Consider the following 144179-nt stretch of genomic DNA (forward strand, 5'->3'; position numbering starts at 1 on the left):
CCTCAAACAGATTGTGGGGGTTTTAAATCATTAGTTTGCAAATGAAGCAAAGGTACATTGGTTCTATGGTAGAATCAGCCCACTCTGAACCTTTGATTAGTGTTTGTCAACTCCCCTTTCTCTTCATACTCCCCCGCCCACTTGCAATCCAGAAATTAATAAAGGAGACATAGCGACACTTTGGAGGGAAACGCTTGCATCTCCAGCACCTGTTAAACAAATGCACTTAAGGCAGGAATCAAATCGCAGGCAGGTTTAAATTGGTGTAAAATCTTCATTTAGATGATGTCCCCAGGGCCCGCTTATTACTTGAGATTTATATAGCATTAGTTCTGCCTCGCAAATGTGGTGCACCATTCCACCTCAGTGAAATATGAAGAGGTTTGATAAAAAGCGACAACAGATTCTCTCATTAAAAAAAACCTAAACCTTTTAAAGATTCATTAATTTAACTTGTGGCATGCAGCTCTGACATGCACAGAGTTCTGTGCTCGTGCCCTTGAGCGCTGCATGTTATACAGTGTAAGATGTTTCTGGGCTCATCAGCGTAGCTCTCTGAGTGGAAGTGCACTGAAAGATTAAAGTACCTCCAACGCTGAATGCCTTTCATTGGATTGCAGATGTTCATTTTGACACATGAACTGATACTAGAATAAGCTACCTATAAGGAATTCTATACGATTCTTTGCACCTGTTGTTTTTTAGTCAAAATCTGAAGTTGGTCACACTTGCTATCACATGTCATGACGCTGTGAATGGCACAAATCATTGGTGAAGGCTGGAAGGAAACAACCACAAAGACATTTCATTTGTAGCAGTAACCCTATTGAGTATGTCTGTTTCAGTCACCAATCTGTTTTGTTCTCCATCCTTTTCAATTTGTTTACATTTGGCCCCTACTGGAGAGGGACAGTCTATTGATTTATTGTCCCCTCTTCCTGAGAGTGCCATTAAGAACCCCCACCCTAGTCTTCAGGCCCTGCTCTTACATTGTGTCGCCTGGTTTCTGGCTTCTGTTACAGAGACAGGCCAGGAAAAGGCCTTGCCCGAGCATCACAAGGACCCCACAAGAAAAAGCCTCAGCTGCACGAAGGCCTGAGCGAGAGCACGGCAGCACAATGTAGCTCTGTCTGAATAGCAGGCGTCGTGGGACATTCGCCTCAACAAGGGGCATTTTTCCTTCTGCGTTTTTAAACTCTTTAGATTGTTGTATATGTGCATTTGATCATAATATCAGAATTTTTACTAAACAGTATATCTATGTCTATGTTATATAAATATATATGCTTATATATGCTATAAATGAAAGATAACAATGTGTGCATTGTATACACCATATACATGTGTGTATGTTTTTTATGCTATATGTACACAGACATTTTTTATTCTATCAAGGTGGTTTTTATTCATGTTTTGTGACATCTCCTTTTGCAGATTGCTATTTTGTATGAAAAGCACCTGTCTGAAATTCTACAAAACAATTTATTTGAGTCAAAAGAATCGTTTCAGATGAAAGTTGAAATGCTATTGTAAAATGGCCTTTCACTCCTCCCGCTTGAAGATAAACAATTTCCCATGAATATATGGCTGGGACCCCTATCTATCACAAAAATCAGAATGTGTCCCATATTGAGCCTATTGTAGTCTATTAAAAGAAATCCTTCCCTGTGGCAACCATTTTGCAGGTTTCAAGTAGATAAATGCCTTCCAAGAGGGATAAGAATGCATTTCTACAAAACTGCATTAAAGAGTAATGTTTGTCAACTACTCCGATAAAAACTTCACAGTCACAATTCTTTTTAGAGGCGGCAAATGCATTGGCAATGTGTAAAGCTGATTGGTCTGGGGAGGCTGCCTACAGGTTAGCAGGCCTCATTTCCAATCTCTGACAGCAATATGTGTCGCCGTGCGCTTCATCCCGATTGCTCATGTTCAACACAAACCATGGTCACTCTATATATGGAAATCTCTGTCTTCAGGGCGAAAAAAAATTAAAAAGGTGAGATTGGCACTTTAACCTCCATGCCCCCCTGAAAATATGTTTTAGTCTGATACATTATACTACTGCGAATTATTTATCAAGAAGATACAAGCTTGATATTTCAAAAAAATAATGAGATGTTGAGGTGGCAGCTGGAATGTTCTGGTCCAGCAAGCAGCATCTATGAATCGGGGGAAATGAAGTAAATATGGCTGGCTGGGACACACCATGTGCAGAATGTGAAAGAGTGGAGTGCAGCGTTTAGGTAGCGCTGACCAAAAACTTAAAATCTCTCCTTTGTGGCTCCCTCCAGTCTCTTTTGAAAGAGTGGCAGCAAATGTAGTTGTGTAAAGCAATATTAATTTAAATCGCTTAATTTAACAATTGTATATATATATATATATATATATATATATATATATATATATATATATATATGAGAGATTTTATATGTTTTGAGCGCCTATACTGTAGTGTAGATAATAACCAGATGTGTAAGGAAATGGATATTGAATATCCATTTTCTGAAGAAAAAAGAAAAGTGTTGTTATCAAACAGCTCAAAAGATGAGAGTCCAACAAGGAGTGTGAAATCTATCAGGCAAAAACTGTGTTGTGCTAAGTTGAGTTGAAAGAGCCCACCTGTCGACACGCTACATTCAAAGAACAAGTCATCCAGTTGTTGCAGCTCATGCAAAGCGAGTGAAGAGAAGAAATCCATTCACGCACTTGAATTGCGTCTCCTCAGATGACTGTTATTTGTAAGAACAAAAAGAGACGCTGTGTATTAATTCGCTTCAGACCCTCAGTCATTGCTTTCACTTCAATGTTAGTCCCTCATGCTTTGATCAACACGCAGCAATCAAGGTGAACCGTGACTTGTTTGATTTTGGCAGGGAATAGCATGTTATTCTCTGCCACCCATTCGTACCTCTAATGTCATTTAGAACCGAGTTGTGATTTTAGAGATACCATTTCTGCCCTAAAATCATTTAGAAATTGGTCCCTTTTTTGTGCTGTTTGTAGATTAATATATGATACAACATTCTGTTGATGTATGTCAAATACGTATTTACGTTAGAATTTATTTAACCTCATGTCAGATTTTGAGCTTTAAAGTTTTTTTAGCTGAATTAAGTGAATCAAATGACAAGAATAAAAAAAGGTTTATTTCAGAGTTTTCCCCCTCCCCACACCAAACTCCAGTCTTTGTTTTGATTTATTTCATCCTCTCAGAACATCCCGTTGCTTTTCAGGGCCCCCTTTGTTCTTGGTGAAGGGGTCTTTTATTTGGGAGAAATCTCCCATCTCAGACCAGCGCTTTGGCTTGATGCAGATCTTCATTAATCTCCGGGGCCGCTGTGGGCTCTACAGCTGCCTGCCGTTTTGATGGGAATTGAATTTGATACCGTATTGTGGCTTGTATGGAAGCTTACAATGGCCTGTGTTCCTTCCTGTGTATGTGCACAATCAGAGAGACCCAATTAAATAATTTGGTACAATAAAGGGGAACAAAAGAATACCCGGGCATAAAGTGAGGGCGCCAACATTTGTATTCTACCTATTTCTGTATCATGTTAATTAATTCACTTTGAAACCACAGGGGGAGAAACAATGGAAAACAGTGCAGCTCATTTCAAAGTATGTCTGAGGATGCTTTATATTCAGGTGACATGCTAAATCAACATTTTACAATAGAAAAATCTTTTCTCTGAAGCGTCAGAGACAATTACAATGTGACTTTCCTTTATTTGAATACAGTTTCCACTTGCGTGTACACTTTGAATAGGAAATCCATTATTTAAAAACCCCATTATTCCCGTTTTTTTCCAGTTTTTTGGTAAATCATAAAAGGCTCTTCTGTAGCTCAGATAAATAATCCCACCTCTGTTTGAATAGAATAATTTTGCATCTAAAATGACTGTCATGATAACCTGCTCTTAATTAACAATGTGTGAATTGTGTGATATATAACTGCTTTTGTTGATGGTAATATGTCATATTCAATGAAGGGTAAATGAATTATCCACGAGTGGCCTGTGATAAGCGGTGATGGGACCCATATGGAGCTGTCAGTGGACCGCTGGTGGGCTCTCCTAGTCCAGCCGCTGTAATTGAAAGAAATGAGCCATGGAGCTGACACATTAGCAGTCTCCCCAGAGATGGACCACACAGCACACACACACACACACACACACACACACACACACACACACACGCACACACACGCACACACGCACACATACAGACACTGCGAGCACATCCACACACCCTCACACAAATACACCCCTATATTCTCACTTTTTTATACATCATCTATACAGACTCTATCTCACTGTAAGTATAACCCAGACAATGTCAGCCGGGCTGACGCAGGACAGCGCTCTACTGTAAGTGAGACAGGGTGTAAGATTGGATAGGTCTCTGTCTGGGTTAAGGGGATAATGAGAAACTGCCCTGCAGTGAGTTAATCAGCTCATCGCTCTCCCAGCACTGCCATTTATTTGCTGTTTATTCCCCAGCTCAGGGCCCCCAGGGGGAGGCCTGTCTGTGAGGCAGCACCTGCAGCTTCCCCGACGCTTGATTTAGTGCTGTAAATGCTGCTTGTGGGCCAGATTAGACTGGACAGTGATCAAACCTTATTTGCACTCTGATTAGACAGACTGCTCCCTGCACTGACCAGGCTGAAGCAATTTTCCTTTAGCAATTTTATACTGCTGCCCTGCGTGAACATTATTAACACTGTCTGGATAAATGTGGCCGCCATTCACCCCGGCCATATTCCTGTATAGCCTTGATTCTGAACCAGGTGTCATGTTTCAACTATTAGAATCACGGCTGTAAAATGTACCTGATATTCATTCAAACCGGATAGAAGTAATCACATAACTTAAACCCATAAGTTCCCAAATCCTCCGTCCAAATTGAATTAATGCACCACTCAAAAACTGTTAGTTTTTATATTTAATATTTGAAGAGAACAGTTTGGAAAATTATCCCAAAACATCACGTTTGGGTTTGACCAACAACGCAAACGGGCATTAACGCTAGTATGATCCAACTTTGTATCAAAGTTTATGTGTAAAGTTGTTAATAGTTTTCTCCACACCGAGCAAGACTTTTTTTGTATTATTTATTATTTCGGTATTGACATTGTATTTTGTCTAACCCCAATGTGCAACACATGCATATGCACACACGCAGACTCACATTCACACACACATGCACACAATACATCCTGTAACCTTCAAACGTATTGTGTTTAGAGTAGGTCCCCTGTTGCATTCAGAGTGGAAGGCACTCCAGCTTGGTCATTGTACAGCAGATTTTCATGCTTTAGTGCTACACAAAGCCTGCTCTTTCCACCAAATGATCAGGCCATCTTAAATGTTGCACCTGAGACTGAATAGGCATGTATGTAGTGCATTGGCAAGGTCTCTTTTCTTTCATCTACTTCTGTGCAGAGGCTAGCAAGGTATTAATGAAGCTGTTTTCTGATCTGCACTCTTTACCCTGATCCTCCCCCAGAATTCTTCTCTATCACTTTCCTCGTATTTTCTGTTGTGCCATAGCCCTGATGCAAAGCCCATTTAGGATTGTGCTTGAGCAACTAGGGTGCGTATTAAGAAAATGTACAGTACAAACAGCTGAAAAAAATAGAGATGTTCATAATGGAATCTAAAAGCTTTCATTTCCCCTTCATTGTCTCTCCTTCCTTGTCTAAACAACCTTCCTTTTTTCAGCTATCAGACCAAAGTTCCCAGAGAGAAAATGAAGTGCATTCATGCATCCTGAAAGAGGCTTTTAAGGTTGAGTACAGCTCAAACAAAGATGAAGGTGAGCTACGGCTGGACTGAGTATGACTCAATGTTTATAACCTTGCCGTGCAGAATTCAAGAATACTGAGGAGATGAATGAAGCTGACTATGAACGCACATCCAAGCCACAATGCTGGGGAATTTATTGGTATTCATTAACACGTTTTGTCCTGGTTGCTACAGTGGTGAGCTGTGTTGTAGGTTTTGTGAAATGTTTCTGGATAATTAAATTCAAGTATTCAAAGCTGTCACTGTTGAATTTGAGTTGGGAAGCTGACAATGGCAGAACAGATAAATATATATATTTAATATACAGCATATTTCTTTTTTTGGGAGAAATCATTCTTTAGAATAGTATTATTGTATTTTTTATTGATCTAGAGTGCGCACAAGATTTGAATCTTGAAGATGAATGTACGGTTGCGATAAGATCCAAAGAGTATTTTTCTTAGCTGTCACCCCATGCCCCCCCCCCCCCCCTCCCATTGCTCCCAGCCCCTTTCTCTCTTCATTTTGCTAACTGGTGCTCAAAGCCTCTCCTCCGCTGACCAAGCATCAGCTTCCCTGTGCTGATAAATAGGCTTCTTTGAATTGATGGCAGGCTGGAGGAAAAAGAGATAATCCTAGATAATGTGGACACAGTTTTCATTTCTTGTCACCCAATTAAACTGCAATTATCCCAAGTGCAGGAGAGGAGAAAAGTGAAAAGAATGGCCAAAGAATGGGAGACCGGGGCTCCCTGGGACACTCTCTACCAGACACATTAGCCCAGATTTGCTCCATCCTGATAAAAGAGACCCATTTCTTGCACTTGGCAGTGCACAGCGAGTGGCAGACCAGCTGCAACCTGGGGTTTAGAAAAGAATGCCTGTGCAATGTTTGTGCCATGCCTCAAAGTGGCTGGGAAGAAAAAGATCAAAATGTATACAGGTTGTCGCCCTATTAAAGCACTGTGGCTTTTGTATGGCGCGCCATGTGTCTTTAGCTGAGGACATCAAGGTTTTATCCCTTAATAGCCCATATAGATTTTTTATATTATTATTATGTAAATGTCCAAGACACATTGTCGGAGAGAACAAGTGTGTATTTTGTGAAACCTTTGTCATCACTGACTGATCAATGTAGGAACCCTGGAGCTGACTACACAGGGGTTCAAAGACCTTCAAACAATCCCTCAGCATATCCAAAAGTGCTTTGACTGAGAGCTTGTGTGCACCTACTGTTCCTAAAAGAATCGACCACAGCTTTAAAGAAATAGGGGACGCTTCCTCCTTGAATTGTTTGTCTCCAGATGAATCAAGGCTGGGTGAAACTCTCCCCTGGCACAAAATCTAAAAGGGTGAATTAATGTCTTTTGTAATTACAGCTCCTCTTAGTAATTATCACACTGGACAATTTATGGATTAACATATTGATTTCACTTGGCAAGGCTTAATTTGGAAAGAGAAGATACTTTTGACTTGTGCTGCCAAATGCAAACTGCCCTTGGGGCCCCCGCTGGAGCTTTGCTCTTTAGGCATGTCACAGTATCTTTAGCAGAGTCCCATGGGACGATGATCTAACTCATAAAGGGTCCTGGCCTTTGGGCTGGCTATAGAGCAGCTCGGCACGCGTATTGACGTTAGCCACACATAAAAAAACAAAACAGCATGAGTGAAAACTGAGAGGAGCATTCGGAAGAGTAATTCATTAATCTTCACGCAGGCGATTAATGCTTTGAAGTCTTTGATTTTGAAAAGCTGTGCTGCTTGCTGTTCTATCCCATCCCTCACAGGCTGCTTAGATAAACATTGGAAATAAACAGATTAGTTAAAATCATTAGGCAAACATCTTAACACACAACTACAGGCTGCCTGCTTTGGAATGCTGATAAGTGTAACCCCTCTGCAATGGCATCTGATGAAGTTGTCGCGTGTGCCGTGTGCACGAAATCGTCGTCAGTGGCAGTAATGCATTGCTGATTATGGAGAGGGGAGAATACTCTGTCAAAATTTGATCAATATTTCCTGTAAGTGCCGCCGCTGCTCTGCATGAGTAATGGCCTGATTAAGCGAGCCACGCGAGAGAAGCTATGAATACGGCCTCTCCGCTGCGGTGTCCATCAAATAATGAGATCACCTGAGACAGCCACTGTCACCGCCCCCCCTCAACGCCCACTGCCGAACAGGACGTGCTGACAGGACACTTGCCCTCCCATTGATCATATTGTCATTCAAGCTGGTGCTTAGAAAACACATGTACACACACAAGTGTTCAGATACGGCGAAACGCAGTGCAAATGTCACAAGTTTTCCCCGTTATGTGTAATAAACTCTTCCCGTTGTTGGAATGGCCACATGTTTTGTCCTCGAGGTATGTCCGACAACATTGGCATAAAGGGCTCACCTAGATATGTGACATTCAGCCGCAACAATGAGCCATCTGCAGGAATTCATTCATTTCACTCTTTTGAAAAGTGGGACTTTTCTCTCTCTCAATGACATGGTTATTATCTTGGTCACTTAATCTCCTCAAATAAGATTGATTTGTCCTTTCAGGCTGCGTTTGAGTCCATCTGTCAGAAGGCACTCAGGCCATGGGAACCATAGAGTTCCAATGCATCCTCACAATTTTCCCATTTGATGGAGGTCACAGTCACTCAGGCTGCTTCTTTGACATACTGATGAGTAGACGCACAAAGGCCCTTTCATTGTTACAAGCGATAGAGAGGAGCACGGTGACACGCACAATGCATGAAAGGAAAAAAATGCAGGTTTGTGAATGTGTCATGCAAATGCAGACACGCACCCTGAATTGTCAGGTAATTATACTCCTAATAATAATTAACTTGCAAAAATGGTCCGATGATTTTTGAAGAACCTTTACAGATTGACCCTCTTTTTGCCAACATTCACAAGTGATTAGGAAGTAAGCAAGACAAAGACAGAATGAAGACACATCATCTTGAATAACATTTGTAAGATAACTCGAGACTTAAGTCATTTTAATAGTCCACCAAATTCCCTCAAATTTCTCAGAACACATCAAGTGTTTTGTGCAACACTTAAATAGTGTTTTCTGAAATTCATTCACAGCATCGTTTGGTACCACTGCCGAGGTCAGTGTTCTGGTGCAAACTTAATTAAAATATCAGTTTTATTTCCACCCTTTCTTTCTTTAATGTAATTTTTATTTTAGCTTGTTTTGTATTTAACATTATGTCTAGACTGTGAAGTCTAACAGACAATGTTTTACACAAAAGCAAAAATTAGCAAATGCATAGGTCATCTTCCATGGCAGTGGCTTTGTGAATATTTTTAACTGCTTTGCAATTTGATTTGATCATATTTAACTTTCCCCTTTTCATTTTTGCTGACCTCTGCATTGAAAAAGGCTGTTGATTTGTATACATCTTGACCTTTAATTTCAACTCTCTTTTTGTGTCTTCACCTTCTGTTCATTCAACCCGGATGAACAAAAATCCTTATATTCAGTTCTTCATCTCCTATTCATAACAGGGAAACATGCAACACGGGTCAAAGGTGGTCAATAAACTGGAAGCACAATGCTGTCAACTTTTATACAAATGGTTTGTGTGCAATGTTAAAGAAGAAGTCTCCCTCTAGAGTTTTTTTTTTCTCTTCTGAAGGACGACGGCACACTATGAAAGCCCAAATAGCATGTTGCTGCGCTGCCACGGGTTCAAGGAGATTGGATCACTTTTTGTTTGCGAAGCGGCCTCAATTCAGCCTCCACATAAAGAGCGAGAGACTAGGAGAGGACTGAGAGAGAGCAGTCTTTGTGGTGTTGAAGGGAAAGGGTGGATAAAAAAATACCTTGGTGCATCAGTTTTCTCTGATCCCAACTGGAACTATAAATGTATCTGAGAGATGAGCTATCTGTGGCGAGCTGTGCCACAAGCAGGCCTTTTCTTCCCTCTGTCCCTGTGATGAGTTAGCAGGACCTGGAACGATAAAGCTGATAGAAGGGCCGCTATCAGGTGGCAGTCTTGGTAATTACAACTCTCTATTTGGGGCTTTGCAGCGATGCTGTGGCGATAAGACGAATATAATGAGGAAGAAAGGCCAGCGATAATGTATCTGCTAAATGGTTCAAAATAGTCTATCATGGGAAAAGTCATCTCGGTGCCTGGAGGGAAACAAGTATCTGTGGATTTGAACCACAGGGTTCTGCGACAGAAAATATGTGGAAGGTTTAAGCTAAACATGTGCCCCGTGGGGGGTAGCAGCAATCACAGTTTAAAAATCGGACTTTTCACAAAGGCTAGGATAGGATATTTTTTTAATGATCGAGGAAGTCGTTTGATTGCCGCTGCTATTTTGTTTGCCCCTCAGGCTGTGGGGATATTCTGCAGTGTGAGATTACATATAATACTTTGACAAGCGGCGGTTTAAAGATGAAGGTCTTATCAACCTCGCGGACTCCACATCCTTCTTTGTTGCCATTCTCCTTCCATAATGTGCTTTCAAAGTTTGTTGTATCTGTCAGCTCAGGTCCTCAAAGATTGAACTGACAATCACTCCTCTTTCCTCCCTCTTTCCTCTCATTGAACACACACACCACACACACACACACACACACACACACACACACACACACACACACACACACGCACACACACACCTAATCCTCAGGGCCATTTGCCTGTCCCACTCCCCAGCCTGTAATACACAGTGTGTCTTGTAAGGCTGTTTTATTGTGAATTACAGATTCCCTCACTGGGGATCATGACCACTATCAATAGTATTTCCACTAATGTGATTAAGTTAATACTGTGCTCTATGAGAGGATTATTTCTCAATTCCTCTTGATATGCATAATATTTAGGTTGTGATTGAGTAAATATTTTGGTTCTTCACCAAAATAATTCCCACTGAGACAAAGACACGAAAGTGTGCCCTAAGGAGCAATAAAGACTGTATAATTAGAATGATTAAAGAACTGCACAACTAATTTGGCACTTATTGAATATATTTTGAGAACACAATGTTCAAAATAGGTCATATTTAAACCACAAAAAAATATTAACTTTATTCACATTAATTATGTATTTATTCAGACATTTTGTGTGACTCATTTGAAGTGATGCTGAAGTCGGCATTGTCTCTTTACCAATCCGATCATTATATTGCCTTGCACTTAAGCATATTTTCTACGTATTGTGGAAGCTGTAAAGAAAGCTCATTAGAAAAAATTACTTCTAATCTAAATGCAATCATCTTTAAATAGTAATCAATTGAATCCCTTACAACGCTAAACTGTTTGTCATTAGCACTTTATCAAAGGCTCACTTAAGATAAGATTCTGCAGCTAATGGCGTGTGATAGTGACAAATTGACTTTCAATACTCTCCACATCATGCAGGAAACACTGTTGTAGGAAACGTGTTTGCTTTAGTAAATGTATTCACAATTTCTAGATTTTGTTTCCTTCTTCAGAAATGTTTTTTAATATGAATACCTTTGTCTTCATTTTCCGCAAATGGAATTTATCTCAGCCAATGATTAATACAAATAGGCTACACAATGAAAAGAGTCAACTGAAAGTACACAGTAATTATGTTTGAAACAATATTATATTTCTCTCTCCTTAAAGCGTCAGTAATACGATACCAGTCATGATTTTAAATGGGTTTTTTAAGCAAAACTAATGAAATATTTTGGCCCCGATTTGTGCTGTTTATCTCCACCATAAATCCTTAATCTGAACATTGGCTGCAAAAAGCGGAGCAATTGACATGTTATAATAAAATGAATAAAACAGATGACTACCTTTTACTGTGAGGTGCATTTACTGCTAGTGCCTGGTTCCCGGCCTGCATAGGAGCAGCTACAGCACTGAAAAGGAAGGGGAAGATCCAGGCAGAGCTGTGATCAGACAAGCAGAAAGAAACCACATCAGGTACACAATCAGGACCCCTCCCTCTCCCTTTCTTCCAACCTCCCCAATAATGAGCAAACTTTCATGTGGCTGTAAATACTCTGCACTCTGGGGTTTGAAGTGACAAACAGAAGATACTGTTGTTTACCCTGCTCACTTTTTTTTTAACCAGTCAAAGAAAAGCCATCTGATAGCAAGAGGTCAACTTGTGTTCCCTTGAAATCAATTCATTTTAACACTTGATGTCCTTGCCTCCCCCACTGGAGGTGTACTTCTGGGAAAAAAGCACTTAACACGTATAAAAATAAAAATTAGGTAAAGTACACAGTCTACAATGTGCTTTATAGATGATGGCTTTTTATGTAGTATGGGATTATCCAGGGATCCTCATCAGCTCTCTCTATAATTTGTCGTCCTACTTCCCAGAGTTAGTGGAGTGTTGAGCAGAATAAACTGTTTGGCGCTATCAGGAAGATTCTTGCACCTCCAGGGGCTCCTATTTCAGAGTGATGGCTTTAGCACTTTAGAGTGAACTGTGTGCGATCTCTCCGGGTAGGAATATGTCCCCATGGGCTTGTTGTTGCTGCTGTCTGCCTTCTATTTGCATGATATTTTTCTATTCAGTCTTATCATCAGTGTGCTGTGAGGTGGGAGTGCTGGCTCCGTCTCAGAGGCTGGACCGGAGCTTTATCGGCAGGTAATTCTCCCACTCTCACTAACTCATCTTGAATTATTTAAGTGTTATTTCCAGGACCCAGGCTGGGAGGAAAGAGGGGGAAACAGACTGATTTGTTGTTGGAGTTTATGCTTCTATTTATCAGATCCTCATTAAATTACTAAACTGAATAATTTAATGTGTCTTTTTTCAGTCTGCAAATACTTAGCTGTTTTCTGTAAATAGATACCAAAAAAATCTTTACATTTTTGATAAATTGGAAAACATGCTGCATGGCTGCGCCTGCTCCTGTCAATACAGGCTCAATGGGCCCTTGCCTCATCTGAAATCCTCCAACACATGTTATACAAAATAAAATAAAAACCGAGGCCATGCTCAGGGAGGGGAGGTATTTCTCTCCACTGTCAAACAATCAAACTAAATATTAATAATAATAAAACAAAACATGCAGAGAGAAATACCACATCATGACATCTACAGGGAGCCAGTGGAAAGCACATGTGCAAGACACTGCATCGCACACCTCTGTAACTGTCACCTCCCGATAAGAACTTTCCACCGTAACTTATTCATATAATTCATAGCATTTTTTGCTCGTTTGTGTCATGAGAGGCATATGCTCCTGCGGAGTGAGTGGAGCGCTTCATTGCAGTTATGTCGTCGAGGTGAATGACAAGCCGACAAAAGGCGCGCGCGGTGTTGAGAGATGCTGCGCCTGAGTTTAGGCAGCAGGTTTGTTTCTCATCTGGTCCGCTTGGCGCGGATCATCCTCACCTTGTCAGGTTTCCTACTTGAGACAAAAGAGCAATTCCTCAGTGAGATCCTTTTCCGCGCCGCAATAAAACAAGCGAAAGTCCCTGTTAACAGAACATTTTAAACAAGCTCAAACTGAAGCAATAAAAAAGGGGCGCTCTTGGAAATGCGCATCACTTTGGAATAACGCAACTTTCAACCTCTCAATAATCTGCTCGTCGTTTTTTTTTTTTTTTTTTACAGTAGCCCAATTATTTGTGCCATATTTTATTTAATAATAATACAAATAACAATAACAATTATATATTGTGCAAACTGCCCTTAGATTAGGCTAAACCGTTGAAAAAGAACAACAGTACAGTGAATTGAATTTGACATCCATTTATATACTAATTTAAAAGCTCGACCTGCACCCTAATTCCTCATTTGTAATATTGTTCGATACAGCCCTTCTCCATTTCCTTTTTTGTATATATATATAATTATGTACAACGGGGAAGGTGCGAGAACAAACCACTTAAACCTACAATTTACTCAACAAGTCCTGCAGATAACTGTAATTGCTTAGTTGAATATTCGACAACCTAATTTCAGTTGTCGATTCGCTGCCCTTGGGAAAGTCCTTTGAAGTGAAAGTGAAAAGGGGGATTTCAGGAAAGTAATTAATTTCACCAAGCGCGATTAGAAACACTTCAGACCGTCTCAGCATTTGCGTATTTACGACAAATACCACAATATCAGAAAATTAAAGAAGACATTCTTTACCTCTCTTGTCGTCTTACACCCTACTTTTCTATGGCAGTGCCACCCATGAGGGAAGGGACGGGACGGGCAGAGAGACACCGCTGAGGACGAGAGGTGACAAAGTGGAGGCAGCAGCGGATTCAACCTGGGTTGATTGTCAAATAAACAAATGAAGGAAGAGGCGATTAAGCGTGTAATGATAACATGTTTTAAATAATGAAGAGCTCGTGCGTTTGCTTCAAGTGTTTGATGGCTCCGATTCAACGCAAGTTGAACTTCAACAACGTGTGTACCTGTCTGCTGCAGTCTCAATATGTCAGAGCATTAGTGAGAGGCTCATGCATGCTGCCACCGTCAGGTATTTCAGGTGCTCGCTTAGATAAATAGGGTAATCACTGTAATTGCACTGAACTGAATACATGTTGAGACAAGTTTGTCATTAGAATACATGTTTCCGAACATAATACTAATGACTCTAAACAACACCGAGGTCAAAAACACTTACATAATAACACAAAAAGATATATGAGATGCGTTTCTCCCTTCAAACAGGGTGGGATTTTTTAAAAAAATCGTTCAGCGAGTCGTCTACGCGCTTGGCGCCAACTGCGCATGCGCTAGTGGCACTTTCACTACCTGCCACACAATCCAGTATTTCACATGGGGCAAGCGGGAGTTGTCATCCACTTGCGTGAACGCTGCTGCTGAGTGCTGATTGACAGTCTCGGGCGACACGAAGGAAACAAGACAGCGGATTTTTTTCTTCTTCTCCTCTTTTGCTAAAGGCGGATCCCCGGTGGATGCCACCATGAAGCAGAAAACATAAGTTGAGCATTCATAAGGACGTCGTCACTTGTACTTTACTGAAGATATTCATCGGTGGGATGAGGAACTGAAGTCTTGGGTAAGTAGCCAAAAGACGAGCGGCAGTTTACTTGAGTAGAACTGAACTTCTTAAAGGAGTCGTGTGTGTGTCATATTGTCATTTAGCAAGTTATTTATTCTTTAAAGCTTATTTTTCATTTGTTTTTTGTTGTTGTTTTTTTCCAGGGAGTTTGTGCCAACATGTCTAAACCAATGGATCACGTCAAACGCCCGATGAACGCTTTCATGGTCTGGTCCAGAGCCCAGCGCAGAAAAATGGCTCAGGAGAACCCGAAGATGCACAACTCCGAGATCAGCAAGAGATTAGGAGCGGAGTGGAAACTTCTCACCGAGTCCGAGAAAAGGCCATTCATCGACGAAGCCAAACGACTGCGAGCGATGCACATGAAGGAACACCCAGACTATAAATACAGACCGAGGCGGAAGCCCAAGACTCTGATGAAAAAAGATAAGTTTTCTTTCCCCGTGCCCTATAATCTCGGGGAGCACGACGCGCTCAAAGTGAACGGGCTTTCCGTTGGAGGGCTTTCCGAGTCCATCCTCGGACACCACGACAAGGCGGCGGCGGCTGCGGCCGCGGCGGCGAGGGTGTTCTTCAACCCGGCCATGTCGAACCCCTACTCCTTTTTCGACCTGGGATCCAAGATGACTGAGCTTTCCCCTCCTTCGTTTCCGTACGGGTCTCCGTTAGGCTACCCGGGCGGCTCCGCGGCTTTCGCCGGGACAGGCGGCGGGACGCACGCCCACACTCACTCACACCCGTCCCCGGGTAACCCGGGCTACGTGATCCCTTGTAACTGTACGGGCTGGCCCTCCGCGGGACTCCAGCCGCCCTTAGCATACATCCTGCTCCCCGGGATGGGGAAACCTCAACTTGAACCGTACTCTGCGTATGCGGCAGCGTTATGATAGGCCCGCTTTGGACTTCTGAGACAATGAAATGTGAAAACTAAAAACAAACAAACCAACAAAAAAAAAACTAAAAACACTATTCATGCAAGAGTTTTATTATGCATGCACAAACTTGTACATGTGATGAAGTGCTCGTCGTCTCAGATATCACATGTGTATGTATATTGATTAATGCCTTTATCTATAAGGTACTGCTTATTTAGAGAAGTCTCTAATCTATTCTGCAGCCATCAGCTCTCACAGCCCAGAGGGACAGGACTAAAGGATGGCAACAATGCACACATTTGAGGGGGAAGTGTATCAGAGCATTTTGTGAAAGCCCCATTTTGAAAGGTACACTCTTCGATTTCTATCTTTTGCAAGTTGCACCTGCTTAGAATAACCTGTTGGAATCAAGGGCAAGCATATACAACGATCATATTAATCACAGGATTTCCTCTCAGATGAGTTGTAGGCTAATGGGCTGTAATTCATGGATCAAGGAGGATTTGTCACGACAGTTCTGCCCTCTTGAATGACTGTAAATGTGTACAGATAAAAACGACTCTAGTTTATTTGCCGTTATAGGCTTAGTGTTTGAGATAGGGCCAGGAACCTATGCGTTTCACTAGAAATGCGATGTATATTCTGAGTTTTTAAACCGTTTTATAGATGTCTGTAATATTTATTGTTTAGTGGAATCTATGGTGACCCCGACAATTTTAAAAAGGACAAGACTAGTTCTGTAATTTTTGCACATGAAACGTACAGGATGTAATTTATTTTGAAAATGATATTCAAGTTCAGTGGGTTTGATTCATCAAACCTTTTTTCTCTCCCCTCTAAACAGTGAAAAAGTTCCAATTTAGATGCAGGTGGAAGTTTATTCGAGGAGTTTATCATTGCTTGACCCCTCACCCTCCCACTCCTCGTATCATGTGCAGCAGAAAAAAATACGTTTTTAACTAACTCTTATGGAATTTGTATGTTTTGTGTTTTCTTTAACCTCCGTTATGTACTTCAACCTATTGCTACTGTTCACGTGTTGAGCAAAGGACTACAATAAAGCGTATTCGGATTAAACGGAAGAGAATCGCGGCTGTAGTTCTTGATGAGATGAACAAGATTGTTATCTTTTCTTTTCCTGCTCCTCAGTCCAGGTGAAGTGTAAGGTATCCTCCAAAGGCCGCTTTTGTCCGCCCTTTGAAAGGCATTACTGGGGGGAATCTAAATCAGCCCATTGTAATCAGGAGCCAAAACCTTATTTATCACAATTTTAATCGTGAATAGGAGGGAAGATAACACTGTGTGGTACTCTGAGCTTTCTTTTCCCATGCAGGAACAAAAAAGAGCTGCTTTGAGGCTGCAGAACAAGCTCGTCTTTGAGGCGTTAAAACAACCTGAGCTGAGTGTGTGCGCGCACACAAGTGAAAAGAAAAACTAAGCACATTTAATATGAATTGAAGGGGACACGCTCTTTAAAAAAAAGCTTGCTGATCACCTGCTCTAAGGAGTGCATGTTATTACGTTCGCGTACGTGTGCAGCAGGTGTGTATTTGTGTGTTGGGTGCAGCACATTTCATTCATATTAGATCTATAACTTGCAGGCTATGTTGTTTAAGCAAACTGCCCCTCTTAAATTACACTGAGAGATTAATTCATAAGGATCAGAGCGATTATGCAAAACTAATTTGGACAGTCCAGGGATAATTATCTCCGTCACGGTTAATTAAACCCTTTCACCACTATGTTCTCCATTGTAACACCCCGATCACTTCTCTCCACGGAACTTCCTTCTTGGCCCCGAAAATAAGCGCAAGTGCCCGTGTGGGTCATTTACAGTCTGGAAAAAAATACGATAGAAATGTAGGACATTTTTTAACACTAAGATGTATTTGTTCTCAAGTGACTTCGAGGCCAGACCTATACATGTTTTTAAATCGCGTGTTATTATTAGAATGCCAATTGTTATCATTATTTATGTCATGCTAATACAACATTAGATAGATTTGAATAATGTGAAAATAACAAAACGTAATTAAGGAACTTTTTAATATTTTAGGTATCACACGAGGGCACCCAAGAGCTGTCTGATCAAAACACAGAGAAGGTCGTCTTGGCTGTAAAATAACTTGCATTACAAGTCCAGTGGCCATTTCTTTCTCTTTCTTCGGCCTTTTTATTATATCTTTTTTTCTTGAGGAAAAAGGGAAGAACGCTGAAAGAACTTTTTTTTCGACTCTGGGAGCGTTTAGACGGTCGAGGAGGTTTTGTCTGGGAACAAAACGTGGGTTGGGAGGTTTTGTGAGAGTGTTGTTTGTTGAAGTGGAGCTCAGCAAAAGCGGCTGCTTTCCCTCATTGTGATGAAAGCAATCAGTGGTATTTGGAAAACTGTTAGCATTGTGCACTTCTTCTGTGTCCGTTGTGGAGGATTTCTTTTCATAAGGTTTTTTTCAGCCGATCCAGCTGGCCGGAGTGAATAGCAGTGCAATGTGTACACGCTTTGTCCCTCCGAGCCCTTCAAGTAGCCCACATTGAATAGAGTGAGTTGACACTGCATGACAGTGAAACAACATAATAAAAAATACATGAGCGCATGAATAGAAGCAGGCGCATAAATAAATAAAATGGGTGGCCAAAACTGGATAAACTGAATGACAAAACGGTGAAAGGGGAACAAAAAGATATTTAACACGCTAGATTAGCATTAGAATGCAATCTACAAGCCAGAACAATTGATGAATAGGTTTACCGGCCAAGAAAGAAATGGACTAAATGCCTTTTGAATAGATAGCCTATGTTTTTTTTCTTTCTAAGACGGGAACTGAATTGGAAAGGTGGAGATGCAACTATGGAAATAAGTGGGAGAAAACGTTTTCTTATAAATAGTTTTTTTTTTCTCTCTTTATTCCAAGAGCCTCAGTAAATCAGGGGCAATGCATCTGTTTCCCAGGATAAGATTAGAGTTAAGACTTTTTGTTGATCATTACAAAATATATTTTATTTAACCAAACCAAATTAATACTCTACAGGAGTTTGCCTGTGGGTGCCCAATCCCTTTGACATGTGTTGACCCACTTCACACACAGGCCTAAAATAAGTGTTATATTATAAATAAATGTAACCAAGGAATAACTTATTTTAAAATGATTTACATATGACCCACTAATTTACAATAGATATTCTCAACAATGAGATGGTGTAAATAAGTTTGCATGTGCCTGGATAGATGATGGGTTGGTATACATATGGCTGCATTGAGATAAACATCTGGTCCTGATGTAAAACACGGTAAAGGTGCTATACAATGTGAGCACTTGGCAGAGACATTGGATAAACTCCATGATGAAGAAGCCTTTATTTGATTGAACACTTAAACAAACCAGGCTTACAAGCAGCCACATGTCAGTTTGAATGTATTTTTCTTGGCATTGGCAGAGAGTTAAAAGTAAAAGATCTTTAGTGAGAGTGTTTACATGCTCCTCCTGCAGAAATAGTCGGTGTATTATTTGCATATTGTATTAATGTCTGTTCAGAGCAAACTGAAAAGTCAGTTTTGAAACAATAAGTGTTAAGGGGTTTAAATTAAACTTGTATTCATATTGTTTTAAGACAACAATATGCAGAGAAGGCCGAGAATACAATTGATCTCAGTATTTCTTATTTAAAGTTATGATTCAAGCACCAATACTATGTGTGTTTTAACATATATTGTAGAAAATCAATAACTACAACATAGCAATTTAGTTAATATTTTAATAAGGAATTAAAATGTAAAATCCCAACCGTACTTGCCTTGGTATTTGACTGTGGCTACGAGCTGGAAGGTTCCTGCTGAAGATTTAAAGCTATGGCTGCCTCATGTTTTCATAAGCCCCCATCTGATGCCCTGATATCATTATGTCTTAGTGTTAAACCCTTTATGTGCCTGTAAGACATTTGTAGAAGTGAGATTAGGCAAATTAACATACATATGTATCACTGGTTCAACCATGTTGACCTTAGAGGGACGCACAATGGTTCCCTCATCCCTAATTCGCCTAGGGCTGCCCTGCAAGCATGTGGATTATCACCTGACTTCAATGGCTTGAGATGGATCATTTTAGTATTTTTCTGACATGAATAATACATCAATATCATCTCTTTGAGGATATGTTCTCGTATTTGTTTGCAGGAACCTGCTTTTTTTGCTCACCTGGTTGTCATTGCATGTGTGTGCTGTGTGCAACGCTGGGAGATATACAGCCAGTGCTGGCTTCTCTGTGAGGAACCTCAAAGAGTCTTGATCACTGACTTCTCCATCTCATTTTAGGCAAATCAAAGTGTGAAAAGTCTCTCCTGAAGCAATATCTCCATCATCAGGTTGGGTCAAGAATGTTTATGGAGGCTGTGTGCCATATTACCTGTAATCTCCAGAGTGTGAAGTGCTGTAGTTCTTACCTCTCTATGCTCCCAGGAGGGGGAAAAAAATGCCAAAATTATCTTGCATTGCACCTTTTCCGCAACCGCTCAACGTGGCAAATCAAAGCCTCAAAACCGTACATGTCACTGTGCCCAAGGTCACCGAGAGAAATGAGAAATCTCTGTGTACTGTACAGCCCATCCCTATAAACATGCCACACAGCCTCTGAAGTCTGACTCTGCTCTTAAGAAGTCCAAGTTTGTTTAATAGTACATAATGCAATAAGTCGATGGACCCCTGCTGGAGTTCAGAGAGGGAACGCTTGAATTAGGTTGGGGGCAGGAGGGTGGAGGTGGGTGATAGGTTGGGGGGTAGTTGAGGTAATCGTGAGTTTTGCAGGTGAGACGAGTGAACTGCCCCTTCAGAGTCGTCTACCTACCAGATTGTCTGTCTGGCATTAACGCATCCAAGAACCGTGGCAACAATATCACAATTCTGCTGTATTTAAAATGCATTTTAAGACACTTCTTACATCAGTATATTTCTTGAATCTTCTATATCCTGATCGTAGCTGATGAAATCATCCTCCTTGTGTGGAAACATACCGGCCACATTTGCTGACTACTTGCGAGCATTGCAGATGATTTACCCCTCTTGTTCTGCCTGGTGTAGCTCAACAAACCATACATAGCATTGCTATATCAGCTCAATTTACCTATTTTTTCTTAATTTTATTAGAATTGCTTTTTGAGTTGTCATGTTCCAGAAGTCTGCTTCAGAGAATTACATGTTAGTTCTTTCTGGAGACTCAGCTGGAAAACATGGTGAAGTAAAATCCTTTCACATGTTTGATATCTTTTCTTTTTATGCAGCGTTCTTCCTTTCCAAATCCGGTACAAGTGTGTTCAGAAACACACTTGTCCCAGTCAGCAGTCTATTTGTATTTCTGTTATTGGAGTTATTAGAGTTTCATAACTGTGTGAGGTCTCACAGTTAAACCTCTCTGGCGTCTATAGGCTCTGATATAATTAACGTGGAAGGACAGCATGCTGTCCATTTTTTGTCAGTAATTACTTTTTGGCAAACAAAAGACATATTTATTTCCTCATACATTACCGACATAACATATACAACTTGAATTAATGTATTGTTTTATTAACAAAGCTTTAAGGGAATTCATTAATTTAATCAAAAATAACCAATTGAATTTAACAAAAAAAAGTGTCATTGCAATCTTTAACCTGATTGTTGTACGTGAGATTTGTGGAACCCCAAACAACAAGGAAGTAAAGTCGATGTCAAAAGAAAAGAGTAAGAATTAACAATGGATATAGATCCCACCCAAAATCGGAGGAATTTCTGATAGAGATTTTAACCATTATTTCTGGATCGTCTGTAGTCTTTCCGCACATGTAAGAGGAAACAATTTAGAGATGTGCTATAAAGACAAATGAGAGGTTGTTTTATCCCAGTCAGTTAAAATGGAAGGAAATGAGATAAGTGAGAAACAGACTCTAAAGCTCCCACTGCTGTCTCAAGGAACTCACTGCACTAATAACTTTATATTCATATTTAGTATTGTAAGAAGGAGCAATTTTTCAGAAGCCATGGCGAGATATTACAAAGGCTGGTTTGGAAATATACTATTTAGGATGAGAATAATATATACAAGCACATGTAAAAGAAGTACAGATGTTGTAGGTGACACAATTGAATTTTTGACACATTATACTTTTTCTAAAGATCTTATTGCTGCTAGGTAGCCACTTAAATCCTTAAGTTAATAACCCAAAACATGAGGCATAAGATTATTCTATGAATCCATCAATAAATTAGAATAATGTCATTGAGCAGCCTTAAAAAATGTTCTTTAAACTGACATGACATTTTTTGTTCCATTTCCAAATGACCGCTGGCAGAGATTGCTGGCTCTCGTATTAATTCTCAGGTTTTCAAGGGAAAATATATCTATCATAAGTAGAAATAATGAAGTTGAAGAGCTGATGCCCCGAGGAGCAGTCACAAAGAATTATATCTTTCTATAACACAGGACACAGGCAAAAGATAAGTACCTGTCAGTTGGCATACTTTCTGCCACATGTGCCTATCAATAAAAGAGATTATTTTCTCCAGTTATTACAACAAAGATCTGGGGGGCTCGAAGATTGCACCTTTAATGAGAAGAAATGATTTCCTCCTGCACACTCACAACCACTCTTGAAGTAAGTGAGCTGAAATGCCATCAATTTCCCCTCTTTCTCAAATTCTTTCAAGAAGTTATTAAAATGAAATATTGCCAACATTAATTCACAGGGATTATTTACTACATTTTAACAGGATTATGGTGTGCAAAGCTTGATTTGGGATCCACACCCTGTATTGTGATATCGTGGTTTAGCAGTCAAATTGGGCAGACTTCTTGTAATTAACGGTGGCGAAATAGATCATTGCCAAATGATTTGTCGCTCCATAGCTAATCTTTGTGTGCTGAAATATTGGAATACGGAAGGCGGCGTCCAGTGGATGGAAACTTGGATTTTCTCTCCATCGGTATCAGGCGGCTTGCCATTCTGCGTGCAATACATTCCTGCTAAAGAGACTCCAGTTCAAATTGCAGGTGACTTCGTTGTAGCTCTGTTTGTTATTGAATTGTAATATGTCAGGTGCAGTGATGTCTAATAGAGCTGACATTGATCTCATGTCTGTCACTGCTTTTCCTCACAGACACAGTTTCGGAGCCACTGTGTGTAATGCGCTGGAACAACCATATAGATGCCTCAGTAATGACGATATAAAGAATGCAAGCGTATGTACCTCAATGACAGCAGAGCAATAACTCATACACCTTATCATATTCAGCAGAAAATCCAACACTTGCAGAACACATCTATTTAATCTGAAAACATGGCTGGTTCATGAAATGTGCCATTAGTCATACTGATGAAGGAGCATGACTTCATACCTTAATTGTGAAGTAATGTGAAGGTCCTCTGAACAAATCTATTATGAATGGTCCTGCCAGACATCACATGCAGGGGTCCTTCAGACATCCCATACTCTTTAGCCACATCATCACGCTGTGCCTGGTCATATTGTGTTGTGGACATTTTCCATGTGCTTTGTTACAACATAAAGGGTTACTTTGAAGGTAATGGCTTTTGCACATTGTATTTACACTTGCTTTGTTTGCTTGTGTGTGTCGGAAGAACATGGCTCTATAAAAGGATGTGAAACAGGGAAAACAATCAAAAGTCTGGCCTTCACTCTCACTGTGCTGCTAAGAAAAATGTTACAAGGCTAGGAGCTGTTGAAGCTGCTTCTCTATCTCTCTCGAAATGTTTTTCAAGATTATTCCACGCGTAAGGTACCTAGTTTTATTCGGTCTCTTCTCCTGCAAAGTAAATCGCTGTCTAAGTTACCAACAACGATTAAATGTATGGTAGCACACAACATTCACATGTTGCTCCTGATCCAGGGAAAAGTCTAGAACTTTCAGCATTTTAATTCAAGAACGAGGAAGTTGTTTGTATGAAAAATAAAATGGGTCAAGTGGAACAGTGCCCCTTGACAGTCCTTTTCAAAATGGAAAAGACAAGGCTCACATACAAACTCTTACAGGAGACACAAATGAACATGAATATCTAAAAGCAGACCTCTACACTTTGATATTAGTGCAGACAGGTGTAAAAATATACATAGCTAACACAGAGCAATAAGAAGAGATTTATGTATGTAGGGCGCAAAGGAAATGCCGAGCTGTTGCCTCGTGCTGTCAGGTTAATTTTCCTGTTGCGTCATTCACCGTGCCAGTGCACAGTGAAGCCAAATATGGCAGAATTCTCTATTTCTCCTACCACGTGCATCATGATCTCTTGTCAGGCAAACAGATGTCTGAGCACCATGGATTGTTGGATGTTTGTATAAGAAATGAGTAAACAAGTTGAAATATTCCCCCTTTAATTTGATGCACAATGGATCCTGACAGCTAATTCAATTCATGCAGATTTAAGATCCAGTGGCACATGTCGGGCCCTTTCTGCTCAGATAAATAAGTTAGTTTAGTGGCTGGCGGCTAATAACTCCATATCACCACTCAACATGGCGAATCAGGCGTTTCTATTTGTCCTGTAATATTATCACCCCATTCTGACCCTATCTAACCTTTTACCTGTACAGTCAATACACTCAGAGGCGATAAAAGACCACGAGTGAATGGAGTGTGTGTAATGTTGCAGCCAGCAGCGATTACAGAGGTAACACGAACACTTGGAAGCGATACTGAGACAGGGCTTTTTGTGCCTCCTAAATTGCTGGACAGCTCCAGGGCTGACATTTAAAACATAACATCACCAAACAAAAACACACTAAAAGAGAAAAGCTGAGCAGTGGGCTTTAAGCAAAACCTGAAATTCAAGTTTTGGCGAAGGCAACTGACCCAAATTTCCTGCCCCTTCTTCTCCTTAACATGCTTCTGCAAGCCTGGGCCCTGGGGTGACGTATCCCTTACACAGGGATTGCCAGTGCATTTACATAGCATGGTTAATGAGAGATCAACACCAGGAAAGCGCCTTGAATATAAAGCTTTCTTGTAAAAATAATGAGCGAGCGATTGATCCATACTCAAACAAGTCGGTTTGCTGAGTTAATACCAAAGGCAGATTATAGCCAGTGCCAAAAGTGCCCTGGCGTGCGACGCCTTTTGCTTAGAGGGTCCCCAAACTTGTCATCACATTAGCACATGGTCAAGGAGTACATCCTACCACTCTCATAATCTGCTTTCCTGCACAATTAGCCTTCTATAATAAGGCAGCTGCCTGACAGCCCGCAGGGAGAAAAGAGGGAAATCACTGAGTTTCACATAGGATGGATAGATCGTTTACCGTCACTGAAATTTAGCCTCTGAGGTGATTCTCTCTTCAGCTCCTACTGGTCACATTAGGTCTGAACGTTATGACAACATGGAGGCTTGCTCTTCTTTATTGTACCAAGCATCTATTGCACTTTGATGAAGCCAGACAAAGGAGGGTAAGGGGGGGTGTGAGGGTGCAGAAGAGGGAGAGAGGGAGAGGGAGAGAGAGAGAGAGAGAGAGAGAGAGAGAGAGAGAGAGAGAGAGAGAGAGAGAGCACCCGTGGCCAGGCTAGATGTGTTTTTTAGCTGAGGAAATCTGAGAGAATCAGATGTTGGTGACGGTAGAATGGCAGGGGACGGCAAGTTTTCTGAATAAAATAATAGATAATTTCATTCCGACAAAGGCGAGGAAACTATGGGCAAGAGAACAAAATAGCAGGAAGGGATGGAGAAGAGAAGGGGTTTGAAAAGAATAAGAAGAATTATGTGCTGCTTCTTGCAGGGAAAAGAAAAAAAAAAAACATTGATGACACCCGGTTCCATTCTTCCGCTCTCCCCTTTCTCTGCTCCTCGCCTCGCAGCACGGCGGGCTAAGCTGGGAGCTGTAATGTCATTAAATTGCAAATGCTTTTTTTTCATTTCCGACACACACTGTTTACTTATCTGGCAAAAACATATGTTGGAAGGAATCCGTTAAATTCTGCCCATTGCCTTGGGTGAAAGTGCAATAGAAACGGGCCCACTGAGCTCCTTCTGTCGTCTCCTTTTAGCACTTTGCCTTATCTACAAGGCTGCTTAGCAGCAAACTGGCGAGTTCAATGAAAAATGAAGATACAGTGCAAGATTAGGGAAGAACAGTGAGGGGAGAAATGCTTGGAGAGAGGGTCATCCCATTGCAAATGATTTCACTCCTCTCCATCTGCATAAATGACTATTTTTAAGGCATCTCCAGCGTCTGTATATTTTTCTCACTCTGCCACACATTTAATTTCACGCCCCGTGTTCTGAATATGCTTAAATGCATATCTCTGATGCACCTTTAAGCCAGAGGAAAGAGGATGGGGGGGAGGAGTGGGGAGGGTACGAAAGCAAAATTAAAGATAAAATGGTGTGATTTGCACTACAAGTCTATTACTTTATGGCATTTACATATAGTTTACCTCTGCAATTCCAAGATTTTTTTCTACCACCTTCCTATCAGTATTTGGGCTTGTATAAATATGTATAAATCTTTGTTGAGAAAAAATAGAATTCCTAGCACTGCACTGGAAAGTTTGAAGGGTGCACTTTCTTGCTTCAACTTCTTCTCTTGCTCCCATGAGATTGTCAGCATATCTGCTGGGGGTGTTCTCTCCCTGCTTGCCCCAACAAAGACACAGGCTTCAAGCACTTTGTGCCCCCATGATCCCCAGATACTCCTCGCCTCAGTGGAACGAGCGGGGAGAGGGATCCCAGGTCAGGGCTTGGCCATGGCTTTCGAAGAAGGGCCGGATGCGAGCAAGGAGCAGCATCCTTGTCAAACAAGTGGGTAAAGCACACCATGGACTCAGAATATGTCATCACGATTATCATCGATGGTATTTACAGAGGACCCCAGACTCCCGCGCAGGTCTTTCCAGCGACATGGGTGAATATCGACTGCATGTGTGCTGCTACTGCAATCAGGTGGATGTGTTGTTCTTCGGAGGAAGTTTGAGCTGTGAGGGGAAAGCCCGCCCTTAACAACAGAGAAGAGGAAGGCTGTGAATTGGCCTGGGAATGAAAAGGAGAGAGAGAGAGAGAGGCTATTCAGAGCACGATTCCTTTCCTTCATTGTCTGCCCGCTTAGATTTGAATACGCTCACTCAAAGCAGACGAGAAAAATGCTTCAGACCCTCGCATTGTTGGCTTTCTCTCTCTTCTTTTCTATTTGCAATTAAATGCATTTCAAATGGAACAACTGTACAGAAAGCATTTGTGATAAGAAGGAATTCCATTGCCTTTAACCTCCTTTGTAATGGCTTTGCAATTTTTGAGCACTCTTATTATGAGAATTGCACAATCAAAACATATCTTTGAATAGAAAATGCCATACAACTTAAGTATTGCTTCATTGAAAATTAAATTGCATTTGAAATCATTTTTAGTTCTCTGTGTTCCTCATTTCTTAAGCCAATCTCTGTGTTTCTGTTTTTTTTTGTGCGCAACATTGTGCCTTGACAGGACCCTTGTGTCCTGAGCAGTATCATACACACTGGTCCTAAGCATGGGATGAGATCAGTCAATTAGAATTAATGTCATCTGGTCATTTACAGCTAAACACCCTCCATATGTATTGTGTTTGCTTTGTGTGCAAAGCATCAACTGCAAAACCAATCTCATCCTCCAGACATGCATTTTTGAAGGATTTGAACGCTGTAAATAACTCCAAACCCTCTCTTACGAGGTTTACCCCTGGAGCACTTTGTAACTTATCAGGGCTGCCTTGTGCCTCCTCTAATGCTTGCATTATGCTCAAATGTAAATCGGTAAGCTGCCAGAGAGGTGGGCGGGAATCACTGAAGAAAGAATCACTGAAGGGTCTAGCCAATATTCTGATTGGGGCATAGCAAAATAAACAGTATAGTTTTGTTTTTTCAGAAGAACATTTTTTAGTTTTTGTTGTTTATGAACAAAAATGTATCACACTACTATGTTTTATTCTCAAACAATAGCCCTTTAGTGTGACACACTTCCAGCGATTTTAGCTTAAGTAATAATAGGTGAGACTTCCGCCTTCGAAATATTATAATATTAGAAAAAGTTGTTGAGGGTTGTGGGTTTTCATTTTCAAAATGCCAACACTAATATTAAAGGAAACTCCAATATACTCTGAGTAAATGATGCCCAGGGGTCTGTTTTGTATTTCTAATATCCATCTCTAATGTTACATGAGACTGATTAGTAATTGGGACAGACTCATTTAAATGCATGTAATGAGCATTATAGGTTTTCCATATACTGTGCACTTCTTACTGATGAAAAATGGATAGCATCTTCATCAATTTGAACGCATGTTGACCTTTATGGGCAATTAATCTACAACACAGTTCTTCATGCTGTTTGTCCTTGAATTTGCTTTATAGCGTAATGACTATATCATTGGCATCTCCCAAATAATTGACCTCAAGCATGCTTTGCAGCATAACTATTAATCTTATTTTCCAGTGAATAATTTGATCAGTTTCCTGGAGAAGTGGGTTATACAAGTACAAACTAGTGCAGAGGAATATGTGGCCCCTAGATATTAATTTGGCGATGGATAGGAGTCTTAAAGAGGATTAAAACTCTATGCAGGCTAGTCATTTCATTTGACTGCATACCACCCAGCCCACTGTATATACTGTCAGTCACTGCTTGGCATGCTTTATATTTGAAATGGTGACAGTTAAAGTACAAAGATGTCCAATACTAGACTATTTCATGGCATATTTCTGGGAGCATCCTGATGGAAATGCAAACTGTTAGGGCCATTCCAGTGAACCAGGGCATCAGAAACAGCAACACTGCCCCCCTGCTATTGTCTGTAGTCACTGCATCTTCCTCTGGCTGCACAGTCTCACTCTGTCTCACCTGAATATATCGTCATACTAGTGAATATAAATGCAATACTATACATATAACAACTACCGTAAGTACTGTTAATATTTTGATGACACATTTTTTAAAGATCTTCTTTTTGACATTTGTTGTTTCTTCATGCACACAAAGGACAATATAGCTACAACTAGAAATGTCCACATAATATCAGAAAAAACCCCCACAGAGAAGAGACTTGTGTAGGAGATGTAGTCAAAGTTGTTTTGGGATACAAGCAGAGGAAATGTAAGAAAGGGATACATCATAAAAAGTGGATTCAATGTGTTCTAGTAGGAAAGAATACTTGTAAGTAGAGGAGAGCAATGTTGAGTTCATGAAAATCAGGCGGCCAGGATGTGTTAAAGTTTTATCAGAATGCTGGAATAATTATCACTATTGGTTATAATGCTGGAGTAATTACCACTATTGGTTATTGTGAATTTATATTGGCCTATAGCCAGTTTTTATTTTGAAAATGACTAGGTTGTTTCATCATGTCTGTTAAAAAAAAAAAAAAGTGATTTTGTATACGCGAGGTTCAGTGGTAGCAGTGGCCGAACCGCAACAACATTTCCGTTCTCCTTCGTTTTTTTTGTGCATCTTATTTCACAAAGGAATTCGATTAAAGGCTAATTTAAAAATAACAAAAACAATTGAATAAACTCATATGAATATGGAAAAGAAACCTAAAAGCCCAGCAGGGGTTGCCAAGTGGCTCTTCAAATTACACATCATTAATGAAATAGACCAAATAAAACAAGCAAACACATGTTTTTTAACAGGTTCTAGGACACTGAGCTCTGTTCTTCATAAATGTAACTGAAGTGGTCTCAATTAAAAATGTAAAAGGCCTTTTCTTATTTACCTAGCACATATTCCTGTAAAACATATGCAGAGTGGGGTTGTTAAGTGTGATGGTCACAACGCTGTCAAGAAAATAGAGGCATTTCTTCATCCACATGGTAACAAGACCATTTCACAAATGAATAATCACTTCCTTCTGTGATTCTCTTTGAAAGACTAGTAACAGATGGTTGTATGTGTCCTGCCTCAAATGCATTATGCACTATTATGCACATCTGTGAAGAAGAACTCCAAATGAAAAGAGATTGAGTAGATGCAATGCGTTTTACCACTACTAAGTGATATGCAAATCAAAATCTGCTCTTGGCAGTATTCCTTTGTTTGTTGTAATACACATATTTCTCCAAGTTGTCACCTCAAAATATCCGTAGATACATATGCTGACAGTTATTAATTTGCTATCCTGAACTGATCTGCAGAAGTTTCCGGATAAAACATCTTCTAAAAATTTGACCCATTTTCCCTTTATTAAAACTATTCGTCATTCACACAAGCGTGCCATTATATGTGGAGGTTTGTTTCTTCATGGCTCTCTGGCACCATCCTGTGTTTCAGTAGGAATAATGGCTTCTGTTTATCAGTTTTGGGGAGAATTTTTTTTCCAACAGCAAGGTAAAAATAATGGAGAATAATAACAAACTTAACATAATATGGATATTTATACAACTCTGTTCAGCAGTTCACACTAAAGTTCCATTAATGGTCGATCAGATGACTGGTTCAATTCAGGTTTATTGGATTCTTACTCTTTTAAATAAATCACTTAAATACAAAACGTTGATACAAAATCTTAAAAGATTAGACAATGTAATGAAAAACAAACACAACAATTATATTAATTAAAAAGCAAATAAAAAAAACCCACTTGCAGCTGCTGTATACATGTAATGTATACTAATCCAGTGTTTATTAGTTTTTATTATTACAGTCAGTAAATTATGGATTTGTACAATTCTGTTTCTGTTCTCATCTTTATTTTTAAACATGTAAAAAAAATGATGAATACTATTTAACTGCTACTATGTATTCTTTGTTAAGTGTGGAAATGCTCAACTATAAGGAATCCATCTGAAATCAAATTACTTTTGGCCCTCAAAAACACATGATTGCAGTATGTGTTGTATGTGTGAGTTTGGATTAAAGGTGCTCACTCATGTCATTTACTTACTCCTAAATTGGTTTGCTAAACCTTTAAGCGTGTATGTTTTTTTCTCGTTTTATACCATTTGATTTTATCTTGTCTTTAATTTTATTTATGGCTTATGCTTTTTGCATGCAAAACATACAATTTTCCAAAACATGATAAGCCATGACTGTGATGAATAACAATCAAGTAATTGGTAAATTCGTTAGAATCCCAAACACCTTAAGTCTGATCACTCTTTTTTTTCTTTCACTTACACACTTGCAGACCTTTTTTTGAAGGACATAAATGTGAAATTATTTTTATAGAGGCATTCCATCTGACTTCTTCCAGGAATTCTGCTCACTAATCCTGTTGAGTGCAGTGAACCCCACACAGCCTGTTGTGTAAAAGACTCAGTGGTCACACATGAGTTTTCTCATGAGGCCATGTTTATGTCTGTCTGTGAGCAGACTGTCATTTTTATCTGAGACTTAAAAGCATTTTGGACTTGGACACTGATTCTAAATCTGACACTTTTTCAGTAAGATATTGACCGAAAAAGAACATTGAATGTCATTTTCTTTTAAAGTTTGGATTCATTATTTTGATCATGAACAAGCTCAATTATTATTTTCATGCATTTATAGTGAAATAATATGCTGATACGTATATGCAAGCAGGCAAACGGACTATATGGAAATATTTGATGGACGTATTAAGAACAGCTCCATCAGTTAAGAATAATCTCGAAAAATATGTTAGCAGGGGAGGGATCAGAATGGTACACATTTCCAAATGTTTCTGTATCACTTAATCTTGCCTCAGTTAGGATGTATATAACTTCAATCAAGTTCTGGCTTTCATTACAACAGTAAAGTTCTTTGGAAAGCACTTCATAACTTTTTATTCGGTGTAGTGGTTTACATACTTTCCTTTAATGCACTTAAGCTACCAGCAGTCACATGCCAGGCCAAAGGAATGCATCAGGAGTGTGAAGTCAATGAGATAAAGCATCAGGAGTTTCTCCCATTATAAAGCTTGTTTGATGGGTGTGGAGCTCCTGCTTCTGAACAAAGGCTTCTTAAATAAAATTATAGCTGAATCCTATTCATTTATAGAGGGTAGTGAAAACAAATTATGCCCATACTCCACAATCATCCTCTACCATCATGAAAAAACACATGACCAAGTGGTTTGTCCTTTTTGTCACAAGCACAACTTTATGGGTGCTTAAGGATGAATGTGTGTGAAATGTTTGGATTAGACCTTCATGGCATTTGTGTTCAAAACAAACAAAATCGTATTGAGAAAGAAATTAGATGAGTTTTAACATTTTGACTGATTTCTCCCCAAAAAAGAAAATTAATTTAATTCATAAAACAAAAATATGCACAAAGAAAATACAAAAGAAATAAAAAAGTAAATTATTCAACAGAGACAATTTATAGAAATTGCATCCACCTCCATAAATTCAGTTTAAAATGTCTTATAGTCTATTGTTTCAAACCTGTATTGATATGAATCTTGTACACATGGAATCTATGTGTGTGTCCTAATCAGAAGGAAGTATAAAGAACAGCATCATCCATTCAATTCTTTGAATATCTCTCTGACGCAGTTAGAGTCAGTTTCCCACAAATCATTAACGGAGGAGGAATGTTCTGCCTTTTGGGCGTTTTAGCTGCTCACACTTTTTCAAAGAAACTCAATTTTGAGCTCTTCATGGACCACACCAGCATTTTAATCTGTTTTATGTTGTGTAGTTATTTATTGTTTACAGAGACAGTATCAAACATTAACCATATGGATTTATTCCTTCAGACAAAGTCAGACACCCAGTCGGGGAAAAAGTACTCAAGTACTGTTTCAGTGAGAATATACAGCAATTAAAAAATACGCCACAAGTAAAAAACCTGCATTCAACTTAAAAAGGTACAGCTGTGTTATGAGCCAAATATGTTTAAAGTATCAATAGTACAATAACTGGTTCAGTAGTAAAATGTTCTCTATATATCATCACATGTGACACTATTAGATTGCTCACAGCGATGCATGTTGTCCAGTGGTTTTTCCACGAGCCTCCTCCAGAGGGTCACAAGTAAACCCTGAGAGGTGGTGAGACAATAGAGTATTGTATTATCTTTTTTGATTACTTTTATCTCCTTAAATCATTTAAGAATTTCAAGGTCTGTTTTATAAACGCATCATTTGTTTTTGATGTAATATCTCAATCTGAAAAGTAACTAGCTGTCAGAAAAATGTTGTGGAGTAAAACGCATAATATATCACTCTGAAATGTATTAAAGCAGAAGTACACGTGGCATCAAATGGAAATACTTCAGTAAAGTGCAAGTGCTTCAGAATTGCTCTTTTCTCACCTCACAGCTCAGCACACGGTAAAAAGTTTGATAAATGAAACAAAAAGATGAGAATGAACCCTCTAAAATAGCAAGCTCCAAAACATCTGAAACCTGCACCTTCTGGCTGGATTAAAGTGATTAATCCTCCAACAAAATTTATATTACAGATTTACAGAAAGGGCTCTGGATCAGAAGCGGATTTTTCCAGATAGCTGAGAACGACTCAACAAATCCATTAATTTGGTTTTGAGACAAAGCTTCTATTTCACATGTAGTTTCCGAAGTATCCCCACATTATGTTGGTTCACACATCAATACATAGTTTATTTTGTATGTGTGCACACACAGCTGTACAGTCTGCTCAGTTTGAGGCAACTTATTTTCCTGTTTCTTACTTGAAGTAATACAGCCGACACAATCTAATATTTCTGTACCAAGTGTGCGTACAACTGTTTAGTCCCTTCAGGCAGTTCCTTGGTATTCATCCAGATCTTAGTGCAGCTCACAGCTCTGCTGTCAGGTGATGATCACAAGACCGAAGGTTTAATCCTCCTCAGCTCTACAAAAGCAAGAACATAAACTAGAGGCTTTCTTAATGTCCATGTAACCGACTGGAACACAACATGATTTGGCTTTAAGTGTTGTTTCCACAGATGTTAAAACTATCACTGAATCTAATCTGAAGATACACAACTGGGGACCATAGCAGACTGAGATTCCACACTCTTCTGGGGGAACTAATCGGCCTTATTCTTGCTGGAAATTGATGTGCGGACTGATTTCTCACCACTAACTGGAGGAAACAAACAGGTGAAATAGGATGAAGGCTCTGGGTTTTGGTCTTCTTTATATGCTCCTCTGGCTTGAGCCTGCAGAGACTCAGTTCCCCCGAGTGTGCTGCACAGTCGAGGGGATCACGTCCAAGCAGTGCTGTCCCGCTCTGGGCTCAGATTCTGCCAATGTGTGCGGCTCTCTGTCAGGGAGAGGAAACTGCTCGGCTGTCAGAGTCGACAGCAAACCCTGGGGAGGACCGTACAGATTGAGAAATGTTGATGACAGAGAGAGGTGGCCGACTAAATTCTTCAATCAGACTTGCAGATGTACTGGTGAGTCATGTGCACTTTTATTAAGCATTTCCCTGTTTCATGCTAAACCTGAAAAAAGCATCATCATGGTTTTCTACATTAAGTTTGGTCTCTGTGTTTCAGGTAACTTTGCAGGTTATGACTGTGGTCAGTGCAAATTTGGCTGGACCGGACCAAACTGCGACCAGAGGAAAGCCCCTGTGGAGCGGAAAAACATCCACTCCCTGACCCCCGAAGAGCTCCAGGAGTTCCTCAATGTCCTGGAACTGTCGAAGACCACCACCCAGCCAGACTACGTCATTGCCACCCAGCACTGGCTGGGACTACTGGGACCGAATGGAACTGAGCCCCAGTTTGTCAACATTTCCATCTACGACTTCTTTGTCTGGCAACATTACTATTCTGTCCGAGACACTCTTCTGGGTAACCAAGCACGGTCACATATCTTGACTGAAATCAATTGTAACTGTTCATGTGATTGACTTATCAGGAACATGATAGGAGTATCAGGTCTACAAAAATATTAGGAATGTGTGTAATTGTGTTAAAACTAGCTCTGGTAACTGTGTAGCACTATTCAAGATTGCTCCAGGCATTTCCAAATAATATCAGTTCATATGAGATGAGTTACACAAATATTACATTATGATGTTTGTTGATCATAATTGAAAAAGCTGGCATTTGTTACCGTGTTTCTCAATATTATCAAAGCAATAACATTATTGCCTTTTGATTGCCGTGATCACAGAGCTCACCGAACACTGTTTTCTTTCCTCTAGGCCCCGGTCGTCCCTTTAAAGCCATTGATTTCTCACACAAAGGACCAGCATTCATCACCTGGCACAGGTATCACCTCCTCAGCTTGGAAAGAGAGTTACAGGTATGTTTAATCTTCTGAAAAAATGTTCTTCAACTAATTGATTTTTGGCCTGAAATGGAAGGGATCAGAAATACTAGGGTTTATATATATTTTACATTCAACCAAGCGGTTGGGAATATACAAGACTAATGTCACTGTGAAAATGTACATTTCTCAGTTGGGGTGCTCAGCTTTTCATTGAGTTATATCATATTTGTCTATCCTAAACTGAAATTATTAGTAAGAATACCTTAGAGCTTATGTCCGGACCACAGCTACATACAAACTTGCTATTTTTCCTAAACTATTTAACCATACAGATTATCAATCGATAAGATCTGGGTCAATGCTTTCTGAAAAGCAAAAAGTTCTTGCATTAAATGGTTGAAGGTAATCACTTTGCTCAAAGAAGTCATCATATACAGTACAAGAGTTTTTTAATTTGTAATGTCACATACTGTCCTTCCATAAAAATGTATTCTTGAATGAATGTGGAAGATTTTTAAGACACAAAGCATTGGTCCAAAATATAAAAAAATCTCCGGGAAGAGAAGTAGAGGATATATATATATATATCTATATATCTATATATATAGATATATCTATATATATCTATCTATCTATCTATCTATCTATCTATCTATCTATCTATCTATCTATCTATCTATATATATATATATATATATATATATATATATATATATATCTATATATCTATATATATAGATATATCTATATATATCTATATATATAGATATATCTATATATATCTATATATATATATATATATATATATCTATATATATATATATATATATATATATATATATATATATATATATATATATATATATATATATATCTGCGACTGGATCCAAACTGAGGAAGTCACAGTTCCAGTGAGGAATCAGGGCTTGATATTGGCCGTCTAAATCCCATGTTGATGAACCAAAACATTTAAAAATATTATCAACTAATACCAATGCAATGTATCTATTCCCTGCAGAGATTGACTGGCAATGAGAACTTTGGGATCCCATACTGGAACTTTGCCACGGGGCAAAAGGAGTGTGATGTTTGTACTGACTCTCTGCTGGGGGGCCGAAACCTAGACAACCCGTCCCTCATCAGCAACCAGTCCAGATTCTCCAGATGGGGGGTGGTATGTGACAGGTTAGCACAAAACACTGATGGGAGGGGAAACATCATAATTATTGGTTGGATTATGATATAATTGAGACTGTTGAGCAAATTAATGCATGTTTTTATTGGTGGAAACCACAATATTTCTGTTATTTCATTAATTTCCAGTTTGGACGAGTACAATCGCCTGGTTACTCTTTGTAATGGCACCAGTGAGGGTTCCATTCAGAGAGGGATCATGGGTGGAGGTAACATGTCTCTGCCGACCATGACCGACGTCAGAAGCTGCCTTGGAATCAAAGACTTCGACAGCCCTCCATACTTCACCAACTCCTCCTCTAGTTTCAGGTACAACTTCACTGTCATAGTATGAAACGTATACCTCCTGCATCTTTGCAAAACTACTGTTTAACAGACTTTGTGACCAACAGAAATGCTCTGGAGGGGTTTGAAAAACCAGATGGAGAACTGGACGAATCAGTCAGTAACCTTCACAACCTCGTCCACTCCATGCTCAATGGAACCAGCGCTTTGTCTCACTCTGCAGCCAACGACCCCATCTTCCTGGTCAGAGTCAGATTTTATGTTGTAACCTGAGTTAACACGGTAGCGTTGCTGTTGCTAAAATCCCTGTGTTTTTTTAGGTGCTCCATGCTTTCACTGATGCCATTTTTGACGAGTGGATGAAAAGGTTCGTTCCATCCAACGCCACCTACCCAGATGAGATGGCCCCCATTGGTCACAACAGGGACTACAACATGGTTCCCTTCTTCCCTCCGATCACCAACGAGGAGATATATGTTACGTCTGAGCAGTTGGGGTACTCTTATGCCATTGCCCTAGATGGTGAGCAAGTGTTACAATAATTTGTTTAAAGTTATAGTTGGATATTTTGGGAACTACGTTTCACTTTCCTCGAGCTAGATGAGGAGATTGACTCTGTCATATTTGTCTGGTAAATGTGAGGCTATCTTAGCTTAGCTTGGCAAAAAGACTGCAAACAGGGACAGTTAGCCTGGCTAATACAACCCCACAGCACCTCTAAAGTTAACTAATTAACACGTTTATCGCACTGTTATCTTTGTTTAATCTCTGCAACATCTCAAACTATTCCTTTGAACTTATTGGCTCCCACCTGACCTCAAATAGGACTACAAGGGTATAAGGTTGTCTCTGAAGTTTGTTGAGCTCTTGAGTGACAAACAGCTGGCAAAGTAGAGCAGACTTCAGTCTTATGAAATGATTACATCATGGTAATACTGTAATCATTCTGCTTTTCCATTATTTTTGTTTTACCCTGAGAATACATGCTTGCTAATGGCATGGCCGCTATTGCTGGGTGGTTCAGCATTTTCAAATTTCCATCAGAGGCCTATTAGATTTTAGGCGTTTTAGTTCATTGCTGAGCAATGTTGAGTTGTTTATGACAATGTATAGTCTCATCAAACCTATCAACCCCCCATTCTAAACATTTTATTTTAACAAAAATGACTGATATTTTCATTTAGTTTGTATTTTTTGCTGCAAAGTATCTATGACCATCTCCACTTGTGCTTCATCTCTACAGACGCAGATGGAGGGCGGCCTGTGTTTGTGCTGGGCTCCACTCTGGGGGGAGTCTTCATTGGTCTCCTGGCACTTGTCCTTATCTCTGTGCTCTACCTGCGTCAACGGAGAAACAGAGGCTTTGAACCTCTGATAAAAGCAGACTTCACAAATAGAAAGTACACAGAAGAAGCCTAGATGTTCTATACAAACCTTATACAAGGTTATACAAACCTGAGAGAGATGGAGCAGCCAATCAGCAATATTCTGTATGCCCTACTGTGATGCAAGAGAAAAATATGAATCCTATATCGAAACAATTTTTTAGATATCAAATCTTATTTCATGTAAAACACTTATGTGAATTATGTAACATCCATTGAAACATATTGGAAATGTTCCAAGACCAATCAAAATGAATGTATACTTTAACTGGTTTCTTCTTATAATTTACATGTTTTTGCGCATTTTACTACACAAATATACAATACATATCTATTGGAATGTTTTAATAAATATTTATTCTCAATAAGAGTAACAAAACACGAATGCAATCATCTCAATTGCACAGGAAAACAATAAGGCATATTTGCTCAACTAGTTTTTCGCATTTCTTAATTTGAAATTAGATTCAAACACCAAACAACACCGCATTAGGATTTGACTTCATACAGAAATGCATTGATTGTAAACAAAAATGTTGATTTACAGCCTTTTCCTGCTAATTAAATTTTTCAGATCATTTGTCTCTCCAGACATCCATTTTCAATATTTTACTGCAAAAATATTACCATTAAAAGTTCAATGATACAAAACATAAAAAGGGCATCCTGTAAGATCAATATTCATAATAAAGAATCCTTTTAAATGACACCTTTGACATATTTTCTCGATATTTTTTGTTCGTGCAATGAGAATGCAAACGCTGACTTAAATGCAATAAAGAAACGCTCAACAAATATTCACGGATATACTGTGCAGGGCATAACACTGGTTAATTCCTTGGATATAAGCTTAGCTGGCCTGTTGTTATGGAGCTGACGGGCTCTCAGAGAACAGTGGACGTACATACAGGCTGGTTTTGTCCGCCCCCCTCAGCAGTGCCAGGCCTCTCACATTCTCTGTAAGTACGCTCTACTGAGGAGCTTCACTGAAGCATTCAGGCCTGTCCGGTCTCCACAGATTCTCATTTCACAGGTGACTGTGGTCGGCTTCCAGTGTGTCTGTGCTGCAGACACAACCGTTCAAGCTTTACAGATACATCTAGAGGCCCTTTCTTTGCATTTCCTGTAACCACTTTGTGCTGTTTGCAACTTCCTCTCTTAATAATTCCCCCACACTTTAAATACCTGTGGTAATACATTTGCAGAAATAGCAACAGTTAACTTTTTATTCCTGCCCGACAGTATTTCAATTTTGTAGCATTTTAAACACTACAATTCATTTTAATAGCTATAACATCCAAACGTTGATAGCAGTTACAGGATAAGCTTTGCATATTCAATCACGCATGCAAAAGTGGCACCTTTTTTTGTTCCTGTATGCAAATCAAGAATTCCTGAAACTATTACACAAAAATGTATAATATTTGTGGCAATGTTTGTAGACTATTCTGAGGATGCAGAAGAAAAATGTTCGGCTCCAAATTAATATAAAAATTGCAGCGGCAGAGTTCCATCTGTGATGGTGATTCTGTATTGAAAGGGTGTGCTTTTCATGCTGCAATGTCCATTTACACATTTATAGACCAAGGTCAGGATTTCCAATTACTGTGCCTTTATAAAGTTTATTAATGTCAGTAGAGTATGTTTTACATATCTTTTATAAATGGTTGATTTGATTAACTCTTTCCTGATGGGCATTGCTTGCAGATCAATAGTGCTGGTAAGTCGTGAGATAGAACTTAGACTCTGGGTGACTACTTACTTAATAGAGACATGAACCCGTATTGATAAGAAAATAAAAGAAATATATTATTGATGAACGAAAACATATATATTAGTGAGGATTATATTTTGTTTAAGACCTCTCAGACATGAATTCATTAATTACACTCCAGGACATGCACCCCACAGCACCAAAGATCTAGCATCACTATGACGGCATTACTGCATATCGGTGATACCTTCTCTGTCCATCAATACTTTCTCCACATTAATTCTGCCGAGGCTGTCTACTCCTGAAGCCAAGCTTTAGAAACCAGCATCAGCATGATATGAGAATATTGTGCAGATAATACATTTGTTACAAGGCAAATGAGTATATAAAAGTAAATCTTATCCCTTTTAACAAAATGTGAGTTTTAGCACAAGGCAGCAGTTGAACACAGCAGGCCCATGACCACATGACCAACCGATGACATACCTAACCTAAGATCTTGTCAAACGTCATGGTTGACATTACTGAAAATGAAAATATGAAACAACATGATTCAGTGGTTGCATCTGCTCCAAAAATCAATAATTGGCACATGATTTAAATGACAATGGAACAAGAATTCAATCAAAATAGGTGTAAATCACATGTTCCATAATTGTAGGTCATTAATCCTTGTATTTGTTTCAAAATATAATGTCAACCAATTATTTAACTTCTTCGGCCTCTTTGAGGTACATCAAATAACCACATTCTCAACATTTCTTCAACACACAAACAAAAAAATCTAAACAAACAAAGTGCGTGTTATATTTTTCCACATGGAGACCTACATTAATACCTGCCATATGTGCAAGAACTCTCTGAAGCAGAGTTTGTTGGTTTGGCATCAGTGTTAGGTGGTGAAGTGATGCCATAAAATGTCAAGCCTAAGGATGGCACTGCACGATCTTTGGGAAAGTGGGAAATCACGATGTATGACTGCTCTTTTTCAGAGCAGAGTCCTCTAGCCTCCAGACTGGCAGCCTGAATACTGTCTGCTTGAGTGTAGCTCCAATCTGCCTGAATACAAAAACTGCAAAAAGAAAAGAAAAGAAAAACTCAACATGTCAATGTTTAGCCGGTTCCTCCAACATTATCTCCATTGCCAGTGGAGTGCCAGGGCTAAGAGAGCCAACATGGTTGGCAGGGCTAGAGAAGGTGCAGAGAGCCGGGCAGAGCCGTCCACAGGCCCGCTCCGGTCGGCTTCCACCATCGGGGCTTCGGTGGCAGCAACGTCCATTTCTGTGGGGCAGTCCTCTGTGCAGCCGCTGCCACTGGCTGAGCCGCTGCCTTCATCACCTGCAACAACAAACACAAGCCAAACTGAGCACATCACTGAAAATGTAATGCGAGTCAACAATACAACCAGATTTTACAATAATGTAGTCTTCTTTAAAGCTACAGTATGCAACTTTTTCCATTGCAAGTTAAGCTGAACACGCAAGATAAAATATCAGTTAATGGAGGTGCAACAAGAAAAACATGGCATATACAATGGCAGTTTGTATCTGTTTTTGACTCTCTGTAAATCCCAATTTGATCTTTTTTCCGTGGATGGATGGATTTAAATGAAGGAGAATACCGCACACCCAATACGCTGCCTCTCCAGGTTTTCACATACATTGAAGACTGGACCTATTGGCATTTTGTTTTTCTACACACTGCCTGTGTTAGTTATTTGCTCCTTCAGTGGCTCCTGCGGCTTTACTGATGTTGATTACCTCCGCTTCAAGGTTAGGTATTTCAAAGTAGACAGCTTATCAAGATGAGTGACATGGTGGAGAATGAACTTGACCAAACCGGGTGGGGAGACCAAGACTAATAATACATTTCCCTCCTTAGGACAAAAAGTAGCATGTGTCACATATGTGTGAGAGTGGTAAATGGCAAATTGCTTACTTGAGTCTTGAAAGTAGATGTCATTGCCGTTGTAGGCGTTTTTCAACTTGTTGGTCATCACCCTCAGAGCCATGATCTGCTGGCGGATGAGTGTGTCTGGGCGGGTGATGTCCACGACCACCTCAGGATTATTCACCTGGTGGGTCAGTCCATCCTTTTGCACTTCAGGGAAGTACCTTGAGGTTAAAAATATAACAAAGAAGCTTGTTAAAAGGACATAGACTCTGGTGAGGGCTCATTAGTCAATGAGAAAGAATAGTTGTAACATTAAACACAAATATTTTGTTATTTTAAGCTATGAGTCTAATTCATATACAGCACTTGAGGATAGCTTGACCTAATCATTCGAGGTAATATTCTGACATATTTGTGAGATATTTCCCCAGGGAAAACACATCAGCTGCCTGCATTCCTGTCTGATAAATAAGCAGCAGGCCACCATGTGAGGCCATTCCAGAGATTGTCTCACACAACAGCGTTTGTTTCCCATAAGCCCGGGTCACTCTGGGTACCATGAACTGAGTTAGTTCACATTTTATGTTTTCTTTTTGGTCACAAAAAATGGCAGCAGCTTCCACATGCAAGACCAATATACAGGGTTAAATTATCAGATTCAAAGGTTATTCAAAGAATTTAAAATATGAATGCTGATCATGAATCATACATGGTAGGAATAAACGTAGCACAAATCAATTAACTGTGACCTCAGACATTGCTGCGGGCATTTCGAACACTCATGCAAATGTTTTCCTCGAAAATGAAATCAGATTATCATCACGCACCATGCTGGCTGCCCATGTTCAAGAAGAATGAAAACACTCCTCCATAACATAACAGACAAAATGTAGAAAAAACAAAATTATAACAAAATTATACTGCATAGTATACTATATTGTAATCAGAATGATCAACTATTGTATTTAAGAGACCACTTCCTTTTGTTTAGTTGACAAACAAAAGTAAAAGTATACCAAGCTTCTGCACGGTTGTGTTTTAATCAGGGAAAGTAAGTAATCTGGTCCTTAATTCTAGGATCAGACTGATTAAGATTAGTGGAGTTGAACATACTTTGGACTTCTAAGTAACCTTTTGTATTAGTCTGCGTCCGCCCGGGCCCTGGTGCACTTACCTGCCCTTGGTGTGTCCATTCCAGCACTCCTCATCACTGGCATTTCCAGCGGTTACTCTGTCCTCCACACACATCGCCTCAGGCATGTTGGACCAGAATTTCTTTGACAGCTTCAGTTTCTCTTTTATGTCAGCCACCTAAGCAAAGATAGGGGTTGTTACATGGGAGGAAAAAAAAACCTTGTACAAACAAATCAAGTCTGTGTTCCAATAGTTGCAGCCTTAAAAGCCAAAGCTGAAAATGATACACACATGTTTGAGGAAATATAAGAAAAAGACAGATTTATTGGGCATTTGTACACAATTTCTCTAATTATGCATCATTTATCAAGAGTAAAAAGACAGTGTGACCAAAGCCTTTTTTTCTTTTAAATGTTGATGACACCCCCCATTCCTTTATTTATGCTGTCGCCCTCAAAGTATTACAACAATCCTATATATATATATATGACAAATGGTAACAGAGCTGAAGTCTTCTTAAGCTCTCCGTCACTCATGATACATCTCATTTGTAAACTCATTATGAAACTGCCCCATCGTCCCTTATTACCACATCTTATCAAAGGGATTATAAATCTTGGGATTTAACCCTGAGACATCTTTACTCCCCAAAAATTATTTGGGTTTAATTTTCCTTCCACGTCGACTATCGAATGTTTGCATCATGAAAAGTGAGACCATGCAGGCTCGCAGCAATAATTTCAGCTTGAATGTCAGACTTAAATGCTCCTTTGCATCCCGGCCATGTGACACAGTCAGATATCGTTTCCTGACTTGAGCCTGTTGAACTCCAATCTTTCATCAAACACAGAATTTGACATATTTCACTGAAGCTGAGGAAAAGCCTGATAGCAGAAGGTTGGCCCCATTATCTTTTTCCGTCTGACTTGCTGCTGGCTTACGTGAAATTGTAGTGAACCTGAGCAGAACATGAAAGGTGCTGTACTGACTGTGTGACGCTGCTGTAGGCCCCGACTCTGCTTTTGATGTGTTAATCCTGTCACACTGATGCCAAAGCACTTCAGCAGCTCTGATGCTGCCCAGAGGGTCAAGGCTGCACTCAATGCAAGAGATTGACTGGCAATGTTTGACTAAACCTCACACATTAAGTTTAGTTTAACAAGTGAGAGATTCGCTGTTTTTTTCAGGATCTGCCGGCAAAACCTGGCCAGTAAAAAGTGTGAATCAAACTGGGAATGAAAAACTCACCTTTAGGTAATATAAATATTTAATCAGCACCGCCACTGAACATAGTGCTGCCATGTTTCACATGACTGAAAATAGAAGGGTTTACTTTTAATGGGCGGAGATGACAGACAAGTCTTTATGATTATTACACTTCATAATGTGCAAGGTTGACACACAAAGCTATACTCAACCATTTATCCGTTATACAGAGCGAACGTTTCCTATTTCCACAACACATCTCTCAAACACAATTCTCTATTGAGACAGATAATGGAAAGAAAGTCACTGGGAACCAAATAAAAGTACTATGGCAACCTAAAATACATCAAATGTATGATGTTTAATGGAGAACATTTAATAAGAAGAAGGAAAGGTTTAGCTTTTTTTAACACAATAATAAATATGCCTCTGGGAAAAGCCTGCCTCTCACTTCATAGCGCATTGACAATGCATAGATGATACGACTGCAACAAGCTGCTATGCACACTAGATGGCACTATGTCTTTTACAAATGGGGAGACAGATTAAACCAACCAGGCAGAAAATACAGAGAGAAAATTAAAAGGGGGAAAATACATTTCAAACTAAAACCAATTATGTTTACTAATGATGTTTCTTTCACATCAAACTTAAAATTCACACAAATCTCCATGTGGTCTAACATAGAGCATGTTATTGGCATGGAAACCGATGTAATTGGGAAGACCAATAAAAAAGAATTGCGTACAAAGAAATTAACAGGAATTAACAGGAAAATCATGCCCACGTTATCATCCCAGCATATGGCGATGGCATGTGATGAGGGAGAGAGTAAGTGAGTGTGGAGCGTTACAGACTGAAAGGGTTGATATTCTCATTAAAGATCACAATGAAGATCATGAAAAACAACTCCCTCGCACCTCACAATATTGCAGTGTATTAGTTATCAGTGACATCCTAACAGATGACTATTATCATGAAGTGTGATAGTTTCCATCCATGAATACATTACAGGTGTTATTAGTGTGTGATACCTGTAGTTATGTAATAAGGGCTGACACGGCAGCTGATAGAAGCATTTACTCACCCGATGTGCAAGCCACGATTATTTATATTATATTTGTATCCTTCAAAGGAGCTTTTAAACTTACGTAAAATATTAAAGCATTGCCAACGTATGCGTCGTAAGGTGTCACAAGTGCTGGGCTTCTTTTACATTAACTGTACAGATGTGTTTTTACTGAATGCACTTTTCCAATGACACAGAATGTTGTTAAAATGACAGATGAATAATGGATTTTGTTCCCTTTTATACCCACACACAAACATATTGCCACACACACTCCCACTGAGCACATACATGTACGTATTGTAGTCAAATAAAAAACATGTATCTCCAAATTTGGTGATTTCACATTTTTGTAGATAAACTGAAGTTTCTTTTTCTTTAACGGTTGGAACTTCTCACATTCTTTAAGCTTAATTAACCTTTACATTATACATTGTATATTTCTTTAAGGCATGATATATAATGTTCTCTGCAATTTTATGAATAGGCATGAGCTGAGAGCTTTCTAAATAAACAAACTGGAAGATAATATTCAGTTTTACATTAAGGACTATGAAGGTTCTCAGTGATCTGGGTAGAGTAGTAGAATAAAGTCAAGGGTAACTGGGATTTAAATAGTAATATTATGAATTTAATTTAATTTTCATCATTATAAAATAGAACATCTGTTTGCCTTTGACTTACACTAGTACTGCTAGTCTTTGGCTAGATGTTCACATAAGGGAATACAAATATTGCAAATGCTTGTAAATATATTCATGATGTTTCACATTTTGAGGTTCAAAAGGTTTCAGTGGAAACACTTTGCTCAATATTCTGAACAAACCTTTTTTTTTAGATATATATAAAAGGACAAGTTTTGTCCACAAGTGAAACTATCCCAATCAAAAGATCAAAATGAAAACGGCTTCAGTCTTTCCATGAAAAAGAAAGTTTCACACACATTGGTTCCAACTGAAGAAAACGGGTTAGACATATATAGTTTTATTGTTTAAAAAAAAAAAAAATGTTTTTTTAACATATGGGCACTGTAGTTTTAAGCAAATATTACTCAAACAGGAGTAAATTTGTCTTTTGTTGGGGAGTATTTTCAGTAGCGGAATAATACACATTTGGTGCCCTTGAGTATGCAGCAGGACGGTATTTGTGGGATTGTCTCAAAATAAAGTACACCAGCCGTGTTTATTGAAGGAACGTGTTTGCTACCCAGTGCGGAAAATTGATGGGCTTTTAATAGTTTTTGGACAACAATGCAGCTCTATGGCACAGAGGAATAATGTGAGATATATCAAACTTTTTCTCCAGAGATAAAGGATTAAGTCGTCGGTTTCTGTCTTTATTTATGTTGATGCCAAAAAACACAGAATCTCACCAGACTCATTAAGCATCAATTTCAACCTGTAGGGTGAACAGTTGCAGTAAGGTGTAGTTTTGCCAACTCTTCCTTTACTCAAATATATTATTTTCTCCTTCACCCTCTGTCTCCCTGCTTCCTGTCATGAAGCATATGATTTCATGCTTTTTCTCTCTTATTCTCAGCCCCCTTGCTACTCTGGCCTCTTCTCTCTTTGGTCTTTCTCTCTCGAACCACTGTCCTAAGTGAAAGTGATGGTTTCATGGCTAGCTGGCCCGTGGTCTTAGACAAGACTCCTCTTCGAAAAAGCTTTGTGAAAAAACGCCTCGGGTCTTTCTTTCAACTGTAATACAACCGTGTGTGCCCAGCCATCTCTGGAGTGCATAGCATCTGTACTCTTCCATTGTTTCTCCTTGAGTACCAACATGGAAATGAGCTGTAGAGCATGATCATAATCACTCAGTTCTTCTGCCACTTGATGCATGATTCATCTTGTTATAAAAATCAATTCAATCATCAATGTAATCAAACCAATCATCTATGATGCTTCTCTCTATCTGTGCTCTGTGTCTCCCCTTAGGAGGAGGAAAACAGGAAGTCTACCCAGCAGCTAAACCTTGATAGAGAAGATTAATTCAGCAATAAACAGCACTGAAACGTAGCCCATAATGTATTACAGCTCACACAGCTTAGCGGGCCATGATCCAAACATAGCCCCACCGTTATCTTTTCTTTTAACCATGAATACAAATCCACCCAAACATACTGAATATGCAGTACAATGTTTACCAGCTGTGTAAAAGTAATTGGCTATCGTGAATGGACAAACAAAAGGAAATGTTGACAGATTATTATTATTATTTCTCAAAACAACAGTATGAGTCAATGAGATAATGGTGTTAGCAGGCTTAATGTCCGTGTATACAGATACTCCAAGTATTTCTTGTAATATTTATCCCCAGTCTTGTTTTGAGCGCACACAGGCTGGACAATACATCTATATCATAATGACATTGTGATATTAGACTAGATGTTGTCTTAGATTGTGGATATCATAATATTGTCGTAGGGATACATGTTGTATTCTCCTGGTTATTCTGTTAACAGGTGGCAGCTGTTTCAGTTCAGTATACAGACATGTGAGAGAACTGTACTTTGACCACTGGTTTTCAGATGCTCTTGCTATTCTCAGATCAAAAGCTGACGTGTCACTGGCTTTGAAGCTGTGCAGTCACACTCCTGGCAGCAGCACAATGTCAGCAACCTAAGCTTTTATCTGGCCGTGGGATGATGCCCGGACGTGCTATCTGCCTTTCAAAAAAGAGAATTATGTGGTCAGACTGTTGCTCAATTTTTTAGTCTCAATACACATCACACTCACAGTGCTGCCAACGCTGACCTACAGTGTTCAGCTGGCTGTTCGGTCAGCTGGTAAATCTCCCTTTCTCTCACTCACAACCCTTCCCTCAGCTTATCAGGCATTCTGACTCACCCACAGTTATAACACCTCTATGTTGTCACTGCTTGACAAAGAGCATATCCCTCTGCTGCAAGTCTGAGCTAAATTAGTGCATGTTCAATCTAATCATAGACTTGGCAGCAGGTCTCACCACTAAACCACAAGGGGCAGACAACTCCTCGATCAACTTATTTTCCCTGGCAACTGCTCCTCCTGTCTGCGTTAAAATAGTTTTTCATTTGATACGAATGCAGTATTCTTCCTGCATCTCAATTACAGAGGTCAGGGAGTCGGTTATACTCATACCAAGACCTTGGCCATGCTATAAGTCTCTCCCTGACCAGTGACCACTTTGAGGAAAGGCGGAATAGTTTCTCACAAGAAGGAAGTCCACAGTAAGAATATCTCTGCCTCTTCATCACATTCTTGATCAAGTTATATTGTTGACTGGGCCAATCCTAAAGAGTATTGCACCCTCCTCGCCTCCTGCATGTGGTCTTGTAGCCACCAGTTCAACTGCCAGTGTAGAGTATCAGAGTGCTGACGCCTTGTGGGTGCATGTCCCTGGAGATGGCTGTTTAATCTAGTGTCTAACACGTCATAAAGTCCCTCTCATTGGTTCAGGTTTACAGATTCTCTCAACCAAGACTTGCCATCTGGACTCCAAAGCACTTTTAGCACATACGAAAAATCGGTAGAGTAGAAATAATATTGGCTAGCCCAAAGCATACCAAGGAAATGACCTCTGTGATAATGTTTTGAGTAGCAGTTGCCTTCCCTTTTGTCAGGCCTGGTTTTGTCCTTGTCTGGAAACATTCACCTCAAAAGGTGACTGGCAGTGTTGCTTAGAGCAAGTAACTACCAAAGTGCATATGGATGTGGGCTGTTATCATCCAATCAATATCCATCAACAGAGGGCAAAAGTAAATATGTTTCCCCTCAGTGACTTCACAATAGATGAGGCTAGAAAGACATCGGCTAGCTGTTTATCTTGCACTGCTCACACAGACGGGAATAGTTCACCAAAGCAAATCATGGTTAGAAAACAGCACAACCACTTGCAGACTAAATTGTGGTTGGATGTGACAGTGCAGCGATGGTTTTGCTCCTTCACTGCCAGGCTACATGATAAATCCATTTTTAGCATCATTCTGTGAGCCATTGCCCTTTTTTCAACTCTCAGCTGGAGCCGCCCTCCTTGTTTCCCTTGATTGCAACTTATCACGTCCTAGCATAAATTTGACACAGCAGAATACTTCGACCTGATTCAACGCAGGCATCTCGACAAAGCATCAGCCTTGGCAGTGCGTTCATCTTTCTTATATCTCCTGGCGACAACACTGTCAGTGACAGCAATGTGATGTTGTTATAATGCTGCTTTCTGGCAGTGGATACTTGACAAAAAGTACAATTCTATTGTTGGAAAACTGTCCATTATTTTGCATTTGTTTTGATTTTTCAGCCTGGGTTTTTTAACAGTAGTGGAAATGCTGTGAGATCCATTATGATAGTATACAGAAAATGAGGACAGGACACAGACACTATTGAGGCAATAATACAAAACTATATTCATCACTTATCTGTCTTACATATACCTTAAGATTTAAGCAGTACTGTACAGCATGTTGATGTAATTGCGTGGGAACAATATATTGGATTTGTTTTTATACTATCTCACTATCTTGTCAAATTCAGTTTTGATTCCATACTTTAGTAGGATGAAGCTGAATTAAATTGCTCAGTTCTGTGACACTCTGGAGGCATAACTTTATTTTCAACTTTCAACAATCTTCATTGTAGGAGAAATAATTCATCATGCCTTTAATTTAATGTGACGGCGAATCTCTGTGTACCTTGAAAAAAAAAAAAGCAAAGAGAAAAGGATAATGCGGAATCCAAAAATAGCAGAAGCTGTTTTGTTACAAGAGATGCATGATTACAAACCAACGACTTTGGTCTCTTTAGGCTAATTTGATCAGGTTTGATCACTCTACTGAGAAACAATCCCCAAAAATACATCACATTTCAAAAAAGCATCCAAAAAAAAACGAACGATATCTTAAATTTAATGGATTATGCAGCTGTCCTTTGATTGTGGTCACCCAGTTAAAATGTATGAATATACAGGTGTTTTAAGGGCCCTCCACTGGCGGTAACTGTATATTAGTCCATATTTCATACGACACAAATGACAAATTGCTGCATGTTATTGGAGTTCATGTAATATTTACATACTGTCAATGTACACTGGGAAATACTCTGTGGCCCGCTTTACATAATATTGCCTCGAACCATTTGCTCAGTCCCACGGTATCTACACACTTATGCAATATGGCATTTCATGGTGAACAAAATATATCACACAACGATCCCATAGTGAGAAAAAATGACAGAATATTGATGAAACAGTGGTGAGTTTGTGCTTGTGATTTGCCCAAGGCCACGACAGGAGAAGTTTGAGAAAGGGAGATGATTAAAGGTTCTGCTAAGCTCTGTGGAGAACAGAGCAATCATCGGCAGGCCAGCTCGCTCCCTGCTACCCTGATTCCCCAGAGAGGCAGGCAAACCAGAGTGTAATGAGGCCAATGTGCCTCATTAATGTATTGACAGATATGAAAAGTAGCAGAATCTTTAAGGCACCAGCATAAGAAAGAGGGGACGATGCATGACATGATTTTAATACAATTTCTAAAGCTTCTTTTTTAAAATGAGTTCTGGTGTTATAACAGTTGATTGTAAAATTCCCACAGATTATTGTCAAGATGATGGCATATGAAAAATGTAAAAACTGAACTAAGAACGAATAATGCCCAGAGCCGTTCAGTTTGAAGTCCAGAAACCGTAAACACCATTTACAGTTGTCATTTTAAGTGTCTTACATCCCCCTGGATAAAATCCAGACGCACTTTAATACACTTTTGTTGACACTTCAAGACACATGTATGCAACCTCATAACTCCGATCATAAAAGGGACTGCATCTGCCTTGTTCTTTTTCCATGTGTACATACATTTACAGTCTAGAAGTGGGTCATCTGTGGCTTTTCACCGGGGTGCTTGAGATTGCAGAAGTGGGCAAAGTTAGGTGACCTTTCAACTTGTTGTTAAAAATGACGTACATCCAGTATGTACATGGGGTATAGGAAGCAGTTTAAATATTATAAAGATTTAGCAGTGTTGACTTCAACGAAAACTAACTTGACTAAAAAACTATTTAAAATCCGACACTGTTAAACTTATCCCATCCATTAAGGGTTGATGTGCTTTGCTTTCAGCGCGTAATTTCAGTGTGGATGGAAACTAGGCGGCGAATGTACTTCTTTTGTCAGCGGCAGACTGCAGTTTAATTCTATTTTGACCAACTTCTTATACGTTTGTCCCCATGGTTACGGTTGGTGGCTGCTTGTGAATATCACATGGTAATTGTTTCTCAAATGCTCACAAAAAAGGTCATAGAGCAATTTGAAGAATAACTACTACTACTACTATTAGGATTATTAGAAAGAATGAACAATATTGCAGACAAATGTTAAATGCCCGCGTCTTATTTTTCACTTTTGGTGTACATTTTTTTTGCTCCTGAGCTGACTCCAAAGAGCTTTCTTAAATAGACCCATGACTCACTTTGTGATACAGAACCGAGTTCTATTACTACAGTTTATTTTCCACCTCCTAGCACTAGGCTTTGGAAATGGTGAATGGTCTAAATGGTTTCAGAAGTATTATTGTTAGATCCACACTGCCGACACGTGCATGCATGAAATATGTCCGAATTTTACTCAGAGAATAAACTAATATGACATTTTAATACTGGTGACTTTTGTATTACTTCTAAAACTTCTCTGTTTTAATACCTCAAATATTAAGGAAGACTATGAGATGTTTAGTTCGCACTTGTAAGGTCACCACCGCTTTCTAATGCATTAGAAGCATTACTTGTGTTGCCTTGTGATTGACAGCAGTGTATTGTGTATGATGAATATTCTATGATTGTTGCTTAATACATCATGAGATTAATACATCATGTGTGATGTATTAATCTCACTACAGGACAAAGGTCCTAAAGCCTTGGTGTACTGTATGGATGTAACCCAGAGTGTCTGATTGAGATGGATCGTGAATAATATGTTTCTTTGCTTGTTTTCCAGACTCATTATTTAATTATGCCCTTCCATCTGACACAGTCATCTGTGTAATGAGAGAGGGTTCTGCTTTCTATCCATCTCCATGCAGCGCTCTTTTCTCTCCCTCAGAAGATGATCATTTTCACTCATGCAAGGAGAGAACAAGGCTCACAGACACAACCGTGTCTTCTTTTTGGTATGTGTAATACATCTATGAACAGAACCATGAAGAGTTTCTCCTGAAATTCATCTGCTATGGTGGATGTGGTAATTTGTGGTCACTGTGATTACTGGTCACCTTGACTGTATAAACATACGCCATTTAGTGTGCATTAAGCGAGACTCATCTGCATGCCCACCCACACAAACTGAAAACCTTTACCTACATCCAATACGGTTGAATGCTCTTTTCAATAAATGTCCTGCTCCACACGTACACAATTACAAACATTGACTAACTGGAAGCTGTCCAGTACAATGTCAGTCTGATCTGCTGGTTACTGCACTTACAACACCCAACTGCTCCACTGGAGCAGTTGGGTGTTGTAAGTGCCTTGTTCAAGGAGAAGTCAACAATAGCCTTGGCAAGTTAACAGTGTGTCACCCTTCCAAATGCCGGCCTGGGGATTAAACCGATACCTGGCAAGTTTTCTGAGTGTTTTATTTTGAAGAGAGCCATTAAAAGCAAGCAGTTCTCCACATCTTCTCCCTTTCTTCGACATTACAGTGCATAACAGATCTTGAATTAACTGAATGTCTAACAATGGTAGTGTATAAATATTGTATGTTTTGTAAAATAAAGTTAAGGATTTAGACTTCATTTTGGTCAGATTACTTACTTTCACAAAGTAAAAGTATAAATACTCCATTGTAAGTAGTTAAGTGGTAGTAGAGTGTAGCAGAACAGCAATTTGAGTTGCCTTTGAGTAAAAAAAACCCCACTGATAATAGATTTTCAGAAATCTATTATCAGTCCAGGGTCCTCTCAGGTATTTTCCTCAGGAAATAGGAGCAAATTATAGCATGCAATTATAGCAATTATTATACCTGGAAATCACACAATAATCCCACATTAGCTCCACCAAGCGCCCCTAGAAGACAACCTAACATATTTTAACCATGTGGGTGATGGAGAACGGAGTCTGTAGATTTTTTTAATTTTATTTAACCTTTATTTAACCAGGAAGTCCCATTGAGATTAAAAATCTCTTTTTCTAGGGAGACCTGGCCAAGACAGGCAGCAGCATAAAAAACACAGTTATAGACAGAAAACACAGAACAAGACAAGTTAAAAGAAACTAAAAGCTAAGAAACAGTGACGTAGAGTTAATTTAAGAAACATTTACATTTTTGGGAACATGCCTCTATCTGTAGATAATGCTTCCGCATGTCGGCTGTTCTGGAACACTAACGCAGAATGCAGATGCCTTCACAAATCTGCCTTTAGTGAAATGAAGAGTGTCTGCCTGTGGGTCAATGCCACAGCTGTACACCACCCGTAGAACAATCAGACCTGAGTATCATTCTTTAAGAAAATATTTTATTGACCTGTCATTATCGCCATTGTTTGTTTTTCATGATTCCCTAGGAATAATTAAATAAGCAGTCAGACCAGACCTGATTCTGCTGAAGGGGCGATTTACATTTAAAAGCATGAATGTGGTATATAGGAGTTTGTTACACTTGACTGAGTTACAGTCAAACAATGCCTGACCGAGCGATCATGCCACGTATGCACTTTGAGACTATTTATTTTTGTGTGGTCTTAGAAAAAGTACCAGTTATGTTCGAATCTGTGGAATCTACATAATTGCATGGCTTGGGCAAAAGTCAGTAGATACAACAACTCAGAGAAAGGAGCTGTGGACAGGCCCACTTAGCTTCCATTAAGCTGTATCCAAAACAAGAATGTTTCAGTGGCTTGATGTGTTCTTGGATTGCAAAAATATAATGTCAGGGTCAGGATTTTGGGAAGGGAGTGGTCATGCTTCTTTTCCTGACAACTGACTTCACAAATCACACATGGATGTTTTACTCAGTGTTTCTGACTGGACATGGCAGAGAATGAGAGAGAAACAAGATTGTGTGTATGAGTATTCAGTTTTACTTAATGTTATACTATTACAAGTTAATACTTTTTCCTCACATGGAAAGTGATATCCCGGTTTCTACAAAATGCGCAGTTATTACATTATGAGAAGCTACACAGCTTAATAGATGGTTCGGAGCGATCCAGTCCCATCACTCACAACTGAAAAACTACCTTTTTTTCACCTTTATTCTATACTCTTCACACACTTACTCATACACATCCAGTCATGGAAGGCTGGAGCCAAAGCCAGGGAAAACCTTTGGTAGATCACTGGTCTCTTGCAGAATCTCGACAGACAATGACACATGTCACACCTAACAACAGTTTATTGACCTGCATGGTATGGTTGTAGGAAACTGGAGTGTCCCAAGAGAAAAACAGCAACAAACTTGTTTTCTTTTAAGTTCTAAGAATTGATCAACTGTGCTGCCACTTTTTCCTCACAGAGGGCTAGCCAAGACCACAGGATGGATCGTCTCTTTTGGACTTGAACTACTGACCTGCACATTGGCACAATGAGGCATATAGCAGACCTCAGGATATAACACACAACAACTGCCACAGTAAGAGGTGGCTTTTAGTTATATTCTATACAGTCCAACTCCAGCCGAAAAAGTATGCTCACTTGGATGTTTGAACTCCACTGTGCAAAGTCATGCATGTGCAGAGTTGAGACACTAGAAGGCTGTTCTTACATTAATTTGAAAACAGAGTTTGAGTTTCTTTGCTCACCTCAAATCTGAGTTTAAGACATGAAAGCATGATTTGTGACATTGCAATTAATTTGGTCGATCAGATTCCATCAGGTACCAGTTTCAAAAAGGATAACTTCAACCAAGTCTCACTGTTTCATTATAATAATTATCAGTGGCCTAGATTATTAAAAACTATGCAGTATTTCAGAAGAATAAGGTTAGAAACACATGACCAAAAAATAAACACTTGTGACCTCTCCTATTTATTAAGTGACCCTAGGTTGGTAACCACTGTGAGTGTCTAGCAGTTTCCAGGAAGATTATTTCCTACAACATTATGTGAAGTGTTTTACTGTTTTAAGCAGCAGTCAGGAATTGCTGTAGCACGTTCAGATTAACCTTAGGGTGCATGTCTGAATGCACGCTGAATAGCCGCTGTCAATTGTTGACTTTGGTTTCCAAAAAACATTTACTTACGCCAACAGCACAAAAAAGTATTTGACAGGGTGAGGATGTGAGAAAAGAAAAGGGAACGGCAGGCGTAAATCTTATCTGCACAGATAAAATACATAAAATTATAGCTTAGTAGTCACAATCATCAAGCCTAAAAAAGTATCATATTTAAATAATAAGGAGCATGTAAAAATTGGATGAAAATATAAAACATATATATATATATTTATTTATTTTTAATATATCATTACGTAATGAAGGGAGTTTTTGAATCCATCCAGGATGTTGCAGCTGGTGAATGATGACCTGGGATTAATTTATTAATAATCAAGGAAGTGCGAGCACATGAATAACCTCGTAGTCGCTGTTGATGTCTAAATCATACTTTTTTTTTCCTTCATCTGATTGATTTTCAAGAAGTATCCTCTGAAAGCTTTGGAAAAATAGACTCCAAAGCTATTTAGGAACAAACAGTTATGGCAATTATTGTTCCCCACAGGCTCTTTCTACAGTCTAGCCTTGTCTGTGTCTTGCCCTTATTGTTTATAGTGTCATACTGATAAGTGATAATACGGGTAGATCAAATCAAGCATTCTGATTGGTTGAGAGTGAGTCACGAGGTGTAGTTTATTCAGCCATAAAGTACTGTACAGCCTGTTTACATTTAGAGCGTTCCATATCAGTGCGCACTTAAAATAACAGGTAGATTTAAATTGCGCGACCGTTAGTTGTCATTTCAAGCTTGACAGTTACCAAACATGTTCGTGTAAACTTTGATATTGTAATGTCCGCAGTAACGACCCGCAGACGTTGGTTTCCTTAACTTGCAGATGTATTGCTTGAGTGTTGACAGTATTGCAACGGGGCTCTTCGCTAACAGCAACGTTAGCTCAAACGGAACAGCTAACAAGCTCACGTAGCATCCCCCACACTAGCATAACGAACGACAACACAACGTCACTTCCTTCCTAAAATGAGATGAGGAATGAAAAGGGTTTGACCACAAAATCGTGATAATTTCTAGTGAGAGATAATTACGTCGGTCATTTCCCGACGCGAGGCAAGTTCTCTAAACATCATGGAGGAGAAAAATGACGGAGAAAAGACGGACAGAAGCAGCGAGAGCACTTCTTTACATCGGTGGCTGCGTGTCATCCTCCACCTGCTTCCAACCGACCTGATCAGTAAATCGTCAGTTTTATAGTCCCGTATGTTATATGTATTTTATAGTCCCGTCAGTTTTATAGTCCCGTTGTGCAAGCAACCGCAAGCAACCGCCATACACGTACGGGACTATTTTCTCTGTTGCTGAAATGCGATACACAACGTTTGGTGGCTACAACTATTTTGTGCTGAAACGGAGCTTACTATTACTATTTATAAAGTCGCAGGTACCCGTATTATAAAAGCAATAAGGTACTCGAGGCAGTACTGTGTCTACAATAATGTACAGTTCAAGGGTTTGCCAGCCCTTCACTGCGCGTCGGGCCTAACAACTCCCTTGAACAGTACATTATTGCACAACACAGTACTGCCTCTCGTACCTTATTGCTTAAATGCAAGCCGTGTATAACACAAGAGAGACTAAAAGAACCAATGAAACTACACTAAATTGAACTGCAGCAAACTTGATACAAATGTCAAATTAAAAGCTCCACCTCTTATCTATAATCCGCCTCTGAGCCCGACAGTCTGTTGTGCCTTTATCCCCTCTTTGGACTTTCAAATCTCCATTTCTCTCAGAGCTTTGAGGGCGTGTGCTCTGACAGAATGTCAGGCAATTAAACAGTCATGGCTCATTGAGCTGGAGGTGGGCCTGCTCCTCCAGGCTTCTCTATAGGCAACAGAAGAAATGAATGCAGGCTCTTCCTGCCATCCGACATTCTTTGACTCAAAAACTTAACGGTAAATCGGGACAAGAAGTTCTTATCAAAGGACACCTTAAACAACTGTCAGGTTTCACAAGGCTGAGTAGTGTCACTGTCACAGGTAATTATCTAGTGCCAGAATGTAAACGAGGACAGTGTGTGGGACAACAAAGATGTGCTCTCATAGGGAATCCAGTCATGTCCCTGCTGCAAGATAAACACATGAATGCTGCCGCGTTAATGATGCCGACAGGCAGCAGCTACAGGAGACTCACAGGTTCACACTTATTCTGAACGTACACCATAGAGGTGTGAAACAATCACAAGGAGCTGATTCAATTAAGACACACACTTTGACAGAAAGCTTCCGCTAAAAACACGTTTCTATTCTTTATTGTAATTTTGTGATGTATTTTCGTACCAGGCCTTCATGGAGCTGGTCAAAACCTGCATTTGCATTTCTGTATTTTGTTCATGCTGGAAATGGAAAGAGAATCGAGAACCGTGACAAAACCTCCCCACCACTGCAGTTACAGAATGACAATATCTAAACCTTTCAAAAATATTACCAGTCTAAGAATTTCAGCAGGTGTTAAAGACAATAGATACAGTTATTGACATTTTATTGTTTAGTCTAAACATCTAGTTGCAGTTAGAAGAGCAACACTTTCAGAGACAATATTTCCTGAATGCTTTACACGGTAGCTAATATGTCAAATATGAGTGGGCATGAGGTGCCATTTATCCTTTATTATAGTGCTTAACTTTGAAGCCATTTTTTTTTAAATTGACTTGCAGTGACCATATATAATCAATATTTTGTTGTATTAACAATGGACCACTTACTACTTGTATGTAGTGTAAACCCCACAGAGAATGATCACCTCATTCTGCATTTTCCTCAGCTTTACGGAGCTTTAAAGCATGTTTAGCTTATTGTCTTGGTTTGAAGGTCGGCAACCTTCACTTCACTCTTATTGCGCTCATCAGCAAAGAGTTTTGCGGACACAGCAAACAGCTGTTTCAGTGAAAAAGCTCTCATAAAGCCAACGTACACTATCTGCTCAGAATCAAACCGCAGGCAGACAAAGTTAACAGCTAGCTGGTGAACATTGTGGAGCCTTTTACAGCTAAAGAGCCAGATATGTTATAAGGAATTAGTGAAAGCCAAAAGCAGAGTGAATATCCGCCTGTTTGCTTGAACCATGACTCCAAATGAATGCTAATGCTGCTCCGTTGGGATTTTCAGTAGACACCTGACAGCGGTTGAAATAATAGATGCAAGTAAAAAGACAAACCAAGCTTCCTCTTTTTCTTTTCATGAACCAAACAACCCCTATTACATTATGGAAATGTCCTGATTTGAAGTTACCTGTGGCCACTATGATCAGCATGGATTCCGCATATCCATTCCTCTCTGTTTATAATGAAATTTGCTGCTTGGGTACACTGGTCTAGGTATCGCATGTTAAAGATAAGCCCCTGTCACTGTGCCCCGTTTTCCCTTCGCAGGCTAATTGCCCAGTTATTCATGCGCAATCTGGAGCCACCCCATCTTCACTGTACCATTGCACCATTGCCCAACACTTCACTGCTCTCACCTCTTCCAGTTCTGACGGGGCAGGTGACATGCTGTTTGGTTGGCTTCCTGAAGGAGTTGACTTTTTTAGCTATGGCAATGAGTGTCTTGGACTGGGATGTGTCTAGAAAAGATGTGGTGGTTTACGAAACTTGGATCTCTAGAAAGGAATCCTCATGAGCTGAGGACATTGTTGAACGTGGTCTATAATCCCAGTAGTGTTAGCAACTAATATGTAAAATGCCATATTTAACAGCCGATATTTTGATGCTATAATACACAACAGTAGTCAATATGGAGGCCTGAATAGTTCCTGTATTAGATCCTCTAATGCAAAATGCTCCTTCATAGCCATTTCAATGAGACTAGGTAACGCAGACTCCCATATGAGATGGAAATGAGACACTTAGGACACATTCTACTGCGATTTAAAGGTCAGGATACTTGTTTGTTGTAAATATCTAATGCTTAGAACACAATGTATCCCTCACCTCACAACATTAAAACATCATGTTTGCTCTTTAACAAAGCAAAAAACAGTCGCAGATAATAGTCGCAACAAAAAACAACTGAAATGGGTATAAAATGTTGAACCTTACACTGTGTTGCATCGCATTCCAAACAATCCTCTGGTTTGCAGCATAAAGGCAGGGAAAGAGAAAGTCTTAATTAATTCGGTGTAGGTGGAAGAAATCATTGACGGACATAAAAAGCTACAAAGGAAACTGCTAAACATGAGACATCAAAACTGTGTGGAAAATAAATTGGTTTGTCGAAAAACATAATTAGCATTGAATAAAACAGATAAATAATTTATTGTTGTGGGTTTCCGAGAGACAGGTGGCAGAAAATACTGCTGCTTTTCAAATTATGTATTCATTAGCTACATAACCCGCTATTAACTTGACAACGCTCTGAGACATTTTATTTAGCATGTTTAGTGGGCGAGACTGCCTTTCCACTGAATATAATTCATACATTCAGTACTTTTCAAAGGTCAATAATGCAAAGAAAAATGTTTGGTTTGAGGTGTCTTCAACATAACCAAGATACAATTTGAAAAAAAAATACTCTGAAAGGGCTAGAGGGGAAAAAGGAAGGGCACTCTGGCTGCAAAGGTAATCCATGATGAGAACTGTCTCTCAGCTGAATTGGTCTGTCAGCTCTGTGTTAACCTTTACCCTGATGCAGCATTTTAGGTTTCAAGGTTGTTTGAGATGGAAATCCATGTATCAAGATCCCAGTCCAACAAACATACAGGTAATCTGATAGAAAATAAAGGTGTGCTTTACAGCAAACAATTGATATGGTCAGCCTCAAAAAATCTATCCATCTCCTCTTTCATCCCTTTCTTTTCTGTTTGCCAAGTACACAGAGATGAGAAGGACACTGAAGGCAGCACAACACACCTTCCACTGCCCTCTTGGGGTAAAGCTGTTGATTCGTTAACAAACACAAATCGATAGAGGGGCCTGAACGGAGGACAAGTACAAAGAATTAATTTCCGGCTCCGGGGGCTTACGATGGCAAATCACCAGCTTTAATCAACAGTGTCAAGTCAGAAAGACAAATGATGTTTACACTGAAGCAGTGTCTCGTCTGAAAACAGCAGCTTCGGCTCGGTCTCCTTACCAGTCTGTCTAGGCTTGTACGAGAAGCAATGGTAGGTCGTTCCTCAGAGCTGTACGGCCTGAAGCGAGCGTTGAACACATCCGGAACACCACGAGTAGACCTCGTCATTCCTGCGGGTTTTGGCTGGCCGCAGCCTTGAAAAACCTGCAATTACAAAAACATGGGCACCCAACTGTCAGGGGTTTAAATTACTTGGGAAACGCGGAAAATAGGAAAACATGCTGTTTTGTTAAGGTCTTGTGAAGCATTCACCCCACATTACCAGCGTGACAGTGCTCTTCGTCAAGTTGAGGTAACCACGTTGATAGGTGATTCAACTTGGGGCTGTGACCAATGCTATTTAAGATGATAGAGTTAAGTTTTTACAGGCTTTTGGGGAAATACCACATATACTTAAACCATAAACAAAACTGCATCTGTTGCATGTGTAAGCCAACAGTGCATTTAGCTTTGAATGAGAACAGGCATTCAAAACTGCGTAGGCAGAAGAAAATCTTCACAAACCGCCTACATTTTCTTTTTTTCTGACTACAATTTTGTGGGCAAACGAAAAATGCAGTAAAACACAGGAAACACATTAACTACTGTTAGTTGAACTAAGATTATCTGACCAAATCAAAACATATAATTCAAATACAAAACCTAAACTTGGACATAATTAGCATGTGTTGGACTACACACCTTAGACACAGCCCAGTGTGACTAAAAGAAAGTCCTACCCTGTAGTTTCCCTTCAAGTTGGACTTGTCTGAGGTGTTACTTTTGTTCTCTGGGGAAGAGACATAATGGACGTACCTTGTAGGAGACCTGGGCACTGTTATCTTGCATATTCATGATGGCTTCTGAAATCTTGACATCAATAGGCTCCATGACAGATTCAATGTTGAAGGGTCCCTCCAGCCTCTGTGCCACCAGCAGCAAAGCATCTGTCATAACAGTGGTAAAACAAAAGAAGGTGGGGTGTGGCAGGAAGGAATGGAGGGAGGGAGGGAAGGAGGAGTGCAGAGATTGACACAAACAAATTCAGTTCAATTTACACAGGTATCTAAATGTTCAAGCACTCAAATACAAAATCATCTTCAATATTTCAAGTTTTGTCAAGTTTTTTAAAACACAAAGGAGCAATGTGGTCTCATTCACTTGCTTTGTGACACATTACAGTCACGTGTTAAGTGGCAGGCTCCAATGTTAGTAGCGCACTTGAGAGGACCCAGTGCACTGCAAAATACAAGCAAATAGAGGAAACCTATTAACAAGTTTAATTAAACATTTAGAAGTTCACTGCAAATGAGGGAATCACAATCATAACACACAAGCAAGAAGGATTCCACTCACATCCCTGGATGCATTTATACTGCGTTGCAGCTCAGTTCAATTGTGTGCATGTACTGGTGTTCCTGTAACTGCCTGTATCTCCTATTTTCTCTTGCATTTTCTTCATGTGGGTTTTTTTGTATAAGCTTGTGTTTTCCGTATATTTAAGTGCCCTTCAAAATACAATGCATGCGTTTCAAAACCCCCTTGAACGTTTTCTACTATCTTTTTCTCATATTGCTCGTATTTCTTTAAGTTGCCGTGTGTCTGGCTCTGTCACCTTGCACAGAAAATAAAAAAATAAGCAGCAGAAAACCAATGAAATAGCTTTTCATTTCCACTGACATCTATTTCATATTCTCAAATGTGAGGATTTACATGTTTTCTGTAGTTTATATCACTGTGAACTGAATACCTTTGTTGTTGTTGTTTTTTAATATACATTTAATATAACATACAACTTTAAGGCATCCATTTGGGCTCTGGGGAATTGTGTTTGCACTTTCCACTATTTTCTGACATTTAAAGGATTACTTTATTAACACACTGAAAAAAACAAAGGTCATAACCTCAAGAGCAAATTATTATGTCTTGCCTTTTGATTACGACATGAACACAGTATTGGCAATTACCTCCACCGTCTCATTAAACTCACTTACTGTATGAAGCAGCATGGATGCATCTTGGGGTAAATTCAATTTTCATGTAGATCAACTCAATCACATCAACAAAACGTTGTTAGGCTACATGCAACAAATAGCACTGACGAGTCATTGATTTAATAAAACTTTTGAAAGCCAAGCATTTATCTACAGCCGCTGCAGGGCAATGAACACTATAAGGTCAATGGCTCATTAATATCCTCATGTGAGCACAAGCCAGAGGGCCTTACACTTACCATTATCATCTCCACAGAGCCAATTTGTTTTAATTACTTCCAATTAACACTGATCATGTAAAAATAAGATGTTCAACATATTTAATATTTTCAGCTGTGATGGTGCAGATTTCACAGTAGCTAAGACAACAGCTGTTATTTGTTAGAGGTGAAGAGTGTTAATTGATGTTGCCATGAAACAGAAACACTGCTAAAGTGCTCTCAAGCCCTCTGGGTCTATACACTAATGTGCCAAAGTCCTTGTAATGGCAGTTCTGCATTTGTATGGCGTGCCCCAGGGAGTTGGACATCACTAAACCAACTCATAACTGAGCGAGTCCCAGATCTGGAGACCGTACTTAAGTCGTCTATCAGGAGAGGTTTCTGCATCCATAGCCCTCCCAGGACAAGACCTCACCAGCAGGCTGGCGTAATGACTCTACAAATACATCCTTACTAAATAAGGTCATCCTGTCATTTGGAAACAACAGACATGCTCATGACAGCCTTACCACTTTACTCAATCTGCAGTAGGCAGAGTGTTGTTTTTAGAGGACCATAATATGTATTTTGGCTTGCTACTCCCAACACCATAATAAGGTATACGTACAATATATTCCCAAGCTGTGAAGGCACAGATAATATTTCAGAGAGCAGACAAGAAAGCAGTGATGGAAACTGTAAAAAAAAAAAAAAATATATAAGAAAAAAATGGATGTTAAAATATCACTTCATTAGCCATTGATGAAATATGAGGAGACGAATACTGTAAAAAAAAAAAAAAAAAATGAAAAAAGGCTTTTCCAGCTTGTCATTCTTGTGGGGCCCGAGATCACTATTTCCTTTCCAATAATGTTGAAGTCTGAGCCTTTGAAGAACTCTTTGTTTGTTAACAAACAACAATGTAATAGCCTGTGAGGCTTGCTGGGATTTTAATACGCAGACTGTCTCGCCAAATGATTTTTTGTAGTAGCCCTTCAATCGCACCACTGTGCGACCATATGGTCTAAGAGTAGATGACACTTGTACCAGCAGAAACACCAAGCAAAAAACTATGATTTTCTACTATTTGTTCACTTGCATTGATGCTGATCAGCTGCTATAATGTGTTTCTTGGCACTAAACTGCAATTTAGGCGAAACACTTTGAATTTTGAACTTGGCATTGCATATAGCTTGCTGTTCAGTCTGATTATAATGCAAATTAATTCAACTGCCTCAGGTATGTCTGCTTACTTGATAACAAACACATTAAAACAAAATCTCAATTCAAGAGTAAGCTTAACAACTCTCAAGTGCAAACACTGAAAATGTAGGTCAAGGGAGCCAACTGGGAACAACTCATATTTCATAATAGGAGAAAAAAAGAGTGCCTCAAGCATCACAAATGATGGAAACCATGGTGACTTGTCTGCAACTTATCAGATGGGCTCGTCAAACAGAGAGAGCCGAGAAATTTGTATTCATACATAACTGAGGGAGAGCAGACAGGAAACGAGTAAGAGAGAAAGACGAGAGCAGAGAAGACTGAGAAGTGGTGTTGATTGGGTTGAGCCAGGCCGGGGATCAACTTTGTCCCAGAGGAAGGGCTTCGGCACTGCATGTGGAAAAACTCTACCAACATGGAGAATTAATGACCATCACTTATGAGTACATGAAGTCCAGTCCTCTGTGGCATGGCTGCCACTCTGAGCCAAATTTTCCCTGCAGCACTTTTGCAGCACTGCGATAGGCCACCGGCCAGCCGGAGGAAATCTTTTTATCATCACGACACAGCAATGCAAATAGACGCATATTGTCCTATTCTAAGCAGAGGGTGTTAAAAACAACAACTGAGACTGTGTTTAGATATAGACACCAAAACGACACCATGCTGTGAAACCACAGCTCCAGATCCAAATATTTAGTTTCATATCAGAGGTTTATGTGTCAGTTTGTGGCCTAACACATGTTTATTTACGTTGTCTTGCTAAACAGCTAAAAAGAATATGAGGAGGTAATATTACTCTGGGCTTTGCCTCTTTATCGAGATTGATGTCCACTTAAATTCAGGCTATGTCAGCCAGAGGCAACCTCCAGCAGACAAGGACAAATAAGGAAAGTGAACAGGCCTATCTATGGCTCTTTGCCTGTGAAGAGTGCCACAGAATGAAAAATGGCTCAAGTGTAATTTGGATTCTGTAAACCATAGCTCATCTGTGGTTCAGCCAACCAACTAATGGTGCTATAGGAAACTGTATAGAAATGGATAAGGGGGAAAAAGCATGTTGTTCCTTAGACAGACTTTATCCTGACGAAAAGTCCTTGAACATAGTGTACACACAAAGCCATATTTCCACATAATGAAATCAACGTTCACTTTTAAAGTATTAATAGCAACAATAAAGACAGATATGGCACACTCAGAATATCAATAATATTATCAAACCTTAAAAGCTTTATCAAGATAATTTCTTTTTTATAATGAAAAAAACAAAAAGAAAAATCATACAATGGAAGCTGAATTACTCAACGACTACCACAGAAAAGTGTGGTGATGTTTGTCTTCCTTATCCAGTGACTTGTTAAGAGCAGTCACAGAAAGGACAAAATATACTGTAAATCAAAATATCCTCATCTGATACAAGATTTACGAAGAGAATGTCATGAATATGGGCTGCATGGTGGTGTAGTAGCTAGCACTGTCACCTCACAGCAAGAGGGGCCTGGGTGGTCCTTCTGTGTGGAGTTTGAACGTTCTCCCCGTGGCAGTGTGGGTTCCCTCTGGGTTCTCTGGCTTCCTCCCACAGTACAAAGACATGCATCTTAGGTTAATTGGAGACTATGAATTGCCTGTAGGCGTGAATGGTTGTCTGTCTGGAGACCTGTCCAGGGTGTCTCTGCCTTCGCCCAATGTCAGCTGGAATCAGCTCCAGTGCCCTCAGGATCCCAAATTTGATTTGTCATGAATATATATTATCTCTACAACAGAAGCTTTTCTGTAAGCTTATATGGAGCCCACATAATGGAGCTTAACTCTGATACAATCTATTAAAAGGTGCAATACACAGGATTCAGAGCAATACAGCAGCTAGTGGTGTAACGGACCATTGTGGATTTGTGATCAATACGGATCCCCCTTCATGGTTCGGCACGCATGTAAACCATTTATCAATTGCAGTTTTGACGTTAACCATCACAGTGTGATGCAGACAGTTTTCCTGACAATCGTTATCCAATATTCAGAAAAATCTGAAATCAGGACATCAGCATACCTGCTTTTCTCGTTGTCGATCTCTGATCGCTAACGGCCAATGAACGAAGGCCATTAGTCGTTTATTTCTCAATAAATGAAGTTGTTGAAGGAGATGTTTTCGCAACAACATAGATATTAGAGATGAATTACACTGGCTCTAACCAGCTTATAATACATCATTAAAACTACTAGTTACACAATTCTTTTTTTAAATCAATAAAAATACAAACTTGTATTTCCTTGTCATTTGAATTGTGTATTTTTATGAAGACATATTTTTTCTTAAATTACTATAACAAAGTAAAAGTTTAACATTCCTAATTTGCTTTTAGTGCATGTTAGTGCATGTGAGTGTGGCCTACTGGCTGCTCTGCAGCACTCATGTGGGGATTAAAGCTGATAACGCTATCCTGACTGACAGCATGGTCATAGAAGCGTAGCACCCACCCTCCGGTTCCCCCTCAAGTAAACACGTTTAGCTCTGTCAGCACGTCTGCCGTACTTTGTATTGTTTGCACTGTTAGCACCGTTAGCTACGACCTGCCGCTCAGGCATCGCTATGTTGAGAGGCAGATATCAAAAGATCTCAATTCCCGGTTTGCATGTCAAAGACCAAAGTGAGTATGCGCTATGTCACCGGTGTGGGAAAGTGTTATTAGATTAGATCCTGATGGGCAGGTGGCAGCCTCTGCCATCAGTGTGTGAGTGGGTGAATGTTGACATAGTGTAAAGCGCTTTGAGTGGGCGGAAGACTTGAAATGTGCGATACAAATGCAAGTCCATTTATCATAGCAACATTTACTGAATGGATCCCATGAGATTAGGGACAGACACAGAATGATTTGTAATGCAATTTTTTGACCTGGCTTTTCTTCAAGAGCCATCATCAGGTCTATGTTATGTCTATGACCAAATGCCTGCAAATCTGATGATATTCCCATCAGCTCAGCTATACTATACTTGCTAATTAGCAAAAGTTAGAACATAACCTGCTAAACATCAGCAAGTTAGCATTGAACTCCAAGCATATATGTGCCCAAATACAGCCTATGAGAACTGTGAGCATGACTTTTAGTTTTGTTTAAATTAAAGCATGACACACTCATCATTATTCTTTTTCCATTATTACAGTTTCCTTGTTTCCCCTAAAAACATAAAATCCACATTATGGGCCACATCACCACAACACACATATGTGATGTGAACAGGCTCAACAGCAACAATAGTGGAGCAGCTTTGAGCAAAGACAATGTTAGGACTCGCTGCTCATAAATACTCCTTAGAGAATAATTTATCTCCCTTCACAGAACGTCTCTCTTTCCGCAGAGTTGTAATTGCACAGGTGGGAAGTGAGTCTGTAATTAGATCCACTCAACTACATCTCTATGAAACTGTGAGTGATTAGGCAAGCAAATAACTTAAAAACAAAATGGAAATCAATGTCGGTGCGACAGATGCCTCGGTACATAAAACAGAACAAGAGGTCAATGTTCAATAAAATAAGTTCCACAATATGTGTTTGATGGAGTCCAAACTCTGCCAGAAACAACTCCTGTGTGTAAGCTATACAATGTAATGTTATTTCCTCAGTCCTTCATTTTCAAGTTTACAGTTTTCTCACAGATGGAAGCCATAATGGGAAACCGTAAGTTGTATTAATTGTCCCTCCATTCCAAATACTGCAAAAGGGCAATTCTAACATAAATATAATCTATGCATGTTCAATAATAATAAAATAACAATATTGTCAAGCACCATGTCCAATTTGTGTCAAGGGAAGCAACTACATTTTTCTGAAATTCATCTATTTTCAGTAAGAGCCTTAGGTCTGAAATATGGTTTGCATGAATTTTACACTAATATCTATAAAGAAAACTAGATGATTTTGTTTTTAAAAGTAAGCTGGACAAAAACAATGCAACACTGCAGATTTGTTGTTAAACGGGCACTGCCTTGCAGACTGAAGAAACAAAATAAAGTATGCAGGATAATCTTTAAATTGAAAAATCTGACTAATTAGTAGACAAATTGGACTGATAAGATGTTCTAATTTCTTCAAGTAATCTTAATAATTCAGCAGTCTTAGATAACCACATCTAAGTAAAACACTTTAAAACTGTATGGTATTGGGCTGGGGCGCAGGGAGAAGAGCTGGTTGTCTACTGATCATAGGGTTAGTGGTTCGGTCCCCACCTCCACCTGGGAAAGGACACTGAACCGCATAATGCTCGCATTGGTCAGGCTAACTAACTACCTTTCATTGATGTGCGAGTGTGTGCATGAATGAGCAGCAACAACCTTATGAATGGCTGTGGATAAAAAGCATATAGATATATGTTTCACTGCATAAATAACCATAGCGGACCTGACCTTACAGTTCTTCTACATTCTTCCTTGGTTTAAGTAACTGCATCACCTGACAGCACATCACAGGAGAGGGAGAGGGAGAGAGAGAGAGAGGGACAAACCAGGGCTGACCGAATTCATGAATTAAGGACTAACCAGTGGCAGCTGGTGACGCAAAAAAGCTTTAAAGTAATTATTGCAGGCTCTGGATTGGTACAAACCTTGTGTGTGCACAACTTGTTCCTAGAAGCCTGTCAGTCAAATGAAGGGTTAGCAGTGCAGCCTATTTTCCTAAAATGGCGAAGGCATGACCCGCCCCACTCTACTCGACCATTATAAATCCATTTAACTCCAAAGGTGTGGGTGGAATGGCTTTTAGGCATCACTGTTCTAATTCACTGCTGTTCAAAAGCATCTATCCTCTAAATGGAAATTCAGACTTCACACAGTTAGGAAAACACAAATAGAACAGAGGATAAAGCTAGTTGCAGGTACACAGTACTTGACTCTAATGTTCTTTTGACATCACCCCAAACAGGGTGAAAAATTGCAAAAATGGCAAATCATATGAGAAGTCTACATATTCAATTTAACTTCCTTCCATTAGCTGTGGGTGTTTCCAGCTAGAGGAGCTGAAATGGCAACTAAATATAAATCCCTGTGGCTGAATTTCTACAGTTTGTGAGAGTTCAAGCTCTCTAAATTCAAATCCACTGATTGCACAATCAGATGTGTTATAGGGCACACATCAGATGTAAGGAAGCTTTCCGTCTCCCTTTTTCTTCCCTTATAAACCCTTGATGATACAGAATGCAGGGTGAGCAAAGCAGAGAGGCTGAAATCTGTAGAAAATCATAGAAATGAATGACCACTTGCGACAGAATAACAGCTTGAGTTAAAGTAACCTCCGAAAATAAGATTGTTTGCATACAAAACATATTAAAAATAAGATGTGTTGTTGTACCGTGAACTACCCAACAGTATATACCAGTATAGAGCTGAAACAATTAATCAATTGACAAAAATAACTGCAATTTTTCCTATAAGATTACATGGTACCAGCTTCTGTAAAGTGAGGTTTAACCGTTTTTTCTTTTAATTATTGTAACCATCTATTGTTTATAACTTTGAGGTTTGCACTATTGGTTGAAAAGGAGTAGTATTTTTACTTAAATAAAGGACCTTAACACCACTGATTATTCAATAGGAGACTAATAAAATAGAAATAAGTTTTTGCTCTCTCTCAATGTCAGATCAGTTAGAGTTGGTTAAAACTATGTTTTTAACATTAATAACACTTAATTAAATACCTTTGCTAAATAGAGATGCTACTAAAGCTGAGTGTTGTCTGAGCCCTGGTCAGGAGGAGGGTCAATAAGACAGGTTGAGCGATTCGCGTTAACATTTTCAGCTTGATGTTTAAACCGTGTTACGTGTAGAGTATCAGTTTACCTTAATTATATTAAAGTGTAAATGTGTGAAGTGTATTTGTTCTTAGAATTTTTGCCGGTATTAGCACAACTTTACTTTTTCTCTTTTATCACTTGCCTGTACTTTCACACTTTTTAAATTGTAAATCTTTAACCTTTGCTGTGTGCTTATCACCTTGTAAAGCACACTGTATGAAACGTGCTACACAAATTGAGTTGTCTTGCCGTCAGCATCCTTGTGTGCAGAAAACAGCTTTTGGTCTATTTGTGTTAGGGAAGGTTTTTCCACTCAAATATTTTATTCATGAGAAATTTTTCACAAATGTGTTGCTGTCTTGAATTTTCATAAACAGTGAGGTTGTGGCTGCCTCCAGTTACCAAGCAAAACAAATCACCTAATTAAAAAAAAATGAGCAGAAAGAATCAATGCAGATCACTTCCAATGTATGACACGTCTCTCTCCAGGGAGAATAGATACAGCCTTACACACCAACAAGCAACAATATGACAAATAAAGCTCAAGTAAGTCAACCGCTTCACTTAGAATTTAAACCAGTCACGTGACTCACTCTGTGAATATTGTGAAGGGCAGGAGGAAAAGTTCCATCACTACCTGTCAGCACACAAACAAATGATAATGACTTAAAGGGTGTAAAACTACAGTGGACAATATTCATCGTCAGAGCATGTGATTGGTATTCAAAAATCGGAGAGGTTGAAGACAGCCGGATACAGAAAATCAAAATGTTTAAAAAGAGCCTGCTTCAGAACATTTTCAACAAAAAAAAAAACCCAACCGGATGAATTTTTAAACAACAGAAAGACGACAAAACACTGTCAACGTGATCTTCTTAAAACAGATATCCAGTGATTTATGCCGAAAGCGCAATGCGCTCATATATATATATATATATATATATATATATACATATACATATACATATACATATATATATATACACACACACACACACACACAAGAGAGGACTTGGCGTGTGGGTCCTGATTATGTTCAGTGTCGAGTTCCCAGGTGCGGTGAACAGACTGACAGCTGTTAATCAGACCCTCCGTGCTTCAGTTAATTTATGTAATTAAAATATAATCCCACTCTTAATCTCATCAAATTGCTCATGTACTGCTTTTTTAAATGCATGTTTATAATGAAAATAAAATAAGTATTTATTACAAATTAATGTCTAAATCCAATACACTAATTTGCAATTCAACATACACACAATATACTGCTTAAAGCATTATGTAATTAAAGCAATTCGTAGGAGCAGAATGGGTCGAGGTCAGCAAGGATTTGTCCAGTGGAAACTAATGGATTATAGACTGGCGACTCAGCAGAGCCCATTTAATCTACTGTATGATTTATTGAGATTTGATTTATTCCGTGTAACATTAAGGAAGAAAGAAACATTCTAGCTCTGTGTATCTTATGTTTCCTAAAACTATAGGTATCACTTCGCTGCTGCATGAACAAATAGGCAATTCAGTAACACTACAGAGCAAACGTGTTTCACATCAATATTAATGAGTAATGAAAATATGTTGGTCATATCTTATTTACTTGTCTATTTAATGTCTTGCTCAGAAGCAGTGGCGCCGGCCTAGGTATTGGGAATATTGTTTTCCTTTTGCCCCACATACTTCTTCACTTTGAGCGGTTAATTGTCACTAAGAAGACGGCGGCGTTTTAATGTTATATATCGTGTGTATGTGAACGGAAGGCACAAATTACCAAGCCGGTATACTGCAACACATCAAGACAAGCTGGCACAATGTTCTTTTTTTTTAAACAGAGAAAAGAATAACTCAATGTATTGTATTTGAATAACTTACAAGAGGGAACCAATTATTAGGAATTTTTAAAGACAGCGTTTTACATAGTTCCCTTGCGGAAACTCAGTGATTTATTTTTTAGGGAAGCCTGGTAGTGTATTGCGGTTACTCTTCTCTTTAGATTGTGCTCCAAACACATTGAAACAACTGTACAGTTATATTGATTGACAATTAGACAATAGTATTCCAGGCAGAACCAGGACCACCCAAAAACAAATCTTAAGTCTAAGCTTAACCGAGATGGCATAGTTTACCCCAAGACCTCGTCAACTCCGAGAAATGCCCAGATGCAAGCTAGAGAAATATGCACATGGACATGTGATCCAATGTTGTCAGTGGCTACTTAAAAAGATATCTTCATCATTACTCTCTGACGGTACATCACTACAAGAAACACCTTTGACATATTTCCATTTTAATTTGATAAATTGTAATTAAAAAAAAATATTGATTAGCTACGGTACTTCAGGAAAAATTGCACTTGCTTGTATATATTTTTTCGAAAGTAAGTGTTCATAATATCGTAATTAATGGTTACAACTGTATTGTACACTGGCATTAACAACAAATAATGGATTTAAAAGAAAGTGGAACATACAATCGAAACAATCACAAAATAGACACTTGAACCAACCAATTATAGCAACCATATCGTTTTTCTTTCACTTCACCAAGTTGGAGGACGATATAGCATTGCAGGTGAAATGAAGGTGAGGCCTTGGTTAATGTAAAATTGCACTTTCTTTGTCACAAGTTGGAATGTATTTAATCAGAGGGTGTTATGCGAGTGAAAAGGTTACCATCACGGGCACAGCCTCGAGGTTTTCTCACTTTTTGGCTGGATTATTTTTAACTCCCCAAAATCTTGTGTTCCCTGGTCAGTGGAGAAGGTATATGATGTTGGTCTGGGTGGAAGCCACAGGAATCGAGATGAATATCTCAGCTTCACGGCTGTACCGGCTCTGTCAGGAATCTCAGGTGTTTCTCGCAACTTCTCTCTGAGTCCTTGAGCTAAAGCTTCCTATTTCTTTCAGTGAGCGGATATCCACCTTTAGTTGATAGCACTGTGTGAATGATGGCAAGATGACATGTCAAGTCGGAGTAATAATAATAATAAAAAATAAACATTTGTCCAGTACAAATCATATTAGCATAATTTATGTATCACGTTAAGTCGCTGTCAGTCCTGAACATGACAAAGCCCTCCTGAGAATTTTACACCGAGAGTCAAGTCAATACCTTTTTTGTGGTTAGACCTTAAGCTAATTAAAAATCTTTTGTCCTATTATGAGCATGAAATGTCAGAGCCAAAAGACAGAACTGGCATTTAATTTAAATAGAAGAGCAATAATCCAATTGACAAGAGTCCTGATGAAGACAGATTGAACGCGTACAGAGGGACAGTGTCACGACACTTAAAATGACAAGTGTTTCTTCAATAGATGAATGGAGATTTAACACTAAAATCAATAAATAAATACTGCTCAGCTGATATGCAGTGTGAACTGTAAAGTAGAAAGCTAATATAACAATTTCCCTTAATTTAATAGAAACAATATTCAACATGAAATAACATATAATCCATGAATTGACTGAATTAGTCATGCATGTATATGTGCACAATCTATGCACAGCTTTCACAAGCCAAAGAAAAATGAATAAATGGTCATCCTTGAACATATGTCAAGTAATTAAAATGACGCACCGTATGCCTTTTCAAAACATATGGAAGATATTCAATCAATGTGTTCACTGGCAAGAAGATGGAGTGAGAAAATAAAATAATACGCACTTGGACATGCAGTGAAATTGGACATGCTTGGTTGTTCAAATAACTCCCTATACCCTCATTATATATCACAATGATCATTGCATAAAGCATTGTCCGCTTTAAACCTGAACTTGCGTCAAGATTTTCCACCGATGTCAGTATTTGTCGACTTGGTTTAAACTGTAAGAACATTAATTAAACTGCAAGAACATAATAATAATAATAATAATAATAATAATAATAATAATAATAATAATAATAATAATAATAATACGAGTGACGTATTATGAGGCCATGCTTTTTGAGGATGGGTGTGACAGAGGTGAGTTTAAATATCTATCTTTAGAAAACTTTGGCAGCCCATTAATTAATAAAATCCTCTGGGTGATTTTTTTATTCAACAAACTATCACCGCATGGTTCAAGTAGTATACCGAATTAGCGACGACCTCACTACCCCAGAGTTTACAAAAGCAAACTCTCAGGTCTGCATGCTGTCTTGCACTGTGGGCACTGACATCTCCGTATTTGTTATTTCAGGTTTTGAGCGGTTGGTAAACTTCATTAATGTGTGTTTACTCTCCCCTACACACCCGCTTTGAGAATAAAGTTCCCCAACAACTCGGCCTTTTGTCCGACCACACTGCAGCTGCTCTCCGATGTGCCTGCTGAACACAGAGACATTCAGGCCACCATGGATCATCCAAACAGATCTCCTTCCACATCGATATTAGTGACTGCATTCGTCTAGCAAACACCCACACACGCTGCTTTCTTTTCTGTCTGTCATGAAGTAGTTATTGTCAAACAATATCTTCCCAATCTCTACATGATGTTTTTGTCAACCTTAATTATTATGTGATGGATTCTTGTGTTTGGTGACAGAAATAAACGGTCAGACAACATGTATAGAGGTATGGTATATTATATTATATCATTGCAGTAATCTGTTAAAATGCTTGTTTTCGAGTGCTTTGCAAAACGAGCAAAGCTGTTCTTGACACATAGGTTCGAAGAAGTACTATTTTTGTGCAATATGTCCATAATACTGTGTCCTAACTGGCCAAGAGGGACGCAGCCCTGTGCAGCGTGGCGAGTTGTTTTGAGCTGAACTTTTGTTGGATGCCCTGTTTCTATTTATTCCTGTTGCTCGCTTCAAAAGCGCCACAATGGATGAGGATCAGCTGATTCGTAAAGGTGAAAGGAGGAGTTATCTGTACACTACCACCTCATTTCACAACAAAAACTAACTACGGTGGCAGCTGGCTGGAGGAAGACCGCCTGGGAGCTGAACGTTTCCTACTTGGTGGCTACAGTATCTGTCATTTCCATAAAATATCCCAATATAAAACACGTTTCCAGTTTAAAGAGTATAGGTCGGAAGATGGCAAGTAATAGTCTTCCATCCTTTAAGTGGCTACGTCTCCACTCTAAGTAGGTACTTGGTTTGTTTACATGACGTAGCTCATGAATATATATAGAGATACAAGTCACGATTTTTTTTATAAACATTCAAATGCAATTTCTAAGGTGGGGTTTCAATGTTTTATTTGCCGCAGGCTGACAAGGAACAACCAGAGCTCCTTCTCTTGTTTCTCACAGCAAACTAGTCACGTTTTCACTGTCACCGCTTTAGTTCAATCATACAGGAAGACTCTATCTAAATGACAGCAGGAGTCATCTATGTTAGGCATTCTATGAAATATTAAATAAATATATAAATATTACATTCATGTTTGTACTCTGAGCTGAACAAGTTCCCATTGAATTTCTCCTCACAAACTTGACATTACCCGCTGTGCACTTCTGCCCTATTACAAGTCCCCATTTAGCCCAGCAGGAGAGAAGAATCCCATGAATAAAATCTTTTCATGCAAGAAAACGTTGATAGAAGAATGACAAATAAAGCAGCCTCTTATCCAAGGGCCCAATGTGAGTCGATGGAACTGATGCTTTCAAAACAAGAACACAGCACCAGCTGTAACCTCTCTTTAAATAGACTAAACCACATAACACACCTATTTCTGTAATCCTGCAGACTTACAAGTTAAGCATTTTGACATAAGCCACATGTTAATTCATTATATCAGGTAATTTTGAACAAATCTATTGTACAATATTTTACTATAGTCACATACATTCAGCTTACTTTGGCCAAAAATAAACCCAAAGATCATGAATTCAAATTGACGTTAAATAAAGCAAAAGTCATCCTCAAAGTGCCAATTCATCTATGTTTGAACAATACGGTGTTTAATCTTTCAAGAGCATATATTGAAAAAGGCAAAAGGTGTAAAACAAAATGTAGCAATATTTGTGATTTCAAATTGAAGCTGCACACCACAGTTACTTCCTGTGGTGTGAAAGGGTTGCTAGCAGCTTTCAGCTCATGCTTTAAACTGCTCTCAGCTCATTGTTATACAATAATCTGTTGGTCCAAACAATGCAGTTTAACATATTATTGAACTCATAGGCTCTGCATGGTTTAAACAGTTTTAAAGTAATATATGTTATTTGGTGGCTTCAGCCTGCTATTGGCACTGTTTAATGCAACAAATAGTTGCAGCTGTCACACAACAGTGAATGTGAAAATTGATTCTAAAAATGTCTCATTATTGTGAGTGCTAATATGTTTTTCTTTCCTCCACATCCATTAGTCCCATTTAACCATATTGCACGGCCATGCGCCCAGGCGGAATTACATACAAAAATTGGTTGGTTTGATGGGAAATAAAAGAACAGCAGCACCCAGGTGAAAATAAGCTGGAGTGATCCTTGAAAAGACTTACCAATGTACAGGTTCCACTCTGGATCCAGATCAGCTTGATTGGCCAGGCAGCCCTTCACAACGTTCAGGCAGTAGTTCTTACAGGGTTTCGCTGCCGGCATGCCCTGACAAAAGGGGCAGTACAGCATCTTGGTCAGTGCCCGAATACACGCTGGAGAGCTGCTGACCTGCAAGAACACAAGAGTGTGATATCAGATATTAGCACCTGCACAGCTCCTTCAAAATCTGTAATACTTTGAACCACACTCCAGGAGGATATTCATATCTGTCATTTTCCGTTTTGTGTTTACTTAATATTTAAATATACAAATTGAGGATCCTTGTTGAATACCAATTATCAGAATACAATTGCAGTTTCTTATTTTGAAAAAAAGATGGATTATGAGGTTTAAGATTTGTTTTAGTATGCACATTCAGAAATGCCACAAGAGAGATGTTTTGCTGACCAAAGACTTTTCAACATTTGTGAGCATTGTCAATGTAATTTGCATTTGAATGTCAAATATTACATAAAGACAACTCTTTATTTGGCCACTCATTAGCCGAGTTAGCTTTCAAGCATTTCCTATCTCAGTTATTCATCCTTCTCATCTTCACATACACAAATGAGATGATGTTCATGTGTGACAGGTGGAGTTTGAAGAGGGCGGTATAGAGTCCTCACACACACAGCAGGATTTACAAAGCCCCCAAAATAATACATGCTAGAGACAAGATAAGCATAAATATCAGACACAATATTTCTTGTGTGTTTTCACTGATAATCCCTCCACAGGGATGACGTTTGATAATTCATTATTCATATTTTTATATGATTTTAGTGGATGGAATGTACAATTATTTAAACTAATTAGCTACAATTGGGTTACAAATACATTTGAAGAGGGAGGAAAACAGCAAAATAATGAGTCAGCTTAACAATCCATTGTGGCACTAATTGAGTGTTTGTTTAATAGAATTCTGATGTGAGTCCAAAGGAAAGTTCCCTCTCACTTTTCAAATGTTTTCCAAGACAGATAATCATTACAGACAAATAACCACGAGAAAAGATGTGCAGATCTAGATTCTCCTTTGTCTTTTTAAGAAGACAGATTAGATGAATTTGCAGGCTAATGTGGCACCTTGGTGCATTGACCAAATGATGCTGATTCCAAGTAGCTGATTCAAACCAAGCATCTAGCTCATATCGGCTCTTTCTTCAAAAAGCTTCTTCAACTCAAAGTGTCTGAGGATAGAGTGTTGTATGTTTTGTACAAATTGTAACGCCCTCTTAGTCGAGAATCCCAAATGTGTCTATTAATTGTGAATAAAATTGGCTTGACTGTTGTGACTTTAGTGAACAGCTGGGATTTGAGTATGAAGAAACGCGTTCAACAGCATGATTGAGAAGGTATGGTGACAGTGAGGCACTATCCGCAGAAAATACACTAAAAGGAAACCAATGGCTGGACCAGCTGTTCTCTGAAGTATTACATTCAGGTCACATGTAGACTGTGTGTGTACCGAAGTGCAACATGTGAGCTAGTATTGTGACCTTTCAGACAGCCAACACAAACTTGACTGCTTGACCTAGTAAAGATGTTGTTATTTGGTGATTTCTTAAAAGTGTGCTGCACTCAACATTCTTATCCTTAACACTCAAATGCTTGCACTCTGGAGCCCTGTCAAGATATTTGAAATGAAAGCTCCTGGGTCTCGGCTAATGGACTGTTTTCTGTGTTCCATGAAGCACCAAGAAGCATCTTTCAGGCTACACCCGGACATGCCTCTGCAAGCACTTGCTAATGTCTCATTTTCTTTGAAAAGATACAAATGTGACACTAAGCCTTGTGTACTGTAGTGCTGGAGACCCTCTTACTGTAGTTATTTTTCTTTTTTAAAGGGATGCACTTCAAATGTTTGAAGACGTCTAGTTCAACAGACTATGAATGCACTCACTGTAAGTTGACTTGAGCAAAAGCTTCTCCTAAATGGATATATTGTACAGAAAAACATTTTGTTTCTTTACTTGATAACCTCAGGCCACACAAACAATGAAAGAGTGTGGTGTATCAAATTAAAACGGAATGTGTCTGCATTCTCACAGCAGTACGAAGAATGGAATGATTCTGTCTCGGTGGAAACCCATGAAGAAAACTGCTCGGTAAAGTGAATAGAAAATGTATACTTTGCTGAAAGTTTCCCTCCAAGTGGCATCTGACTGTAATACTATTGTCTATGAAGCACTTCTCAAATACAAGGTTACAAGTCATTTGCAGTAAAACAGGGATAGCAAAGCAATACATAGTTAAAAAGATAATAAAATGAGACAATAACATAAAAGAAAAGATGTTTATAATGTAAAAGACTGAGAGGGCTGAACCTCAAGGGCAAGCTACTTTTTGCAAAGCTTTAAAGAACAAGCAATATAGTCTTAAATATCAATACTAAAGCAGACAGGCAAGCGAGGTGCAGCAAAGAATTTGGTCAATTTGCGAATGTGAAAAAAGTCTGGAAGCAACATTTAGTCTCGTCTGTGAATATTTCACCTGGAAAGACCAGAAAGAAGTGAGTTACAGTAGTCAGGCCTGGAGGAGATGCAACATGAACGACCTTATCCAGGTCTGACCTGAACGTGGGGATATTTGTTCATCTTTGATGTGACAGCATCCCTACAAGTATCATAAAGACGACTGGAGGGATTTCTGTAGCTCCACAGTCAGACTCCAAGGGAGGCTCAAACACAACATAATCATTGTTGTTGTTGTTGTTGTTGTTGTTATTATAATAAGTAGTTATAGTAGACTATAACTATTTTGTATCTTTATTATTAAAACATATGAGAGTATTATTTATCATAATTATTAGAAGTAGTAGTATTAGTAGAAACAGTTCCTCAATTATTCTTTTTGTAAAAAACATTTATAATTTCAAACTCTTACAAAATAAAAATGTTTTCATTGTGAATAATCACATTAGTAATATAGTGGTATTTTAGAATATGTACGGCTGACCAAATACATTCTTAGTTGACCAACATTAAGAATACACTAATCATTATTTGATTAAATTGACATATACAGTACAACTGAGTTATATAGTGTAGTGTCTGTCACCTTCCCTCACATACTCAGTTTTACATTTTTTAATTAATAATAACAACCAACACTAGTAACAATATAAGTTAAATTACAAATCAACAGACACTTTCCATTGTATTTTGCGAAAACAAATGTAAATTAAGTGACTGATAAGACTCAACAATTCCTCCTGTAGAAAGGCGCATACTGTGAACTATGATACAATTTTAATTTTACAAAGTCACTGTGACTTTAATAAATGTGATTGTTTTAAGACACAACGTGTTTACTCATTTGTTTCTGTCAAAGTAATTGTACATCTTACTCACATTACAAAGTTGTTAGTGAAAATATCCTAATTCTCAATAACCGGGCGAAAGACAACACAATTTTAATCACTGCAAATAAACAGAAGCAGATGTACTGGTTGGTTAACGATCTGGGATAATTATGAGCTTTGTTTGTGAGATGCAGACTCCAAACACCAGTTTATGTTTCCTCAAAGCTCTGTTATGTTATGTGTTTTGTCTCTTGTCTCTAAAGCTGTGAAAAGCAATAAAGAACTACATCATCTACTTTAATTCAATATATATATATATATATCCCAGCAGCAATAAGCATGGATGTCATATCTAGAGACGCTGTGCAACAGACACCTCTAGCAGGGTGTCCCATTTCATTATGCTCTCAGCCAATTCCTCATGATAAGTTTATAGGGCTGCAGTCCCAGACACATGAACTGGATCTCAGGTCCCACTGAAATGTCAAGAGGTGACGCTGGGACATGCCGACTTGTGAGAAACGCAGAGTGTAATAACTCAGTAAACACATACTAACATCACATCCTCTGTGGCTGCTTCTACATGAGCCTCACCACTGCTACTGGTGAGGAGGGAACTAATAAACACACTGCAGAGAACATGTTCAATGAGTGCACCACAGTGGGGACACACGAAAACACAGTTTATATAATGTACAGCAGGTATATACATATTTAATATAGAGTTATTAATGCAATCAAAGTGTGATCAATACAGCAGTGAAAATAAACCAGGGTGGTTGAGTATTTGCAGCATAGTGCTCATCAGGGCTTCTCTCACCCCATAAGAAGGCATGTAGAAACCACTGTTGTTGTTCAGTGCGACTAAATCATGCCTTAGTCTCTTGCTTTTCCCTTAATCTTACTTTGTACATGATCAAAAATACACAAGCTCCCAGAGCAGTATTATATACAGCAGATGCAGCATTGAGACGACATTGCATCAAACGGACTACTACGGCTACATCGTGATTAATGGCTTCTGTATACTGGGTGAACAAATATTAGGAAACGAGCAATACACAGTGATAGAACAACATTTATTTTCTCTCCTTTTTCATTGTCTGGGCATTTCTACTGGGCAATCCACATACCCTTCAACACTGTTTTCTAGAGAGCGCCTGAAAACAAGCCGCCTCGAGCCTCAAGCTTCCTGAAGACATGCACCAAGAGAGCACATCTTAGTCAGGAACTTGTTGGCAGTGGAAAAGGCAGGGGGAAATGTGTCCTTGCTGCAGAAACGCCAAACAAGACCTTGTAAAAATCAGTGTCGGACACACGGTAAATCTTGATTTCAGCTGGAGGTGAAAATGCTGAATATTTTCCAACGGAAATCAGCGAGTGCAATCAAATTAATATGTTTCAAAATGACAGAAGCAAGCAGTTGATTAGGTGTTTTATAACCTTGTTAAATTTGACTCATGGTGAGCACCGTTACCTTAGACACTCTCTGGGCCACCTCCCGGCCAACAGAGAGCCCTTGGACAAATGTGCGTGCAGCGATGAATGCCCGGGTAACCTGAGCCTTGAGCTTCCTGGGCACGTCTCCAAAGGGCTTGAGCTGGTCAGTGTACTTACTGATACACTCCAGATAGTCCTCAGTGATGACGTACTGGGAGTTGAGCAGTGTGAACATACGCTCCAGTAGCCGCGACCAAAAGTCATTAAGCATTTCCTCCAGGTTAACATTTCCTCCTGTGTAGTAGCGCTTCAGCTCTGCAAACAGGTTCTCAAAGACCTCAGAGTTCTGCATGTAAGGCTTGCCGTAAGTCCTCACAAACATCTCATTCAGGGACCTCTCTGTGTTCTCCAGTAGCTCCAGGAAGAATTCTGGGTAAAGAGGGAAAGAAAAAGTGTTACTTATTGCCTCATTTTCTTTCTTGTGTGACTGTGTTAGATTATACTGTACATGGCATGAATTGATAAGATACACCGGGAACCTAATTTGTGATAAAAACAGAAATGCAGCAAAATTGCATTAACTTTGTCTGATTGCAAGACAGAACAAAGCAATTTTCGCAAAAAAAAACAGTTTGGGCTGAAAGTGTTAAAAAGGAAGTCTACTTAATTGCGATGCCGACACCAGATACGCCCGACAACCAGAAAATCCCCCCCCCCAAAAAATAGCAAATCAATTAAGGCTTCTGATGTTGATTTCATTTTGAAGAGATTTCACAGCTTTGTTGATTTTGTATCTCCAGTAAACTACTTTTATAATCAATCTGAGCCTTCCTCAAATATATTTCTGGAAAGCAATAACTTTTGTGTTTGCAGTGCACGAGGTCTGATTTGTCCCTCCATCACCTGTAAACCCAAAACACATTTATGTACCTTGATAGAGAGGATGTATATTGCAGAATGATTTCCTGTACACAGATTGACAATGCTGCTCCATATGGTGGAAGCATAAGGCTGTCGAACAAAACACAATAAATGGATTATTATGGATATGATTACAATTCCACAATAATCTGTAAGGTTTGCAGCCGTTCTGCATTCACCTGTATAAGTACCACTTGTTGTTTGCCTCATGGCCTCTATGACTCACTGCAAATTGGGAAGAGATGATAATATTCCTAACCATCTGATATCCATAATGATAGTCCTCCCTTTCAAGGACCAGGATTACAATTTAAATAGGCTTCAAAACTCTGCACATTCAATTGCAAAGTGAAATAGTTCATGAATAGACAGAGGAGACTCCACTCTCATAAAAGGTGGTGGAGGTTACAGAACGTATTTTATATTTATAGTTATTGTCTATTATAAAGGCAATATGTCCTATCCAAAGTTTCAAAGCAGGATTCATTATTTATTGTTGGTCACTTGGACACAGGGGAAAGCTGTAAATGCAATATTGACAAATTATTGCCTCATAAAGTTGAGATGGCAAACGTGTTAGCAAACACATCTTTACACGTCATCTCCCAGACAGATTAGCAGTTTCTTTGGAGCCGTGATTCTGGACAAAAATTGGGTTACTTAAAACAGCTACCTGCTGCATCTGGAACAGGGTTGAGGGGAGAAGAGAGACTACATCAAAACAATAAAGTTGCGGGCTGCAAAACCAAAATAATGAGCTGACAAACTCTACAAGAAAATGATGTCTAAAAAGGAAATCAATTAGTAACTTTTGTTTTTCTTTTGTCTCTACTATTGCTCCCTTAATAAAGAAAACACATTTTTTTTATCCGATTACTCAATTAACTGATGGAATAATTTGACTTGATTTCTAAAAGAATTGATAGCTGCAGCCATAACAGCAAATGTATTATTCTTACACAGAATAAGGTAGGATAACATAACATTTCATCATTCTTCATCATATCATCAACTGTATAATGTGTACTTCTTTCTTCAACTTTTTACTTAACCATGAACTTTTAGCTGTATTGGTTTTACTGTGCGATCTCTCCGAGTCATATCACTGGTGTACAATGTACATTTGGCCAATACAGGGATTCTTCATTCTAAAGCAATTCACAGTAGCTAGGTCACATGACCACATATCCACTCAAAGATCAATTCTGCCCTCTGAGCCATTCACATTACAGTTACTTATCAGAATGGCCCAGACAAAACTGTAATGAACTTGAAGTGGTCATTAGTTCTCAGCAATGTAGATGAAGTGACAAATTACAGCAGCAGAGGACCAAAATGACATGATTCCTTATGATACCATTCCAAATCACATCTGTTTAGCTATATCAAAAGCTGCCGTTGCACACCAACAGGAAGTACAATGTGAACAATATGCCTAATTTGCAAGGCAGTAGATCTCGCACAAAGTTATTTCATAATGGATTTATCTGCAACCAGTAGCTACTTAAACTTGATGTTAGCTTGGAGGGTAAAAGTCACATTTGCCTCAGGAGAAATGCTAGATAGATTCCAATCCTTTATTCATTCTAAAACCACTTCTGATATCACACGCAACATGCTGACTTGATTTCTCTATTCTTATCGCACTTAAGTGTTTTTCATAAGCATGTCTTATCAGCAGGTACCAGTAAGTCTTAATTGTAAGATGTCCTCTGGGGATCTGATTAAATTAGCTTTACCTTAACACATTTTTCTGCTATCTCAAGAGGGTATCATATCACTTTTTCTTTCAGCAGCACACACACTATGAAGGACTTGTGATGTTGGATAAGTAATTCTAAATATTATTGTAAATGAAAGACTGCAGTGAGGAGTTCTTTAAATAGACAAAGCTCCAAGCAGGATGTGTGCTTGTTGTAGGTAATGAATATAGTCAGTGATGCTGAGTGATGTGTGCTGATGAATGCCAAAAGAAAAGTGCACTTTACAAAAACAAAAAGAACAAAACATATCTTAATGCAGTCAGGTTATTTTCCCCATGGGTCTGGTTATATCAAATGAATATTCCAGCAATGTAAATATGGCAGAATTTATGGGATTAAGTAAATTTGATACATTTCTAAGCTCTGTTTTGGAGTGGTTACAATGTATAATTACATCATGGATGAATTAAGTATAATTGAGTGCCTAATATATTTAGTAAAAAAAAAAAGACAACTTAATCTAATTAGAAAAAAAAAAGCATACGAGGGATCGTATTTTACAATAACAAATTTTGTGAAATATCAAAGACTAAAATGGTCAGGAAAGCACACAAAAATTGTTAACACGTCTAAGTAATTAAGAGGTCAGTCCAAATGAATGGCTGCAAGAGCTGCAAACAGAGGGTAATGATGTTGAAATGCTGGACAGGGTGATTCTAACACTCCCAACATGCAGAGTTCATTACTTTTAGCTGATAAAGCTCAGTTTGGCTCACTGAGCCCACAGCGCTGTGCAGAGGTTGCAGAGCCATTCTTCCTGTGATAAAGAGAACGTCTGTTTCAGTGCATCCACGGCTGCTTGCTCTCACAGAAAACTGATGGATGCTCTCCTAGATGTCAGCGATGTCAGTCGTAGTCTCAATTTCAGCAGTCATGGACCAGAGTGTTACTATTTCATATCTTTGAGCTAGATGATGGCAAAAAGGCGTGTATTTACAAGCACACCACAGTTTTTGGAGAAAATAGAGACTATCGAACATATAGCAGAGGTAGCTGTGGATGGGATGACATCTACTGTTAGGACCCTTGTGGGAAGTGGCATGCAGAATGAATTACTACAAAGTCTCCTAAACTATGACCAGCCATAACTTTGGAGGATAAAAAGGTTGGTTTTCTATGATGAAAACTAGAATCAATGCTTCACTGTTGCCTCCATCAACCAGTCAAGTTGTAGTTTACGCCCAAAAAGTCCTAATTTCATAATTTTATCCTATCAGACATTTATGTGAAATTGTCCTAATTAGCATATGAAACCCTCAGTTAAGGCCCAAAACGTTTGAGTCGACGTGGATGTTTGTGCCAGATTTAATGAAATTTTATATTGAGAGATGAAGTGCATGAGAATGGGATCCACAGACGGATGGATGGACAGAAAAGCACAAAACAAATGGCTCCAGCCAAGGCCGTAGCCGGCGCAGAGGCATTCAAATAATAAGGACATACATATATTTGTGCATTAACAAAGTAAACAAATGCATATATTAGGCTACAATTAATACCTAAAATGTGTACAAATAACATAGTCTGTGCATTAACAAGTAATGCTTAAAACTTCAGGAAATGCGTAGCAGCACAGTTGCATTAATACATAGATCATTTGTTCACCTTCATTCATCACAGCTGGGTCCTCAGTAAATTACAATATTCTTCCAAACACTTTTTGTAGAAGTGCTCAAAAGCGCAAGAAACTTTTGAATATGCGATTTTTAAGAAAAATTTAATTTTCTTTAGTGTCTGTGCAAAGATATTTACTTGTGGTGACAGTTTTTTAATACATTATTTTGAGTGCAGCATTGTATTTCATGGCCATACACCAATTCAAGTTATAAATTCAGTACAAGAAGACATTACAAATCATTGTTAGACGTCTTCTCTGTAAAACACATTCCTGCAAGCAGAACATTCTCAAAACTACGTGTAATTTATCAGTAGAGCTACCCTGAGAAAACTGACTTGTTTGGCCACCATGCTGCAGAAAAACAGCCTGTAATCATCCGCAGAGCCACCGAGTGTCTTCTCCAACAGGACTCCAGACAATCAAAGAGGGAAACCATCTCTCATTTTGTGGTTATTGAAACTGAATATCGCACACTGCTTGTCTTCAAACTACTCTCATGCCCCAACATGAAACTAGCCTTTTTTTCTGCCAAAAGAAGCACTTTTAATTCTACATGTCAATCAGTTGTGGATTATTGATTTGGTCTGACAGGAGGCACTGATCTAAAGAAGCCCGCTTTAAGTGCTATGCTTCTTTACAAAACATAACAGGCTTGTTATGTCTCCATTTGCATGTGTTAATCCTTGTAGCCTGCCTATTGTGAGTCACACAATGGCAGTTTAAAGTAAAAGTCTTTCCACGTAAATGCACTCACTACTGAGATGTTATATAAGATAAACAGATTGATTTATATTTCCTAATATTTGAAAGTTAACATATCCAAGACTTTAAATTGAGGAAGGAATCTGTAATACATTTGATAGCGTGTGACTTCATAAATGTAAACTGGGAGTGGCATACTGTCCTTAAATTAAAGTGAAATTGTATGAATTTCCATAAACCATTGCAGCTTGTCCATCAGAAATCCTACGGAGAACGAGTAAAAAAAAATCCTGTAGTGTTGAGAGATACCGTGCAATTTATACTTGAATCATACCTACTCTTCCAGTGTCCAACTAGATAGTCCCATAGAACCTCTTAACTGAAGGAGGGTTTTGCTGAGCCAGCGTGCCCTTTTTAGCACTGCTCAGCTCCACTTTCATCTAGTCAAACACATCCACACCTGGTAGCTGGCCAGCACAGTGCAGCCTTGCATGGTTGGCAGCCTTTGAGGAGTAATTTTGGGTTAAGTGCTTTGCTCAAGAGCACATTGACAATGGCTGCTGAGGGAAGAAAGAGAGGACACAAATATTTGACACCTTCCACACACTGACCCATCAGTATAGCATCCTTGTAATACTGGGTCACTTTACCCAGCGACGTGTTTTTTGTTTAAAGTAAAGAAATGGCCACAAATCCATCATCACTTGTACAAAACAATGTGCATATGGCATTTGAAACTGAAAAAGGTACAGCTATTAGTAACAACCAGCAACATATATTGACTTTTAGGCAGTTAAGAGTGGATTATAAAGGCTCACAACCATACTTTTTTTTGTTTGGGTAAATAACCCAACACGGTAATTTACACTGGTAAAAACACTACATTATCTTCTGTGATATTCTACGCATGGGTAAAGTTAAGTATTTCAACGGTGTCAATTTTCAAGTAGTGATCTTTTTATCTGCAACAATACAACTGATGCCATTTTGTGCCAGTTGCTTAATTTTGTTTTACAGCCAGGATTTTGTTTGGAGTTGTTAACTCCAAAGGCAATTAATTGTGGAGGGAGGACTGCATTAATATTCTGTTTGGCTAACCAGCACCATAGTGTTCATAGTCAGAGGAGGGCCAACAATTGATTAGCAATTAAGTCCCCTGAATAAGTGTTTAACGAACAAGTGGAAAAGAATGCTCTGTGACAGCCATTTATCTAATTTCTCTGAGCAGTTGTTTCCTGGAGTCTTTTGGAGAGGAGTAGGATATGCATTAATTAGCAAAGAGGCAAAATGTATTAATACATTGCAGCAACTGTGGCTGCATGTTTGGCACAGATTTTTCAGACGGTGCCGTTTTTTTCTTAGATTCACACGGTTGAACATGGGTTGTTATTGGATATTTCTGTATTTGCGCTGGGTTGGTCTTGGCATCGTCGAGACTGTGCCCTCTTACTCTGACATATAGCCTGTGGTGTCAGGTATGCGTGGGCTGGCCAGCTACTGTCAGCTACAGTAACACTCATCACAAGCTCTGCATAAAGAGACGAGGATACGTACACCGACTCTGTGTAGGTGGGACTTTGTAGCCAGGTGCTAAATAGATGGTAAATAACTTCTTATTGATCTAACAGCTCGGTGTTGTTTGGATCTTTAACTATGTGTTTAGATCCAGAATCAAGGCCAATGTAATTATTTGGTAAACACAGAAAATGTTGTTTCAGGAACATGAAGTCAAATAAATCTCAGAATCTCATAATACATCAATTGTGCTTAAAAAAAATGAAAGAATTATTTTTTAATGAATATGTACTGGTTGTTAACTCTTAACTGATTTCCCCTGCTTAAAATCACACAACTTCCAACACTCAGATTCAATTAATGACGCGTAAAGATGCTGAATTAAAATCCAGCAATCAATATCTCAGATTTCTCGAGCGGGTGGTCAGTCGAGAACCTCAGAAGACATGAAGTCTCCAGACAGCAGAGGGCTAACAGAGCTGAACCCTGCATATGGCATCTGCTCTGAAGCTGAGGAAACTTTGGAGAATGGCAGCAAACCCCAAGAGAACAGGGTTGCCTGGAGTCATGCATCTAAGTGCAGCTGGAGAAACCCCATTTCCTCCTTCACTAGAGTCCTTCTTTTGACATTCACTATCCTGACAGTGGCTGATCAAAATAACACTTATTTATTTATGCACACTTCCAGGAATCAAACAGGAGCTACAGAAGTGTATATTCCTGGAACAAAAACAGACAGATATCACACAGGCATTGTGACATTGAGTTTCTGGGCAATGTGCAGTCACCAGAGAGTCGCATGCTGTAACTGAATAGTATTAGTTTCATATAATATGTTGGATAGTTTGAAAAGAATGAGCATAGAAATACAAGACATTGACTGTTGAGTATTGAATTGCACTCACTCAAACATTATTCAGTCTTATATGGACATCTATGCTTTGACTTCTTACTTATGGAGAAAGATTAGAATCACTTTGGATTCATTTAATCTTTGGGAGTGTTGCTCTTTAATCCAGGCGTCTAAGAAGAAGTCATGATTCATGATTACATAATGTATCTTAGGTCATTTATGTATATCAACAGTACATTAACAAATCATTCAACAATATATAAATTGTGAAAAGGTGTAAGATGACACAAGGTGCTGACACTGTCTGTGTGTGTGTGTGTGTGTGTGTGTGTGTGTGTGTGTGTGTGTGTGTGTGTGTGTGTGTGTGTGTGTGTGTGTGTGTGTGTGCATGTGTGTTATGTAACAGTGGTGTATTGAGGACCCACAAAAGTCTAAAAAAAAGAACAAAAGATATACGAGTTGGCATCATAGGAGATATACAGTACTGCATTGGAAGACAAGCCTTTAGAAAAAGTAGTACTTGAAATCAAAGATGTTAAAGTTTGCTAATACTGCTGGACCACAACAGTTAAAATGAATGAAAGCTAGTTTAACTTTGTATTGCAGTTAAATATCTGATAAAACGTCTGTTGTGTTGCAATACATGATTTTGTATTATTATTCTGATGTTGTGTACCACTGGTATTGAGCACAATACTCAATACCAATTTTGAATGCAGAGGTAATTCAGATCCATGGCCCCTAGTCTTCATTTCACAGCGACTTGCTGTGGATTTGCAATTGAAATTCCACTGATGACAGCCAAGCATATCAATTTAAAATACAGAGCAGAACAATAATAGCATAAGTACAGTAATAAGATGCTGGATTTGCGAATAACAGTCAAACTTCAATTTATGTTATGTGTTCTTCAATGTATGTTATGTGTTCCTACGTTCAAGCAGAAAGCTGGTTTTTAGGCTACTGGCATACAAAGTGGAAACCACTTTACAACAGGACAAGATGATGCATTAATCACACAAAATGTGGCCCATATATAATGAATAAGGTTAATTTAATTATCCACTGTAAACTTCTCTCAACAATAATGTTACACAGCTTGTAGATGGGAACATATTGGGCATATAATACCCTTTTATTCCGATGACTCTGCTTTCTCTGTTGCTGCTCCTTGACTGAAGAATAGCCTGTCGCTAAAGTCTCAGCACAGACAAAAATCCTCTTTAAACTCTGCTGTTTTCTTTGGCTTTTATATATTCTATATTTTGTGGTTTCTACATTTCTCTTTTCTTTTGCCTGTAAAGCACTTTGTATGCACTACTTCGGAGCGCATAATACATAAAGTGTGCATATACTGGCACTGATAAATTACCAATTAAAATTACCCATTATTTTAGTCAATGTTTGATGGTTACATGGTTGCAGCTTCGCTATTGCTTCATGACTACAACTAGAAATGTTTTAACCAAACGTTTGCATGAAGAAATTCCTTCTTTTTTTCTGTCCAGGATAGTCCCAATGCTACATAAAAGCTCTCTTTTTAAGGAACAGACTTAAAAACAGAACAGGAAATTAAATCAACCAATTAATTAGCAGTGTTGTTCAGTAACAGGACTTCGAGTTTTTTTAAATCTATCATGCTTTAACAAATTTACTTTAACGTGTCTCTGTAGCTCACACCAAGACGAGGGTGCAAAAAGTTTAAAAGCACTCTTACCAAAGACGATTGGTTCAAGGAATGACGCATTCCATTTGTCCACGTGACCATATTGCTGCTACTGATTTAGGAGTCAGTACAGACAAAAAAAAGGAGTTTTTTTGTGTAATATGGTGTTATGTGCCAATGTTCCATTATACTGTCGTATAAAGAAGACAAACCAACTTTGTCATCCAAACTGATCTGATGTGTGCGGAAAACCTAAATAGAGATAAATCATAATGCAGCATGATATACCGAATCTAACATTTTCAAGAAGATTCATTTGCATGCAGATAATTAATTTCACCATAATGAATTTCTGATAAACATCACTGTTCAATTCTTCTGAACAACATTAGAGGGCAAATTGCAGTTGTTTCAATTGTATTCGAAAGTGTTGAGGCATAATTATACATAATAATTATACAAAGATCTGACCACTGATCTGGGGTTTTAAATATATGGACTTATTACATATGCCCTGTGCCAAGGATTTAGCACTAATGATACATTTTTTAGTACTAATGATACATATTGGATAGAGTCCTGTGTATCTCAGCACTCTAAATATACATTTAGAAAGCATTATAATTTTTAAAAGAAACCACTGGGGCATTTTCCAATCACAGTTTGCCCTGCATTTCACTTGGAGAAAAATAATAATAATTAAGACAGTCATCTTTAAAATGTTTCTGACTCATTAAAAGCTTTTATGCTGCATTCATTGCCAACAATGCTGACAGGTGGCTTTGCTTGACAATTTCCATCTCCACCACCCTTCATCATTGCCCACAATGAAAAGCTACTGCTTCCCACACAGTATAATGTTGGGAGCTGGAGGGATTATTGTTTCTCATTAAACTGTGCTAGTTGCCAACTCCAACAGGGAAAGGTGGAGAGGTACATTGAGTCTTGGTTCAGTAATGAGTACATCCCCTCCCGTGTGCGCTGGTCAAGACAGTCACCATAGAACTACGACAAGATTGCACAGAGCACAGGGACACCAAACAGCCGTAATAATGCAGAGTTTGGCTCTGCACTGCTGTTCCAGGACCAGCTGTCAGTCTGCTGTGCAAGAAGCAATATTTGTCTAATCCAACAAGAGGGTACTCCACTCCGAGGCATATTTACAAGCTTTTCACAGCTTGTCTCCAATTGAGGGAGGACAGCTATACTACAAACAGTGAACCTCTTCAAATTAACACATACAGTCTAAATACTATAATTATTATTTTTGCAGGATTTTGTTCCACTGTGACTGAACATAACACTTGAAAAAGGAGACAAAATAGGACAAATAAATCAGTATAAAGTGTAAAAATAGACTTACCATCAAATTTTGTATGTCTGGAAACAAAGGTGCTTCTCAATTCATGACTAATTTCATCAGTTAGATTCTCAAAGTCCTGTTTGCTTTGTTGGCCAAATGTGTCCTCCATTTCCTGGGTGCAACATGTGCTTCCCTGAGGACATACACGAAGATGTTCGCCTGAAAAACAAACAGAAAAACAGTGTTTTTGTAGCCATACTATAAGTGAGACTGACTATGCACAGTCTCCTTTAATCTAGGTTAAATTTAAGTTTTGGCATCAATATTACATTTGAGATTTCTATCTAGAAAGTAGCTATCTAAAATTACATAGGAAATTCAGTGATACAATAATCCTGAGCCTCACTTCAGCAATTTAGGTGCGTAAAATGACTCAATGATTCAATACAACTTCTGCAGCAAAAACTCTCATTTTGGACACAATCGTTTGAGCTGAAAACAGTATTTAACTTTGATGTTCCCCCATACAGCCTTCTATGTTCAGGAAAAAGGTTGCAGGATTATGATTTCCAAAATCCCACCATCACATCTCAATTAGCAGCAAGTGCATGCAAATTTATGGTTTGTAATGCTTCATTCCCACCTAGTTACTCGGTCATTCTAGTTCCTGGATCTTCTCTAATCTTGACACTTCAGTTCCACAGTCTATGCAAAAACCTATGTTTTGAAATTAGAGGTCAGCTAGATTTAGATGCATATTAATGAGACGCAACATGTAAAATAGGTATAGCTAATGATAAAGCTAGTTAGAGTCAGTTGAGTTTATTATGACATTCTTTTTTTGACAATCGTTATGCAATTCCATCACAAATATACAAATTAGTGTGATGTAATGTAGCAAGACACTGGTTACTTTAAACCCTTCCTACTCTGTGTTTTTGGCATTGGTTTTGTTACCATAGACAACCCGACTTCCCAAATGCAAAATCATACATGGTATCCGCAAAATGTTGTGGCTCTTGAGACTGTGATTTATCGGTACCCCTTTTGTGATGTCAAAGGTTACTGTGTGGATGATTTGGAACTTCAGTTCGTTAGAAAACCTGACAAAAATAAAAAGGAGTGAGAGTAGATGATCATAAAACACATGCTAATGAATTATATTCACTCAAAATCCACATAACGCTTAGATTACTTTCTTAGAACTGAGCTCACAAACCAACTGACATTTAAAGTCTCACCAACACGAAACCCTTGTCAGGGATCATTTACCGCCACGTGAAATGTGCATTTTGACTGTAATTTTGGACAGTTATTTTGAACAAATAATTAGATGATAATTTCAGAAATGGACAGGGTGAAAATAGGGCTTGTGACTTGTATGATTGGACTAGATTCTATGTCGAAGAAAAACATAGTGTTTCTCATTTGGTTTGACAATAAGAGGTATCATTGCCAAGAGCCTATCAAAGCTAAATTCAGTGGGGAGGACAGATAACACATTTCTTTCAAATATTCTCCAGCATTACATAATTGATGACATTGAAAAAAAACACATTAAGTTAAATGATCTACATCATCTCATTTTCCAAAGTCGCCATTTTAAAAGAGCCACAGATAAACAGACTCGCATTTAATTTCCCAGTCTAAAACCTGTGGAAGTATATTGACAACAAAAAATTTGAGCGCTAATCAATCAGCAAGTCAACCTTTGGGAATGTAAGTACAACGGTGTTCCAAATCACATACTTTTAGTAGATACTGAAGCAGCCATACATGCTGTTCTATGCAGTATGCATTCACTTGGGACACGCGCTACTCGTCATAACATTGCACCCTGAACTTTGACCCTCTTGCTGATACATCTGCTGCAAAAAGAATTTACATACTATGTATAAGGACATATACATAAAGTATGGTAGTATGAGTATTGTAACGCACTCCACATTTGACAAAGCTCATTCTGTTCCTTGAAATTTTAAAATAAAATCTAGGATACTGGCATTTTGTAACCACCAGTTGAAGACCAAGAGAATTCTTTGGTGTCCGTCTAAACTTAAAAATCTAAATGTGTAGACACAAAATGACAAAAATCACATCACATTTATAAATAAAGATTGTCATTTCTGAGAAAAGGGCTGCCCTAAGAATTATAATGAGCTGGTTTATGAGGTGGTTGCATGGACTGTGATGCACTTAACGTGGGATTCCAAAAACTAATGGTTCAAACAAAAAATTATAATCCAATCATGATGGGCTGTGGCTATATTCAGAATGACTATATTTTATCAATAGGCGTGACACAAATCTGACCTACCGGTATAAATAAACTAGGCGACAGTAAGGGTCAGAATTTGGATAAACTGAAATCTACACTGCAGATCCACACGACCACACTACTTAAAACAATTGAAAGATTAACAAGTTTGTCTCCTTTACACACATTATAAGTATATTTTTCTTCCCTACATGAAGTACAATGAATTCAGATTTCCTAAAAAAAAATAAAAAAAGTAGATGTAATGTACATCATCTACAATCAGCATGCGCAACCAATCAGGGTAGCAGCTGTAAACTGATGGCAGCTGTAAAATTCTCACTGCATGCAGCAATAGATTCCACAGCAGTGGAACAAGAAATGGATTTCACTTAGTGAGCACCATACTGAGGGAGCAACAGAATGATACGAGCACAAGGTCCTTTTGCACATTGGTGTCTTCAAATGGTGACATGAGGTAACATCTTTAAGATTTGGACTGTAACATTCAGAATTTATACAGTAAATGGCATAAGCACTTTCACATCAACCTGCAACCTTTCTACACAAACATACCAAAAAGGAAGAGAAAAGGAAGTTCCAAGACCAGAACACCAGCTTTATGTAGGCCAAGCATGTAAGATAATAACAGAATTATATTCAATTATATTTGCTACACAGTACAGACTAACATGGCTGGCTATGAATGCTCCAGCCTTGTGAATGCAGTCTTTTGTGCTTTTGATGACTTTGATGAACAAGCATGTGCTGCAGGGATCCTGCAGATCAAGAAACACATGTGCAAACGCAGGATAACATAGCATTGTACTTTTCATCATTTCTCATCAACAAGCTAAAAAAAAAAGAATAGATGGAAAACAGAAGAAAAACAGGATAGTTACAGCTTTAGCTGTACAGTACACCCAGTACAGCATGGAGTAGAACCAGCAATGACAAAAGTATTTTGGTATGAAAAATAAGAAATAGAGACTAAACAGAGGGTGGTAAAGAGAAAGCACTCATGTTATATAGGCTACTAATTATATGGTACACACGTTGACCTTTAAATCTATTATTTTCCCAATTAGTGTTTGTTCTCCATTTTATTTATTTTTTGATTGGAACTCATTTGAGTTCCAAAATAAATTGGTTAAAAAAGTGTTTAATGTTCATCAATGTTATATTTCATGTCACAGTGGGTCAAGCATGTAAATAGAGAATGTTACATATTTCATTTCAACATGTACGGTTCTGATAAACATGGTGTGTGGAAGTGTCTGAAAATGAGTTACTGTCAAAGTGAGGATACATTTATACACTGTATAATCCTGGGTATGCATCTCCACAACAAGGCTTTGATCTTTGATAAAAGGGAGACTCCAGTGCAAACATGACACTGGAGCATTCGAGTGGACCTCCCATTGCAGATGTTTACTCGAATATGGCCCATAACTCCATGAAACTCACAATCAGCATCCTACCCCCGGTTCAGTTCAGTAAAGTAGTAAAGTTATGGATGGATTTCGGAACTTTGTTGATATCACAGTCTACTGACAAGTCCCTCGGGCTACACATTTTGAGTGCAGCCTTTTCATCAGATATGTCAAGAGGAGCGAAAAAAAAATCCATCTAGACAACAAACCTACTGTGTGCTCCAGCAGTCTCAACAGAGCAAAGACATCACTTAAAAATAAGACTGTTGTACATCAAAATATGGGAAGCCGGAGCTTTCAAGGGACCTCACCACTCAGCAAAGTGCCACAACCTTTCTTGCCAAGGTTAAAACTGCACTGTGGCTTCCAAGTTAATCTATCAAGAGGAGCAGACTACACATTAGCGACTGACAGGATGGGGTGTGGGCCAGACAGTTCAAAGAAAAAACGCTGCATCTTAAAGTTTGTTGTAGTGTCCTATAAAGATTTTACAGCATAGAAATGTATTTTCTTATTCTTTATAGTGTCAACATGAAAAGATGAAACTGGCAACGAATTGATCCTACTTACAAGTATGGCCTGCAAGAAAAGCCAGATTGTAGTCGAAAAAAAATATTCAAACACGTCAGCCAGATTTTTGTACTTGATATGTGATGAACACGGTACAGTAGAATATTTTGGATCAATCCCAGAGCTCAATTCAGGAGACTTGAAATTTAAGATGCATGAATATCATGTCGGCAACCAACTGGAACACCCCATAAAACTCAGAGTGCCTCATGAAATCATTTGCCGTTAAATCACAGTAACCAACGAAGGGCCATTCAAATGATCCTAGAACCTGCAAATACCACAAGCAATCAATTAATAGTCCAACTGAAATTAAATTACATTAAATTATTCCCGCCCTTACCAATTTTTACATTAATGTATCGGAATACCGCCAGTTGTCCATCTATGTGCACTAACTTCCATATAGTCAATCGAGTATTTACATAAAGTAACGTTACTGACATTAGCGTTCTGCCATACGGCCCTATAGTCAGTGACCTGCTTCACGAGATCAGGGTCACCACCACAACCAGAACCCACATTAGCTTGCGTGAAGTCTCCTCTTACCTAACTTTAGCTAACAAACATGAATAACCTACGTCTTGCCAGTACGACAGTTTATTGAACGAGCAACCAAAAAAACATTCAGCCGGGAAAATGGCGCTAATAAAGTCTGTTTAAAGTTATATAGTTATATATATATATATATATATATATATATATATATATATATATATATATATATATATATATATATATATATATATATATATATTAGTTTATATTAGTTTGATTAGTTTAAGTAGTTAGTCCGATGCAACACAATAAACAGCACATGAACATGCAAACCTGCAAACATCACTCCGGTCTACGTAGATGCTAGCGTGAATCCTTGGGGTTAAGTACAGCTGCTAACAACACACTGTCAACAGATGACTTGAAAAAAAAAGATGAATACTTAGCTAGTCTGCTGTCAATCAAACATGTATATCGCAACGCCCTCCTGGGCCTGCGCTCACCAATGCAAGTACCAAGGGAGCCCATATCCTTACCTTTGTTTATTTTACCATAATGTGAATTTGATAATTTGGTAATCTGGTGAGACTGACAGATTTACCAGTATGAATCAGTTACTACAGTTGTTCTACAAGGTCTTTATGCATTTACAAGGAATGACGAACATCTAAAACTTGTATTTATTTGTGTTGTTTGAAGTTAACTGAATAACTTGTCATTGACCAGCAGCAGGTTTCTTTTAGAAACACAGGGCAAGGTTCGTGAAACATATTTTTACGTGTGCATTTCTGTATTTGCGAAATTGACATCTGCTAATCTTAGCGTCAGGAATGGGTCTGACGATGATATTCATAGCTACTGTAGTCTTTTGTTGCTGCTTGCTCATTTAAATGTGCTGCTCATTTCTTTATTTTAAACCCTCCATTCATTATCTCAAAGTCCACATAATCATATTCTTCCTACAGTCAGGATTTACAGCTGTTTCTTCATCTCCCATCTCCTCCAGCCAAGGCGGAAGCTTTCTTCTTTCTTCAGAAAAGACACTCTAGTTTGAAACATTGTTTAGGTGCAACATTTATGGTGGGCTGGATTAGGGTTATAATTTGCTGCTCACTACATTCGTATTAGTATCACCCCCAAAGAATCAATAGTATATAATGGAACAGAAAGAAGCCAGTCCTGTGGCATACTCCACTTCTCTCCCATTGATTTGTATGCCTAGTATATGTCTCGGTACAGTAGTAAGTTAAAGTCACAGTTGTGAACACTAGCTCTCGTCTGCTATTGGAGATAATGTACACATGTTGCTGGTTCAAGGCCTTGGGAAAATGGGTTTAAAAAATGCAGTTGTGCCTCGAGTAGCTGGAGAGTTTGCAATGCCCTCAGGTCAGCCGCCATACCTTATTGGCTGAATACAGTTTCCATTGTTAGCATTTTTATAGAACTCAGCAAGTTTCTCAAAATAAACAGTAAATTGGCACTGATACAGTTAATTTAAGAATCCTGATTTTCTATCAGCTCAGGTCCCATTTTTCAAACTGAAAAAAAAGAAGGTTCTGAGGGTGACCCATGAGAGTTGCAAAGGGTTTGTGGAAACAGTTGTAAAAACAAAAGTGTTCTTCAAGTAAATGTCTGAGCACAGCTTTGGGACAGCTTGAATTTTCACTCATCTGCACTGAGCAAAGCCTTATGCAGATGGGTTTTTTGTTTGTTTTTTGCTGGTATGGTACGAAGTCTGATTTCCACCTAGAGCTGCCCGTGATCTGGAGCAAGCCATACTTTAGTAGCTCAAAGGGGATTGTATCAAATCTGGCCTTTAGCAAGTCTCTCAGAATTAAGAGGGCTGTATGGGTGAAACAAAAAGACTTGGTCCGGCCTAACCTCACTGTACGAACCCATTCCCTGTCCTGTATTTGTTCGGGGCCGACCGCAGGATGCATAACTTCTCTTTGCATCGAGCCATGGCAACCAGATGTTGCATATACAGTAGAGCAGTGTCTCCTGCTCACATTAAAATATCAACAAAACAAGTCGTGGATTTAATGCTTCCTTCTGTTATGTCACTAATGTTAACCGTATACACCAAAACCGTGAAAAATATAAAGCTTCATTTTAATGAGAGTGGTTTATGCTTGCACTTAGTGATTTATTAACACCTACACAAGCTGTCATCATAAGTCGCAATTAATTAATGCCACTCTCACGTCTGTAATAAAATAGAATGTCAGTCAAATGAGTTAGCTTATTATCACTGCTGATGAAGCTCCACAAAAATATTTAAACTCCTGCTGAAATATGCTCACATTTCACAATGCATACCCGATAATAATGGGAAGCAGTGATTTTATTTATGGACTGCAAATACAATATGAATAGGATTTCCTTTGTTCTAAGCATTGGTAGCCTTGTTGCCAGGGTTAAATAGTTTTCACCTGTGAAACATCTTAATGGTAATTTTTTCGTAGAATTATATTGTTGCAATATGTAAAGTCATTGTAACTGTGAGATTCAGCGTTAATAACTAAATGCAGAGGTGTTCCCTCCTTCCCCATTGGATACATCAAAGCTATTTGGTTGCGATTGTTCTTGCAGACGCACACAGGTTCAAATTAAATGCGACAAATTTAGGAGGCAGGAAGACTATAAATAATAAGTTCATGTCCCTTTAAGCAAAATTATTATTATTACACGTGTTGTGCCCAGCTCGTTCAGGAACCTAACACAGAAGCAATAGTTAAAATGAACAAGTACATTTATGAAAGATAACTTAACTGAAGCAAACTTTACTACTGTAAAGTCAGTAGTGATGTAGCGGGTGTTTTGTGCTGTTAAACTGTATTGCTAACATAAACTACCTGTAACAGAAAGGAAAATTTAACATAATCAAACCAAAGTGGGAGCCTGAAAGTCAAGTTTAATTTGACACACGTCAAGTATAGGCCTGAAGAGACAGCAACTAACACGTGTCTCTTGTAACCATTCCACATACTGGTCTAGATTGTCAACAGGTTGTGACCTGTATAAATAGTAACAAGCAATGATGGTCCAACATACACTTCAAAGAACACCGGAGTGAACACTGAAGCCAGTGCCTCCTTCTCAACAACTGAGTAATTTAGCTGGTGGCTTACATGAGAAGCAGATAGGATGTTTAATTCCCCATTCCTCTTATAGGAGGACAGCCCCCGCACCAATTCAATTTAAATTGCATCCAACTGTATCTTAAAAGGTTTCTCATAATCACAAGCTGCAAGGACAGGAGCAGAACAGATCAGCTTTTTTACACAAGTAAAAACAGTCTGCCAGCGGGGAAACCAGACAAACATGCATTTTTACTCAAACGTGTTGTCAGCGGAGCCAATACAGTGGAAAAGTTGCAGCAAAAACTGCAGTAATACCTAACTGACTCTAGGAACCACATCAACTCTCTTTTGACTGAAGGATATTTATCAATGGCCTCCATCTTAGCCTGCACAGAACGAACTTCACCCCAGTCTACAACCCTGCCAAGATATGTCACTGTCGCTTTAGCAAAATGACCAACCACTGCCTTCAGACTTTGAACATGAGCTTCCCATGGGTTACTATACACCACAACATCATCTAAATACGCTGCACACCCAGCAAGGCCAACAAACACCTTGTTGACAAGACACTAAACTACTTTCTCCGCCCAACAGGCCTGACAGAATAGGAAAGCAGACCCCATGGTGTGATGAAACATGAAATATCTTTAGCCCTGGCCGTTCGTGGCACCAGCCCATGGCCTTTGAAAAGGTCAGGTTTGGTAACACATTTTGCACTTCCCAATTGGTCAATGCAAGCCTCCAGACGAGGCATTGGATAACAGTCAGGTTTGGTAACAGCATTAACCTCTCTAAATACTGAAAGAGCTATCTAGCTCAGTCTTATCTGTAAAGAGACATGGAGAGACCCAGCTAAAGCATTCTGGTTCTGCAATCCTATGTTCTAACATTTACTCTCCTCTTTCCCTGTCTCTTGCAGAATCCTCACAGGTATCTTCTACTTCCCATACAAAGACAAAAGGTGCATGCATTTCATCGTGACCTTTGGATAGCGGTGCTAATTGGACATTCCCCTTTCCAATGTCACTTGTTTTTACATGATATTTTGGAAGGATCAAACCTTAAATTTGTCACTGGAAGATTCCTCACAGCCACATGAGCCATGGACGCCACTTAACGACTTACTAGACCTAAACCTGAAACTGTCCCTCGGCTGTCCCTCTCTGTGGACATGACAAAGTCCTATACCAATGGCATGTGTTAAAACATATTAATGTGCCATAACTGCAGTCGCAGATGCTGTCTTCATCTTTTTCTCATTAATATACGAAACAAGGCGGACTGGCAAGGAACTCTTGAGTGTTCGAACAATAAACTCACACAAATCCTCATAACTGCATTGAAAGAAGAGCACCAACGTGTGAAATATCTTGTGCATACTGAACACACTTCCAGTTCTTCAATCTCTGCCTGAATAGTTCAGGGACTAGTGCATATTATTTAAGAACTGCAGCTTTCACTTTAAGCATAATCACCACTTTCAGCAGAATTAGTGGCAGGAAATGCTCTTTGGGCCTTGCCTGTGAAAACACACAGGAACATTGGAGTTTTATAACTGTCAGGCCATCTCCATATGCCCTACCACACCTTCAAACAACACAAAAAATGTTTCATTGAATCTTTGCTAAATAGGAATTTTCCAGAGCCCAAACATTATTAGTAGGAAATCTTTAAAAACAGACAGTGACCAAGTTCCTGCACATACCAGCAAAGGTAGGCCAACTCTCAGAAGTATCCATCAGTGTACCTGGCCAAAGAGACCCACAGCATATGTGCACTGCCATCTGTTGTGTCCCATGTTTCCCCCAACAAACTTTGTGTGGATTCACACGTAAAGCCACACACATATCTAGTGAGATCAACATTCCTACTACTGTTCTTATTTACTGCTTCATGGGCGCTCCAGGTGACAACAGTTTTCCTTTATGTATTTACTTTAATGCATCTTTGCTTTGTCATTAAGCATCTTGATTATTTGGGATGTAGGTTTGATGGATGTATTATTTGGGATTATTTCAGCAAATACATTCACTTGTTTGAAGAAAAACTCAATTATATTGAATTTGTCTTTGCTCAATGGGGTTTAAAATGGCTCAGTTTATGTTTGCTTAGGTAAGTCTAACCAAGAAAAGGCTGTCCAGGACTAATTAAATTCCCCACTTAGCCAGATAGGCAACATACTTGGACATCAACCAGTCAGAGCTGCACACATTTCAACTCCAGAAATACAGGGCTACTCACAGACGTTTCCATACAACTCCTTTAGAGTGTCTAGCTGACGGGCTCTGGCCATGTTGTTCCTAATAAATATCTTGTTGCAAAGTCTGACCTACAGAGATGTAGGCATGCCTCTGTGAGACGAATATGTTTTTAGCCACATGATTGAATCCATAGCACTGACACAAACACCAAGCACTTTTTTTTTCAAACACTATTTCAGAGATAATGCTGGCTAATTGTAGACTGTAACTGTCAACACATAAGCATGGAAAGGCGAACTATGAGTGAATTAACAAATGCATGATCAAATTTGGGGTCAACTTTTAAAACATCTATAAATTCAACAGTTTTGTTGCAAAAACAAGCGATACACATCATGAATAATGCTGGCTACTATGAGCACACAAATCCTTTGTTTTACAGATCACATGTTATGAAATTTAATGATTTAGTATATTATAAAATAATGCAGACAATGTACAGAGCTAAAGTAAAGTCACTGCCAGACTGTGTACAAAGGTTGTTTTCAATACATGAGTGTAAATATGATTTGAGAGATGTTTGTAAGTTTATTGTACAAAAAGCTAAAAAATTGATAAAAAGAAGATGTATTTCTATTGTAGGAGTTCAGTTATGGAACAACGCTGTAAGAACGGTCAACAACGATGTAAGAGCGGTCAACTCATTTTTGGTTTTCAAAAGGATTATTTATAAAACAATTTTTGAGGGTTACAAGTGTGAATGAAATGTATGTATATGGAAGATGTGTGTGTGTATATATATATATATATATATATATATATATATATATATATATATATATATATATATATATTGTATTCTTTATTTCAAATTAATTATCTGATTTAATTGATAATAATAATTTAGGATCGGAATATATAAGCATGTTTTGCTTCTACCTATACCTTTTCAGTCTTTCTGTTTTGTGTATTATATAGAATATTGTATTGTAATGATTGACTGAATAAAACACACAAACAAATTAATTATCTAATCAGTCGAATTGAAAGAAAATAAGTGGGTGGATTAAGATGTATGAATAAATTAGTGTGTGAAGCTATTGTATGCCTTTCATGAGCTCCACATCTAAAAATGATACTTCTACCCTGTAAGCATCTCATTATATCTGACCCAAAGCAGATCGCTCAATCGCTTCACCTCCGTGTTAAGAATACATCAACATAATAGTTAGAGGTTGCTGTAAATCACTTTTCTATACTCATCATATTAACTCAATGTTATGTGCTTTCAGACATCCAAGGCACTTGATGTGCATCGTTTCGGTTTCACACCTCACATAGCACATTAAAACGTGTCCTCTTACTGGATAATCAGACTTTGTACATGAGGATGAAATTCAATGCATATATGAACATCAGCATGGATCTATAACGCTGTGTATTCCACACAGACTTTCTTTTACACTTTTAATAATGTCTCCAAGGGCTTTTGTGTACAGAATAGCCAAGTTTCTCACTCAAGTTAGAACTTGCATCAATCAAAATGGAATGGCATTATTCCTATCACATTTTGGGTCATGTCAGAAGTCATAATGAAAGGCATGCTCGCGTTTTAAATAACTGGGGGATGCCGATACAGAGGAGTATATGTCCTTGGGTGAATGAGGACAGGTTCAAGAGGAAATGAATTCTCACTGTTATAAAACAGTCTACAATAAAAGCAGCACAGTACAATGGCATGATGGTATTCTTCATCCTCAGGAGAGTCAGCGTGAAGGGAAAAAGGACAGGAATAAAGATGCTGGAACAGTTTCATACTCCTAGCAAATGTGTCAGTATCTTCTTTTTTTGAATATGTCAAGAAACTCCACTGCAACATGCCATGTGCAAGGCTGTGTGCATGATAAAACAGTGTTGACTCAACGGTCTGCTGTTCATATTGAAATATTTTTAAATGCACGATAAAGAAATCTCTTTGAGGAGAGAAATTTAAATGCATAGCTGGCCGCTGTCACCAGAGAAGAAACATTTTAAGAGGATTTGAAGAAATTGTTTCGGAGAAATGGGTTTTCTCTACAACATATTTATTTAAATAAGTTAATCGTTTCTAAAAAACTGGGCTTCACTGTGACTTTTGAACCTTGAAGCTGCAAATAATACCTTCTCCTTTGGCTTCAAAGATGAAACGTATTGGTATTCTAGCACAGAGAAGATGATTGAACAAGCCAAAAGGTAACTGAACACATGTTTTGATTGACCATTAAATTAGAAAATGAATGGGTAACATTTTTGGTAACTGATTAATTGTATGTCATATGTGATAGTAAACTGATTCATTTTCAGTTTTGGACTGTTGGTAATATTAAATAACCATCTGAATATGTCACCCTGGGCTTTGGGAAATTATGATGATCTTCTGACAATTTACAGTTTAAATCAGCAGATCAACTGATGATAAAATACATATTAGCTTCAGCATTGCATTACATTGTACAGTGAGGGAACCCCCTACATGTAAAACAATACACAAAGACTACATTTCTCTTCAAATATATCTTTGCCAAATAAAATACACAACTAAAAAATACAGTATGTTTGACCCTGAGCGTAATAGCGATGGAATATTCATGTGCACCAATATCATTAAAGCGAAGATTAATGTATGGATTTCCCTAACACCATGTGCAGCACATTTAGAATGGCATGCACCACATAATCAGCATATGTAACACTATGTCTGGCGTTGATATTTATCGAGGAGCATGTAATAAAAGGCCTAGTGGAGCCATGAGGAGGCCGGGGAGGATATTCGATCCACACGGGCAGCATGCCTAGAAGCCCCTGAGAATGAGACGTGAGCAGGCAAGGCAGTCTCTTCTGCGTCAGCTTGCTAAGTGGAGCATGGCAGAGGACTGCACTACAGGTAGCAGCTGGTGGCCGTTTGAAGACCTGGAGGGCCTTGAGACCTGCACTGATCATTACCTTTCACTCAGCATTTACAGCTTAGTTTACAGACTCTAGCGATTATTAGCCCTGCTACCTCGTTGCATGAAAGTGTCCTCTGGTCAGCAGACTGCTTAATAAGTGAGAAGGAGAGGACACAATTGCACAATACACAGCTCCCCACGGCAGCTAGCTGAAAATCCCCACACGAAGCGTCCTCAGGAGCAGTGTAAAGATAAACACCCTCTCCAGTTGCACATCATGTCTAGCCAGACGTTGTCAACAAGACCAGAGTGGCAGACGTTGGTCTAAAGATAGATCCAGCCACAGCGACGAGGCATTCAAGGGAGCTTTGTTTCATGATGGCTAGGTTTTGACAGGCAGATGAGGTGTCGGGGAAATGTACCGACTATACGTCACAGCCAAAAGCCGAAAATTGATAGTCGTGTCAATGAAGAGATGCACATTGATCCTGAGGATTGTTTTCTAAAACTCAGTGATGGCTTGCAAAGAGACAGTGGAATTTTGTCAACTACTGAAAAATGTGTAAACAATCCTGAATAAAGAAATAAACAGAATCAGACAAGGTAGTCAGATATCAAGTAAGAGATGTGTGCCAAATATGTCTCAATGGTAACGTCAGTCAGTTGATAATCTATACAGAACATAACTCTGGTGGCATTTTATGATTTGCAGGCGAGAACAAATATGACAGTCAATCTCACGATTTATCCAAGATAACACTTCTTAACTATTTTTCATTAATGAAGTCTATTTTGAGCTTTAACAGAATAGTGCTCACATTTAATGATTATAGAGAGATTATAATAAGATGTAACCCACCAAAAGGAGTGGAATGCTTCTGTTTTGTATCAGATTAGGCATGTATATGCAGGGATGGTCTGGTCAAATGTTTCAAAAGAGGAAGACAAAAAAAAAAGATACATCAGTGACTCGAGGAAATGTTTGTATGCCAGCTTGTTAAATGAGGAAAGAAAAAGCTCTTTCTCGGTTCAAAGTTAGAATTTAATTGGACAGTTGTTGACAGGAACTAATAGATCAAAATAGCATCTATTCAATCTTGGTCGACAACAGGAGAACTCATTCTTTCACATTTCAAATGATTCTTAATCCATGAAACAGTTATTGCCATGCTGTCTCAGGAGAATCCCTTTTTCATTTGTCTTGTTTTTCACAGTAGATTTATCTCGAATGAGTTTGGCAATCTAATTCTTTATGGCTGTGTACGATCCTTCCTTCAGTAACCTATATGATAACAGCTGCTTATCAACAGTATAAACAAGGCACATCAGGCTTACAATATTTGGTCACGATTCAAAAGCCCTGAGTCTCTTTCATGTGCTTTTGTTCCCATTCTTAATGTGTTTACAAATTACAGCGAAGCAAGCTTCGTTGCCAAGTTGAAACGAATAAAAGTCAGATTAAAATATATAAATAAGGATTTCCTTCCTCATGTAACGTGTACAGTAAATTAGCAAAAACAAAAGCACTGTTAATAATTACCATCTGAAATCCCTCTGGTTTAAAGATGTGTAGACTGCATTAACGTTTCAGCAACCAGGTTATGAGCAACAGAGTTGGACATAAACCCTGCTGAGGGCCACATACAGAATAAACAGAAAGCTTGGGTCACAGACAGGATTAGGGTTTAGAAATATCATCCAGAAACTACTTTTAGTGTTTAAAAAAAGCAACCCTGAAGGCATGAAGTTTCTCTCCTTCTTTAAAGAAACCCAGACACATCAACGTTTACGGACATCTTCCTTTTGGGAGCTGGAACAGTGCATTGGTGCATAGCATGAAATAACTTGGGTTTTGTACTGTTGCTCACACAGAATAAGATAAGTGCATGGCTTTATTAAGGCGATCATGCAAGTGATCCACTTCTATATTGCGTTTGAAGAAATAAAATGGCCCATATACAACTGACAGTGACACTGGGAATATCTGATGATGAGGAATGATAAAGCCAACATATGACAGAAGGAACAGATACTGGACGAACAAAGAATGGACAGTCACTAGATACACCCGTTCCCACAGAAATGTCAATACAATGAGGTTCAGTATAGCCTCATCCCAGATTAAGATCACACATATCTGAAATACATTAGCTTCACAACGATATGGTGTAAGCCTCTTGAATTTGTACAAAAGCGACATTACAAAAGAAATGCATTATTAGTTATTATTAATTATTTATATATCTAACACTTTAAAATCCTGTTTGTTAATTTGCTTCATCAGGACTGTTTAGGTGTGGTTGGGTCAGATTTGATTGACAGCACTGGCAACATGAGAAAAATCACAGGAATAGTAAGGGCAAATCCACAAATACAGAAATCTCTCTTGTGAAGTTAAGAAAACTGTTTGAACTCACGACTCATAGAAAGACACAACTGAGAAAATAAGGCCTTTAAAGCAGAACTATTGGATAGCATTAACCAAAACTAAATTGTATAGGTGTACCTAATACACCTGTACTCTGCACTCAATACAATATCATACGAAATGTAATTTAATGGTGTGGCAAATTGTAAAACATTGATTGTGAACCACAAAAGTAAAATATGCTATGAGTGTTGTGTTGTTCTGCTTCCAACACTGCAACCCCAAAACACTTGCGGGACACAATGTTTCCTACAGCTCTCAGAGGGAGCACCTGCCGAGAAAGCCCATCATGAGGCCATTTTGGCATTCATGAGCATGATTGATGAGACAGAGATGGAAGCAGTGTTTGAGAAATCCCCACTTCCATGGGAAAAATGATGATTGTTTGGGTTCCTCCTCCCTGATGGTGGTCCTCTCTGCTTCTCAGTAGGGGACATTCACATCCCATTGTCTAGCAGAATACAGCCTGAAACACTGGTGCTACCATATCTAAACTCTAAAAATCCAAATATCAGCAATTTTAATCACAAGTATTTGGATGTTTGTAGAATGAAATGTAAAAGCATAAACACACTGCAAACAAATCAAAAGTTCTGATGTCTCTCTGGACTTCACTCCCAGATCAATCTCCACATGTGTGAGTGACAGGAAGGTCACAATAATCTGACAATGCATCACAGCAACATTGGCGTATGCTGCCAGGATCTAACAAAGTCACCTGGCCATTCTCTTTGATGGCACTCCCATTTAGCCCTTTTTATTCCTCTCCATCCCATTACGTGGCAATGGAGAACCTGTGCACATTACACGCTTCAGCAGTGAGAATTTGCCTTGTTGTGCAGGCAGCCAAGTGTCACACAAAATATTAGCGCCGCTATTTCTGTCCCATGTCCATCTCCAGTACACAGAGCTGGCCGTCAAATGATAGCATAGAATAGGACATGTTAAGAAGTTCCATTGAATCCAGCCATCTGCTGTGTGACTCACTTTCCGTATCTTCCCATCTCGTCTCAGACGTTGGGTAATCCACTGAGGGGAACTGAGACAGCAGGGGCAAGACTGAGTGCAGGCCTGGTCTTAAATCAGAGCAATGACAAAGTGGATGTAAGAGGCAGAAAAACTAGCAAGAGTAAGTTGCATTTTAAAATCCTCCAACCAAAAAAACAGCCCAGGGAAGAAAGTAGCCAGCAGTATAGCTCCAAAAGTCGCTAATGACAAGCAAGATTGTGACCAAATTGGCAACACTGACAGTTTGTCCCTTCACGCCTCCCTCCAAAGCCACTACCCCAGATGTATCATTATGAACATGAACATATAATAATGGATGTAAAAAACAAACTACCCACATCTGTCAACCTCCCAACTTGTGGAAGACTTTAATAATAATAATTTAAAGAATAAATGATTGGATGAGTTTATTACAGTCCTTTTTTTGTCAGAGCATTTCATTTATTGATTGCTCTCAGGATGGAAAGAGAATGTCAACAAATAGAACAAAAAAATGTACTTGAAAAAGATTCCCAATCCTAGATTTATAGATTAAAGTAAAATCTGCTCAGGAGAGAGAGAGAGGCACCGGGAGGTTTTGGATGCACAAACACTTAAAGACTATAAGAGCAATCCACAAGTTCATGCTCCGGAGGTTTAAAATGCCTTCACCATGTAGCTGTTGACAGCCTCCAGCCTGGCCCAGTCAGCTGGCAGAGGTATCGCCTTAGTCCTCTGGAATTACTGTACCAACTGAGCCTTTAGGCTTTGGATCAAAACAACATTTATGTCAATAACACCAACTCCACTGCTGTCATTCCACCTGACCTGGTTGCTTCTGTTTGACCAAACACAACAGCAAAAATATGGGATTGTAAGTTTTTCATTTTTAGCTTCATGAATAACATATTGAGCAGTCCAAGTGGCGCTGAGCGCAATATTCCTGCAAGAATAAACTACTATTATTTATATTATATTTATTTATTTGTAATTGAAATGGCTTTAGAGTGGCCAATAATCATGCAATATGATCATAAAGAGAAGGGCAGCAACTAATTGTAATCAAAAACCATTAGAATCAAACAAATAGCCTTCATTCACATAATGTAATTAATAATTCAACAGTAGTCTAATGAGGTTAACTTTTAACATCTAATGTAATTTTAAAAACTGTGGTTCCTTTATAAAGATACATCTAGTGATTTCTGTCCAACATGGTCTCTCATGGCATCTTGTATCAAAAGCAACGGGAGCACAAACACATCACTCTGTCACTACAATTTGATGTCTCAGAGAACAGATTTTTTTTTATAAAACAGCAAAGAGCAGCCATTTAACATGCAGTATGTGGAAGCAGTGAAAGCATAATTTGTAGAAGTGGACCAGTAACAAAAAAGTTGACTTTTTTTGGGGCGGCTGTAGCTCAGAGATAGAGCAGGCGGTCTTTTAATTAGAGGGATTGGTGGTTCAATACCCGGCTCCCCCAGTCCATATCAATGTGTCCTTGGGCAAAACACTTAACATCTCCCAAGACATCGTAATGGGAGCAATGTACATTCGGTCTGTACTTTTATGTAAAATAAGAGTGTGTGCTTACAGCTGGTACACGCATGCGCAGGTACTTTGGCACAGACTGCTTCCACTATACTTTTGGATGTGGATTGCCTCTAAAATGACGAATCCCAGTGAAATATGGTCAACGTCTTTAAATAGTCAGTGAACAAACTTTCACTTTTGAACCAATATTTAATGTCTTTTCAACCGATAAATGCTCACTGGACCAATTGCTCCCAAAGGCTGCCTGCCTACTTTTGCCTGAGGTGTGTGACTGGGTGTGAATGAGGACTTAGTGCGGAGGTGCCACTCATGCTGGTGGGACTTGTATGGTAGCCCCTGCCATCAGTTTATGAATGGGTGTGAATGGGTGAATGACATGCAGTGTTAAAGCGTGTTGAGTGGTTGGAAGACTAGAAAGGTGCGAGACAAGTACATTTACCATTTGTTTTTCCTAATCATCAGTGAGTTAATAGAGTGTGATGGCAGCTGTAAGGCTGACAGAAACAATAAGCTACTGTATATGGGAAGCTTGAAGAGACACTGCACTGAGTCCCTCAAGGACCAACTAATCTACAAGCATTGGAATATTAACTCCCAAGTACCGTCTGCCACATGGATGCTCTTAACCCCTTCAGTGCCACCTAAAGAGCTAACATTACAAACATATAACAAAATGTATAAAAGCTATGTACATGCATGTGTGCAGTGCTTATGTTGTAATCTATCAGTAAAACCACAAAACACAAACCTGTTTACCACAATGGAGTATACTTCATAAAATGTCTAACTATACAGTAGTCCTACTTCAATTGTGTACTTTAGTGTAAGTATTTAAATAAGTATTGAGTGGACTAAAATATATACTTAAATGATAATTCAAAGCAGCTAATGCCCGATTTATCAAAACATAGACAAAATCAATATAATTAAAATCATCTTTACAACATTAATCTCCAGAGTTTAACAATAAAAATGTATTCCTGCTTCTGATACCTTTTCATCAGAAGATGTAATGCTTTAAAATTAACTTTAAAATAAAAGGGTATTTCCACCTCTACTTTGGCTTAGCTTGATTATTGTTTGCATGAGTGAGAGGCGAGCCTGAAGGGCATGCCAATCACTGTGTGAATTTGCTGAGGCGTTGATAATGCGTTGTCTCTCCGGCAGACACGTAAGGTTATGACTCATTCAAAGACCATATCAAAAGACGTTTACTCAGGGTGACAACGCTCAGAGATGAGAGAGATTGTATTTTGCACTCATTTGGCAGATTAGTTGTGATGTCAGGGACATGGATCCAAAGGATTTAATCAGTTAGGTATTCAACCCATCTCTGAACAGGTGTGCCTCTTATCAAATATGCAGCCTTTTACTTGTGCCAGATTCCCTGCTTTATAGAGAGAATGATTGGCCCTGAAGCACAACAATGACGACCTGAAGAGACAACTCAGATGGGATAATGGGGGGGAGGAACACCTTTCATTCCTAATTACTTTTCTACAGATGCAGACATAATAACATGCTGAGTTGTTGGACGTGGATTTGACTTTGATGTTAAATCACTGAATACTATTTAATAATTAATTTAGTAATATAGAAAATATGACTGCGGAAAAACATTGTTTTTGAATTTACATGAGCAATTCATTAAAATGATCAACTGCTAAAACAGAATGTATTTATATCCATTTACAGAAAAATACGCGTTTAGATTTTTTTATTTTTTATGTTACGAGTTTCCAAAACCTGGCAGCCACTAAACATAATTTAACCTGTATATTTTGCATGTACAGTACTATCTCTGTCCATTTAATGAATGACATCCATTATGTAAGGTACTCAAATGTCCACTCCAAAATGTCGTATAGTGTCTGACATTATGTAGGTCCAGTTGACTCATATTTATGCAAGTTCCACCTCACCTTAACACTTCATGTTCGTGGGACAGGAGCTAGTCTGCACAGTTGGTCATTCATTATCTCTGCTTGGTTTAGCACAGTCGCATACCTTCACTGGACACAGATCTTACCCAGCACAGCTGCCTGGGGGACTCTCTGCACGTTGAGTATTGATGCTGGCTGATTTCGCAGCATGAATACATAATCAGTGAACCAGCTCACATTACCAGAAAGATGGGTCCTGCAGGCGTTTTAGAAGATGGGTGTCACTTCAAGGATTCAAGCTGGGTGCAGGAGATTCAGGAGACTGCGCCAGCTGTTTAGCATCCAGTCGGGTCAATTAGGACTAGTTTAGTAATTGAGGAGCCTATATAAAGTTTAGGACTAAAACTTTGGTCAATAAAACTCGCAGCAACTTGGTGAGTGACAGGTGGTTGAGACAGGCTACCCCCTGAAGCGCCCAAGCAAGGACCCGATACTGGAGGAAATACTTCGCATCATAAATGAGTTGCAATTGAATATGTGGGTTATTTTGACTTTTGCCATCAAGAGCTCAACATTAAATACAGACGCGTGTACTACACAACATCCTGTGCTCTCTGTGTCAGGTCGTAAGCTCAATGGACGGGTCGCACTCAGGGCAGCCTTACCTGGGATCTCCTGGAGAGGAACATGTGCGAAGCTGAAGCCTTTCCCGATACAAGCCTCCTGCACCTCGCTGCAGTTCCGTGCCTTAAAATCTGCTCGTGCTGCAACAGACAGCACAGAAAAAGTGCAAATGATGGTCTCTAGTCTGAGCATTGTTTCACTTCTGTGAAGATCCGTATTGTTGAAGGTGCTCTGCAGTATCCTTGCTGGTTAAAAAAAAAAAAAAAAACTCCCCTGCAGTAGATCTGCAGGTACTTAATGATTCGAGCGTTTATTGGTTGCAACTCAACTATTAGTGTCTACCAACACATTTCCCAAAAAGAAAAACGGGGTTTTCTTTCGCAACTGATAATGAAAAAAGTCCCCCAGCGCCACAGGAAAAGAGAACTGCGAACGTGGAGGCGCCACATGAATCCAGGCGATGCGTCTCCAGCCGTGTTGTCTCAACTTCGTTGAGCAGACGAAGCCCCTGGTCGTTGTGTTGAAGTGGGAAATGCCGTGTGTGTGTGTGCTGGGGAGCGCTCTGTGTGCACATCAGATGCACTGGAGAGGCAAAGCGGGACACAAAATATGGAGTGGACTCCAGCCTCTTTCGTTTGAGCTGGGGCTGCATGTCGGCACCTACAAACAGAGATGTAGTAGAAATAAATATAAAAGCAAAAAAACATGCACTGAACTGAAATGGGATGTCGGATAATAAGAAATCAATTCGGTTCGGTTTTAAGAGACGGGATAGAGATATGTAAACTGTGTAGTACATAATGCCTACAGCCTACATGGACTTCTTACTATTAGGAAATCTAAAAAAAACACTCCGCTTGTTTTGGGGGGAATGTTACTGACTATAATACAACTACATTTGATATGTACAGTATAATATTCGAGGATTTGTTTTAACAACATATTTTTTTGTGCAATGCAAATGTAGTTGTCTTCATGTTCTGTTTCTAAACAAGATTTGAAACACATGCACATAATTTATTTGGCCTATTTAGTGGGGATTATACAGATTTCAGAAAATGTAAATGCTGACAATGCTGACAGTTTCATGACACATTCATCTGAAACACCAGTTACACGGTATCAAACTGTATCAATAGAGAATGTAAAAGATGTGATGAAGACCAGAAGGCAAGCCTTCATGGCTTCATTGATTTTGGAACAGCTTGATCCGAGGGTAGATCAACAGTGGATTAGCATGGCGGCCATTACTGTGCAGCAGTGTTCCTATTGGTAATGTAAGCCACATTTTGAAAGGATCTTTAAAGTCTGTAGTAGTGGCACCAGAGACTTTTGATCAAATATCCAAATCCACTGCTTTTATGAGGTAATTTCTTTAACTCGTTACTGTAAAATGTTTGAATATACCTTAAGCGTTCATGTTGCTGCAATCTATGCATTGACCACAGGAGCAGTTTCCTTCTCCTGAGTTTTAGTCAGAAAACACATGCACTCTTTCTCTCTAGAAGGATGATTGGAGTGTGTGGCCATGTGCATATCATTGCAAATATACAAAATAGAGTTGTTGAATACTATTATTGAAACAATCTATGGTACAAATAAAGTCTAACTTGCTGACATTGGTTAGTCTCTACCATACAGCTCTGTCAAGAAATTTCTGCTTTTCTTTTAGTGAGACTTTTTGACCTGGACATGTCACAGATAATTAACATATCCAACTTTAAAACCCAAGGGACAGTTTCATCCTAAATTTGTAATTTGTAATTTCATGGGAAAGTTTCAGTTAAGATAGCTGCCGAGTCGCCTAACGAGACTTAAAAAGTGCCGCAGGAAGGATTTCTCTAGTGTGTGTGATGCACATGGTCTGCCATTGGAGCTCACCATTTGTAATACAATGTATGGATATTCTTTTTTCACATATATTGCGCCAAAACATGTTTTTCCTCCAGCTCTTTTGGGATTCCCATGCACACCCAGACCAGCCCGAGAGACGTAGTGCCCCCTGTTTGTTTTGAGTTTATCATGGGGTCTCGTTCCAGCTGGTCATAACCAGCACTCCTCCAAAAGAAGACTGGAGTTTTATCATCGTGACAAAACCACAAACAGTTCTTGGCCAAACAACTAAATACTGCAGCCATCGAGGTGACTAAACTACCATTGACGACCACTTGTCAATGCAGGAAACATCGAACAGGTCACATTTTATTAGTTGCAATGAAGAACATATTATCAGACAAAGGCACACACAAGACATTGAAATTGACGTTAACTTACAGTATATAACCCTAACGGCAGTTTGTCAACCAATTTAAAGTGACTCACACGTTATCATAAGCTGTTCTATTTACATCGACAAGTGATTGTTTGAGAGTTGAGTTATGTGACTCCGAGAGAGTAAACCAAGTAAAATCCCAGTGTGGTCGCACAGTTACAGTTACATTAATCTTTGCTCATTGCTTTATTTTCTAGTGTGACATGATTTCAATTGATGTCAATTTGAAAATGTTGCAGCAGTCAGGTAGAAGTCATTTAAAAATATGCAGGGTAGTCTGGTTGCGGTTGCAGTCGTGCAAATAGTACAAGGTACATGAGGTCTAGTGTTCAACCCATTTTCAGTAACCAGTGTATCAAAAAAGCAGGGTGGAATTAGCAAACTAGCTCGCTGACTAGTCATAATTCCATCATGCTTACATGCTGCAATGGTTCCAGAAAATGAGCTGAACAAAGTTGCTACTCATTTGGTGATAGCAAAGTGCTTTCCTACTCTGTTAAAACAGTGCATGGACGAAGCGTTACACTTTTACATTTTACTTAATTACTCTGGCTCTTTATTTTTTTAGAACGTTACTACTCCACTACTTGTTAAGTGGCCTACAGCATAAACCTCACATCAGTGAGTGTGCTTCTTGCCATAAGTCGGTTTAGTTTATTTGGAAATCAGCCCTTATGGTCACAATGTAAATGGTAGGCTGAATAAAAAATGTCCGCCACTCTGGCCATCCTGCTATGCTGATTTGAATGGGAACGTCCATTCTACTCCTTTTCTATGTCCACAACACTATTCCAGTCAATCAACAAAAGCTTGTGCATAGCACAGGTGAAAGCCCACGATGAAGAGGACGGCTGTGGGAGTGAGCGGGGATAGTAAATCTATTTGCATGAATGCCTGAAACTGCAGATGTAACGTGTTTAATTATTAATGTTGTCTGTACCCAAGAGAGCAGCACATGAAGGATATATTTGTGTTTGGTCAGTAAGCCTTGAACCATTGTAATGTATAAAGAAATGTGGGGATATTCTGATACAGTATAGTTAGCGTTGTTCCCTTGTTATCCTTGCCATTGCTACTGTCTAATTAAAAAGTCATGATGTGCTCAATTACAAATATTGTATTGTTGAGCCCAGAGATGATCCATAGGTGATAAAAAAAAGATCAATGAACAACTGTAGTCATAAACAATTTTATGTATTGGTAATCTCCAACCTAAAGTGTTTGTACATTGAACCACACAAACCTCCTAAACACCCCTACTGATATACAATAAAAAGGACATTTTAAAGAAAAGTGTCTTGGAAATCTTTTATTCTCCCTCTGAAGCACTTCAAGTGAAAGACCAACTCACTTCAAGCTGATAATCTCTGAGCAGTCGGTTTCAAATCACTTACTTTTAACTATTTAATTCAATGAACTTCTCAACCTGTCAAACCAACCCAGCACTCACTAGGGGGCTCTGACCATTTATAAACTGGGAAATAATGGTACGTTTCTTACAACTTCTAATTTTATGTCTTTTTTTAGTTGCATTTTTTAGCACTTAAAATTGTTCATGCTTCCTTAACTGTGTCCCTATTTAAATAACTCTGTGATGTGAAAAGAGGCATTTGCATGAGTTGTCTGAAGCTGTGGGGAGACATAACAACTCCTGCTGCACTGAACAGATGCTCAGAGGACAGGAACTTTTAATCCACTCCCAGTGAAACAAGATGCTGTGTTTCAGCAGAGGACCCACTGAGGGAGATTCACAAACACTGACTTCAATGAAGTTAAATTAATAATCAAAGTAATTAGACAGTTTACTTTGGCTGCCAAGGCGCATAAGACCTCTCCTTCATAATAAACAATCAATTTCAGGTGTAATATGCCACACAAATTTAATATGTTTTCACACATGTATTCTTATTCCATCCCACAACTGTGTCTAAAATTCAATGCAAATAAACAGTGTAATCAGTGACGTATTTAACATCGTCAATACTCACTGACGGCAAATTATGTTGTTGTTGTTTTCAGAAGAAAATAGATACCATGCAAGCAGAACTTGAAAACAAAAATCTTTCCATGTGCTTTGAGAAACAGAACAAATACTAAAAGAAGCTCAAATGGCAGTTGAAATTGAGTTTTAGTTTTAGTTTCAGTTTCAGTTTCAGTGCTCGAACTGAATAAAGTTGAACTGTCAATTTAAGTTGAAGACCTGAGTGATGCCCCGAAAGCCTTGGATTTGTCATTTGAAGATTCCGAGATGAAAGTAAAGTGCCAGAGAAAGTGCAAGTGATGTGAGTGTAAGTTAACATTGTCTTTAAAGATATTAATGAGAGAGTTGAATCACCTTGTAAAGCTGAGGAGCTTCCTGTTGAGATATTATATTCTAAACTAAAAACACCTCCCTTTTACACACATCTTTTAATTGCAGATCGTGATCATATTTGAATGTGACTAACACGTTCAACAACAAACGGAGAGCTAATTTCTGTCACCTATAATCCAATCGAGTGATTTTAATTAAATGAGTTTAAACTCTACTTTCACTGAGGGTTTCCTTCTAGCATATTTTACTGTTCAGATTCAAACGACAGTAATAATCTGCCATTGTCATGCATTTATGTTTTTCATTATTGTTTATGATTTTATTCCAAAAAAAGTTTGTATTTGGACAAAGACATTTAACTATTATGTTTCTGAAAGAATTGAAAATTGAATCTGAAAACTAAAACTAATCCGATGAAATCTCTTGATTGAGTTTCAGGTTGTTCCTCCATGATGGCTGCTATAGAACAGTGTTTTTCAACCTTTTTTGAGCCGCAGCACATTTTCTACAAAATCCCGCGGCACACCAACAACCCAAAAAGTTACAGAATGTCACAGTATTCAGTGTTTCCCCTAGGTTTACAGCTTTAGGGGGGGGAGCGACTGACGGACATACTACATCGTGGCACCTCACAGTACTACAAAGTAATACTTCACAGTACTAGTGACTCCATCTGTGCTTTTATAAATAATAGAACATTGAAATCACTTTCAATTAAACCAAATTGCTCCATCAGACAAAAACAAATGTGTTATCACTTTGTTAGAAAAATTAAAATAAAGTTACATCCGTGCAAAAAATAACTAATGTTTAGTTACAACTAAATAGCTTATTGTGGAAAACAACAAGCTATTTTTTTGCAAAACAGAATGAGTGCAGATGTGTGAGCATAACGTTGTATCATTAATAGTGGCTGCAGTGAGCTGCTTTCCTCTACAACTCTTTTTAAAACGAGGTAGATTTGATACAGCCGTTCTCAATTCACGCTCCATGTTGAGCGACGCAACAGCAGAAAAGACAACCTCACGGAGATCTCATAAAGATCGGCTTTTGGCGAAATGACAAGAATCGGCGAGTCGTACATGTGACCTATTAACGGCGTACAGTAAAATCAGCATTTCCTCTTGCGCCCCACCTGTAATACGCCCCAGTTTGATAAATACTGACTTAAAGGAAACATAGTGTTCATTTATTTTAATGATGACCACAAAGTGAGCAGGCGTTGTCACTTGAGTGTGTTTTTCGGGCTTTTGGAAGAATATTTCCAGAGCCTCAGAAACGTCATTGATGGAGCGCCAGGCTGCAGCCTGTTGGATGTTTGTCTTGACCTACAAATACCTTAACTGTTGGGCTTTAAACATGAGAGCTCATAGCTTAAAATAGTGATAGCTTAAAGCAGCAAATCCCATTGTGAAAAGCACGTGACATATTTTTCGCCGCTCTCTCTGTCCACTGTGTGCTCTCCTGTGTGCATCGCATCGGGGCGGAAAGAGTTGTAGACGCGACCCAGAAATTACAAGCTGTCGTGTACGATCAATAACATACGGCCGTTTAGTTTGTTTAATAGCAGAACAAGGTGCAGACCTGTTCTATAGGAAACTACTAGGCCAGCCACTATATTGCAGGCTCAGACGCTCAACAATGGAAAATTATTTGCGGCAGCTAAATAATATTTTTTTGGACCAATTAAGTGAAATTGGAAATTTTCTCACGGCACACCTGACGATCTGTCACGGCAAACTGGTGGGCCGCGGCATAGTGGTTGACAATCACTGCTATAGAAGACCTGAGAGGAAAGTAAGAAAAAAATGTCCGGTGATTCATTTTGTGATTAATTTTGTGATTCAAGAGTTGTTTTGTCTTTGACTTAAGAACAGATGGTGAAAAAAAGGTTTCCTGGACAATTGTTCTATGTTCCTTATTTCTTTTCATCTGTGAAACAACACAAACAAAGTGTTGCTAGATTAATTTTCCATGCACTATAAAGACACGGTACATATATTGTGTGTAGGCAAGTTTACTGGAAGAAAACATGAACACATTTAGTATTATTTAAAACAACAATCAAACAAAAAAAGGAGTATCCTCACATCCCTTTTTACCTGGTCATAAACACAGGAGAGAAAACTATTCAGGTTCAATTTAGAAATGGATTATCATGATTCTTTTCTCACTTGCCTGTAAGGTCTTTAATATGGATACAATGATGATTAAATATAACTGAAAACCTTAGAAATAAACTACTTACTGCGTCAAGCTAGTTTATTCTCCACTTTTTGGGCTTTGTGGTAATGTGAACTTCCAATTAAACTTGTAACAAACTAAGGATGGTTTTCTAAAACCAGCAGATCCCAACTCATAAGAAGACAGTAAGTACTGTAAAGCATGATGGTATTGTACAGTGGGGCTGTTTCTCTTCACTGCTGGGATGAAACTGTTGCACAACAAGTTGCTCTTCTCACTATAACACCGTATAAGAAACATAATCCTTCTTTTTGTATTTTGTATAGCATTTGTTATATATACATGCACTTCTGGTGATACTTGTTCACCGTAAAGTGTTAATTAATTCCAAAAGAGTAAATGATTCTCACTTCTTATGAGTCTAATTAAATCACATTCTTACCCACACCTTAGAGGTACGAGAGTGCAAAAAAATGAAGGCCCGTGTGATAACGTTGTGCGTCTATGCATCAGCACTCCTCTCCGTCTTCTGTAAAGTATGACCAGAGAGGTCCCAACCGTTCTCCACGAGCCCGAGGCGGAAAGACTCTGAAGATGTTTTCTTCACTCATTCTTCCTCACCTCTGCAGTTGTTCATTGCGTTGGAAACAAACATGTCTTTGGGGCATCTCTTGGAACGAGTATGATACATGAATCTATTAATATAATGACAAACAATGAACAGTTACAGTATGCAAATACAGCAACAACAAAAAACACTCGTTCTCCATGATACATCCTGTGTGTATGGATTATTCAGGTAATACCATCCAAATCAAAATGTACTGTGGTTTGTGAACTTCAAAAGCAAAAATGGAATTAGCTCGCTTACAAAATGCACAGCTTTAAATCATTATTCTTTCCAATCCTGTATAAAGTGAAGGCCAAAGTCCTTCCCCCCTGGGACCTGCTGACTTGGAAATTAATTGGCCTTCTCCTAACATTGGATTGCAGTCTAATTTGAACGTGGACTTCTGTGAGGAGAGGAATTCTACCTGACAGACCCTGCAAACACTAGCAAACAGCCCCGGTAAAGCATTAAAACTGGGTAGATTAGCACATAAAGATAAGTGTGCTGTCATTCGACGTGACCATTTCAGTGATTCATCTGCAGTCTGATGGACCTGGTAGCACCGGTCTAGTCGTGGCTCGTTTATGTTATGTGTGTTGAAAGAACATGGCTCGTTTCATGTACAAACACTAAGCTGAGCATAGTTAGGAACTTTTCATTATATTGCTGCAGAATTTGCCAATATATCAATATGTATTACTTATTGATTATTTCATTTAATGATGAGTAAATTAGTTTACTTCTTGCAATTACTCTCGTTACCTCATAAAAACATACCCAGACATCAGAGGAACATGCATCTGACAAGTTTTCTGCGGTTGCTTTCTAATTAGCTTCACATGCAAGAGACTGATTGCAGAGAAACCGTTTTAAAATCTTGCAGGTCACAAAGTTACACAAATCCCCCAATATCATCATCCACTTGTATAGTCAGTGACATTACATTAACCTGCTTTAAGAATATATGTTTTTATCGTATCGCTTATTGCAATTATATTCTCCATTTCCGAGGATTGCATGCAAGTTAAAAGTCATTCGTTTTTAACTGGCGACTTGTTATTTTGTATCTGCATTTGGATCTTCATGTGATTTCTTCATTCTACTGATGTTCAGCAAGACAGATTTAATATGCTGTGCAATCCTTTAAGATGTGCCCCTTCCCTCCTCCCAGGGCATCTAATGCAGCATAATGAATCAGTGGCAGATACTCTTAGATGAAGCCTATGTCAAAGTCAATGGAATGGATCTCTGAAAATCAGAAATGATGCAAAACATGTTGTGCATTTGTTTACTACTGCAGTGCTTGTTATGAATGTCAGATGAATTTACAAAGATGTGCGCTGAGCTGACTAATTACTTAATGTCAATTGCTCGGAGCAACTAAAATAAATGCCAAACATGTCTAAAATGCTGCTTGTTTAAGTCTATAGTCATACATAAATGTCAATAATAAAGGCAACATAAAACCAATGGGCTTCAAGGCGAGATTATGTTGATTCTTTTCTTCTCTTTGACACTTATTCATCTGCTGAGCATTATGGGCTTACTTAAATATATTTAATTTCATAGTGAATAGAAAATCTCTCTCAGACCATAAAACAACAAACATTTCCAACAAACCATGGAGCCTTTTGTTTAAATACCTGATACTATTAGAAGATATTGATCAATATGATTAGAACATGTATTTGCTATTATCAGATGACTGTATCGTTCATTTAAAGTGGCAGATCAATACAATTGATGTGAGAATTTGATAAAGGATGGTAATTGGTCTAATTTGTGAACAGTCCTTCCCATTGAAGCAGCTGCAATTGCTTTTTCATGAAGATGCATCCATCAAGGAATTTACTCAATAGAGAATTATTTCATTTAATTTAATGGTTTTTGATGATTGAAAAAGTACATTGCAAGGATGTGTTTCTCATTAGGGTAATACAAACAGATACTGGATTCTGAACTGGTTTAAAATCTTCCAACAACACTAATCCAAAACTGGTAAGTATGTCTTTTCTGCTGCATTCTTGTTTAAATGCCTTAAAGCTGGCGCCGCACATCCCTCAACAACCCAGCTCAACTTGAGGCAATGATTGGCTGGTTACTTCGTTTTACATTCAGCATGGCAGACTGACATTCATCACGACTGTGCCGTCACGAACAGGAGCAGTATGGATCAATACAACCCAATTAGAAACACTGTATCTCTTGGATCAAAGGCCTACGCCGACCTTAGGAATCTGACTACTAGACAATACGTTAATATAGAACCCAGTTGTTCATGTGACAGCGGCTTCCCATCCTTTGACACTCCTCCTGCCACTGCCAGAATACCAACAGTCTTTCATTGTTATAGCCCTTATGCAATCAATTTCAATCTAAGGCTAGTGGTCAATCACTCTCCAATAGCAGACACACAGAGCCTGCAAAAGAGAGCAGAGATAGGCTTGACAAAGCTCCTGGAGTCCGGCGCCACATGATGTCTGAGGTCTGTTGTGCTGGGCTGAGCAGACTATAGCACAGGGGGTTGTAAACAACACAACTGGGACAAACAAACCAAATCCTGACACTTATTGGCTCCTCTCTGGTTTAATCCTTTGCTAGCTCTGTGCTGTATCTGCCAGAAACCATAATGATTTGGACTATTCTGTGTGCCTGGAAGATGTTCTGAAAATACAATGCAAGTCAAATTACCTGTGGGAATCGGTAAGACACAACACACCTGATGGCTTATAAACACAGATAAGACAAGATGGATGGGAACAGAGAAGGCGCACCGAGATCCAAACCGAGCTGTTACCAAAATGCCCAAGAAAACTCAGCAATAGTTTTATGCGTTTATTTGCTTTGTTGTGTGTGCAGGCATGTTTATGAAAAAGCAGAGGGAAGAAAAAAGTTGGAAACAGTATGTATACATGTTAATGTATGAGGGTGTGTGTTAGTGTCTGTTTAGGTGGTTGGGGTTAATTTCTTCCATCAAGCTCCAAGGTAGAGATTAAAAAACTAAAATGTCTTTACTTGCACTTTAGATTCATGCATCTCACACAAAATCAGCCTAACAATCAAGGTCAACCTATTGCAGGCGTTTGTTTATTTCTGTTATTACCATTGTTATTTGACTACCTGTGAACTAACTTCAACTGGGCACTAGAATATGTTGCTTCTTTCTGAAAAAAATCAATCAACAAGAAAAATTGCACCAGAATGATGTAAATGAACACTTTCTACAGCCCCTTCTATTAATAAAATCACAGCATGCTCTTCCGTATTGAAATTCAACTCGTACGATATATTTACATTTTCAAAGCCATCTCACCAGGGATATCCTCAGTGTATTATCTCAGAAGACAGCATCTCTCTTTCCTTTGCAAGAAATATATATATATAAAAAAACAGTGTCTGCTTTTCTGTGCCCCAACAAAGGCCACCACAGAAAAGTTGGTTGCGTATTTCACACATGCACCAGCAAGAGCATTTTGTATATAAAACCATGGCACTGCATCAAACTGTTTTGGCTTCTCAGAATAAACACAAAACAAATCAGTTGCCATCCTCAGTGAATAGCCAACTACACATTTTGGATTTAATTAATGTGTGTAGTGTTTCCAATGTATGTACTAAGAAAGTTTTGCTGTATGAATTGCACCCATTTAGTTTTTTACTATATATCACATACCAATTGTGTCTGCATCTTTGACATATTTCTACTTTACTTTTGGACACATGTCGCATTGGATGTGATGGCTAAAGATAACCTTTTTTTTTTAACTGGTCAATTTAATACAGTATTTAATTGAGCGTTTCTTAGTTTCAGGTGAAAATGTTCTATCTGACACGCCCTGAAACAAATGAAAAAGCTGTGAACAAGTCCAGAGTGGCTGTGAATCTTCTTCTGATTAAAGTGAATTTCCATCAAGGATGTGACACGCTCTGAGAATTCAACACTGCCAGTATGGAAGGGTCCAGGCACCTTGGGGACCCCAAGTCTAATTTGCTTCAAACCTAAAAGGCAGATAATAGTGCTGATCTGACAGTGAGCCAATTCCCAGCTTCCCTCATCAAGAATACATTCAATTTCAAACATCAAACTGCTTGCAACAAAAATGAAAAACCCTTTGAATGAATGAGAGTTGGATGTGGGGGGAAAACCTTAAGGAATCCTTGATATTCTTGACAAGTTTGAAACACTATTAGCCTCTGAGCTTATCTATGGTCAAACATTTTAATTTGATGATGTTTTATTTGAAAGTCACAAACTTTTTCGAGCATGAAGAAAAAGTAAAGGGACAAGAACCAAATGTCTTTGTCTACGTATTTCAAAAAAAGCGAGATTAAGATTAAACGTTTTACTGTCATCCTGAACTGTGCTGTGGTATTGGGAAACCAATTGATTGTAAGATTGCAAAAATAAATCCCTTGCAAACCTGATAGTGTCATGGTGTTCAATATAAGCACTGTACATTGTAATGGCCACTCTAGGTTGCATTGAAAGTCAATTACCTTAGCTCACAAAGTTAACCCCTTAGAGTGAGCAATGACATTGTGTTATCTTTAGCCAACTGAACCACCTGGTTCAGGTATTGTGGGCATTAAAAAAGTAATTCATATGGAACTATAAAACACACTGCTTTTGCAAATTAGTTGTAAATTAACATAACTGGAAGAAGAAAGGGTTTGGATCATACTATAAGTGAAATCCATGCTGGTGCAGTCAAAGACAAAATGATTGTAATTCAAGGGCAAGAAGATAATGGAATTAAACCGTAAATGGTACATTAATCGACTTCCATCTGTAGCCAAGTAATTGCGTCAGCAATCGACAGATTTCTGGCAGTTTACAGTGGCCTGTAATTGAAATAAATAAGCCAGCCAGTAAACCAGCTAATTAAAGAAGAGAATCAATGGGTCAGAGCAGAGATCTATTGAGGTAGCCTTGAACACCTTAATGGAAATTTCTAACAACATCATGCCTGGCCATTTTGGAAAGTGAGGTTTTGTGCCATGGAACAGCAGTAACCTAACATATCACATCATTAACTTGTGGCTGTGCTGGAGGTTTGGTCCAGCGATTGTAACAAAGTATAGTCATCTGTAAATTATGGAATGGAGATGAGGATATGTGTTGTTACCCAGCATAAAAGCTGGTTATGTGTGCTGGTTATGTGCTGACTCAGACTTATTGTTAGAGCTGGCTTAGGTTTGCCCTGGTCCAGCCCCTAGATATGCTGCTATAGGCCTACACTGCTGGGGGACCTCTTAGGATACGCTGAGCTCCTCTTTCCTCTTCTCTATCTCCTTTTGTATGAATTAATGTCCCATCAATGCACATTATTAACTCTACTTCTTCTCCGGAGTCTTTGCATTTTTTCGCCTCACAGGTTTCCATGGATCGTGGTTATATCTGGACCCTGGTCCTGACTCCTGCCTCCTGGGTCCTGCCTCCTGCCATAGCCCTGCTGAAACCTTCTCTATTTCCTTATGAGTAATGCACCATTAATAGACATTACAAACTTTGCTCCTTTTCCGGAGTCTTAGAGCAAGAAAGCACAAAGACTCTGTTCTCATTATATAAATAATTTCGGTCATATGCATTGGTCATGACATCTATTGCACGTATGTCCATGCGGAGAGAGGGATCCTCCTCTGTTTCTCTCCCGAAGGTTTCTTCCCTGAGATCAGAGCATAGAACCATGAGATCAGAGCATTAAAACCTGAGGTCGGAGCATAGAACCCTGAGATCAGAGCAGAGGACCTTGAGATCAGAGCAGAGAACCTTGAGATTGGAGCATAGAACCCTGAGATCAGAGAAACCTGAGGTCAGAGCATAGAACCCTGAGGTCAGAGCATAGAACCTTGAGATCAGAGCATAGAACCCTGAGATCAGAACTTAGAACCCTGACGTCAGAGGCATAGAACCCTGAGATCAGAACATAGAACCTTGAGATATGAGCATAGAACCCTGAGATCAGAGAACCCTGAGGGCCAGAGCAAAGAACACTGAGATCAGAGAACCCAGAGGTCAGAGCATAGAACCCTAAAATCAGAACATAGAACCCTGAGCTCAGACCATAGCACCCTGAGATCAGAAAATATAACCTTGAGATCAGAGCATAGAACTCTGAGTTTAGAGCATAAAACCCTGAGATCAGAAAATAGAACCCTGAGATCAGAGCATAGAACCTTGATGATGTCGTTTGTGGAAAGATTGTAAAGCCTTATGGGGGCTTTGTAATTGTGGGCTATCCAAAATAAATTGAATTTAATTAAATAGTTAGTAATAATAATAATAAGTGGACATGTAAGTACTGTACTTCTAGTGTCATCACCCTGTAAAATAAAACTGTTCACCCTTTACCTAGAATTTAATTGTAATTAAGGATCTTGTTATATAGCCTGGTGTACCAATACATGTGCCTATCCCAAACTAGAATCCACATCCATCTTCATTTACAAACGGTTTCTCTGGGCTCTTTTGCTCAGTTACAGTGAGATGATGTGAACTTGCTCAGTTCACGCTCCATTACCGAGATGGCGCTACCACAGTGGTTACAGCTCATTAATTCAAAGCCTGTATGACTTGTACTGGGAGGATGGAGGTTAAGACAGAGGCTGTTCATTTGCAGGTGAATAGATAGGCCTCGTAAGAGATGCAAAACGCGTTCGGTAGATTCCAATAGTGTTCAATTCCTGTCGCTGAATATTAACTCAAATTATGCTCTTATGTTTGATGAGCAGCTACATGCTTGTGGTGGAAATCTTCTTTAATGTGGAAAACACAGTCACCCTGAAAAAAAAATAACATTACAGATGCACTTATGCAGCTTTAAATATGCCTGGAATACAATCCACCCACTAATTCATCAATAAGCTTCTCAAACACCACGTACTCCCACTCATGTATATACTTCTTCTTTTTCTTCTATACTTTTACAATGAATTGCATGCATAACACACTTCAAGTCAACTGTGTAAAGAGAGCAGTATATGTTCTGGTATGTTCTGAAAAGAGTATAGGATTGTGCCAGTAAGGCTGGCCAGGTAGAACTTTACTGTAGTGCTGACAAAGTGTGGCCCAATGCACTGTGATGACTGTCTCTGGTGGGCAATCACGTCAGTCCTTTCAGAATTTAGTCTGGCAGCATCGTCAAGTTTCTTGTCGAAATTGTCAACAAACAGTTAATCTCGACCAGATTCCACAAGCACTCTTTGGATTAGCAGAAAGGCTTCTTACATCTAGGACAAAGGGCATGCCAGTGTGATGGTACCACAGGAGATCTTTCCCATCGACATTCAGAACTGCCTTGGGGCAATTATGAAATGTAGTGTTACAGAGACCTGCGGCTGAAAGGAAATATTAGTTTATTTCTGACAAATGGTACATCTTTAGCAGCAGTCAGTGGCGTGTGTCATCCAGAGTTAGTCCCAGCTGTCTCATTTGACATCGCCTGCACGAGTATGAGTGTCAAGTTGTGATGTTCAGACAAGTGGGGTCAACCCATCAATTCTCCAGACTGAAGATGGTGACAGATAATTGCTCGCAGCTTTACTTTGTAAACTTGCAAAGGATGGAGCTGAAATATTATGCTAATTCAGACAGAATAGTTAGGAGAAACGTCAATCTATAGTAGCTCAGAGGAGATTCACTCTTTGATGACAAATGATATGATTCATCTTTGGCCACAGTGGAACTGTAAACCTATATTTGTACTGTGACTGAGGAAAGAAGATTACTGCAAATGGTAGTACATGTCTTCAGCAATACACATGTACATGTAGAATTGTGTAGGATTACATCAGTGACCGTTTGTGGTTATTTTAAATACCTGCTTCCAAGAGACCACATAATGCATCATGATGATATGTAATTTGAGTTATTCAGATCACTACATCAAAGATGTACATTTCTTGAGCAATGTCCTATTGTCAAAATGTTGCTTAATTATAGCTGGTAATTGAAGAGTGGTTTTAGAAATGACTGAGGTCTTCTGCTTCTCACCGGCAGTGCCCGCAACAGCACTTAAGACGCAGCGTTACAAGACCACTTCTTTTCCCCTTTGAGACAATTTATTAATTAATGAGACACTGCTGAGAGGCTTGTGTCTTTCTTCTCTCAGTTGGGATCTTCAGAGAAAATCAATGTGTCATTTGATCTGTCAGTAAATCTATCCTGCCACAGATTTATTTCCGAGAGACCTTTGTATCAAACATTTCATATGGTGTGCAGAAAGACAAGGGGAAAATGTCAGATGATGAGATAGATCCCCACACAGTTGGTCCAAGATCAAGGCAAGTGTCAAAGAACTCACTTCTTATGCTGGTTTAAGGATTAATACTCTGTTTTAGTACCAGTGAATGGTGCATGGTGCAACACCTGTCAACCTGACCAAGGCAGCACCACAGATTGACAATGCAATGACGTAACTTAAGTTACTGTTAGAGCTATACAGCCATAGACAGTATGGACTTGAATGGGTCATGTTGCCTGAGGTGACCTGGCTTCACAACTCTCCTCCACAAGCTCGCCAGGCAGTGCTCAGCATTGATGAGCAAGAGCGGCAAAGACAGAGATTAAAATAAAGCAGCTATAAGCACTATGAGCAACAACGTGCTTCTCAATCTATTTATCACTCCAGCAAACAATAAAATCAGTGAGGCATTCCTTAATATGATCTCTGTGTCAATGTGAAATTATCATAGATTATTGTTCGTGAATGTGGAAAAATTAAGAAACCAAATTTGGTGTTTTTCTTCAAGCGGACTTCATCCAGTTTGTGTTCTTTGAGAGAAAATGACTTATGTTAAGAACTAAAACGAAAGCTTTGCATCTCTTTGATTGAACATAACTCTAGCAGTGAAATGCCTTAAGTGAGATAAGTGCACGCCAATGTGTCTTGTTGCCATTATAAAACATAAGAATGGGCTGAAAAGACTCAGCTGCGATCTTCTCTCTTCATTGTTTTTCTGAAAATAAATACATGTTTCTATAAAAATGTATTTCGAAACACAATGCAACAAAGTGTTCTGTCTTTGATCGAACATGTCAGTCAAATATAACAGAAACAGTAAGGTGTGGATGGGTGAGGAGTCTATACAGTATTCTTATAAAAGTGTGAAACAGAACAGAAAATGTGATGTACTGTGGTAACCATGTATAGGTTGTTAATAACGCTAGTGTTTCAACAGTACCTACATATGAAACGGCGGTTGAGGTAGATGGTTGCCTCCAAGTCATCATAGCAATAGTCTATAACATTCGGGACTAATTTACTTTAATGAGGATCTTCACTTCAAAGTATTCGTTCTATTTTTTTAAGGAAATATATTAAAATGATTTCTGTATTGGCTTTCACTTGATCCACCATCTGCCATTCAGAAACCCTCTGAAAACATTCGCCGTCTTTGTTCTGGAAACAGCCTGCTTCCTGTTTTGTGTTATACAGTAATCCACCAGATTTCCACCACACAACCCACTCTGGAGGCAAAATACTTACTGTGCCGTACAAGCTGACCATGGCTACAATGTTTGTTCATGCCTTCCAAAACAACATATATAATATATTGATATAGCATATATACTTTTGGCCTGGCAGAACAGATCGTTTGCCAACTACAAATGACTGAGACAAAAACAATTCATAGGATACTTTTTTCTAATCTGTCACCATGGTATTGGCTCTGGTTAGCTACTTGGTTAAAGTAAGGAAATGATCATGTTAAAACTAAAACTAAACAACTTTAGCACCCTTGTACTTTACAGTTTACAACAAATAGACATATATATCAGCTAAATAGTCATGCATACTTGGTTTAAACAAACATGAAATGAGAAATTCAATTAACAAAGTTTGTCCACACCAGAAGAAGAAAAAAATAAAATAAAAAGAAAACTGTGGGAATAGCACAAGATAGTGTTATAGTTCATGAAGGGGAGCAAAAGCCCAGATGGTACATTTTGGATAGTTCACACCATATAATAGTGATGGAATGCACACAGATGTTTCAACACTGTTTGTCCTGTGGGGCCTTTTGACAACCCAAACCCAAGAGACAGCAAGCGCTTTTATTGCTCTCCCAGCTTCTCTAAATCCATTTAAAAAAAAAAAAATACATATATATATATATATATATATATATATATATATATTACGCTCTTCCAAACAACAATTTGGACAGAAATCAGAACAGACAGCTGCCAAAGTACAGGTATCCTGACCAGCATCATTTGATGTGGTGTATATAAGACTGCTGAGAAAAGTACACCATCACAAATACAGTAAAACACTGTAAATGTACAGACTGTCCGCTGAAATTGTCTCTCAGACTGCCGGGCCAGATAACTGGAGAGCAGTTGCTTCAACATCTGCAGTGCAGAGAGCTCTGCCAGTTCTATCTTACCGCCCGCCCTACTGGAAATTAGTTGAGCAGATGAAAAAAGATTGGAGAGGTTTTCAAGCCAAAGGGAACTTTAACTCCCCAAGGACAGCAAGTGAGAGACAGGTGACAGAAGGGGTGAGTGAAAAATAGTACACAGATTGGTAGCTGTTAGATAGTGTGGTTTCAGACATACCATGTGATTTAGCAGCCCAGAATATAACCGCTGTGTTTTCTCTTGAACACGATGTCTTTGGGGCACTATTTGAGATTGTAGCTTCTCACAACCATACTGGCCTATATTTTACAAGGACATTTTTTGGACATTCAAATCCACATATAACTTGCCACCATTGTTCATTTCCTAAATCATACATTCATGCTTTATTATATGGGAGTAGTTAGATTGTAATAGTATTTGTTGTATATTTATAGCACAGCCCAACACAAAAAAAAACCATAAAAACATAATATTATATAATATAGTGAAAAACATAATATTGGTGGAAAACCTGTTACAACATTTGTTTAGTTTTTAGGTTTTACTTAAATATTAGGCCATACATAATACACGAGTTCATTGAAGGTCTAATCAGTGTCATATTTGCCACTGCTTTCAATTGTTCCCAAACTTGTGTATTTTAAATTTACAATGGAAAATGTGTGAGTCTGTGTTACTTCCAAGAATTGTCTACTTAGAATTACTGGTCTAATTATTAGGCTACTAACTCCAATAAATCACAAGGGTCCATCTTTACATGGCAACAGATCAGGTGTGTGTAAAGTATATTAAGCAGGCAAGAGAATGTTTCCTAATCTCAATTGGACATTCTTTGAATTCTGTCCGTGTCTCCCTTCACAGCCACATAGTCAGCAAGTGTTCTGGCACAAAAGATAGTGATTAAGCTCCTTGTGAAAACTCCTCATCAACCTGCTCGGAAAATTAATTGTTTTTCATGGCTAATTCAAAAGTACATTAGCATAAATTGACAGCTGCGGTGTGCCATATGCATATGTAAAATTGGAGTTCACTCTGCGGTCGGGCACGATCCTGGGGATAGAGTCACGGTTAATTCACAGAGGTCAAATGAAGAAACAGACCCTTTTAGAGTGAATGCCAGCAGTGGATTGCAGTCTCAGCAGCATGCCTGACACAGGGGTTTTTGTGTCTGTTAGCAGAATTTAAACAATCCCCTGAGACAACACAACACACACACACACACACACACACACACACACACACACACACACACACACACACACACACACACACACACACACACACAAGGTCCCTTCTGAATATTCAATTAGCCCTACAAGTACTAAGAGGAGCTGACCAGGTTTCTGTAAAAGCAGTCACACCCTGATAACCATGAAAGAAGGCTTGTATTGAGCTCTCTCGGTTAAACACTCTTCAACAACAACAACAAAAAGATAGCTACTAAATTGTGACAATCACGAGTGCCACTTGTTACTCGGTAGTTAGAAGCGGACACAGTTGAGGCTGGGTTTTTACTATCAGGACAGGAGTCTGTGTGCAGGACGTACATTGATTAAGTGTTTGAGGCCATCTGCAGACTCTTGGGGGCTATTACATTTTGATGAAACCAACAGCCAAACCTCCATGAAGAATGACTAACACTCAAAGTCACACATCCTCTTTTTTTCTAAAAATCCTTGACAGAGTCTCAACAATAATTACACCAGGGAACCCAACACATTTAAGCACACACACAGTCTCCCATCACTCCAATCCACAGGGAATCCCGGCATAGATTATTGTGTAAGATTCCGGTTGTAATTCAGAGAAAAGAAGAGCACATCGCATCCAGATAATGAATGAACAGTCTTTTAATTCGGCTGCTGTGTCCTACATCACCTCCTCTAATCGAGGGACAGCGAGAGCAATAACTGTTCACAATAGAAGGTCAGTTTTGCATAATCCTGGGCTGAAAAATAACAGTCATGGGTTAAGGGGCTAGTAAAAGGAATCATTTCTAGCTATGGATGAAGAGAGAAAGAGAGAAAGAGAGAGAGAGAGAGAGAGAGAGAGAGAGAGAGAGAGAGAGAGAGAGAGAGAGAGAGAGAGAGAGTGAAAGCAAGCCGGACTCTGAATACAGATTAGGGAGGAAAAGGTCCACGAGATGTGAACAACACAATCAAACTGAAAGGCAAAAAGCTCAACAGTTGAAGTAAAGAACATTTAACTGCGCCTTAATTAGAGTCTGTCTTTGAACGACTTGAGACAACTGGCATCTGCAAAGAGACAGGCCTTCATTTCCCATGGCCACACCAAATATCTCATGAACAAATATTCTCTCATCAATAGCAAATGTCCCAAACTAAACAGCCTTTTTAATTATTTAATAACCTGAGAGTGCCATCAGATATCATTAATAGGCCTATGTCATTATTGGACTATCGTTGACTAAACATGAGACTATGTCACCATTTACTGATTATGTATTTAAAATAATGATGTGACTTCTTTTTATCTTCCTTTTGGGTGAAAAATGAATGTATAGAAAAAAAAACATTGGTTTTATATTTTTTAATACATTGATGGTATACCTTCAGCCTCCAGCTGTTTAACTCAAGCTCAAGGAGGTGCATTCACTTCCAACATTTGGACTGAATAAGAAGATCCTGTTGTGTCCGGATTTAATGATGTTTGTTGAATATCCAACTTAAACTGCAAGTCTAACTATAGGTGCTGAGGCTGCACTTGTATGCACAACAGTGCTTTGAGCTAAATGCAAACAGCCTCATGCTAACATGGTGATGCTAAAACTCACTCCATTCAGGTGTTTCAGTCAAACCCACAAATATCAGGGAGCAACCATAGTCATGAAGATTCAAAACCCGTGCACCATTAATGGCATGTCAAAATACCATGGCAAACAGGTGGAGCACGCTCTCATGCACTAACATGCACGACCAAAAGGCAGCATGGCTGGCCCAGCTCTGTAAACAAAGCACAGAGAAACTCAGATTACAACACACACAGCGGGAGAGTGACTAGATGTCACTCCACTATATCTTTACATAGCACATGCGTGTTTGCTGTGCTATTAATGCTCTGAAGGTTATAGAAGAACCTCTCAATATTCTTTATTTGAAAGACAGAAGAAGGCTGTATTGGTTGATCTCTGACTCAGTTTGGCCACATTAATACAACTTGAAAGGTGCCACCTGTCTGACACCAACAATCAAGCAGCAATCTGTGTCTAAAGGCATGAGATTTTCTGGACAACAAAATAAATAGAGGTTGCGAGAGCAACCAGCATGGGCTGACAAGGAATGCATTCTTTGAGTTCATGTCCTTTCTGGATGGTTCCCATTTATATAGACTGTCAAGTAAAGAGGACATGATAATGAAAGGTGAACACTCCAGTGAATGGCTCTCTCTGCCAGCCTACCATGCAATGCAGAATATTGAAAACGCAGCTCAGTGGCCTCAGGTTTGTCTGTGTGTGTGGGATAGGTGGAGCGTTCATCTTGTTAAAATATATAACACATACCTGCTTGAGACAAATGTGGCAATGGAATTTAGGGTAAAAAGCAACAGAAAACATGCTTGCAATTCATTTTTGCCAGTATTTATGACTTCAAATACAAACCTTAAACTGCCATCATCTCAACCATCTGAGGCAAATTTATAATTTTGGGCTATACAAAAAATATTGAATAGAATAGAATGTTTAACATACTTTAAGAGTGGTCTTAAGTTGAAATGTTTGTGTTAAATTTGCATTATGCTTTATTAAGTTTGTAGTATGTTTCATACAGGTAATTTGCCACTTACCTTGCCATACGCTCTTTATTAAGTATACAGATACCTCCCTCTGCTGGAGAAAGGAGTAACTGCACATTAAATTTAGAGGAACATTCAAAATGAATATATCACTCAAACAGTGACTCGTCGAGAAGCTGACAAACTATGATCATTATGGGTTTTAAATTAAAACCCATAATGATCATAGTTTGGGGTCCGGGGCATGCTCCCCCGTAAGAAAAATGTAAATATTCCATATTTTAAAGCATCAATCTGATGCATTTTGAGATGCTTTGTTTGCCAACCTGGGGAGAGATGGAGAAACTTAACTTCAGGCATGAGTCACAAAATATTATGGCCTCCTTACTAAGTATTATGCAAGCCATTTCATGCCAGCCTGTCACTGGGTCTAACATGTACAGTATATGAGGCACAATATGGTAAGGGCACCACAAATGGCTTAATGCATAACCCCCACAAGAGATGGTGGACATGCTGTAACTTGTGTCTACTCTTCCATCATGATTGATAGCCATCATGATTGATAGCCAATACAATGTAATTCAGATTGTAATACATTTTATTGGCAAAGATAACAATTTACAGTTCGTAATACTCTCAGAACCAGATTATTTTTTCTTCTTTGCCTGAGCCACCAGTGTCTCCATCGCCCGCTTTCGCTGTTTTGCCACATGTCTCAGCCTCGCCCTTTTCTCTTCTTCAGCAGTCTGTTTCTTGGCCTGCTGAGCACTGCCAGATGCTTCTGATGGTGGTCTGCACTGGTGATGCAAGGTCCTTCGCGTTAATATTTCCATGCACTCGCGCTCCCCTCTGGCACGCGCACCTGTTCGCAGTTCACTGAATATAAATATCCCCCGACAAAAAAATTCTCATCGAATCTACACGATTCACGTAGGTCACCTATTTTGGCTTCAAAACGGCGAATTTCATGCACACCTCTCTCTGTGTGACAGTGATTACAACCGCATAACTCTATGGATTATAATTAACTAGAGGATACACTTTTTCCTACACGTAGATCTTAGACCCTTAAATATAAACAGTAGCCCGGCCACCCTACGGAGGAAACTCATTTCGTTTTTTTTTATTAAAATAAAAAGTTGGATAAAATTTCCATTGTCCTCTCCTTATATGTAGTGAGGTGTCGGTAGGTAGAACTTATATGTAGTCAGGTGTCGGTAGGTAGAACTTATATGTAGTCAGGTGTCGGTAGGTAGAACTGAGCCGCCGCTGATCGCCGCTCTCCTGTCTGACGCCACACGCTGCCACGGACTCTCCGCTGCCAGTAATCTCACTCGATGTCTCTCCAACAACGTTAGCTATCTGACTAGCTTGCCATTAAAAAATTGGTGGGAGGGGAATGAAGCCGCTGTAGACATCTTAACGCTGATTGGCCAAGACTCGACAGTCAAAGATCTTCTATTGCGAAGATGATCACGACCTCAGTTTTTTTTTTCCTTGTCCCACTCCAATCTCAGAAACGGCGGACAGTTGACCCCCCCTCCCAAAAACAAAAATGTTTCGGATCTACACGATCCACGTAGGTCACCTATTTTGGTTTCAAAACGGCGAATTTCGCCGAAAGGTGAGGGATTTTCATGCCTGTTTTATATATGATTTGTAAAATAACTGATGTAGGGCATGTAAAACCTCCAAATATCGATGAAGTGTGTTCTGTATTCAACTCTTTTTATGCATCGCAAATCTGGAATAAACGTCCAGAATACCTGAGGTGTGCTCCAACCCAGTTCTTTAAAGTCAAGGCTTAAAACGTATGTTTGCCGCTGCTTTTCCTTCAGTCATTTAAAGATGTTACATTCTTACACATCTGTTTGTTGAAATAAAATCAATAACATTGTGTTTGAACTTGCATACACATTTTGTTGTGTTGATATGAACAAAATGCTGTTGAAGTATTTACATATAATATTGGCAGAGAAAAAATGTTTCCCCTCAAATCACAATGGTTTGAAGGTATAACTACACACAAAGACCATGTTTATGCATTATTAATATATTCATAATACATAATAGTGTATTTATAAGGCTTTAAAAACTATTATAATTAATACATTACATGTCCAACAGCTTTTGAAAGGACAAGTTGTGTTATTTAACACATTACAACTACCATCATTTTAGCCAGTTATAAAGATACAGATAACTGTTCTAATGCAGCATAACGTCATATAAATATTAAGTTTCTGCAGCTTTTATAATAAAAATGGAAAATACATAACATTTCCAGTATTTGTTAAAGTATTCCTCCAGATGACGATAGTCACATATAGAAGCACACATACTGCACTGAAGCAAAAATCCAAACCCAAATAATTGTGTGGCATGTAACAAACAGTACAGGTGCTAAGTATTAACGTAATTAAGCCATCAAACGATCATATAACATATACACAAATGTCTCCTTCACTTTACAGTGATATATTTGGCTCTTCACTATTTGAACAAGGTACCGATTTGTTTCGGTTGAAAAATACATAATGATTTAGACCTACCAAGATAGCTAAATTATTCCTGCATTGGATAAGTTACTTCAAACACTGTTGAAGTGTGGGAGTTGATTATAAGTATCTATGGACAGCCACAGTGCAGACAACCCAGGGAGAGGATATGATGAAAGAACTTCTTCTGCCCTATGTGCATGGCTTCATCATAGGCCTTCTACCCACGCACCAATTACAGGGCATTTAAGTACAAATTCAAGCGTCATGAAACACTTTTTTTTTTAAACAATGTTCTTTGCAGCCAAGCACATTTTTTGTATATCTGCTCAAGCATTTAACCAGGTTATCAACGAGGTATATATCTGGTAAAGGCAAAAATTATCCCAGAGTCCATGGAAATATTTCATTTTTTTAAATGAATTGTCAGTTTCATTACAGAGTTTACATACGTGTTGTAACATTGAGAAGAAAAAAAACATTCCAGGCACCTTATTAATCAGTTGTTCGTGAAAGAGGTAGGTTAACTCTGAAGCAAATAAATGCATCTACATTTTGCCGTTTAAATTGTTTCAGACAAATGCAGAGAAGGTGGGAAATTGTGACATACAAATAATTCAAAACAAATGTATCCTAGATTCATGCAGGCCATATCGCAGGAGAATTTAGTGCAGAACAATTCCCCATGTCCTCAACAGGCCGGGACAAGTGCAATACCGCACACGTACAGAGCATTGCTCCCTCTCCCAACCTGCTCAGAAAGGGATCACTTCTGTGAGATTTATTTCGGTTCTATGATCAGTTTTGCATGGATTTGCACAGCAGTACAGTGAAAAGCTGAAAGCAAACCAGCAAAACTAACCAGAGACCCATATGTATAAGCTACCGCTGGAGTTTTCCCAAGAAGAAACACGCATCTAGAAGTATTTTAAGTGCTCACACTGCAGTAGAACTTCATAAAACTACCTGCACTATAAGCACTTTAATACTACTGAAACATGTCTTTAACAGAGCTATAGTGAACCTGGTTGACCCTCACAGAGGAAGAATCAATAGACAAAAAGGAGGATTCAGATGGAAACACAGGCCACCATTAGTTTTGCATAGATTTGCACAACTTATTTCTTCTCGGAGCGCAACTATGCAAAACTAACAGAGAACTGCTTCAATTAAAACGTGCGTTACTTTCACACCGCATACACAAACACACATACACACACACAAAAATAGATACAGGGGAGATGAGCGGCCCAGCTCCTTATGCCAGAAGGAGCACTTAGGGCAGTAGGTGCTAGTCTACTTCACTATCTGCACTAGATGCACCTTAGCATAAGCACTAGTGGAAGGCATGAATGCACAAGTTAAGTTAAGCTAAATACCCATTTAACAGTACAGTTTAACAGTACATTTTCATAAAACTTACCTAAACAAAGTTCAACTTTACATTATTTGGTCTGTATCTCCCAGTAATTAATTACCTAATATAAAGAAACGTTATCAAACTAAGCAACACATGCACTGCTGAAAAAGGAAAACAGTGTGAGGTTTCCTCACAGATATCAAGCGTGTTTGATGAGGGGCCTCGTTCCAGACAGTTGCCTCACTCAGAAACAGCAAGTCCGAACATCACAGCAGGATGGTGATGAGGTCCTGCCAGATGTGTATTCAGGATTCAATCTATTCTGAGCATGCATTAACCAATCAGGTCTGTATAGGCCTGCTCCTTTAGTTGCCATTATCAGAATAGTGCTGAAAGTGCCTTCACTGCAGTAGATTATATAAAACTACCTGCACTGTAAGCACTTTGACACTACAATGACTTTCACAGAGAGCTTTCAAATGACATGATGAATTAGGCTGTTTTACAATCCACGAGGGGTTTTCCAGAGGAGATACAGATGTGCAAAGGGGCCTGCAAGCATAAATGAGACAATATCAAGAGCATGTTAGTAACTTCAATTCAAGGCTGAAATCAATTAAACCATTATCACCCCCCCCCCCCAAAAAAAATGGTTTGATTAATCAGTTATGGTGTGGTCTACTAGATGTCAGAAAATTATGGAAATAATGTTGGTGACGTCTTCAAGGTGCTGTTATCTCTGACTAATAACCACAAACTCACAGATAATCAATTTTCAATGTAACAAAACAAGGGAAAGGTATCCCATCCTCTCATCTAGAACCAGACAGTGTCACCCATTATTGTGTGATAAAGGATTGACAATATATTTCGAGTTGAATCACCCTTTACTCAAGCTGGTGAGCCACTTTAGCACTACTTCAAATTGCCAGTAATGTTGCAATGCATGCATTGTGTATTTGCATAAGTGTCTTTGGATATTTAGATAAGCACTATATAAGATTGAAGTATTATTGTGTAACTTATCATTTCAGCCAACTAAGACTATGATCACCAAACAGAATGACCATTGTTGTGACTTGTTTTATAACCTGCACCAAGTGGGTTATGTTCATAGTCTTGTTTGGCGCTCATATTTTTGCTGCAAGTAAAAAAAGCAGTTGGACCATATGGAAAATGGTGGAGATCGTGCATGTGGTCATGGGTGATTCATTTTGCACGTTAATTATTGCAGAAAGCCCTAGGACGGAAGTATCCTCCAACCCGCCTAATTACCTATTATGCAATTTGATGCGCAGGAGTTCAGAAAACAATCGGGGAAGTGTGTGATGTTGAACTGAGTTTGTCCATGTGGGGGGGACACCTAAGAGAAACAACCACGTGTAGCGCGTCTTCAATAACACATTTCAAACGGGAAACACGAGTGTAAACCAGGGATGCAGGAAGATAGCGACACTTACGCTCCGTCACATTGCTGCACCCCTCCCCCACGCGCTAACATGGCGCCCACGAGTCCGCATTTTGTAAACTACTTCCACCGGACTGGATAGCACGATACAAGTACAACGATATTGGGGGCGTTGAGACGGATGTGCACTCAACACTGAAACCAGACGCACGTGCGCTCATTACGTTCGGGCGCGCCAGGCGTGTGATAAGAGCTGCTGCAAACTTACGCAAGAATCACGCACACAGAAAGCTAGTAGCACCCGAGGGCTACCATCAAAACAGTGCAACGCAAGCATGTGCTAGCCAAACATGCTAGCGCGTGTCACCTGCGAACCCGGCCAACTTTCACCAAGCGTATTATCCGAGAAATATTTACAATGCCACCGATCCGTAATATATATGAAAAAAACGGCGTATTGGCAAATAGCGTAAAAGACGCACCACGCGAGCAGGGCTGTGGTTGGCTAACACCCTCCATCCACTTCCCAGCAGTCTCTTATCTTAGCCAACGTAGCTGCTTAGAATAGCTTACCCCTGCGTGCTAACAAACTCAATGTCAGTGCATGTCCCCCGAGTGCGTGTGGACACCGGCGCTCCCACTTAGGCACAAGCGGTATGACCGATAAAGCCAGTGTCAATAACGCAACTTCATGATACCGTCGGTTTGCTAACGTTAGCAGCTAACTAGCTAACGCGGGATAGCAAAGGCGCGCGGCCTGCTGCAACCCCATGTGCTGCTGCCGCTTTGTTCTGGAGGCACTTTTTAAGTGTGCACCACGGCGCACAAATGGACCGAAAACTTAATATTCGGCGTAACATGCGGTCGACAACCGGAGCACGCGAGTCCATAACTCGCAGCTACCACCGAAGTGTGTAACGCCTCGTTTTCACGAGTATCGCTTCCCCCGTGGCACCGACTTCAGAGGTGCAGCAGCAACACATGCTTTTAAAATCTCCCTCATTCTCCAGCCATGGAGGAGAGGTTGCCATGCGATGCGCCCCGTACAACATTGTTTTTAAACGAGCAAATTGACGATTAAAACCCCCCCCCCCCCCCCCCCTCCGTTGTTAATATGTGAAAGTGCGGCTCCGGCGTCGCACACAGCGGCGAGCATTTCTACTTTCAGACATTTACCGTTTCTCCAGAAAGTCAACAACAGGTTTCTTGCCAACAACATGCGCGTAGTAAGACACTAACGTTAGCGTCTAAAAAAATCCACCATCTTCACTCACTTGTACAGACTTACCATTTACTCACACTGTTTCAGCGATATCTGCAAAACTGAGAAAAGAAAAAAAACACTTCGCAAATAGGGATACTGCTACGACGAATAATCCAAAAAGCACAACCATGTGCTACTATTATGATTTGCAGAGAGTTTGTGAATCGTAGTAAGATTGCGAAAGTGGCGCGAGTAGAGTCTCGGTTTAACCATGTGGTGAATGAAGGGCGGCTCCCAGCCAGCGTCGCTAAACCCCGACTCCGTCATTAGCATAAATCAACTACTTCCTCTCCAAGTGCGACTCTCAAGTTTCCCCGCTGGATTCACACTGTTGATAAACATGCGGAGAGGTAGACGTACGACAACTTTTCTTCGTGAGAAAAAACGAAAACAACAACAAGGAAACAAAAAGGCTCTTCATTTAGGCGACATTAAAAAGACAGTTGCACAATTGACGGGTTATTTTTGTATTGTTGAGAAAAACATTCTTATGAATAAGATTAAACACAAGAAATAACAAAAATAAATCAATCACTCACAACAATTTTTTAAAACAATATAGCACATACTATTAACCATTCCAAACCAATCTTTCCAGTAGCATTTTCTTTAACGCCGTATTTAGCAAGCATTGTCAATATAAACCCTATATAGCAATATAGCAAATAATCCTTATTTTCCCCTAAAATGTCACTATTTCTTTAATGACAAACAACAGTCAGTGATAGTAGACATTTAGATTGTGTGAATATCAGATCGCTGTTTGCACACATTTTATTTTTGTTGAGGGCAAAAAAAAACATCCCAAGGAAAAACATGATATCTATAAAGTCTATACAAATGGAGAGTTGTAATCAAAGTCCAACATGCAGTAACCTGTCTGTTTAATTTTATGAGCACCATTTCATATATCGTCCTACATGTTAATGAAGTTGTATTAAATGTTTTTAGCCATTGCCGGCTGTACAAATCATTATTCTTCTCCCTTAGCGCCTGATTCAACAGATTTAGATTTTGTATTCATTACATCTCCAATATGTTACCACTGTTCTCATGTTTTAGATGATTAAAAGAATAAACAAGTTGCTCGTGATCCATGCTATTTACTGCGAAAACTGATGCCCTGTAGACGTATGGAATGTGAACCTCACTGACCTCACTGATCTTTTGTATCATTTGCACTTGTAAACAAAGGACATCCAGGTGTGCATGAGTTTTAAAGAACATCTTACTTCTCTTAAAGCACAGAAATACATGCACATCACGCCCATCAACGCAGCTGCAGGCTCTTTTGGTCTGCTGAATGAAGAACATTCTCTTCTCTTATACATACAACATGTCTGCTCATACTATACTCAAACAACTTCATTCACGCTGGCAACATTCTGCACATTCACACAGCTCTCCTTCTCACAGGCCACAGGTGGTTGCTGGCTTTCTCTTTCGCAGGGTGCTAAACTATGTTTTGGTCTACTGAATGAAGCAAGTGTATAACGTCCCCATCACTTACATCCCAAAGGACCCCTGAGCTGATTTAAGTGTCTGTACTTTACTCATTGTACCTTAACCTCCTAAACCATTTCAGTTTCTATTGCAGATGAACGTATGCCAGGTGAATAAACAAAACAAAAAACAATCAATACAAATAAAACATAAATGAGAATACATGAGAAAATTGGGGTTGTCCAGTACCTATTATTGTGTCCAACATTAATGTGGCACCACACCTGCATTGTGAAAGAAGATATTGCACCATGCATGAAAACACATGATTGTCATCTGCAGAAGTCAGACATTCCTCAATAAAGCTGTTCTGTTCCTCAATAAAGCATGATAAATAATTTGATTGAGAAAAAGTCAACTTTGGGTTTAACATTTGGGAGCTGCAAGCAAAATCAAATGGTCTCCTAAACCCTAAGCATGTGTTCCCAGAAGATGCAGTTACAAACAAGCTCGACACTGGAGATCTGCTAATGCCAGATTTCAATGCAGGTGTAAATTCATTCTGCTATAGAAGCTTGGTTTCTGAGGTGATTCAGATCCTTTCAATCTCTAACACCATGGGCCTTTGCGCCTGGCAGGGCTTGTGACACCCCAGTTAGTGTCTTGCACTGGGGCTTATTGTCGTATTTTCTTAACTTCGCCCGGTGGCGATGCCCATGGTAGCCCTTGCGAGTGACAGGGCTGTCGGCACCCGATGTGTGTGGCCTTCGCGCCCAATTGATCTTAAGTCTGGTCGTTGTTCAAATGAACACAATATTCCTTCTCACAGCACCAGTGGCTCTGGTTGGTTTGCAGCCTGCACAGCCGGGGGTTGGGGTTGAATCAATCACATGTCATGCCCTCCATGCTGGCAGTACCATGTGTCATGGAGGGCTGTCTGCAATCCTAACCAGGGGAACATTGAAGATTTGATGCCTCCAAGAACGTCTTTCTCCACAGGTTCAACTGGCCTTGATATGCCCAAAAAAGAAAAGTTAGTATATTAAATAAATTGTCAGTAGTACTATTCAATACATCAACGATTATTTGCACTTCTAACCATTTGGCCTGCACTTTTGAAAAAAGTAAGTAGAGCTTCTGTTTTGCAATAGCATGTTTACAAATGAAAATTCAAGAAAAATATATCAATAATAATAGAATATGCAAGGGAGGTCAGATTAAAAGGCTGTTTGTCCATGGAGCATACTTTCCCTACATTTTAATAATAAGGTGATTAAACAAGTCTCAATTGAATTATCTGGATTCTTCTTAGAAGGCAATCTGTTCTTTTACTAATGATCATACTTTACTTTTATCCTACTGCACCACCTGAGCTGATGCTGTTCACTGTGGACGAAGAAGATAAGTTAGAGGTTCTCACATGGAAACAGTATGTGTGACTTAAATAGTTGACAAAGTAGGACATGTCTGTTATTGTATTCTCAATCTGTCCATATAGCATGCTTATCCTTATTTAAACAATACGGTGATTCAATAATCTGACACCAAAAGAAAATCACTTAGAATAAGCTAAAAACAAAAGACTGAGAAAATAATACATGTTATTTGGTGAACATGGTTCTCCGTGTGATATCGTTTAGTCAGTGAATTCAATATTTTCAGTCTCACCATTATGTATCATTTTCTTCTCTTACTCCACCTCATGAGCCGTCCGCATCCAGACCCATCCAGGGTTACCTTGACGGCAAAGAAGAAAAGCAGCTCACATTGGACCCACAGGACGAGCTGGAGAGAAGACAAGAGGTAACAATTACATTCTTCTTAATATTACTTCTTTTAGAATTCAGAGATGACTCATTGTACTCCCTCCATTGTACATAATATGTATTCATTTCTTTGAGAGAAGCTCAACATACCTCGAGAGTTGCCTTGAGAAGTGCTCTTCTGTGTTTCAGTAGACAAGTGTCCCGGCCGGTTCTCTCTCTCTCTCTCTCTCTCTCTCTCTCTCTCTCTCTCTCTCTCTCTCTCTCCTTCTGCCTGCACTCATCACCTCCAGCAGATCGACCCCCGGCTCTTCTCTAACTCTGTGTTAGATGGATACTAGTCACCTGCTTCTGGCTTTCTCTAGTGTTTTGGTTTTTGGAGATGTGACTAACTGTCTTTTCCCTTTCCCTTATTTCTTGTTTTTGATATCATAGGGCAGTTTGTGCCTTTTGGAAATTCTGGGGCCCGACCGAATGGATGTGAGAGAAAGCACAACAAAGCCGAAAAGGCCCACTGAGAACACTTTGTCAGCCAACCTTCCCAACTTTGATGTTGCATTCAATAAAACACTCAAGCGTCTAAAGCGGCACTTTTGGATTGTGAGATGTATTATAGCTTCAGGGGCGTCGAGTTAGTGTGGTGAATGGGTTTTAAAACAGCGAATCGGTCGCAGGTGTCGTAAAAATCCACCAACATTTTTAAATCAATCCCCACATATTCATGAGTTCTGAGAAAATGAACACATTGGACAGGTTGAAAACGTACTTTTCCCTTATTTAACTTCAAATACAATGGAATCCAGGTCCGTAAACGGAAAAGAGAATGTTTGCTGGCCAGAGACGATTTGTAAATAAAAGGTTATTGATATTTCTTTGGAAAAATAAATGGTTGCAGTTGAACTCAAATTGTACCGAAACATTTTCAAAACGCACCGGTCAGTTGACAGGTTTGAGGGAACCAAGACAGCAGTGAATCTCATTCGTTTTGAAAGTTTTAAAATCATGTCTGCCACAGTGACACTTCACAGTGACACTCGGTTCACTTCGGGGAACCTAGCTCATGTGCAGTGTTGCGTCTTGCCGTAAAGTAGCTTGGTATTTGATACATGGGGTAAGAATGTGTTGGCCCTTCAGAACATTCTGATGTGATTGAAAAATGTAAAAAAATATATAGAAATAACTTGTGTTGCTCATGTTATAGTATTTTTTTTCATTTGGATTTAAACTAATATATTTAGAAGAAGCATTACATGAATACCATTCTTCTAATCCCAGTAACTTTAGCTGCCATTTAAAAAAAATATATATAAAGTATACGTTTTATGGTATACTTATGTTATTTCAGATATCTTTTTTTAAAGTTTTGTTTGACCAAAATACAAATAAAATAAAGAAGTTAGTTATCAAACACATGTGTGTTGTAATTATTTAATCGTATTGGTGTAACTCATATTGCAGCAGCATGCTGACTGTTTTAATGGAGGAACATCATTTTGAGTTTCGTAACCCTGACGTTTGAATCTACCCGGTTGCCGTAGGTCACGCTCAGTCATGGCCGTTCTTCACGGAAGCCACATCAACCTGTCACAATAATGTAACACCACAAGACCGACACGATTATTTCCTGTCATTTATTGTGAAAGCTAATACGGACACTGAACATTCCCACACAACACTATAATCTGTACACCACAGCATGATATCTTCACTGATTTTAGTACTTTGTCTGGCGATTGTGTCGGTTTTGTTTTATTTTGAAGATTGAAGTACTTGAGTTCCGGTCGAGTTTGTAGCATGTTTGTTTCCTCTCCTCTTAACTTGCCTTTTTTCTCTCACGTTAGTCGGCTATTAACAGTTCCTTGTTGATGTTG

At 39.0% G+C, this 144179-nt stretch overlaps 3 protein-coding genes across 3 annotated transcripts; 2 read left to right on the forward strand and 1 right to left on the reverse strand.

The window, feature by feature from the left end:
* Positions 1-14916: 14916 nt before the first annotated feature.
* Positions 14917-15645, forward strand: sox21b (SRY-box transcription factor 21b; the record flags this gene model as incomplete). The annotated part of the gene is made up of 1 exon (XM_079230522.1): positions 14917-15645. The coding sequence occupies one exon, from the start codon at positions 14917-14919 to the stop codon at positions 15643-15645; it is 729 nt and encodes a 242-aa protein (XP_079086648.1).
* Positions 15646-33645: 18000 nt separating this feature from the next.
* Positions 33646-40127, forward strand: dct (dopachrome tautomerase; the record flags this gene model as incomplete). The annotated part of the gene is made up of 8 exons (XM_079230902.1): positions 33646-33931; positions 34034-34333; positions 34690-34790; positions 35776-35942; positions 36081-36260; positions 36344-36479; positions 36557-36758; positions 37480-40127. 8 exons carry the CDS (start codon positions 33646-33648, stop codon positions 37653-37655), a joined length of 1548 nt encoding a protein of 515 aa, XP_079087028.1. The 3' UTR covers positions 37656-40127.
* Positions 40128-40467: 340 nt separating this feature from the next.
* Positions 40468-111259, reverse strand: gpc6b (glypican 6b; the record flags this gene model as incomplete). The annotated part of the gene is made up of 9 exons (XM_079231441.1): positions 40468-40673; positions 41274-41449; positions 42403-42539; positions 59893-60036; positions 60688-60818; positions 75498-75663; positions 80313-80704; positions 90677-90835; positions 111109-111259. 9 exons carry the CDS (start codon positions 111257-111259, stop codon positions 40468-40470), a joined length of 1662 nt encoding a protein of 553 aa, XP_079087567.1.
* Between the last annotated feature and the right edge of the window lie 32920 nt (positions 111260-144179).

This window comes from Taurulus bubalis, assembly GCF_910589615.1.
Source record: "Taurulus bubalis genome assembly, chromosome: 15".
NCBI lineage: Eukaryota > Metazoa > Chordata > Actinopteri > Perciformes > Cottidae > Taurulus > Taurulus bubalis.